This window comes from Colias philodice, chromosome 5 (genome assembly GCF_061535455.1).
Source record: "Colias philodice isolate Cphi_HAF_F1 chromosome 5, ilColPhil1 Martin Lab GWU primary, whole genome shotgun sequence".
In the NCBI taxonomy this organism is placed as follows: domain Eukaryota; kingdom Metazoa; phylum Arthropoda; class Insecta; order Lepidoptera; family Pieridae; genus Colias; species Colias philodice.
In genome coordinates this window covers 7,150,799-7,283,717 of record NC_143090.1, presented here as the reverse complement: position 1 = coordinate 7,283,717, position 132,919 = coordinate 7,150,799, and the positions used below count along the sequence as shown (strand labels likewise).

Sequence of the window (132,919 nt, the reverse complement as noted above, 5' to 3'; positions counted from 1 at the left end):
TATCTCGCTAAGACCAACGGGAGCGGAGCAATGCGGGTGAAACCGCGGGCTACAGCTGCTAGTAAATTATAAAAGATTAATTAGAATAATTATTATACTGGAAATTTAATTCATTTACTTTTTAATAATTTAATTCATTACCTACTTATTACATTTATTGTATTTTTCAGTTGCGTGTGTAATCTCATGTGCTTAATAATATGTGCAATTGTAACGTTTGTCGTAATTGGAATTAGTTCAGTTTTCGTTTCATTGTTATCTGGATCGAAAAGTAAGAACTGAAGTTTACAAGTTAGTGTAATTATTATTATTCTACAATCATTTTTTCGGTGGATAAGCTCGATATACACATACCTACTCATTCTCTCTTCTCTATAAGCAATATTATAGTTGGATGATGCATACAATATACCTCCCTACAATATTAAGCTACAATCAACTGAAAAATAGCTTTTTATGAAACAAATTGTTTCCTTGTTTAGCATAAAATGCACATAATGGCAAATAAAATAAAAATGCGATAAGCTTTGATACGCTAAGATTTGTGTTATTTATACAAATGTTAAATATATAACAGTAGTAACTAATATGAACTTCTTTAATTTCACTATTAATAATAATTGAGCAATTATTTCAAAAGCATCATCGGTACTCCTCTATTTCCAATTAACATTGGCATGTCGCCAAAATAATTTTATACTGAAAACTTCAGTGTGTCACCGACCTCCGAATCAAAATTAATATAAATTCACATATTTAATACCATATACCATTTTATTGAAAACTGTTTTAAATTACTTATCAAATTGTATTGATTGTAAAATTATTGTAAAGCTATTATTAAATTTACGTTATTCTCCATCGATAGGTTTATTTGGGGAAATTAGGTATACATTTCGAGGGAACCGAACTAAATTCATCAAATTACTATAACCCTTATTTGATTATTTGACGATAAAGCCCAGATTGAATCACGTACAATCATTGTTTTATAGGTAATGGAAGACTCGTGTAAATATGAAAGGGGCAAGTAATTACTGTAATAAATACTATATTGGACCCAGGAACTATATTCACTGGAAGCTACTTCTGGTTTAGTTTTAATTTTGATGAAATTGCTATCAATAAACTTTTTATTGTATAGTAGACCGTATGTATGTAATGTTTTTTTATATTAATTATATTCCCAATTCATGTATCATGAAATATTAAACATTAATAAAACTTTGTGAGATTCTTATATTGATTGAACCATGATGTCCCCACTTATAAAAAGGTTGTAATGAGGTAGGTACCCGCCTAACTTACTTGGCTAGGTATATTTTTCAGTCGATGGATATAATATTGTATGTCCCCATAGAAATCTATAGTCCTTTTCACCTATGATGATTCCTGTGACACATGGATTTTTGACACGTGTAGAGATGTCTTTACTGAAATCACATCAATTGTTTTCGATAATCGATAATATTTTATATGGAAATGAAATCGATTTGAATAAAGTACCAAAATTAGTTTTTTCGGCATTTCGCCAACAATTAACTAAGGAAACTTAGCAAACAACAGCAACAAAAAGTCAACAATAACAATTAGTAACAATAACAGAATACCACGTAAAGTATCATTAAAAAAATGCAACTTGTATGCACTCGTACAGACGATTGACTCGATTGACAAACGATCACAAGATGGGCGCCGATTATATGATTTTCCAACTCTATGATTTTTCAACGATCCATTTCATGTACACAAATTGCGTAGGTATTATATTTTTGTGTTATTTTATTTTATTTTTCATTATATTAAACTAAACAATACTGTTTTCGATTTATAAGTTTAAGATGTTTTATTTTTATATTTTTGGCAATAATTTCGCCATAAAATAAAAATATTATGCACTAAAATTATTTTGGCGTTTTAAACATAAAATACGTAATTCGGAACACGATGAAGTGTCACAGGAATCATCATAGGTGAAAAGGACTATAAATAACAAGCTGACAATAGACGTCGTAAGCCCGCGTGACCTTGTCGCCACTCAGGTGACTTCCAAGCCACCAGTGCGTTCGTCGCTGTTCAGTTTATCTCGCGACGTATGTGTGTATACATGGTGTATTTCAGCATTTCCCATTGCGGAAACTCTTCCACAAGTTGTAATTATACAAAAAATAAAATTTTATCGGTATGTATTATTTTTTTAGAAATAATGCCGGTTTTCCTTAAAATTATAGAATTACGAGTGTCACCATAGAAATCTAAATAACAATGAATGTCACAGTCGACCGTTCTTATTATCACGTTTAACACAAATTTCAACCTTATTTCTATGAGTTTAGGTTCAAAGTTATATCTATTTAAAATTAACGCCCTCTGTTGTAGAAAAACCGATTTTTTTTCGTATTGGAGCAAAAAGAAACAAAACGTCTCATGTACCAAGGTATTTTATTCTTAAATAAACGTGCGTTAGGATAATATTAAAAAGCTGAATTGAATATTTAAGTTAGTGAATATTAAGTTAGTTTTCACTAAAATCAAGCTTTCCAATAAAAGGCATAGTTTACTTGTGTGTACTGTTTAGCTATCGGTGTAAATATGTTGATTTTGGCGACAGTGGTTTTCATACTAATTATGACATTATAGTAGTTCTAGTATTTTGTTATTTAGATTTCTATGTATGTCCCTATATCAAATAAGGCTAATTCACTATCTTTATACAATTATCCAGCACGAGTCATTTTTATTTTGAATGATATAATTAAAGGTCTACAAACATTATTAACTCTAATGGAAATACAATTCGTTATGTTTTTCATTTATTTACTTGAGATTTTTACCCCGTAACCACAGACGGCTTAACATTATTGCTTGATACTTTATAGAAGGCGCCATGTTTTATAACAGTGATTTTAAAATATCAAAACAAAATAATAAAGTGAATACAAATGTTTTTACGGTGCTCATGAATAATTATCAAACAGCAAATAAATTTTATAAGTACTCCATCGCCCATGCATCAAAGCCTCTTGTGTACTTTTCAAAAATATTCGCAATGCAAACTATCAGATACAAGCAATACGATATTAAAAAAATATCAACTTATAACAAAAGTTACTGCTTGTTATTGATGTTCTTAATAATTTGTGTCATCGCTTATATTCCTCCTCTCAGCTGGTTGGAAACCAAGTCCGACCTCCCACTCAATATTTTAACGAGAACGTTTGGAGCGCTGCAAATATACGAATTTTTCTATTACATTTTTATTATTTCATTTGGGAATGAGGGATATTATTGGAGCTTGTATAAAACATTAAATAGTTTGGATAATCATCATGCGAAAAGGGAAAGAATGTTTTATTTTCGTAGATGTCTCGCAATTTTCTTAATGTTCACTCCACCTATATTGGTCTCCTTCACCTTTTATTTACGAAAGTTCACTATAAGAAACATTATGTCGCAAATAACTTTCTTTCTCATAATGCTCCAGGGAGTCAACTTTATGTACTTTATAGTGAATATTTTTATAGAACTAATAATTTTTAAAGCTGTTCTTAGAAAGAAAGTTCTGGAAAGCCATACATTTGACAACGTGTACCTAAAACAGAACTATTTTATAGAATTATTTACAGTACGTTTTCAAATACATCTATCTCATTATAAAGAATTTACGGCTTTCCATGATATTCACCGCGCATTCCTACATTTAATTTGATTGCAGAATAAATATAAAATCCAGGATAATTTAAATCGTATCTGTTGGTTCGAACTTATGCAAATGTATGACAAACTTGCTGATTGCATCAACATCTTTAACAAGATATATGCAGGACAGGTATCAAATACAAAAAGTAACAATGCCTAAGTGGAAATACTTACGCATAATATTATATTGTTAAAGTTACCTAAAGATTATGTTGAATTTTTCAGATTTTAATTATGTTTGAAGCTTGGCTGCTCACTACAATACTAGTAATATGCCGATCATTGTCACCAACGATGAAGGTAGGTAATGTTTTGTATGCTAACTTTGATAACATATTATTGTATTCTAATAAATTTATGTATATTATGACCATTTTAGAATGCAATTTCAATATTTTCGTCTAACTCTAACATAATATTAAAAATATTTTTTTTTTTATTTCAGTATTCGGATGTTATTTGGAGTGACATGTTTTATTACACATTTCTCAATATACGACCATTTTTCTTAACAACATTGAGTGACTATTTCATACAAGAACGAAGGAAAATACTTTCTATTCTCATACGCGTGCTTGTTCAAAGTGATGGTAAAATAACACTATTATAATATATTTTTTTATATAATCATAGCAAATAAACTAAAACCTAATAATTTTTTTATTCGGATAAAAACCGACGTTTATGGAAATTTAACTGGAAGGTAGAGAACATTAACAAAGTAAAAAGCTGTTTTATCTTTTCTTGCGAAGTTATCGTGTTGCGACTTGCGGATTCTCAATTGGCTGCTGTACACGGGTAAAGTGAACTAGCAAACTACTCTAACATTTCTCAGTACTCTACCAGTTTTAGTAGAAATTTTAGTACTCTACTCTACCAATGGTGTCTACATTAGTGTATTATGTAGGATAGTTACTGTACTCTACCGCTCTAGCCTCTACTCTACCGTTTGCTCTACCCGTGTACAGCAGCCAATAGAGAATCCACGATACGATAACTACGCAAACGAATCATGGACACTTAGTGTCGAGGCATAATGCATCTCATGCATCTGAAACCACCTTTATGAAAAGGATTGATAAACATAATTAACTTTTTTTTATTTTTATCTTTTCAGATGACAGATGTCACGACCAAGTGCAAACAATGATAGATTTGGTGCAATCCAGGAAACTGGAGCTCTCCGCTGTAGTAACGGCGGTCAATGTACCAATAATGATTGCATTTGCCGACCGAGTTATCTCATATAGCGTTTTTATGATTCAATACTTTTATATTTATAACATATAATTAATTGGAGTGTTATATTACAAAACTGGATGTGCTCGTGTATGTGCTTTAACCAATTTGTTATTGTAAATCCTTCATTAATAGTAGGTACTTATTAGATAATATTCTATAGATTCCTACATAAATCTCCAGATGGAGAAGATGGTACCTAATATAAAAAATTTACATATTTTTTGTAAGTTATCCGCAATATGTGACTAGTTTAATAAATAAGAAATATTATAATGTGTTTACCTTGTGTTTACCTACTGTTTTTTCGCATATTATATTCAAAGAGGATATAATCACTACGTTTTAATTATATTTTCCGCTTAAGGCCGTGCACGCGGTCCGTGCGCTGTTTGGCTCAAATATGTGATTTTTCAAACTACATAGATTGTCCATCAACCACTTATCTTACAAACATAATATGAATTACTAATAATTTTAGGAAATTTTATTGTCTATGATGTTAGTTAAGAGTTTTTTTTTTCAATTATTACAGTATTTGTGAATACCATCAAGATAACTGAGCCGATGATTACTTGATTTCACTTTTAGTGTCAATTTCGAGCTAAAAATATCTGAAATTGCTGACAGATCTAACAAACAATTTTTTTTAACTAACTGCAAAAATCCTTATTAAAGTTGTTAGTTAAAAGATTTTTTTATTTTGGACTCCTAACTTACGAAATTAAAATCCAAACAATGTGTGAATTTTTTTAGAAATTATAGTCTACAAAATGATTATTTTCACCAAGATATTTGACTTAATTGAATATAATTTATACATATTGCAATAAAAGAATGTCTTATTTATAAGATAAAATTTAAAAAATCAACTAAGGTACTCTTTTATTTTTCTACAATTATTTAAAAAGTATTATAAAACACTGCGTACGACCCGATTCAAATCAGTCGGCAGATTCTTTGGTCGGCAGCGAGCCTTTCCAGAGAGAGGACATGTTGCTGGGCGCTCTCCTGTGGACCTATGCTTTTCATAGTAAAAGGATAGCGCAAGCCGCGATCTATCGTAATAGATCGCGGAGATTTTGACTTGCGTTAAATTGAATAAGCGCTCTTAAGGCTGCAGTCTAGCAAAATTGCGTTTTCAACAAGTTATTTGACAATTTTTTCCCGGCTAATGAAATGATAAACTGAGTTTTTTTTCTTGTTTATCAATTAGTGTTATATACGCAATGCGCGTGAATTTTTTCACATTTATAAAGTTACTCTATGTTACCTTAATCAGGCCTTCAAGATAAGTCTCTTTCCCCCAAAGACATTTCGAGCTAAGTTTGTGCACTCACTACGTTGCAACCGATTACAATTTACACAATCTGATCAGCGCATTATTATCCTTATATAGTCGTTATTAAAAACTGCTGAATACAATTGCCGAAAAACTTATGATTTTCTTAATTAGAACGTTATAAATTCATTAAATTTCCCATTTTTTGCCTTACAAAATCTATTGATAAATACTGCTAAAAGTTATTTTTTCCATTAATTTATTCGAGTTGGTTGAAGACCAATGAGTATTAATCCTTTAAAAAAATTTTTTTTTTGAATTTTGATAATTCTTTAAATATTAAAAAAATATTTAAAATAATTAGGAAAAATCCTAGCGAATTTCTTTAGTCGCGCTCCTTGGGCCGGAGCGTTCTGACGTGTGCTCTACGCTCGATTTTCCTTCATGCCGAAGTGAAAGTTGCTCTACTTCATTAAATTTAATATTTTTGTTAATTGATTATTTTTATCTTAGTTTTGTGCAAATATTCGTATTTTTAAACATTTGATTTCGATATGGAAAATAAACGAAAAAAATACGCGTGTAACTACTAGAAAAAAAATTATCTTCGAACATAAAGTTAATGAAACCAAATAGATTGCAAAGGTGATTGGCAACAATTTCTTTATTTTACGGGGTGTCAGTAAAGGGATGTATATTTCTTTAAAACTAAAGTAAGCTCATAAATTTTCTTATAAGTAATATAATTTTTTTGAAGTTCCAAAAATGTTTATTTTTCGTTTGAGAAATACGAAATATAATATAAACTTGTATTGAGAACTTGAACTTCCCAAGTTCATCCGGGGAAATCCCCATACGGGGAAAATGATTTTTTTACTCCAAAATTGATCCGAGGTGTTTTAATTTTTTCTTCTAGTCATTTTCAACGTAGCGGCATGTTGTTTGATTATTAATTTTGTAACTTAAATACAGGATGTTGGTTTTATATTCTGATCTTACAGACGCGCTGACAAATTTAGTCCGCCATTTCTAGTTTAGTCTACCAACTCTAAGTACCAATATTAAAACGAATGGATTATCATCACATCATCAAAACTCAGATGTAATGGAAGATCACAATAACATAGAAAATTCAGTGGGTGTTGAGAACTAAACAAACAGAAGTAACAGAGACGCGAAGAATAAAAAAAGAGGACGAAAACGATAATTCGTTGATGCTTTCCCTTTTCGACGTATTGTTAGGGTACATACCAATCTGCAAAAAACAAAACTGATTCCCAATTGCTGATTAAAAATGAAAAACAAATAATCGACAACAGTGGTGAAAATTTGCTGATCACAATGAAACATCCTTCAGTGGTAGCAGATTTACTCATTTCAAATGTATCGGTGAACAGCGTAAAGGAGAGGAGGACAGGAAAACATTATGAATGTGGATGGTGGATTGTATACAGGGTGTAATCGATAAGTATGTGCAGGCGATTATGACGTTATTATTGCAGGTATCAAAAAACTTAAAACTGATATCGAAATTACTTTACCTAATGAGCAAAATGACAATAATAACTTTTTAAAAGTATAACGAGAAATATCTAAAAAATTTACTTTATACACTCCCATATCAAAAAGGGAAAATGGGACTAGTAGAAGTTAAATGTCTAATTCCGGCAAAAGACATGAATGCGGAAGATGCGGTTAAAAAAAAAATTAATATTTGAAATACAATGCAAAAAATAACACTTTTGTCATAGATAAGAATCATGACTATTTTTTCTAAATTCAGGGACAACTAAACGTTGCAGAAGCAGAAGTCTGCTTATTTGCTGTTTGGACTGGAGTGAATAATTCGTTAAAAATAGAATATATAAAAAAGTATGTAACGTTTAGGCAAAATAAAATGACGGACCATTATCAAGATTTTACATAAATTGCCTACTGTCAGAATTGATTGATTCGAGACTTCAGCATTCGATGCCCATCAAGGACCCATCCTATATCATTCAAGCGATTGAAAAAAAAGAGATAAATCCAGTGCAACCGATAAAGCATCAGAATGCTAGCAAAAGATTTATTAGGTTTATCAATATAAATCTATATATTACACATAATATAATAAATCTGTAGAAGACGCGAAGACTGACATCCGCGCGGACGGAGTCGCGGGCGGAAGCTAGTCATAAATAAATATCTTTTGTTTTCATTTGCGTATTTTTCTATTTTTTAATTTTTTAACACAAACATTAAATTTTTTTATTATATACAAAATTTGTTTATCCGTTTTATTAGTTAAACTGAACAACTTTCACTAAGAAACTTAGGTCGAAAAAGATGTATAGAGTTATGCATTTTGTATGGAAAGCTTATTTTTTTATATTTTGTCCAAATTTCTTTGTAAAAGTTGATCAGTTATACATATAAACATGAAGTTGAAGATATCAATAGAAAGTATTCGCAAATTTTGTGTACTGATAAAAAAAAATCACCCGGTGTAATTTTCACGAAAATTGTTTCAAATTGTCATTTTTGGTACTTATTACGAATATTAAATTATGCATACGAATGATTTAATTTTTAAAAATTAAGTGGAGCAACTTTCCCTTAGTACATTTGTATTATTTATATATAGGATGACAGGATGCATTTGTTTGCACTACTAGACCAAGCCCTTAAACACACACACACACGGTCCGCCTTCGATCATTCTGAATAATTGGAAATCACACACGTTTTCCGCAAAATGATTCATAACAATTTCACAATAGTGTAGTAAATGCGTGCATCAGAATCACTCTTTTTAAACGATGAAATTGTACCTATGCTGTTTTAATTAATAATGACTCAAAGTATTCATTCGCACTGAGTATGTTTGTCTTACAGGGTAACATTAGTCTGGTTCTTCAAAATTGATAGGTAGTATTTAAGCGAGTGACTGTAAATACATAACTAGGTAGGTAATTAAAGTTTTACGTGACAAAAATAATTATTTTATGAAATAACTATTTGAAGAAACCCTTAAGCCAATAAAATGTATCCCTAATTATATTAAAAGTAGGTATTATCCATCGAGATATATGTATAGAGGGGTTATTCCAAACAAAAACATTGCGCGCGGCCGATGTGGTGGGGTACGTGTGGAACGAGCGAGGCGTGGCTTCAAGTTCAAAGATTAAGCAATGCGTGCAGATGCGACACATTTTGCAATCTGTTTACTCGGTACTATCTGGTGGTACTGATACTAGGGAATTAATAAAACGATGATTTTATATTAAACTATGTATTTTAATTTCCTTTAAATAATATCAATTTAGTAAGCTTTTGTCGTTTTGTGTAGTAATCAATAGTTTTATCAGTTTTTGCTTCATGATGTAATCGAATTTTGGAGTATTGGTTTATAATAGCCCTAATTAAATGGATACGATGATTCAATGTTGATGGCGTTTACGTATAAGAAACTCACATTTTGAAAAATCTCACGTGAGATTCGAGGATGGGGGAGGGGTTGAATAAATTCTCACGACATCTCACCAGGGGGGGAGGGAGGTGCAGAAAATTTTAAAAAACACCTTACGTAATTTATGGATGCCCCCTTACTCGATCACAATTTTTGTAACTTTACTATAAACGGAACTACATTTAAAAATATACTTTATTTATTGAGTTATAAGGTTGCTTCCATTCTGTTTATTTACATTCTCAAAAACATCAATCGCCGCAGAGGTGGCTTGCGACAAAGGCGGCTTGTGTCAAAGGCCTCGGCGATATCATTTAAGAACATAATATTATGTACTTACTTTAGGCAAACTTGTAATAAGATCTATTTTACTTTCTTATTAGTCCATTTGACAAGGATATTGGGTAAGATACCTATTGGAATAATTTTATTATTATGTATGTAGTATGTACTAATTAAATCCGCGAATAAAAAAAATTTTTAATCGTGAATATAGAAATTGGGTCGCATTTTTTTAATCCGCGAATAGTGAAAACACGAATAAAGGAAGCGCGATTAAAGAACTTTTACTGTATTAGTTTCTGTGAATGTTGTGTTTATTTGTAATTGTTGTGCATAATAATTTATAAATCCTATTGGAACAACTGTTGATTAACCTTTTTTTAATAAATAAAAATAGGTAAATAAAGAAATATTACTTAATATAACCTACCGTTTTACTTTGCGTAGTCGGGTAAAAGTATAAATATTTAGGTACTACACCATGGTAATCTTTCCTAGTAGATATTGTATATACATAGTTAAAAAAATCCAGTTACATTTTTTTAACAGACTCATCGATAGTGTCACGTCTGTGCTGTTAGTCTATGAAAAATGGCGCGAAACGCAGAACGCGTGGTGATTTTTCGCAAAATGATAACAATATTAGTAAAATGCATGACTTACTCATAATAAGGAAACTTACTGGTGAAAAGTCACTCCTCGGGCTTTGTTTGTATTATGGGAACTGTTAAAACAATATCTAAGCAAACACGAAGGCATTTTGAACAGAGCAATAACACGTGTTGACGCGGCAAGCGGGGAGCACAGTCCGACACAGACTAAAGAGACTTGTGATTCTTACCTCTAGCTCGTGTTAAAGAGAGTGTAGTAGCGATCGCCTCTCTAGTACGTAGTACATTCTATCTCGATGGTATTATCTTGTATTTACCCTTGCTGTAATTCTAGTCGCTCATCTAGTAAATTAGAGGCTCACCTAGTAATTCAGTTGTTCACCTAGTAATTTAGTGTTACACTTAACTATAATTATTTCAATGATTAATTATTAATAATCGTCGCTTGTTTAATTTATTATTCGCTTATTCAAATTCACACTGCTCAAGCGTAGGCTTAGACCGTAGTAGGTATCTCATCATCAGTCGCTAAATATTTTTTTAGTCGCTCGTATGACGTATCTCATAATAGGTATCTAGTATTTTTATGGCCAGCTACAGGTGGTAGGTAGTTAGCGATAATAAAAATTATTAGTGTATTTAATCCTAAAATAATATTGGGTGCCACCAAAAACTTAAAAAACAACAAACTCATCCCGATTATAGAAACAACATTGTTTATTAGAATACTAATTAACACAATATCGATACATACTACGTAAAATATCTATTTTAATAATTATTAATATTTATTTTAAATAATTATTCGAAAAGCTCTTGAAAAGCTATAAATATTATAATATCAATATAAGCACTGGAAAATAAACCAGATACCTACACTATTTTTAATCTGTTACTCTGTTGTTAGCTATCTAAAAATGTATTTGTATCTGTCTGAGGTATCTGTATTGAACGCGCCACGACTGTGTTTATTATTGGTTGACGTGCGTCACTCGCGTCACTGACGTGCGTTGTATAAAAATCAGTTCTATTGTTCAACAGTCAAGTTTCAACATTCAACTTCAGATTATGAAAGCTGAAAGTGTGTATCGGTATCTCAATTCGCAAATAAACGGTTTAAAATATAAGTCTGCCACAAGTGTAATTTTGCAATCAACAAATCCACATAGATACATGCATAGATACTGAATACTAACCGAGTATAACATTATTTCTTTTATATTTTTATAGTCTCACCACCATTCTCTACGGCCACATAAGAGGAAATACGCGGTAATATCAGTAATTTTTGGTCGAACAGTTAAAAATACTAAAAGCCGCCATGTCTGGATGTAAGTAAAATACTTTTCCGCCTAAATTGTCATTTGTTAGTTTAGACGTCTTTATATTTGAAGATCTTATTTTGTATATCTTTATTAAGTGTATATTTATATGATGTTTCAGACCCGTATGGAAACCCTCAATACCCGCAACAGCCGAATCAGATCTATCCACCAATTGACCCTATGCAACAGCAATATGCCCCACATCCGGGCCAGCCGATGCCTGGTTATCCAGGACAGAATATGCAGTATCCATACCAGCCAGGGTTTGCCATGTACCCTGGGCAACAAGCTGGAATGCCTCCAACAGCGATGTCTTATCCAAACATAACGCCCACACCCACAGCTCCATTGTATGGCTTTCCAAATAATACGCCTCAGCAACCGATGCGTAAGTTATGAATGTTTTTGTCTTTATTTGTTTTGAAACTTATAAGTGTAAACAAGAAAAGAGCTTATTTGTCCATAAACTTCTAGTGTTGCAAGTTTTTATGGGCGGTGGTGACCACCATCAGGTGGCCCACCTCCCCCTTTGCTTGCTTTGACATAAAAAAAAAAACAATGTTTTGGCAGAAATAGAGGTTAGAAAATGCAAAGGCATATAAACTTCACCATAATTTAACCTTATTTTTTTAAATTGAAACTTGAAGTATCTATATCATGGTCAAGTACATGAAAAATTAGTCTTGTATTTTATGAATGTTGAATTGTAACAATTTGCAGAGTTTGTTCAATGGATTCCCGCTACCACATCAAGTGCCCACAGCTTTAGTGACAGAGCCGTGGTTGCAGGTTATGAGGGTTATGACCAGAGTCCCCTCTGGGTTATCCGAGCCAAACTTGAAGGCGACCTCATTCCTGGCAAACTCGCAATTAAACATAACGCAGCTTATGTACCATGGGACGGTAGAGAGAATGCTGTGCCGAATTTCGAGGTAATGTATCTATAGGTTTTTTGTTTTAAATATATTCTGTTTTTGACAGCTTAAATCTATATTTAATGAAATTAGATTTAACTGTTTATTTTCCTTATCTTTTATTCTTATGTTTCAAAGTATGAGTCATATACTTTACTCATATTATGAAAATACATAATATTATGAAGATAGACTTTTCTCTCTATAAATACATTTAACATTCAGATTTCTCTTTGAAAAATTGTTTACTCATTGTGTGGCAACTATAATATTTTTATGATCACATGACTCACTCATTTGTCACAAAGTTGTTTTGGTCTTATCAAGTAAAATGTTGTTTGTTAATTAATGAATTACTATTAAAAAATGTGTTTTTAATTCATATTTAATAGTAATATGAGTAATGACTAGGTTAAAATTCTTATAAAATTTTTGGTTTTGATTTGAAGTTTTAAACTTTTAAGTATACAGTAGAATCGTTTTATTATGACATATTATATTGACCAACTGCTTATTAAGACGTATTACACAGCAAAGTTTGGTTTTCATATAAAATTCTTAATAAAAGTCGGATAAAATGACTTCGTTTATAGTGACATATCGTTTATTGTGACCAATTTTTAATGAATTGTCCGGTTATACTGACCGAAATGAATTTTCAACACTAATTTCTGTTTGGGAAAATTGGTATATCTGACAACACTTTTTTTTTGTTTGTTTTGAGTTTCAAAGTGTAGGCAATCTCTATTTTGTTTCTCTGTATTAAATACTAACAAAAATAGGAGATTGTTTATTTTCTACAAAATGCTTTGTATGACGTCCGTTTATTATGACGTGTTTGATATTCCCCTTCAATCCATACTAATATTATAAATGCGAAAGTAACTCTGTCTGTCTGTCTGTTACTCAATCACGCCTTATCTACTGAACCAATTTGCATGAAATTTGGTATAGAGATATTTTGATACCCGAGAAAGGACATAGGCTACTTTTTACCCCGGGACATAGGATAGGTTTTATCCCGGAAATCCCACAGGAACGGGAACTATGCGGGTTTTTGTTTGACTGCGCGGACGATGCCGCGGGTGGAAAGCTAGTGTCATTATAAACGGATTCCACTGTATTTCTGTATAGGATTGTGTACATTAAGCAGAGCTGATAGTTCTGCTCTAATTTAATCAAAGGTTATAAACTCAATTGTCTTTATCTTGCAGATATTGTGTGCACCAGCAGAGAGACTGCGCTGGATAGAGAACAGGGACGGTGTGATTCCACCAAATGCTATTCCCGGTGGTCATACTGCATCTGGAGAGCCGTTGTATATAGGCAGAGCTAGGGAGCAAGGCTCGCTCACCCCAGGAAAGGTAAGGAATTTTATTTATAGATATATTTTTGTTAAGTGAAACTTCTTTAGGTGCGTTGAGAGTAAAACTTTAAGGTCGCGCAATGGCTATTGCCAATGGGGAATATTCATGGTTTTCTTTTTTGTCTTAAATTATTAGTTTACTATTCTATAACGTAGAAAAAAATATTAATGGGCTTCAAAATACTCTAGATATTTTTATACATGAAATTTAAAACTTTTAAAAAATTTAAGCAGTTCAAACGCTGCCATTTTGCGCGAGCTTTGCGTGACGTCACATGACACGTCCAGTGGGTGTTTACCTTAGTGTTTACTGTGGAGTGATGAATAAAATGTCTTGTCAGATGACGTCACATTTCGTTCGACCAGTGGTGGCGCGTTTTGGAAGTTTGAATTTCGCTCCCTTATTTTGCACTTTTTGAATATTATTTTAGGGGTTTAAATAATAAGTAAATAAAAAAAATCCTTTTCATTATAATATTACGATAATAAATATTCGAGAAAAAAATATTTTAGGCCATTCCAAATTTTATGCATATTCCCTATAAGTCCTATAACCATCTATGTCCGTTGTGTTCCGTCCTTAGATCATTAAGTAATGGATGGAGTACGCTGACAAAATGTTCTAACTAAACTTTCTGCTGATTTTGGTGCAGGGTAACTCACACTATTGAAACACAATCACACATTCACAAAAATAATTTGTGTCACGAAAGTCGTAAAAATTTACGACCTTTTAAGCGACGAGTTTTTAAATTCAACTCTATCCCTAAGTTCATAAAGATTAAATTTGTATTTCATTCCAAGTTGTCTCGTGGGGAGTGCGGTTCAATATCGCGTTCTAAATTCAACTTTATAACTTAGATTATAAAGATTAAATTTGTATTTCTTTATAAGATAGTCTCGTAAGGAATGCGGTTCATTATCGCGTTTTAAATTCAACTTTATCTCTTAGTCCATAAAGATTAAATTTGTATATTTTCTTTCCATGATAGTCTCGTGGGGCCGCATCAATGATCGAGTAAACATGACTCGATTATTTGTCTTGATCATATCGCTAAACGATACATCGACGATTATTAGAAATTGCATTTAATTAGAAATGTACGTTAAAAAAATAAAAAAATATACACAAATGAAAGGTTATTCCATCTTTTTTAATATTCGACATGTTTGAATTGCTTCTGCAAGACTTGACATTGCAAAACGGCATTTTTAGCGGAGCACTCGCAGACGTCCTTTCGATGTTTTACGAATACGCAGAGTGATTGTAATCGATTACGCAAGTAGTTTTTATGAAAGCATAAGATTTTTCGATTCGAATAATCTTATACCTCGGCAAAAGGGGAAACGCCTGCGAGTGTTATCCATTACTTAATGATCTAAGGTTCCGTCACATGACACTTTATGAGTAAGCAATGATTTTGGTATCGTCAAATCATGCGAAAGAAGTTTCACTTCTGACACGTGCTCGGCTCTTCACAAAAGCCCTCTTTTATAAACATTACATATCTATACTTGCCTTGCTAAGTATTAAATTGCCATTTAAAAAATTTGTTGCATGAGTCAGCTAGTTCATAATTAAATTTACTTTACCCTATGGTTGGTATATGAATTTATTATTTACTTTTCAGGTACATCCGAGCCACAAGACAATGTATTTATCGTTTGGAGGCAAGGAAATAGGACACAAGGTGTATGAAATATTGTGTTCAGCCTAAACAAAACATGGATTACTTATTTTTTTCTAGAATTTTTATTGTAATCTCTTAGTGCTAAAGTTATTGTTAACTGCGCCAAAGGCGAGTTCTTATGATGCTATGTAATTCTTATGAAATTAAGATAATATTCTTTTGGAATCTTATTAAGGGAATGGTGAAATGAGACTGTTTTTTTATTAAAATATTAAGCAGTTCTGTTGTTTAAAAGAATAATAAATGTAATTATATGCAAATTTTGTTGATTTTATTTCACTCTTATGACAATTATTGTATACCTATTTGCAATTAAACTTAAATTTTATGTAAATGCTTTCTAGACACTTCTTACAGTGTAACACTCGACCAAAGTAATTGAATTGAGAATTTAAATTGGAAGTTGCTTACCCATTAAAAATAATACACTGCTTAAAGTTTTAAAATCTTTATTAAAAATAAGTACAATCTTAGTTATTACATAACATCACAATAAATATCAATATGGAACATTTTGTATATTACAAAATATATAATTTGAGTAAATAGTTGTATCACAAAGTTAAATTTTGTCATGATGTCTCATAAAAAATACTGGAAATTAATATATAAAAGTAATAAACATGTATTTTATATAATACAAAAATATCTACATATTATATTATGTTAAACATTGTATATGGAACAATATATCACAAATAATTTATTATTCTTAGAATAAGAAATACTGATAGATTTATAGGTTTAACATGTTGCTTAAGTACTAGTAAGTATAATTATTTATTAATAATAAGTTATCACATAATTTAAGATTAAAATAAGAGTAATATGTCAACAGCCATTCATATTCACTATTATTTGCATGTCATCTTTCATCTGAGTGAGACAGATAGAGGAAAAGTAATGTTAGTTGATAATTATAATTATAATTAGTAAGAAAATATTTTTTCTCCTTTTATGATAACTCAATTTGTATTTTTGTTGTCAGATTTAGGTTACTATATTAATTGGACACACAAAAAATCTTGATATTAAGTTTGCTTTGTATTTAGAACCAATATCGGTAAAACTGTACTTTATAGGACGTGGAGTATATACCTACTTGTAAGACAAGATGCCTTTCACATCAGTTTCATCGGTAAATTTGTACTTTGGACGTAGAGTGTCATAGAAAAGGATTTAGGTGATCATTAATTGAGTCCTATAAGACTCCAGACCCAAACATTTTTTTATTACTCCACTGGGGTCGAACCACATAATCATTGTACCAATAGGCGGAAATCGGAATACTGGTAGTTTGTCGAAACAAAAGGAACGTTGTCACTTGGGGCATAAATTAGTTATTGTTACACTTATAATATAATTACTATATCACAGAAGTACTCAATTTCACTATACTACATCTACTTAGTTTATGTCTTGATTTAAGCTTAGTTTCTACAACTTACTAGTACATAGCATACTTTCAGTAAAACCTATTTCTATTTGTGATTGACTTGCAACATTATCTGTGTCTGCTATGTTGCCAGAGTCAATATTATTTTTTTCTTTCTCATCGCTTTCGAATGCTTTATTTTCCAGCCCATTCTTTTCTGATTTTTCTTCAATTTTCGTGTCTTTTTCAGTGTCATTTGCCTGTTCTGTTGCGACGTACTTTTTGTTTGCCAAATATAGCCATCTAAAAAATAAAAATAAATGTAGTTAACTACTTAACATACTTTTTTACAAAAAAGAGACATGCGCAGATGACCTTCTCTTTACTATAAATTATTTATCAGTCATTAATATCACACCAGACGCGAGTTCGATTCCCGCCTCGTGTTCGAATTTTTTTCCATTCATTAGAAATTTATAATACCTATCACATCTTTAAATTAATGAAGAAGCATTTTTTTCTTACACTGGTATATTAATATCCCCAGGAGTATTAAAAGTAATATTCTTGAATTGTTTTTTTTTTTAATATATTACGATATAGGTACTTAGGTACTTACAAAAATATAAGTACTGCAGGTACGGTAAGACCGCCTCCGAGAAGGAAGAATGCTCCGGGGAATGTTTTCAGAGTTGCCGTATATACTGTAGTGTACATCGGCGCGTACACTAAGGGCATCATTGCTTCAGCCAAGCCGAAGAAAGAGTTCACTTTACCTAAAAATAAAAGGAAATGTTTTGATATTATTAATACTGAGTTATTTTTATTACAATTAGTTGATGACTGTTGATAAAAGTAAAACTCACGATAAAATTATTTATATTGCACCTACTAGTTATCTACTTATTTTACTGTTTTACTAATACTTACTAATTTACCTTTTTACGTCAAAAGATTGCTAAGTTTCGAGTAATTTTATTTGGCACGCTCTGCAATCTCAAAGGGCTTTTAACTCATTAGGTACATTTGTCTTAATTATTGCGATAGCAACTATCTAACTTTTCTTTTAATCAAATCTATTTTTTTTCCATTAATGTAAAAACTTTTTTCTATAGTAAGTAGGTAAGATTATATTATACACAATTAAAACAATTCTTTTTGATAGATAAAAAAACTCTTTTACCCAGCTCATCCCTTTCCACCAACTTAGAAACCATTGACCTCATAGCTATGAACGAAGTTCCGTTAAATATTTCAATGAGGGGTGCTGAAAAGTAACAAAAGTTAACTATATTATAATTAATAACTATTAATAACAGTGTATTCAGTATTGAGTATAATAATTATACACTGTGTTTCTCTGCTCCTGTTGGTCTTAGCGTGATGATAAAATATAAGCCTTTGTCTTCCTCGATGAATGGGCTATATATAACACCGAAAGAATTTTTCAAATCGGACCAGTTCCTGAGATTAGTGCGTTCAAACAAACAAACAGCTCTTCAGCTTTATAATATTAGTTTATAAAGACTAATTGTCTTTTCTGAACTTTGTTATAAAACTCTCGAATTAGACAATATTATGTCGGTTACCTACCTACCTACTTACCTATTTCATCAGATGAACTGAGTTTCCACAACTTTTTGCAGTTCACATAATATATTATCTAAAAAACATAGTTATTTGGCAACTGGACCGTAATATTACCTGGCTATTATGTCGAATCTAACGCCATATTTTTTTCTTGATGATATAGGTATGTTTTCTGGTTTGTTATGCAAATATGTAAGTATGTACAGTATCTGTGAATATTTACTTACCAATGTAAATATGCCAAGTTTTCGTAGCAAAAGCATACATGAAACCTGACAATATCTTACTGGTGCAAGATATAACACCAATGATTGCATCATCAAATTTCAAAACATGGCTAAATACTCCCACCGAAAAGAGAGTTCCTGCGAAATAAATTGTTAGAACTAGGTATTATGATTCAGAACTAAGTTTAGAAATTAAGTTGTCAAACAGTTAATAAGTAAGTACCTAAGTAAGTAAGTTACTATTTAAGTCGGAAATTTTAATATTGAAAAGTCACTCGACATTCTCAAAGGCAGATCCAGAATAATAACAATATAATAATGAAACGGATGAAACACATAGGTAGCTTTACTAAAGAGCTAAATATGTATTATGTACACATAAAAAATTGTTTTATAATATTAGTTAAGGCCTTCCTTTTATAAAAGCAAAATAACAACCTATGTTCTCACAGGTTTATTTGGATAATAATAATTATTAATGTATAAATATGTAATGCATGCATACGTACGAATACAATATTAAATATTTAATTCAGAACTTTTTATTGCATTTAGTTAATTAAACAAAATCTGGTTAAGATACCTACCTAATGTGAAGCTCAGTTATTTCTTAATGAGCAAAATTATCATATTAATTAAATTTACCGACTAATGAAGTACACATCGCGTAAGTAGAGAACATGCTGAAATCCACCTCGTTCCAGTTGAACCGATATCTTGTAAACAGGTACATCACTGACATTTCACCTGAAATTATAGATCCAAAATATAATAAAAAGTACGTAGATTATTAGTCCTACTTATTTACTGAAATAACTAAAAAGTAATTCGTGGTAGGTACCTAAGGTCCTATTACCTATAATTATTACTTTTTAAATAAAATATGCGTAGGACATTAGTTAATCTGATCAAAAGATATTCGCAAACTTATCACTTCACTAGCCGCTCCGCGCGGTTTCACCCCCGTGGTTCCTCTCCTGTTGGTCGCAGCGTGATGGTATAATATAGCCTATAGCCTTCTTCGATAAATGAGCTATCTAACACCGAAAGAATTTTTCAAATCGGACCAGTAGTTCCCGAGATTAGCGCGTTCAAACAAACAAACAAACTCTTCAGCTTTATTATATTAGTATATAGATTACATTTGGCACAAAGCGCAATTAGATAAATAACAATTGATACTTAGACTACCAAAAGAGTATGTTTTACGTTATTGGAAATCTATGCAAAACAATGAGACAATAAAAATGGGACAAACAAAATACTACAGAGGGCAGTAAAAAGGTCATGGCAATTCTGGTTAAGGGTTCTTTGTCGTATTTGTGATATACCTACATACGTAATTAAGATTTATAAGGAGTGAAGAAATTATTATTAGGAGTAAGTACTTTAAATTACATGGAGCGAAGAAGTCATAGATTCGTTTTCATTTGGTTATTTAGATGATGATCAATAAATATTTTTTGCTTTTTACCCTGCTAGCAAGATGCCCTTATTATTATTTCTTAACACTTTAGCCTGGCATAAATTATAGAGTTACGAGGAGTTCCTAAATAAATGGTATCTCTGATGTCCTCGCGAGGTATCGAATAAACAATAATAGGTAGGATGCTACAGTCAAAACTCATTACTGGTCAAAACCAGTTTTGACTGTAAAAATCTGGCAAACATTTTTCTGGTGGTAAAATATACAATGGAGGATTTAAGGCTAGTTTGTGTTACAATTTACACTGAAAGTATTAGTATACTTACCATAAATAGGACCGATAACTACACATAGTACAACGACCAACATAATAACACGAAGCCTTCTGTTATTGGGCCCAGGCTTGAATGCGACCATCATGGTATCCTTCACGTATTTCGTGTCGAAGAAATCTTTTAGCCATGCCCAACAGTTCTTTGCTGGTTTCTGAAAAGGAGATAAAACAAAGATGAATATGTTATTGAATTTGTAAAAGCTAAAGTGTTACAATCTTCCCTTCCAGTAAGGTAAAAAAAAATAAGTAATTCTTGTTTTTAATCAATAGTGGGTAGGTACCACAAAATAGCTGAATTTGCAATAATACCTTCACAAAATTATATTTTTAGATTGGCGATTGTTCATGGCCAAAACCTTTTTATCAGGACTGCATCAGCGCATGTTTTCTATTTAGCCTCATACAATAGAATCAGGGACATACCGTTCTCACTTCTCATAGATTAAAAATAAGCACAAAATTTGCAATGACATTGTTTTGAATAAGAATATCAGTGCTAAGATCTCATATTGTGCAAATCTGAATATCTTAATCAAACCTAATCAGTAATTTCTATAATTTGATATTTTAGATCTATGGCATTCAAATTCTTTATAAATATAGATGCCCTCTCGAGATAGTTTTTCCTATTCTTTAAAAAATTATATTTCTTAAAAGATTTCGGTTTTAAAACCGTTTATAAAAGTCGTAAAATAAAAGAACTTATTAATTATATTATTTGAGAAACATCTACAAATGCATATAAAATGCATTTATATGCAATATGCATATGATGTATATCATAGGTAGAACAATAAGATCTTGAAAGTAATAAAGTTTTTGTATGAGAAAAATCATGTATTCGAAGTTATAGAGTTTTTGTATTATAATTAATTCTTATTTATTATTTCTAATATTTAATAAAATTAACGCAGCACTTTGAATAGCAATTATATCCAAGACGTGCGCAAAAGTATAAGAGTATCTAGAAAGGTCAATGATACTTCAGGTAATAAACAAACATTTTGGCCTTTGGTGTCTCTTGACTACGTAATTACTTAAAAAAAATCAAGATGAAGATAATTTTCCACAAAATGGTTCACATGACGGTTGAATAGAATACCGTACAATACAGAATAGGTGGGTACAACAGTACTTACCTACTTATTTTCAAAATTTAGACTTAATTTGTATCTACCAAAATTCTTCGCAGTGTGTAATATATTGTAATCTATACTAATATTATAAAGCTGAAGAGTTTGTTTGTTTGAACGCGCTAATCTCGGGAACTACTGGTCCGATTTTAAAAATTCTTTCGGTGTTAGATAGCCCATTTATCGAGGAAGGTTATAGGCTATATTTCATCACGCTACGACCAACAGGGGTGGAGCCACGGGGGTGAAACCGCGCGGAGCAGCTAGTTTGATTATAAATTTCCTTGCTCGAACGATATGATCCATAAAATTAGTTTTAATACTCACCTGGTGTCATAATATTATACGCATTAGCTAGTGGAAACTTTAAAATATATCTAGATACCTAAGTATTAAATAAGTTGAAATTACTCCAAGCTTTTCACAAATAAAAGGAAGATTGAATGGGAAAACAGGTATTCGCTATGAATTAATGCAATAAAAAATGAAAATTGGAAAATTACAAAGAAAACATTTTTTATTTTATTGTTTTGTAAGTAAACCAGAAAACCAATTTCAAAAGTCATCGGATCGAGGTGGAACTAATATTTTATATTATAATGTAAATTCAATACTTAAATATTTATCAACTTATTAAAGCTAGGCCAGGCCTACCCTACTTCGTTCGTATTTACTATATGGCAGAGGATTCCACGAAAAAACAACATTATTCAAAACTAGTAGCGGTCCGCCCCGGCTTCGCCCGTGGTACATATTTACGTTTTCTCTACATAAAAACCATCCTCGTACTTCAAGGAATATAATATCTACTAAAAGAATTATCGAAATCGGTCCACCCGTTCACGCGTGATGCAGTGACCAAGGAAAACGGGTTTCATTTTTATTCTCTAATTCATTGGAACAAATATGTTAAAAGATAATCTTTATATTTTTAGAAATTTTCCTTGAGAAAAATAAATACCTATTAGTTACTTTGTTTTTTTTTTTGCTTTTATAAGCATAGCGTGCTTGTCGAGCAGTTGCTATGGAGCAGAGATATTAACTTAATCATGCTTCAGTGTACTCAATAACAGGACAGTAGAAATTCAAAAGGAATACAAAAATAATTTAATGTTTATTTTTCGTTCATCGGACGTTCATCTTTACTCTCTATTATAAACTTTCCAAGTGAACGTTAACTTTTATTAATACAGATTTTGATTTTATGGTTCTTCAAAAATAATCCTCAAATTTATCTGTGCTGTGCAAAAGAAAAAAAATAAGGCACCGATAAAGGACCCAGTGTCGGTGACATTTTAACTCGTTCTGTAATTTTCACGAAAAGATAATTCTAATATTTCATTATCTTTGTCGGTCATCAACGTTGCAATGAATCACGCAATCGCAGTAAAAATAACAATTTGAACATTTTTTAATACAAGTATAAAAATCGCAAGGTAATTTCACTTCTCCCTAAGGGCACAACTTGTACTTGCTAATTGCTCCATTAAAATTAATCATTAGAGCATTAAGTGTTATCAAGACCCTTCTTATCAACGGAGTGTAACAATAATCTAGGTCAAGTTGACGGACTTTTTCTATTGTAACGCTCGAATAAATGTTAGGCATTGAACTTGTAACCTGTTATATAATTAAAGATGATACAGTTGCGAACGACTGCCATTCATGGTCGTTCATCGTGGTTATAATGGACGGATTACGTTTTTTCTATTTGTAGTAACTATAGTTGTGAAATGAATTAATGTTTTGGAAGAAAATAATTCGCATGTAAATGGAACAATTCGTCGAAAATAATTCGCATGAAAATGGAAGAATTCGAATATTCGTCTATAAATAGAGCCTTATTCGTAATTCGACTCCTTTTAATTATGCTCATATTGATATTGGCGCAAACCATGGATATTGAAGTACTTACTTAAATACCTTTAAAGTTTAAATTAATATTCAATTTTCCGCACAAGTGCCATTAAATATATTTTTATTATATTAAATTCTACAAATCGATATAAAAAGTGTTTCACGCCAGAAATCGCTTTATAAAATAACCATAGAAATCTTGATTCCAACTGCGAATATTTGAGCACTTGCGTGAAAAAACAACTCTCTTATATTATGACAGATTGGTTTGTTACGATTAATTTAGGTTTAATTTTAGTAAGACGAATATTTCAGCTAAACAATGCAAAATCAATCAGTAATCCGTCAAAAAAAATACTTTTGTGGGTTTTGGATAACAAGAATGAATTTGAATGTAGGTACCTAGAAATATTACGATAGTTATTCCCGTTGCTAAGTATTTTTTGTTTTAACCGTTACTGGAAAATAACGATTTGACAACAAGTTTCAGTACCAACACGACTCAATTATATTCCCTGTTACTTCATATATCCTACTACTCAAAACTTATGTAATAACACGTAATAATAAACCCTAACTTAGGGATACATTACATGCATACGTTGATGTAGTCTGTCTAGTCACATGATCAGCTTAAATAGATCTAACTGAATCCAGTATAATCATTCAATTATACGTAGTCTAGAACTTTACTTAGGTACATTTGTGGGGTGCGTGATAATGGATATTAATTACACTAGGTACAGTACCTTTGGGTGATGCACAAATAACCACACACTCACAGTTTTAACGTTTATTACTCCACGTAGAAGGAGAGAGACAATTATCAGATACAAGCAACACTTTGGGCATGAAAATACAAGAACAAAAAAGACACTGACTAGATGCGCATTCGGTAACTAAGATCGAACTGTTAATTTTACAATTGTGAAGAAACATGAAGAAATATTCCGATCTACCCGCTGGGACCGTGATAATTTCGTCGCGGCACGCATACTACGCGAATACCGCGACTCCGTCATAAAATAATAAATATTATAATTATTTTGTATGAGTGTAATGCATGTCTGTATTTTTTGTGTTTTGTGTAATGAATGTTTAGTGTTATAATTAAATACGAATATAAATATGAAATAAAATATTTAAATACATGTTGTGTGTAATATATACGTATGATAAAATACATACACTAAAATATCGTGTGTTAGCCACATCACTCCCCTCCAGAGACCGGGTTAAGGGCGATAAAAGTCTGGAAAGTGAACTCTCCTCCCAGAGCGAGTGGTATATGCCACGGGAGCACTGGGAAGAGGTAGGGGAGGATCGGGAGGTGGAAGAGCGGGAGAAGGAAGGATTTCGGGAGAAGACGACAGTAAATAGGCTGGCTTCAGGCGGTCGATGCTAACTGTCGTTGACTTTCCTTTTAATTTAATTTTGAAAAATTTGTGATCTCTTGAAATGACCTCATGTGGCCCTGAATATGCGGGTTGTAAAGAGCCGCGCAGTGCGTCTTCCCTAAGGAATACGTGACCACATGAGGCTAAATCTTTGTAGATGAATATGTTTTTCTTACCATGATGTTGAGTTGGTACTGGGCGAATATTCCTGACGAAATTTGTCAACCGAGCTGATAAGTCGGTGATATCGGTAGTATAAGACGAAGTGTCGTGACCAAAAAATTCACCTGGTAGGCGAAGTGGTTCACCGAAAACCAGCTCAGCTGAGGAGGAGTGCAGATCCTCTTTCACAGCACTTCTTATGCCGAGAAGCACGAGAGGTAGTGTTTCTACCCAATTTGCGTCAGCGTGACAGGTAATTGCAGCTTTCAATTGTCTGTGGAAGCGCTCCACCAAGCCGTTGCACTGCGGGTGATATGCGGTTGTCTTACGGTGATCGAAACCGATAGACTTAGCGAGCTGCTGGAATAGGGCCGATTGAAATTGTGCACCGCGGTCGGTAACGACGTCGGTTGGACAACCATAACGGGCTACCCAGCAGGACACGAAAGCTTTCGCGACAGTTTCTGCGGTGATGTCGGTAAGTGGTACAGCTTCCGGCCATCGCGTGAAGCGATCGACGGCTGTTAAGCAATACCGATAATCACCGCAAGGTGGTAAAGGGCCGATTAGGTCTATATGGACATGTTTGAATCGCGCTGAAGGTAAAGCGAGCGTACCAATAGGTGACGCGACATGCCTGTTTACCTTCGAGCGCTGACAGGTCAAACATGCCTTAGACCATTCGCGGCAGTCCTTCCGCATTAAAGGCCAGACAAACCTCTGTGCAACGAGCTTGGCTGATGAATTTGCGCCTGGGTGACTCAATGAGTGCAGACAATTGAAAACCTGCTGACGCAATTGTGTAGGGACAAAAGGTCTGGGAGTCGGCGTACTGACGTCGCAGTACAGTGCAGTACGACTTCCAGGTAAATTCATCTTTTTAAGGCGAAGAGATGATTCACCTGTGAGATGCGCAGTGAGCTCAGGATCTGTAGCTTGTAACCTTGCCATCTCCTCTAGATCGACCGGCCTCTGCAGTTCACATACGCGTGATAGAGTATCAGCAACGACGTTGTTTGCACCTGATATGTGCTGTATGTCGGTGGTGAACTGCGAGATGTAGTCGAGGTGTCTATACTGACGCGGCGTGCAGTTACTTTTCCTCTCGTGGAAAGCGTAACATAACGGCTTGTGGTCAGTATAGATCGTAAAATGATTAGCCTCCAGCATGTGTCGATGAATTGACGCGAGGCCTAGATTTCTGTTATCCTTATCTTGATGACTTCCTGATATTCAGCAGATCAGCACAAGATCACGTCGGGGTCACCAATTTGTGGGGTGCGTGATAATGGATATTAATTACACTAGGTACAGTACCTTTGGGTGATGCACAAATAACCACACACTCACAGTTTTAACGTTTATTACTCCACGTAGAAGGAGAGAGACAATTATCAGATACAAGCAACACTTTGGGCATGAAAATACAAGAACAAAAAAGACACTGACTAGATGCGCATTCGGTAACTAAGATCGAACTGTTAATTTTACAATTGTGAAGAAACATGAAGAAATATTCCGATCTACCCGCTGGGACCGTGATAATTTCGTCGCGGCACGCATACTACGCGAATACCGCGACTCCGTCATAAAATAATAAATATTATAATTATTTTGTATGAGTGTAATGCATGTCTGTATTTTTTGTGTTTTGTGTAATGAATGTTTAGTGTTATAATTAAATACGAATATAAATATGAAATAAAATATTTAAATACATGTTGTGTGTAATATATACGTATGATAAAATACATACACTAAAATATCGTGTGTTAGCCACACATTATCTTTTGTATTAGGTAATGAACAGTTATGTACAATCGTAGAGTTCTTTGGATATACCCAACACCTATCTACCTGAAAACAACAATATACATATTTTCATAAACTGAAATCCTTTAGTTTTTTTTATACACAATTTAAATAAACATGTGTTTTTTTTTCATTTCTGTAAGCATATCTTTCAGCCCCAACGAACAGGCATAACTTGGCACATGAAGATGTATAAAAACTTGTTTAAATTATCATTATCGCAACAATTCACCGTGAAGTCATTTTAATTGTAGTTTCGTAGAAACATTCATAAACTCGTTGATAAAAACTTACCACATCCAAATCGGTCCGCTTGACTTCTTTTATCCTGTAGAAACCATAGATGAAACTCAAAATATATAACGTAGCACTCAAAGAAAAAACACCATATAAGCCTATTTTTCGCACTAAAATTCCACTGAGTGCAGCTCCAACGGGCACCCCTAAGGAGTAAAATAAGTTCACTATGCCTATCCGTAACGTTCTTTGCTCATCAGTCGTCACATCAGCGATATAACTAAACACTCCCATAAACATAGTAAACCACCCGCCTGTCAATGCCGGGAATATAGCTTCCGTCACCGCTGCCACTTCGACCGGCAATTCGTAGAAAAAATAAGTATTCACAATGAGACCTATGCTTGTTAGAAATTCTCCAATAATAGGTAGTAACATACAAAATTTTCTCTGGCCGACTCTGTCACTATACGCTCCCAAAAATATTAATATTCCACATGGCAGAAACGATTGTAGAACAGTTTTCCAGCCTGCTACAGAGGCTACAAGTGTTTGTACAGCTTCTTCTTCCAACGTGTAATTCGCTGTTGCTCTTTTAGTGAGAGCATCGCATACGTGGTGTTCGAAACCTAAATTAACTCGACACGCTTTTTCTAGATACAAATTCTGTGTTGCGAGTGCTGACAGAACGGAAGGCATAACATAACAAGCCAATATCGGTTCCACAGTTATCAAAGACATCATCCGTCTGGCTTTTTGGAAAAAATTAAGACCACTCCAATCATCTTCTGGGGAATCGGCTTTATCGACCGGCATTTTTTCCATTTTGTTTTTTATAAAATTATTTTTCATTTCATTTGTAGCGATTAAGTCGTTTCCTCCCTTAAGTGTTGCATCTGAAGCTTTTTCGTCTCTATCTTTTGTCTTCGCATCGAAAGCCATAGCGCCAATTCAAGTACCTGAAACAGAAATAACAAATAGGCTTCAAATAGGTTACTGATTGCCAAAATTATGGACGTTTATTATGCTAATGTACGCCATTAATTTGTTAATGCTGGTCCTTAATACCGGACGTGGTAATCATTTCATGATTACTACGTACTTATTGTAATCGTTGGCGACTTGTGGACAGAATTAGCTTTACTTAGACAATGGTTTTATCTCGTGGTGGCATCGTTGTTTGTTTCAAAAGTCACGGAATACAGTAATTTATTGTACAGTTCTTTATTTTATCTGCCTGACACCTACTCTTTGTTGGCATTTAATGTAAAACAGATAGAACACGGATATCTCAAGTACCTAATTGATTTTTAAGTTTAACAACAAACTTATTTAATGGTTGATTTAATTTCTTACTGTGGCTATTTCCGGTAAATTAACCGAATTCTGCGCACTGTAAATGCAACGTCTATATCCTCATTGAACAGCTTGATAGTGAAAAAGACATTTAGATATGCTATCACCAAATTTCTACTTTAAAAAGAGCTAATTATGTAAAATCGTTTCTTGTGTACCAACATTTTTTTTTGATGAAACTGATAAAAAATAACTGTTATTATTTATCACCTAACCTTTTTGTCACATTAATACCTACATAATTATTTTACATGTAGTTAACCTGTGTGGTTAACATACATTAATTTATATAAACAAAAAGGTTTTATATGTATTAAAATATACATGCTACGGACACGCAAATCTGTTGTATGCCAGACCTTGTGGACATCTCCACAATACAGGCCAACAAAAACTGTTAAGCGGTGTCATCGCTTTGGCCTTACCCATCCGGTTGGCGGTTCCGTATTCCTAATCAAGGCTATCACATACAATATTATCTAATGCTCAATTTTTGAATGTGACTTGCAAAATTGCAAACACTGGAACCGCTTGCGTAACGAGAGTCATCATGGATTGTATACCACAACTGAAAAATATTCGTAAATATAAATATGTGGTTGATGTTGGTTTTGATGTTTATTGTCTGTTTTAATTATTTTAAGTAAGGATTGCATTTTGCTTTGCTTTTAAAAGATACCAGGACAACAAGGACCAATTATTGAAACAAGGCTGTGAGTGTCTAGTTACTAGTGAATATGTTTTATTTTGTATTCCGTGTACAATACAATGTATGCATCTAAGATAAGACACGAATTGTGAATCGTTAGGTACTGAACTAAAAATCAGAATCCTTTCACTAACCAATGTAGTCGCTAGCGTTAACCTTGTCACAGATATTTAATTGCTTCTCAAATTTATTAGGATATAAACATTTACAAACAACACGATAGATTTATAATTTAGGCTAATGGTCAGTCACAAAAGTATTATGTAATATTCGCAAATTATCCACGAGTTTTTAAAAGCACCTATTGTGCAATGATCACAATGCCGCGGCCGCACTGTTCATTCATGAACAGTACCTAACTACATCTATTACAGACTTGTTAACATGTTTATATTATCAATATCAATACTGAGATTATTTAACAACCCGGTGGCTATTCATGTTACTATCTGAAGATGATGCACCAAATTATATATGAATTTAGATTTTAATCCTTAGATACTCATAAAGTCATAAATAACTCATATGGTTATATAGTTATCTCATTTATTCAAGCTGACGCGCGCCGAGTGCCGACAGCTGTTAGGGCATTTCAGATACAGACTATATTTCGCTTACAATATATATGTACTTACATTCTAATTAACGATAATAAATAGGTACATACATATAGGTAACTAAAGGTCCGCCCCGGCTTCGCCCGTGGTACATATTTCGCAATAAAAGGTAGCCTATGTCCTTTCTCGGGTATCAAAATATCTCCATACCAAATTTCATGCAAATTGGTCCAGTAGTTTAGGCGTGATTGAGTAACAGACAGACAGACAGAGTTACTTTCGCATTTATAATATTATAATATGGATATACACAGATCACAGAATGGTAATATATTATGTTAATGCGCAAAAAATATCCTGCTGAACAAATTACTTCTTGTCTTGAATCTTGATTGGTTTTGCGATATTCAATTGAACGTGTTTTAGTTTTTATTTAATGACTTCGTTAATTTTTTTTTTATCTCTTACTGGTCTCTATTGAGTATTGACTGTTTAATCTGGATATTTGATCTTGGTTGGAATTCCCCGGGTTTGAATACAATATATCCTGAAGATATTAAAATTGGGAATTTAGCATGGCCGAAATATTCATCGCTTAGAATTTGAACTAAATTTATATTTTGCATATACAGGGTATCCCACTTTTGGTATACTAAACGCGAAGGGACTTGTAGTTTTGCATACACTGATCACGTAAAAAATACTTAAACAACAAAGTAACGTCAAAAATTTTTTGCTAAATTTTTCCTGAAAATCCATGTTTTCTTCTCTAGCTTCGCGCAGCCGGCATATACCGCTTCGCTAATGTGAGCATTTTGTCTATGAAAACATAATCTTAAACGATAGCTCACGTGCGGGTGGCAAAGTTGGGCGGGTTGCTTGTTATGGGTGTACACGTAGCGTCAGGAATTTTATAAGTATTTTTTACGAACTCAGCGTATGCAAAACTATAACCTCCTTGAGCTTAGTATACCAACAGTGGGACAGCCTGTATAGCAGACGAGAAAATTGTCATAAATTTATTTATAATACATATGAAACATTGCACATAAAGCTTATTCAACCAAACAAGAAATGAAACTAATTATGTATAATCCTTTGAAAGAACAATTTCATAAACAAAGAGGATGTTTTTTGTTACAAAACAATAAGTGTTTTGTATTTAGATATTGAGATACAATAACCCTCTCATCACATTATCTGAATGTTTGAATGCCATTGTTTTATACGATAGATAATTAATTTTATATTTGTTACATAAGTCATAATACCAGTAGGTATCTCATAACTGTGAACTTTATTTCTATAATTAATGTCCAGAACTGAATGATATAAATAACCGAGAAATAAACGCATCTTAACTATAAGTAGTTCAAATATTTATTTTTTCTTATTATTAATACGTACTGAGAATATTACATTATAACATGATCATGTTCGTTTTCGAAAGCGAAACCAAAAGGCAACATTTAAAATTTTATTCTGATCTGCTCTTTAGACCATAATCTTTTTGATTACATCTAAGATTATTAAGTTATTATTATCAAGGCTCTGTTAAATTATATGCTAGCAAATAATTTACAATTAGGCGCATTCTAGTTTAATCTTAATAGATAGTTCTACTACAGTTATCATTTGAGAGGAACTTTTTGGAATGCATTCATACAACGTGTGACCTTTTACATTTGACCTCATTTAATATTCGCAGCCTCAATAACCTTCATTTTTTATAGAAAGAAACTTTATATTTAAACAGTGCACTTATATTTATGTTTAATCATGGTTAAATTCAAGATCCCTTGAAGGCTCGTTCAGAGGTCTATGAAACCGTAGAAGGTTGGTTCTGTCATTTACAAGTTACAACCAACGATAAGTGTGCATTGAAAATGTAAACAACGTAGTTGTAGGCACGATAAAAAGATATTCTCACGAAAATTTAATTTCGCTCACTAGGACCCTTATTGAAAACATGAAACATAGTTAGATTAAGCATTCTATATTTTGAACCAGAAACATACCTATTATACATCGTGAAATAAATAAAAATGAAAAATAAAATAATTTGGAAAATCCAAAAGTGCACGCCTCATAATTTTTTTTTAAATAAATATTTATTAATTATTATTTTTGTTTATTTAATAACAATTAAACCACATCGAATCAGACCCTGAAAAATGAAAGGGTTCTATTCCTGAGCATACTCAAGCGTAAGAGAAAAAAAAAGACTCGATTAGTAAAGTATTTCGGTCGCTATCGTGTTAACAAGAAAAAGGATCCGCACATACAGACACACGGACGTCCAAGACAGAACTTTTTTAAACTGTTTTTTAACTAGTTTAAATAACAAAAATGACATCAAAAATATCATGAACGTTAAAAATAGTGTTTTTTCTTAATATGTGTGTGTATGTATTATCTTACAAGTGCAATATATGATACATAAAGACATTTGCGCGAAGTGACAGTAGTACCCACCTCAACGCTTCGCTTATGAGGCGTGCAATATTGTTTCCTTTCATACCTTCCTATTGAATTCCTACGAATAGATTTTATGGTCGTATCGCAAATTGAATAAATAATTTGAATTTAAACTGAGTGCATACTGCTCAGTTGTTGGACTTAATAATATAGAGCGTTAACAATATTTTTCATATGATTGACATTGAAAATATTGTTATCATCAATATGAACTAAATAAATATTATAATGAGGAGGAGCTAATGGGGTTTTTTTGAAGCGGAGATATCCAGCCGGGACACGAATGTTGACTTTTGTTAGCAATAGGGGCAGTCAATTTTATTGTTAAAAGTTTTGATACGAAAAGTAGATATGATAAACATACCTCAGATATGTTAGAAAAAAAAGTCAAGTTTTTGTAGAATATATTTATTTAAAAATTGAAAATTGAAATGTCACCTACGCAACCAACCATTCTGATTATAATGGCTCCATGAATGCTTTGAAATTAATAAAATAATATACACACGTATACTTATTTGTATAAAATGACTTTTTTATACGCAAAAAACACAATAAACTGCTAAATATAAAATTGTCAGTAATTTGCTGCCTCGTTAAATGTTTTTGCATCGTTGCCTCTCGGCTGATGATTCCGAGCGATGTTATAATCATGTCATAGAGTTTGATATTTTTCAAAAAGTACGTAAAGTAAGACAGAAAGATGGAATAATTTTCGACAGTAAAATAACATGGAAATTTCTATTTATTATATCAACTTTAGCTACAAACTTGTTTAAATTGATATACTATTCCTATTTGAAGAACTTATACATAGTATGTATATTTATTGCATAAAAAGAGCCTAGAACGAGCTTGAATTCAAATTGTTATAAATACAGGAAATGTGTTTATTACCTAAAGTCTAAACAATAGTGGACATACAGTGTAAATTTCGAATAAACCGATATCTATTATGAAAAAATAAATATATTCATAAGATTTTCAAGAAAATAAATTCAAAGTAAATGCAACATTGTCTGTGAGAAGGAATAATATAAAATTATTATAAAATAATGCTTTTAAACAGTAGCTGAGTTCAAAAAATAATAATTTTACAATGTTATTTAGTTTCCTATACCTTAGGTACCTATATCTTATACGTATATATAAAACTCAAAGGTGTCTGATATAGAGATCTATCAACGCACAGCCCAAACCACTGGACGTATCGGACGAAGTAACTATTCTCTAATCTGTGGTATCGGGCTGGAATTTGGCATGCAGGTAGATGTTAGGACGTAGGCATCCGCTAAGAAAAGATCCCGAAATTCTTGCGGGAACGGGGAAAAACGGGGATGCACGTACGTGTCATGTCAGTCGTGGGCGGGAGCTAGATTTTCATCTAAAAGTAGAAACCTTAATTTGTTTACGATAACACAGGAAGTATTGTAAGTACAATTGTTATTTCCTGTAATTTGTACACATAATGTAGGAAAAATTTTGAACGCAAGGCGGAAACAAAAAAGTTGACAAGATCATGGTTTTTCCTACTAAATATGTGAGTGCATTTACGTTAAATAATATAATAACGTAAATAAATAATTTTAACGGCTTTCCGGTGCTTTTCTTAATACCAAAGCCAATTAAAGACTATGGGAATGAAAACAAATATTCATAGAAAAGTCATCGAACTGTTTTGATATCCGTATACATACGCCTAATAATTGAACTGTATCAGACGGATAATAGAAGAAATATTTTTATTTCTTCATTTGTAGGTTTTTTGATACTTAGAAGGTATCGTACCTTAAGCGATAGATAAAACTTTGGTTGTAAGTTGTAACAACTCTATCAAGAGCAAATTACTGTACGGTGTACCTAATTCTAATTAAATAGATATTATTTCTATTGTTAGCAAGAAGAAGTCCGAAGTCATGCAGTTTAGAAAATCATCAATACTGAAAATACAAATTATACTGACAGACAAAAGAAAATATTTCCATAATTAAGCCTGATAACTGTAAATTAAATAATTTACCTAACCCTCTGCATTCTTAAGAAATTGTGGGTGTTGTGTGTTTTGGTAGCTAGCTAGGTACCTACTAGTTATTATTCTGTGGTTGTGGTGAGAATTCACACTCACATAGCAAAAAAGTATTCGTGTTGTATTTGGAATTATTATGATGTTTAGCGCAAGTAACTATCAAAACATACATTTGGTGTCCACTGGGTTTTTACTTTTTATGTTCACGAAATCACTGGAAATACCATGCAAAAACTGTTTTAAGGTGGTGGTAATGGTGCGTAATGATAAATTCAACAGCATTTCTAATATTTGATTAGTTCTTATATTCAAAGACATTTATTTTAATAATCATGATTTTCTAACCTTAGAAATTGTAGCTAATATCGCGCTATCGCTGGTCGCTACCAACATAATATACGCGCTATACAATTATTTGAGTGTAAATTTTGTTTATTCGTGTTATATTCATAACTACATACATACCTATTTTTTCAAAAATTGCATCGTTCAACATAAAATCGTCATTATCTATTGAAGTATCTAGGTATCGAATTAAGAAATTAAGTTAAACAGTACCCATATGACATTATCAGCTCTAATAGTCCTGTGTCCTTGCAACTTTGAACAACTGCTATTGTTACCCGACTTTGCACACGTAATCAAATTATTACTCTGTACTTTTTGTATAATCACATGTTTTGTGCTCTTTAACAAAAGCAAACTAAAGCGGTGTTGTTCATGTAGATTAGATGTACCTAAGTACCTACTAGTCCAGCCTGGAAGTTTGAAAAGTACAATCATTACATTTTCAATTTACATGTAATCATAAAGCAAATTGCACATATAGATGACAGTCGACATGAAGTAGGTATATTATTTGAGGTCGTCAACCTATGCATAATTAATACGTGCCTATAAAGCCTAGTCTTGTAGCCTTGTTCATTCAGATGAAAAACGAATGTAATATTATTGTAATCAAAACCATAATTTTTTAATAAAGTTTCAATGGACAATAGTTATAGAACAGATATACACAATCGTGCGTTAAATACATATAAAAGCTTGAGTCTAAAAAAGTTCGCATAATTATTACATAATTTCCGAACGAATGAGAAACTTTCTTTTTTCACAATTTTTTCCCGGAAAATGATGTTAACTTGTTTTAAATTGTACATTCAAAATTCGAGAATTAAAACATAAGACGGTTATTACTTGTAGGAACGATCACATACTAAAATGCCAAAAAGTAGAGTCACTGATTTGGTTTAGGAATTCGCATTGGTAGAGGCTATTTAAAGAAAGCTTAGAGCAGTTTAATGTTCCAAGATTGAAAGTATACTCATAATAATGATCAATATAATGTTACATAGTATATAGTATATAGGGAATTGGGTAATAATGGAAAATAACAAACGAATTGGTTAAAATAGATTTTTCTCATACAGTGCATTTACATCAAACGAACATAGAACTAGAGCTAGAGCAAGAGCATTCTTTCATGATGCGTAAACGAACACTCGTATTCAGTGTTGTTCAGTATTAGAACATTGCATAGAATCTTTCAGCACTCACTAAGAAAGAATGCTCTACGCCTGTTTACACTAAGGTAAATGAATTTAGCATAGTGTAGTTATATTAGAATGAGCATTCGCTCGTTTGATGTAAATGCACCGTCACACTAACAATTTTGTATAGTTATTTACAAAATGTAATATTTGATGTCACAAGAATTCATCACGTAATTAAAAAAAAATGAGAAGTCACATATTATATCAAATCTGACTTTATAATTAAAAAAAATATTTAATTATAAAGTCACATAATATAATTATAATTGAATAATATAATTATAATTAAACTGTTTGGTGCCAATTGGATGCAAAAAAATCAAAAAGTTGAATAGAAAGGAATATCTTGTATTGGCAGATTAAGTTGCATAAAAACTGGTTAAACTATAACGGATTTTTTATATTCATACAAAAAATGACCTCCATGATAGCAATAGACATTAATTATTATATGCACATATACAATAATGTTTTAAAAATTAACTAGCTGTGCCCCGCTGTCTAATCCACATCGCTCCGTTACAGCTGCAGCGGTCCGGTCTCTATAATCTTCTATATTTTTGGCTTCGATATCGATTGTAAAATATTACGCCCCAAGTACCTATTCTTTAAAAAAATATTAAATGGACAGTTTTGACTTTTCTATGTGACTTATTATGTACCTATATCTAGCTAAACTTTTGCAATCTATGAATACGTAAATAACCATAATTTGTAAAGAAAAATAGCATCTGTAAGGAAGCACAATCTGCGACCTCTTTAATAGATATCTTATTACCGTTTACATCTAAGACTGAGCTATAAAGCTACGAATAAAAATATTCGCAGCTTTTGTTTTATTTTTTTCATTTCAGTTAACAAGGTAGTTATGCTGGAATTAATAGTCTATATCTAAAACGTCTCTTTGAAGAATAAAGCGAACTAAAAATGAAATGAAAAAGTAGATATTAAAAACTTTATACATTATAATATTATGATAAACTCATAATGTAAAAAATAAATTACAAAAAATGTGTATGTACATGTGTGTATTCGGAAAAAGGTTTTTACATAGGTAATTTTAGTAATCGACATGATGTTTACTGTTCTACTTAATAATATTATGGTGCCTAAATGTTGCTTTTAGCATTGTTTGTTTTATTGTAAAATAGGATTTGTAAACTCTTGGAAAACATTTGTAAATGTAATTCAATATGTAATTATTATGCATTGTTTTTTTGGAGTCAGAAAAGAGCATTAGTATAATATTAATCTTATTGAAATTTAATTGACTAAGTACTTACCCTGTTGCTAAATATTTAATCACAGTCAAATCTCATCACTTTGTAATAATACTCATTCAGTCTTCCTTATTTATCTAAACAAGTAATTTTATTTTTTATTATTTTATCTATCGGCGGACAGCGTTGCAAAAATGGAATTCGAATTTTGAAATACAATCGCGCGCGAAAATGTCGCGAAATCCGCCGCGAGTCGAGCCGCCTGCGTGCGTTTGATCCAAACTGTAACTACTTGGAGATTGCAGTTTGTTTGTACTAGCTAGCCATTCTTAACCATTACAAGTCAGTTCTGGGCGGATGTCCACTGTGATGTTCGACAGTACGTAGGTATCATACGGTAGCAGCTACATGTCTGATTGCTTCCTAAAACGGCCAGTCGAAAGTTGTTTGGATCTTTGCTTTTCGTAAATTAGAAAGTTGTTTGTTTGTTGTTTATCAATGGGACTTCTAATTTTAATTTTTAAATTTAATTTTGTTATTTTAAAATATTTTTTTTGCATAATACCTATACTTACCAATAACGTCATTAATGAAGATTAATGAACCGTCAAAGGTATGACACTCGCCGCTAGGGCTTTATTTTTATCTGTTTCAGTTTTAACACAATATAATATACATAAAATAAAACTAATATGAGAATAATAATTAAAAACAATAATCCTGCAAGTCGTGGTCACAAGAGTTACTTCGTATTTTTACCCTCTACTAAAATAATTTTCATGAAACATTCGGGTTAATCAAGTTTGTGCATAATTATTACAGGTCAATATCTCAAATAATAAGTAAAAAAAAACTTTAAGTATAGTTACCTATCCGTTTTTACAAAAAGTGCGAAAACGAAGAAGTATGAAATTTGGACCTACGAGTGTACTTTAAAGAGTAATAAAGAGACAACTCTTGTACATAATTAATATAATCTGAATCTCGGAAATAGCTGAAACGATTTTCATGAAATTTTTATGCAGGAATTCGGGGATGATAAAACGATATAGTATTAAAAAAACGACAAGTAAATCTTGGTCTCCAGATTTTCCCTTTCATATAAAAAAATGGTACCCTATAAATTTGATAAGGTAGGTAGCGTAGTATTTACTCTCTCTTTTACTTATTAAAACTGTATCGGCTGTTAAATCTGCCAGTAATTTATTATCTTTCTTGCACATCGTAAAATCTAATATGAAGGTTGTGAATATTTTGATAAGGATCGGAATAAAACAACCAAAATTTTCTGATATTATAATCAAAACATCTCCCCGTAGATCTCTAGTTAACGGTACAAAAAAGCATGATATGGTACCTACATAATATTATAAAAGCTAACTATTAATATAAATTGCAATAATAAAAAATTGATTCATAACTTAAACTGTTTTTCAATAAAATTTTTAACAACATTTTTATACTTTGTCCTCACTGATTCCCTCAACTTCATTGGATTTTGAGTGTGATATTTCATTTGTAACTATATCTAAAGAGCCATTCTTTCTTAGACCACAAAAAGCAAACATTTTGTTGAGAATGTCACGTTTTCTTATACAATAGAGCAAGAACATCAAAAAAGTTAAAATGATTACAATAATTCCCACGACTATTGGTGCGCTTTTGTCCATGTCGTCACTTAAATTTTCAAGTCTAGCTGTTTCAGAATCTAGTAAAGTTTTAAGTGTGGAAAAATATTCGAGAATTCCAGCTGTGGACAGTTCAGTTTCTCCCGTCATTGTTTGAAGCACTGTTCTCCAATCTTCACTGGCTCCTAACGACATGCCATCACTGTAAAGAAAAATTTGGGCAATTTTTAACAAGGAAAAAAGGGATGTAATAGTTACGAGTTGGGGGATTAAATCTAAATAAAAATTAATTATTTTGAAATATTTAAACATAATTAAATTAAAAATAAACATCAGCAGACTAAGTATGTATTTACTCTTGCAGGGCGAAGATTTAAGCCTTAAGGCCATAGCTCAAGTATAGAAAATTTCATACGTAGGGAATTTTTCTCTAACATAACTATACCTATAGGTAAAACAGATAAAATTATTTAAGTCTGCCTATGAGATAAACAATAGGAAAATCATGGCACAAGAATATGTTGCATACTAAATACTAATATAATAAGTCTTTCAATGCAAAGTATTAATAATATCTCAAGTTTTGAGAGGTTCTTCCTGTTTATAAATTTTTCATAATATTTTATGTCACAACTTTGTTAAAACGGGATATATCATATAATATATTACAGGTAAGAGGTAAAACGTAAATTAATGTATGATTCATTTAATTTACATAAAGACCTACCAAATACAAACAAATAATATTAAAAAAGTATCAGTCTTGCCATTTCAAAAGTAAGAGGTTATAAATGCTTCATGTTATCACCCATTACAATGGATTATTTCTTTACTTAGTTGAAAAATAAAAACTAAGCTCAGACAGAGATATGAGCAATAAATCAAAATTGCAAATATTCTTCATTACTTCCAAATGTAACTGTGGTGACCTCCGTAAGGTCTCGACATTTATATGCAAGTAAATGCTTAAATTAAGGTTGTTACGATGACCTTAGTACAGCCTATTTATAGAATTACTATTACAATCGATCATTTTATTTGAGGATGATCTAGTCGAGAGACATCAAGCCGGCATAAATTAGGCGACTCAGTTTTGAGAATTAAAAATAATAATAATTAATTATAACACCCAATAAATTACAGTAGACTGTAGAGCATGAAATATAATGAATATACAAAATTATTATCGTTATTTTTCACTTTGTCAGGATCTTAATATTGTCTTGACCAAGTTAACGATCACCTACTGATTTTCTCATAACCTAAACATTAGATTATAGTGTGTAACTAGGTACATATTAGGTACTATTTTGATTAAGAACATTGAAAATTTCGAAATTACAAACATTTACTTTTCGAATGTTGCTTTTCATTTTCAATCGTAAAACTTCTAGTTTAGAAATAAATATAGATACAAAGCCTTTTTTACCGAGTAAGTATATTATGTTTGTAAACAAAACTGGAACACAATTCTCTCTAATTTCACCCAAATCCACAATCTGCTTTGCATAAGGTCTACGAATTACCTTCAGCTATGTCATCCTAACACGGATGTTCTAGAGTACACTACTAAAATGTGACTAAAATCACAATGACTTACCTGAGCAGTTTTCCTGCTTCCTTTTCACCGTATATGGAACATTTGTGCAGTGGTCCAGTATGGTTCACCCTTTTGCATAAGGACCGTAGGATTTGGAACTCTAATATATGTGAGACTAAATACCTGTATGATAAAAAGTGAAGGATTAATTTTTTTAAATCCTCATTTTAATGCAATTTTTAGATACGTATTCAAATAAAGGTGAAAGTTTTTATGTATGTAAGTTATATTCCAAAATATCTGAACTGATTTAAATTTTTGCTTCTGTAGCAAAGTATATGAAAATAATTATATATTTATTAGGCCTACCGATCGCAGGCTACGGTAAGACGAATCACGAAAGACGAGTTCGAATCCAAAGCTATAATTGATTATTATTCAATTTTTTTTTCGAACAATTAACTATTATTAAGTTAATCCATCGTATAATCTCGGACAATGGCAGATTGTGGCAGATGGATATCACATTTACCGCAAATAGACCTCCAAAGTTTGAATAATTATGAAACTAGACAATTCAATAAAAATTTAGGTATCATTAATTAAATTAATGTAGACTGTAGAAACATACGTAATGTATTGAACGTGTGACACCACGTGGTACTTGGAGGCTGGATCCAGGTCGCTCTCGTTCCTGGGTACTGGTGGGGAAATCATCGTCTCCTCTATCCTAAAATATTGTACAATTATGAAAATACGTACCGATTAATTATTTTAACTTGTTAGGCAAATTTTCCAATAACAAAGATCTTAATTAAGGCCTAGGAAAAAAATCTTTAATTTAAACTCTACATAATAAACAATTGAAAATAAATCAATACCTATTTATTATAAACTTCAGAAGCAAAAACGCATAAACTGTGCCTAAACATTAATTTAATATTTTTTTACAATGTAGATAGTGGTTTAATAATACAAGAACCCTTTTCGCATGGCCCATAACATGGTTGCAGAAAATATAGTTATCTCTTAATTTAAAACTAACAGAGTCATCTCGACAAACATAATTGAGTTCTGATTACATACGCGTATTACACAGTGAAAATAATTGCAGTTCTAAGATATCTGCATAAAATCAAACTAGTATAACAATTTTGATTACAATATTTCAGTAATAATATTTGTGGTTTATTGCCATTTCGTAATGATGTGAACTTACATAGCAGAAAGATATATCAAAATGTACCTACACGATTGTGAGGCCTTCAATTGTTACGAACTTTAATTATAATTATTCTGATTAAATAAATGCTTGCTTTTATATATATTATAATATTAGTCACAAAAACTTTAATAACTTCTTCATAGTCGAACCACCGAACAATAAGCCTCGAGTTAGGTATTACAGGCATTGTACCTATAGTTTTTTACACAAAACTTTTAATAAGAATTGTTAAAATTTATTTGAATTCAATAAGAAAAAGTTGCAGAACTTCTTACATAGGCAAAATGTAGAACAATTGCCTACGCTACGAATTGGGTGACTCTATCGTTTTTGGAAACGTCTGTTAAAAGCAAAAATATTTCCTTCAATCTACTTATAAACGTGTTTTAATATTGCCAAAAAATTCCATGCCTTATGGAAAGAACCGACTCAAACACCGAGTGAACGTCGCGCTAACCTAACCTACCCTAACACAGGCCCGACTATCGATCAATTTAATTACATTCTAATAGTCAACGTGACAATCCTAAACAAATGCACGAATATTGTGGTGACTTTGAAAGTCACATTACCTGAGGTCCCACCAATGTTGATTCAAATTTTCCATACTGCTATTGGCAAAGACGTCCCAGCGCCACTTATCAAGGACAAAGGCATATCCCATTAGTGGAAGCTTCTCCAACGCGAGCCATAATAGATGGTTCATAGTTGCCTCAGGACATTCGTCCATCTCAACGAACTCCAAGGTCCGAAGTTGGCTCGGAGAGGTCAACTGCACCGCAACAATGTCGGAAATGGCATCGTGAAACGCTGTTACATAATTGAAATGCTGTGACTAAATTTTGCTGCCCTCGGTTTTATAATTACAGAGCTGCAAACCGCAAAACCTAACCGTACTTAGAAATATGAAAGGTAATTGTTTAGAGGAATTATAAAACAAAAGGGCAGTTATGCGTTAGAACGTAAAAGCCGTTAATTCTTTGAAGCATCTGAATGATATTTAAACCTGAGCTAAAATAATCCGATTGCAGAGATTACTTAAAAAAAAACAAGGAAATAGTACTTAATGTAAATCACAAATAACATATAAGCAGGTACAAAAAGTTTCATAACCTTCAAAGAATGAAACATAATACTGACGTACCTATTTAACGATCCAAAGATCTATTTAAAACATAGTATCAAAATTAAAATCAAATCTATGGGCTGTGGGCATTAGCCCAATAATAAATTGAGTTGATACCTAATAGTGTAGAATTATATAGGGATAGGGTGACATGCCCTTACTTAATTCGCACGGAGTAGCTTTGTCGTGTAGTTTCAAAAACATTATTTTCGGGTAAATTAAATAACCTTTTTTTTTGGCCCTCTACCCCAATCGTATAATTCTTATTCTGAACTTTTACTACAATTAAACAATTATTCCATGCTTATTTGACAGTATATTGATGAACATTAATTCCAATAACTGTGGTGTAGATGAAGGCAAAACTAAATTGACGGCATTCTATTAAGACCTTCAATGAGACAATAAAATTCACACTTCACTTGTTTTTTTGTGCAAAGTTGTTATCAATTATAATTCAAAATATAATACTTTTCATTTAGGTAGATACAGAATACAGATTTGCAATTCATATTTTGTATACCTACTTAATTTCAACACTATGTCACAGTGACTAGCAATTTTTTTACGTCAATGTTGTTGTATTTTGTTTGTCGTTGTTACATTAATTGTAGGTGCTTAACCAACCTTATAAATTAAGTATATATGTATATTGTCTCTATCTATTACCATTAGCACATAATTAAAAATAGGTACATAATTATTATAAAATGATTATTAATCAATTATCAAAAAAGTAATAAATGTGTGTCATAATATGACACACATTTAGGCGAAATATTTATAGATAGATTACAATATATTATATTATAATCTATCTATAAATATTTCGCATCCAAAAAGTGACGATATCTAGGCACCTATTTTGGATAGGGACGTAGTCTATTTCTTAGAGATTCAATTTAATCTAGTGTTATAATCAAGTGAAAATGTGATCAGAAAACCTACTATAGTAACAAAATAGTTATACCTGGATTAGGTCCATCTCTAAATAATGGTTGTAGGTTTCTATAGTGTCGAAAATATTGCACGTGACCTAATAACCTTGCCGCTCGAGACAAACCTACTGTCACGTCTGTTACTTTCTCTCCACACCATTTTATCCTGTAATAAAAAGGATATATTTTAATATACAGAAGCAACTCTTCGATCTACTATATACAGTAAAGTGAAGTAAACGAATAAAAACCTATTTCTACATACTGGAATATCATTATGAGCTTTTTCATATCTAACTGCTATACAAATCTTGTTTTAAATGTTAAAATATTATGATAAAATATAAGTCTACTTACTTATAATTTACTCCATCACACATATCATGGCTTGATGGGAGGCAATTGGCCGTAGTTGGTATTTCTTTAATATCTTGATAAGAATCACTAGCGCTTTCGAATCCTAAAGATTGGTGAAATTTATCCACTGTGTCAAATAACTTTTTGGCAAAAACACTGTGATTCCCTGCTATTTGTGCTCGTCCTACATCAGGGTAAAATGCAACCAAAGGATATATCGCCTGCCATTCTTGAGCCCATAAATTTCCTGTTACCAAAAATGACAATCTACATATTTGCTTAAGTTTAATCAGGCGTTATTTTTATGCAATTAACCCAAGAAGCTTATATCTAATACACTGGAGATTGCACTCCAGTGTAATACACCAGCCACCTAACTTGGCAAGTTGGTGTGAAAGGGATAAAAAAACATACAGGCGTCATTAAACGTCATATTTTCTTGTTACAAGTTAATGTTCATACTGAAATCTCCACTGTATTTGATATAAGCTACTTGAATTATCCTAATAATACCTTACAATAGGCTAAAAGTTTTACTCACCTAAAATATGTGCTGGAATTAGGCTATTATCATTGTGTAAATCATCACTATAAACAACTTTTAATTTGACCCTAACGTAACGGTGGAGTAAATCATAAAGTGGTTTAACTTCCTTCCATAATTTCACGACAGTATTAACAAAGTCGTCATCTTCGAAATTGTATCTCCACATTTCACCAGCGTCTTGGAAATTTTCGGATTTAGCAACAGTATTCATTCGATCAACGTAATCCGTGAATATTGGTCTCACTTTCTTTCCCGTAGCATCTCTATATGCTTTCCAGTAATATTTTAATTCTTTAGAGTCATTGCTGGACTTAAATATAGTTATGACATCTGAAATTATTGAATGAGCTTTTAAAAATTTATTTGAAATAACAAACGCATCTATAGCGAAAAGGCGTTATTAATTATGAAAAATTACATTTAAACTTTTTATTTTAATAACAGTACCATTCATTGTTTGTGAAGCTTCTTCAGTGTTACAAACTGTAACATTATACGCACAAACTGTAACTCGGCTCCATATGCGTTGCATAGTATCAATTTCTTCACGTTGCTATAAGTAATTTAATTATATTAAGCACTTTTCTTCAAATGAATTCTGATTAAAACAAACAATAATTAAATTGATAGTACTTACTTTACTTTGAGGCATTTGCACGTTTGTTCCCCTTTCTTTTATAATTCTCAGTTTTCTCTTAAGCCTTAGATCGTTAGTATTCTGCGCTTCGTCTAAATACTTCCGTTTTATTATTGTCCAATATTGTTTCTTAATTTCGTCCTCCTCGGCAGCTATACTTACCTGAAAATGAAGACGTCACGATTTTACATTAATCTATTAAAGGCACAGCTGTGCAGCTGGCTCAAGAAGGCAGAAGGCTCAATTCTAAGAAAGTATTCATGAATAACATTATTTTAATTAGGGTATTGGATCATGACATAGATTCTTGCCTATGTATAATATGTACAATAGTGTACATAGAGCAATCTAAAATAAACTTTTACACATGTAAAGGTTTGTTTTAGATTCCTGATTTTACTTGTAAAACGATTTACCATTTTATTTTTCTTAAATTCATTATTTGTATCCGTAACATACGACCACAATGCTTCTTGAGACGTTTTGCACACATCAAGACTTAATTTATCCATTTCTTCCATAAAAGTTTCTAACGTAGCATTTTCCTTATCTATTTCTTCTGTTTGAATTTTAAAATTTTCTATCACATCGTCATTTCTTATAATTATTGTATCTGGGTCTAAAACCGTTCTCATAGCGTCATCTAAAAATTTTTTGTCTCTCGTTTCGTCTCCATCTATTTCAATTTCGTGACCGCTTTCATCAGATTGTTCGATTGTTTTATTTATTCTAGATATAGTTTTTTCATCCGCAGACATTTCTGAATTAGGATTCGCAGGAAATTGTAGAGCTGCCGTTAATGTTATAATTGTTGACAGACAAAACCATTTCTGAAAAATGCAATTTTACCAATATAATGTGATTTTTTTTTACTAAATTTATTTTAAATATTAGAATTCTATAAAACAGGAAACCTGCGAATGAATGTAGAATATGAAAAGTCGTCATATCATCCATTCTAAGTAGGATAGTAATTTATGGACTCATAGTTGCATGATAACAAAGCTAAGAGACAAATAGACCTAGCGTGCTTATTAAATAATCACTGTGTCCTCTGTTCTGCAGATGTACTTACCTACCTATATGATTTATATCAGTTATCGTACAATTGAATTACATAGGAGATTTAACAATATCATACCAAATAAATGTTTCATTGAGTTTATGGCCTTTTTATATAGAATCAGCCAGTGTATTATGATTTGGTATTTTAGCAGCAAGACAAAAGAAAAAATGGAGAGGGTCATCAATTTATGTAAATAATCTTCAGAATACTATAAAACAAAGCTCTTTATACTTAAAAAAATTCTAGACATTTTCTTTGTAGGATTACGAGAGGATCATTATTTTGAATTGTAAACCAGAAATATTCTGTAGTTTCAATTAGATTTAATTAATTGATATTTAATAGGTAATAGGGTAAATAATACTAACACAGAACGGCATCATCGCAATTATCAAGCACCATATGACAGTATCACTAAAGGTAACACAACACTAAAAACATTTTTCGATAACACATTCCTATAAAATTGTACCGTTTCGATGTGTTCGCGATACTATGCGATCTCGATCACCCGTTGTTTGTGAATATTGCGTACTGTTTGATCGTTTTGTAATGAATTTTTCAGATTGAAACAATTGAAAGGCGGTTTTGTTTTGAAAACGTGCGACGGTATGAAGCGCAGTGCGGCCCGACTCGAGCGTCGACGCATTGTTGTGCCATATTCGAATGCCTGCTCAATCAAATCACCAGGATGTTCACGTGAGACCGGAAGGCATAATGCTAACACCTTATTAATGCTCTTTATAAACTATAGAGCATTTAGAAGTAAGTACGCACTATATCGCTTCTTGGTACCTAGTTACCAAACAACTTTGACTGTAAATTCTTAACGAGTTGATAAGGAAAATAATAAACGTTGTGTGTAATGATTTATTCGTGAATAAACTGAAATTTACAATATATTATTGTGTTTAATTGAAACTGAAATGCTTTACAATATGTTGTGCTTAATTTATGTTTTTTTCAAAAAGCCTGCTATTTGCTGTGCTCCAGCTTTGTCGATTTCTTCATAACCATATGGTTCCAAAGCTTTCTTTGTGCGTTCGAACCATTTCACTATATTTTGGTGTGCACTATAATCAAATTTGAGAGCCTGAAAAAATAATACCTAATAAGTTAATTTCCATTGGTAGACTGTACCATGTAAAAGCAGAATAATTATTATCTATTAAAAGCCTCTTAAGTCACGGTTCTGTACCTCTAAGTTACTGATGGTCACGATTATAGAAATATCTGCAATGGTTAAATTGTCACCGGCAACAAACACTCGGCCTTCAAGGGTTATATCTAGTATTTTAAGAGCATTGTTTAATTTAACTGCTTCTTCTTCGTTATAGGGTGCTCCATTGAAAAGCATCGGAACCTGAAAATAAATAACTTTCAGAACAGATCATACGAAAATACTTACATCCTCGTAAAGGATTTAAAAAAATAAACAAGTGCATGATTGATTCCTGAAATAGCACAATATTGGATATCCACATTAATATCGTAATTTGCAGCAAAAAAAATATTAAAAATAAATAATGAAGACCTTCTCTGAAGTGAAGTCAATCGTCCATCATTCATACATTTCCTCTCATTAATTATTATCTAACTATATACATATACAATTCCAATACAAATATTTGATTCAATGAATTATATTTTTTATAAATACTTTTACTTACATATAAACCTATATATTTTGGTATCAAGGTACCAAGGTCAAAGTGTAGTCGCTGATCAACGATTGCCCTTTGTCTGGGATTTTTTGGGTATAAGGAATCATCTCGACCATATGCATTTACCATATAGGCCATAATTGCTCGACTGAAATATATATGGATTATATTATAACCTATATTATTAGTATTAATACATTATTCATCAATATAGTTCGATGATTAGCATAACAATAGATTCTTTACAACAATAGACACATTATTTGTATTTGCACAGGAGTGCCATACCAATTGGACATGGAAGTAACACCTATATCTATCACTGTTATAATCAATATGTACAGAATATTTTTTAGTCATTTCATTGGGGTCGTTCAAATACTTACAGCCTGTTATAAATTATACGTACTTCTCCAAAGTTATTTACATTCAGATACGAAAATCGTAATAAAAATCCTTTCTTTAAAGAGTTAAAATGATGCATAATAAAAAGCATAGAAATATATGTATTATAAAACCTAAGTAAAATAATAAATGTAAATATCGCTTAGTTGTGGAAGCTTTTTTTGAATTTTTTTGCATACAAAGTATTTAAACCTATCTCACAATTTTATTTATGATAACTTAGTTGAATTCAATGGGCACAGTACCTTTCCCACATAATGAATCCGTTATCATCCATCGTTGGTATAGTTTGCTGAGGATTTATCTGGAACACATTTTAAAAAAATATATTAGAACGTTCCTGTTCAATAAATAAGATGTTGAAACCTCTACGCCGAGATTGCTCGTAACAAATATCAAGCGTTAACAATTTGAGATTCATGTCCCGAAAATAGTTTACTGAAAATATATCATCATACCTTCGTAAATTCAGGTGTCTTATGCTCCCCTTCCAAAATATTAGTGAGAATCAAATCGAGTTCCAGGCCCAACGCCCTCGCGGTCATCATCACCGCTCTGCATGGTGGCGACGGTGGTAAATAATATAGCTTTATTGGCTGAGCGGGCATTTTGCCACCTTTCGATCTTGCTACGGCGTTACTGTAATTAAATAGACTTAGTTTATAATTGAACGATACTAATTGAACACATTTTTGAATCATTTCAATGACCGAAAAGTACCGATAATACCTACGACATCACTTTTACCCATACCTATACCTAAATTACCAACATAATTAAAAATTACAAAGGCAACATAACCCCAATAATTTATGGTTTTATTCAAGAAAAAACAAATCAAATAATTATACTGGAAGTTGGAAATTTTGCGCCGACAACCCAGCAGATTTTAAACAAGTTTTGTCGCAGCCACGAATAGAATAGAATGTTGTTATTTTGGTTTTAAGATTTTTATTTTCTAATATTGGAACATGTTTTAGAACTCTTCGTGTTTCGAACTCTTCGTTGAACTATTTTTTGTGTTACATGCCAATGTAACAAATTTTTACCTATATTATGTATATGAAATATATATATACGTACCTGATATTATATTCTAAACACTAGTAAATACCATCAGTGTGCAGCAGATAGGTGCGAGAACAAAAATTGTGAACAACACGAACTTTTGCAGGTGTAAAAACTAGGAAAATAAAATTAACCGCCACACAGAAATGAAAAATTATTTAAAATTTCGTGAAAAAAATACGGGTTAAGTGCAGTGTGCAACTGAGCAATAAATATTACTCATAATCTTAAAAAAAAATACTTCAAAAGAATGAAATACCTAGTTAGGCTCGTAGGGTTCTTTTAATTTATTTAGAAATTTCTGTAATTTTTGGTAATGTCGTTTTAGAACGATGATGGTGTAGAATAGTCTTATCAACGTCTAGTGTAATCAACACGCTTAGATTAGACGCTTAGTGAGACTAAGGATTAGTGATGAAAAATTTATTAGCCAAGACTCTTTAAGGATTTGTCACAACCATCACATTTTATCTTTATTGAGTCACCATGATGCCAAACGCCCAATAATAGTTAAAAACTTACCCGATAACATTTGCTACATAGAAAACCGTCATAATTACTGATAAGGATTTCATTGTTACAGAAATCCCTTGCCTTGAAAGTTGAAGATACAATGCCCTCTTAACAAAGTTATTTAAAACGCTCTGTTTTGTTTATTTTTCTGAAATATGTTGTTAGTATTCGTTACCCGAAGATATGAATCAGAGAACTTATATTTAGCTGGTTTGAATTTTCAACGATCAAACTAAAATAAAATGGATCTTGATGCCTAAGTTAAAAAAATTCAGAAGCCTAACCGCCTAAGATTAAGTTTAAAAAAACGGATGTAGCTTGAATTGAGCCAAATTGCAATGTAACTGAAGAAAAATTTAAAACAAAAATTTTAACGATTTTAACGTATTATTAATCAAAAGAAGCATAGCCTTAAATTCAATCCTCCCAAAGAATCTCAATAACAAAGATCCTGCAGCTACTTAAACTCACTCTATATTCTGAATCTTTTCGGTTACAGACTTGTCCATACATTGGCCCAGCTTTAAATAAAAACGCGCTTTGGTAAAAATTAAATCACTGTTGAATATTTATGGCTAAAGTTAAACGTATATTCAACAGACAATAACACACCTGACGGCAAATCAAAGCTTCTATCGTTTGCGACTGCTGATAAACTAATGAGTAGCCTGGTTTTATGTTAGTTAATAGTGTTATGGTTGTGGGCACCATGGTGACGATGACTGAGCATGAAATATTGGCCAGTCACAATGATGCTTCTAAAATAATCATGAAACATCTTTCGCGTAGAACTCGGTAGAATAGTCCGTTCGTGACAACGGATGCTTTCGTGACCCTTGTTCTTAGAAGGCACTTTGAATGAATAACATCTATTTTTAACGATCGATGAATAATTAACAATAATTGTATGCGACAAGTTTATAAATGAAAGAATATGACATTTAAATTTAGAACATTAGGGAGTGTATATAATATTTAAAAAACAAATAGGTATTCGTATTTTATATTGTTCATTAATTATGTATATGTACCTAAATGCATAAAAATTCCATGGTATATTCCATTAATCATACAAGCAAAGTAATGACATCATTAGTGATAATACACGAATGTTCTAATCCTAGTTTTATCTAATATAGTATCACAACAATAACACACATTATTTTCCACTTAATTGAAATCAGGATGCATCGTTACAACATAAATTTTCTTAAATTATATATTTCGTGTAGATTGTTTTAATGCCCTCTATTTGTTCGATCAGAAGTATAATTTTATTCAAGGTTCTGATTTTTCCACTAGATACGTGTAAACTTATATAAATGTTGAAGCACGTACAAAACAATAAGTACAGCATTTTTCATTGCCGGCGGAATAAAAAACTATTAATAAGAAAAACACAATATATTAAACCATTATTTTCTTGTAAATTATACCTACTCGTATAAAAGAAAGAAATTATAAAAAGAGTATGACACAAGTTATTTGGCAATGACTGGTTTTAAGGCACATTTTTTACACCTATTTATCGTCCAACACTTCCACGGTGGAGGCACTGCTGGCATTATCGTTGCTCTTCTCTTCATTTTGTTCCGATCCCATTTCCATCTCATTATTTCTAATGGCTGCACTATTTACGTCCGGAGATTCAGTTTTAATCGAGTTAATTCTTTCACGACATTCCTCGGCCTTCGTTGTGTCGCTTTGTGTGATTTTCATTTTTTTGCTCTTTGAATTCCCCATATTCACTCGATGCAGCTAATCTCATGGGTGACTTAATTAACACTGTGTTGTGTTCAACTGATAAAATCTTGATAACGGGCGAATCTGAGCAATTAACTATGCTCTCTGGTGACGCGCGTCTGATAACAACGATACTAAGTGAGTGCGAAAATGCATCTGTCGACGATATTTACTAAAAACGAAGCGCAACGTTGCTTACAAGATAAGGCAATGACACATTGCCCGTTTTAATTCAATGACCCTGTAAGTCACGATAATCGGACGAGCAGACGAAAAGGTATTTACTCCGCACTCTTAATCCTGGCGTACACAAACGTTGAGGCGAAATGTCACAATTAAAAACTCCGTTTTAATCTACAGCTCGTTGCCATATTGCACCAATTATTATGAGTAATTATTTATTTTTGAATATGGTAAGTTCTTAATTAAACGGTCCGGTGCATCAGAAAATATCTCATACCTACGTCGCTTTGTTATGGAATCGATTTGTGAAATTGTAATAGGTCCCTATTTATTTAATAGCACCAGCTAGTAAAATATAAGCAATTTGACTGATTTGTGGCAATTGTTCGCACACATTCGGTTAAATGTTTGTTTATTAGTCATCGTGCACTTACTGTGCTGTGAGATGTTATGAGTCACTTCAGCGAATATAGCTCCTAAAGTGATATCACGTAGCAATAAATATGCGTATGAGCTCTTTATACTTTCATACACTTAAATACTTATCATTAAGTAGTCATGTATTTCAATTAAAACCACGTAGAAATAACAACTTACTTCTATCTATAATTCTGTAGGATGTTGTATTGGAATATAAGCTATGCTTTAATGCTTAAATAATCCTGACTAGACTATGAAATTGTAGGAAGAAGAAAAACGAATGAAAAACTAACAAAAACATACCTAACCTTACTAAACTATACAGAAACGCTATTGTGGTCGATATTATGAAGGTCAACATAACAATTTTCCAACACGTAGGTACCTAATTACCCAATTTTAAATGGCTTATTACTGACTGGTATGACGTATAAACGATTCAATTTGCCATAATTTGTCAACATAGATCTATAACTATAGACCGGGAGATACTGACACAAAATTTCGAGTCATTTGTAACAGGATGGCGGTTCTACAGGGGTCTTAGTACGCAATGACAAAAAGAAAAACGATGGCGTGAACGCTGGTACCGGCGGCTTAGTCGCGTGGGCGTTAGTCGAACTCGTCGGAAAATAGCGAAAGTCAAACGATTTGTAACAGTATGGCACTTATTTTTCCTGTAAGTTTGAGGATCAACAAATATAAATACAAAATTTCAAAGATCTAAGTGTTGGAAATCCTCACTTATATAAATTAATAATAAATTAAGTTTTCAAGTATAACAGCACTTTTTCCCCCTACTAGAAGTATGGCAAATATAATAATGGTCACATTTTATCAAATACTCTCCAAAAATCCAAATGCAATACTGGTACAAAAAGTTTGGCGAAATAAAATTTTTTTGCAGATTTTCGGCGGTATGGCGACCATTTGGAATCGTCCGAAAAGTATGGCATGGCGATTTTCGTAAATGGCTGCACGACGATAGTTACCTGTGCAAAAGTTAGCCTGGTACAAATGGTTGAATGATTGTTTTATTTAAATCAACACATTCGCGTCGGTATGGCGGGCTGTAAGTCACACCGGAAAAGTATGGCATGACACTACCGCCTACTACTTTTTTATGGGCTATCGGTAAATTCTAAAATTTTTGTGTTACAAATCGTTTGACTTTCGCTATTTTACCGACGAGTTCGACAAACGCCCACGCGACTAAGACACCGGTACCAGCGTTCACACCATCATTTTTCTTTTTGTCATTGCGTACTAAGACCCCTGTAGAACCGCCATCCTTGTTACAAATGACTCGAAATTTTGTGTCAGTATCTCCCGGTCTACTAACAGAACGTGGTGTTTTAGTGCTTTTCGGCCTAAATTGAAAAACTTTTTTTAATGTTTTATGAAATACCAAATCTATACCTACTCATATCATATCATTAGGTAAGCCTCCAAATCATATTACAAAGTTTTCAAATTGGTAAGTATTATCACACTTCATGAGGCTAAGTGGTTAATACTACGCTAAGATGTTCAAGAAAAATACCAATAGTTCAATATATTATGTTTATTAAAAAAATAGGAAATATTTTCTACAGCGATCTTCGTCGCCTGGCTCCAACATTATCAGTCACTTGCTGGATCTTCTGATATTTGTTAATCGCCGTTTTAACAAAATCAGCAGCTGTGCTGATCTTCTCTAATCTTTCAGGAGTGATTAGGGACCTCATTTCTTCATGAATAGGACCCACTCCGTTAAACGTAATGGCGCAAAGGTTGGTGTAGCTGCAGACTCCTACCGTAAGTAGGGATCCGAGCATAAGGACGAAGATGCTGCTCAACACCCAGCTGATAGTACGGCCTACATAGCTGACCATGGTCTGAAAACAAATTGTTCAAAAAATTTATTGATAGTAGCCTTTCAATTATTGTCACACATAAGTAAGTGCTTTTTTAAATTCAAGTTGTTATAAAATAAAATGTGATATAATGAATAAAATAAAATAAAATCATACCCTTGAATCAGGCACTTGACTCCACAATAGACCTACGGATGACGTATCTGGCTCGTATAAATAATCTCCAAGATTATTGCTATACAAGTCGTACCTAAAATAAAAATAAAAAATATATTAAAAACATACATTGGTTACACAGGTTTCATTATTATAAACTGAAAAAAAATAGTTTTTGATATTAGTATCCTAAATTAAAAATCTATTTATTTATACATAGACATTACATAGGTATACATACCCATGGGCCGCGTAGCCATTCCCGTAGTTGTAACCAGGAGCATATGGAATGTCTGGATAGGCCACTTCAGCTGGATTTGTAAATCCCGTGGGTGCAATATTTTCCTGAACAAAAGATGTTATTCTCTTAAAAATGGTAATATACGTCATAATATATTAATGGTATGACTAAACACAGTCTCAAAAGTTATAGTTTTTCGATTTAATTTAAAATATTTCCAAATAACAGAAATGAAGGAAGTTTTACACTAGGTAGTGTTTAACATTAACCTAATATTCCATTTTCAGACTTTCATAAAAATTAAATAAAAAACGAAACGATACCCTAATAACTATTTAAAATGAATAGTAACTTACATTATTCTGTGGTTCCGTCATCACTCCAGGAGCCGGTTCGTCAGCTAACATGTCATGTTTAGCGATTGGTCCCATTCCCCTCCCAAGATCTACCTTTTCCCTCGTTTCTATCTTATCAGCCTTATACACAGGGTGATGTTCTTCAGATCGGGCTTTCTTATAAATTGGATGGGTTTCTACAGCTTCAGGATTAACAGGTAGACCCTGATTTTCCAAACGGTGAATGTCGGCTGATAGCACGGAGGCTACTAATGCGGATATTATTATTATTTTGGACATCTGAAAATTCATCAAGATATTAGATAATTTTGAATTACATACGTATTTTTGTTAAACAAAAAGACACGATGGAACAATCTATGAACACAAATGTTATTTTAACATAAACTAAATTTGCTGAGCAAGCAAGTTCTCCCAAAAGTAAATTAATATTAAACTTACGTCTTTTTCTGTTCTTCCCGAAGCTGATCCTGAAGAAGCACTGATGTAGATCCCAATGTGTTTTGAGTATTTATACTAATGCATTGTAAAGTAATTTATTTCTTCTAACTTTCTAAGAACTATTGTCCCTTCACGTTATCTTCAGGACATTTAAAGGATAAAGAAACTATGGTGACTCCCGATAAGGACGTTGTCAAAACTTTGGAATTCGCAGTGAAACATAATTTTATGCATTTTTTTATTGTTTAAACTTTAAAGATTTAATATTTTTTGAGAGGACACAACATTATTATTTTAAATATAATTCTTGTTTCTGCCACGTAGTTTTACTCTTTATTTTTAAAACGTAGTTAAACTTAAGTTATGAAAAACAAACGCCCTTCCTATGCGCTTAGTTCAACCTTTGAAAAACCGTGATATTCATTAATAAGCTTTTATATTGCAAATAATAACTTAGGTATAAATTAAGTACTAGAAGCAACAAAAAAATAACCGAGTTAAAAATGTAACCCATACGTAATAATTACCATCGATCGTATGCTAATGAAAATAAAGGCACACAATTTTATCGTTTTTCATACATAACGACTAAATAATACCCACACATAACACAGAGCGACCTTGACATACTTCGCTTGCAATGAAAACTTTATGAAGTATCGATTACATATTTTCCAGTTAGAAAACAGTTAAAGTGAAATATCTAATTTCGAACATTTCCTATTTAAATTGTGGTCGCTATATTATACACAAAAACGTATTATTTTCCAGTATCTTTACTGAACCGAATTTATTCAGATTTTGAAAATTGTTTCATCAACAGAACGCTGCCTTTATTCCTGAATTTTATTTTATTTTTTACTTTCTCAACGCAACTGGTACTAATAATATTACTTAGGTACATAATATAATGATTAAATCATAATAAACAAATAATATTATAAACGTGAAAGCCTATCTATCTGTTTGTTATATTTTCAACTAGCTTTCCGCCCGCGGCTTCGCCCGCTTTGTCTAAATCCTAATAAATTATATTATACCAAAAACCTTCCTCTTGAATCACTTTATGTTAAAAAAACCGCATCAAAATCCGTTGCCTAGTTTGATAGATTTAAGCATACAAAGGGGCATAGGGACAGAGAAAGCGACTTTGTTTTATACTATGTAGTGATGATAAACCATAGTAGGTTTGAATTAGATTTTTGGGGAATTATTCCCGAAGGGCTGAAAAAGGAGATGAAAGTTTTTGACTATAAGTACATAATATGTATTACCTATATCATAATGTTGCTAACCTAGTGAAGCTCGCATTTATTTTCATCATCATCAGGTAAAGATGCTACTATTGTTTCAAAAGAATAATGCGACAAAAATGTGTCGTTGATAAAGAATTGCTTCCCCGAAGTTATATTTTGTTGGACTATGAGTCACAATATAATACTTTTAGCATTGTTTTAGCATTTCAACTTTACAAAAATTAATTGTTAATTATTATTTATTTTGATGTTTGAAGTTCGGACGTGCCAATCTCGCGGCCGCGGCATACTAGACCGATTTCAAAAATCCTTTCACCTTTGGGTGTGCACAGTATTATGTGATGCCTGCTGTACCTAGGTTATATTATACACGTACCACGGGCGAAGCTGAGGCGGTAAGTAAGTACCTTATCAATAAAGGTACCTTACAGCTACTTATCAAGTAGGTATCTATAAAACTGGCACAAGGCAGTCAACGGTCTCTCCAGAGAGAAAACACGGAAAAGGGGCAATAGAGCAGAACAACGTCTGCTGGGGCAACTACATTAAAAAATATTTGATAACAAAATATAAATAAAATAACAGTTACTAGTAGGAACTTACCTCAAAGAATTCTAGATAACTACCTACTATTTCTCCAAAATTCAGTTTAAAATTAAATATAACTAATATTTTCTCACCGTTTTACGTATTCCCAAAAGGATCTTATTTCTTCCTCCAAACTTATATTCATAACATTTAATATCATTTTACACTTCAAACTTTAATATTTTTTAATCATAACATTTTTTCAATATTTTGTTTCGTATCATGTATTAAACATTATAAAACATTATGATGATTCTCTTTTTAAAATCTATATTTTTTAAACATTACAGGCAAAAAACAATTGACAGTAACTACTTACTGGTATTTTATTTTACGATAACTGGCTATCTGGCTATCGGTCGTTACCGACAGCTCAGGGCTAAATTATTACCATCAATCGATTTTCATTCGTTAATATATTATAATGTGCGACATGTTATAGAGCGTGTTTATTGTTTTTTGAGTGAAATATTTTAACTACGCCATAAATTTTTAACTAGCAATAACAGATATTATCAACGATATAATATAATATGATCGATTGCCAAAATCTTTAAATTATCGTCCAAAATTACATACGTATACCAGATCCCTCAACTAAAATTATATTTTTAACTACTTATAAAGTATAAAAAACGGGAGCAAAATTTTTTACAAAATAACTACTTATAAAATTCATCAACATTATAGTTAATCTTGGAAATAGAGTTGTTACAAAGGAATGGAGCTGTTATTAAAGATAAAACATTTGGTATGCTGTTTGAAATTTTATTTTATGAATTTTTTACTTCGTATAAATTATTAAATTATTATCTTACAGAATCAATATCATATTAATAATTTTGTGCTCGCATATTAAAATTTTCACGTAAAGAGATTTTCAAATTACCCGCTTCTTGGTGTGTAAGAATGTGTTGCCAGCTTGATTCACAGAATTAAATGCTTGTGTTTTTTTTTTCATTCTGATAAAATTATTAATACATAATATATTATAAATGTGTTTATGGAGATGAATAGTTTTAGTACTTCAGCCGTAATGTTGAATAGGAATGGTGGTATTTTTTAAAGTGAAACTTTTATTACATCGTCTCAAACTTTTTGGACTGTGTAGCGCATGTCGCGTGACGGTCGAACCGTCCGTACAAATACGATAATTTTGTGCCTAAGTGTCACTTTTACCGTGGTTTCATATAACCACACAACATTTTTTTTTTTCAATAATTTAACAGCTAAGAATTTTTATTTTTGACATAATTAAATTTGTTGTGAAGTTCAGATACTGGGTAAGTGCCAAGTGGCAACTCTGTAAAAAGGCCAATGCCAAATTTTGAAAACAATATACTTACACTATTTTTGAATAATTGTGATTTGTGAATTATTGTGGAAAAAATGTGCAAATTCCAAAAATTTTGATTAACGACATCTTATATGATAACGTTATGAATACTAGAAGGTATGTTATGATAACGTTAACGTTGAAAACCACAGCATATTATATTTTTATGAAATAAATATTTGCGATCTTATTTGTACTTACCTAATCGATAGTTGCAATCTGTAAAATATATTTTGTTTTTAATTTTGATAGCCTTTTGTTATTTTCCTTTTTATGAAGACAGAGATAAGTGTTTTATTTATGAAGTTTAATCATAGTTCAAGCATAGTTAACTATAAATATGCTTAAAAAATGATAAAAATACCCACAGACGTTCAATCCGTTATAAATGCTGCTTATCATATAAACAGTTTTAGAGGAGCTGTTGAAGAACTGGTTAAAACTATATTACGTACTTAATCAGAAAAATATTTATACCTAATACTAACAGCTCATTATCATCTTTATTACAGGTATATAATTCTCTGGATGCAGATTCAACCTCAATTGCAATAAGAGTAGACATACAGGAAAGTTTAATTCAAGTAATTGACAATGGGTGTGGAATTAAAGAGAATGACTTCAATTTACTTGGACAAAAATATTCATCTAGTAAATTTGTTGATATATTTGGTTTGAAAACTATTCCATGCACATATGGATATTGTGGTTTATCACTTGCAACAATTATTGATGTTTGTCACGAAATAAAAATAATTTCAAGACACCAAGACTCACAAGAAACGTGGATGAAAATATTTTGCCGGAGAGAATGCAAAGAGTTATCTAAAACAACCTCAAGACCATCTAAAGGCACTACTGTAAGTCAAATGTGCTTTTAATATATATTATATAGGTATTATACACTACATGACATATTGATTGTTCTTAATGATCTTTCTTCTTGAATTCAGTTAATATTTTAGTATTTTTTGAAAAAAAACATGTTTTTTGTTTAAGGTTGAAATCAGAGGATTTCTGTATAATTTAAAGATACAAAGGAAAGCTATTGAAACTCATAATGAAATGCTTGCTATTAAAACATTATTAGAGCAACTATCATTGGTTCATGTGAATGTGTCATTTAGTCTGAGAGATGATGGAAAAAACGAAATTGTGTTCCAAATACATAAAAATAGAGATCTTTGTTCAACTATATCAAGTTTATTTAACATTTTGCCAAGTGAGTTACAAGAACTACAAATAGAAAAGAAAGACTATAAAGTAAAAGCCTTAATAGGAAAGGGAAATATGGATTTTAAGAAGTACCAATGGATTTTTTTAAATAGGAAGTTTATTTTCAGCAGTAAAATCCATCAAATAATGAATAAACATTTGAAAAAATCTTTGTGTATTCAACAGTTCAAACCCATCAAGAAGGTGAGAATTTTAAATAATAAATTACACTCTTAAATTCTGTACATATTATTCATAGTTCTCTTATTTATTTCAGCTTCATTCTAATAATGATGAAACATATAATCACGATTTGCCATTGTATTTCCTTTTTATATCATGTCCATATTTTGACTATGATGTTAATTATAATTTAAGAAAAACAAGTGTGGAATTTAAGAACTGGGACCAAATAACTAATATATTGCAAAAATTGGCACAATGCTATTGTGGGGAAATAAAACTTAAAGAAGTAACTAATCAGTTTTTAAATAACAATACAAGGGATCAAAATTTAATTAAAAATAATGAAAATAATACAAGAGAAGAAGTAAAAAAAATAGTCAATAAAATATTAATGAATCCAAAGAAACAAAAAGTATTTGATATACACAATGGAGTTAAAGGTTGCTCTATAATTTTTCTTTTTATTAGAATTAATTAGCATACATATGAATTCTATGATATTATGTAAAGATTTTGTTTTCAGGTTTAAACATTAAGAGACAAAGAAAGCAGAATAGAAGAAAACTTTTGATTAGTAAGAAAGAAATCAAAACAATAGGTAACAAAGCTATACCATTGTCTCTAAATGGAGAAAAAATTAAAAAGAATTTCACAAACCTGAATGAAAAGGAAAATAGGATAACAATACATCACTCCAACAGACATGATATAAAATATATAAAGCCTAATCTAAATAACTTTCCCAAAAAATTTAATGAGGAACCAGAAATCGCAGAAACTATATTAAATAATGATAATGCATCATCCTCTGATTCAAAAGAAGATTTCACTAAACCAAAGAAACCACGTAAAAGGAAAAAGGTGTCTATAAATTATAACTACTATAAAAATAAGAGGCATGCTTTAACTAAAATGGCATTGGAAGAAAATGATAAAAACAACAATCAGGATTATCTAGGCTCTGCAAATAATAATGAAAATAATATAGCAGAGAATGCAAAATGTATTCTGAAAAATAATGCAATGAAAAAGATTTTACATCCTCCTGAAAGATTGAAAGAAAAACATAAATTGCTTCCAAGGTCTAGTAGAAAGGTGCAATTAAATAAGAAACCAGGGATTAAAGAGAAATCTAATTTTAACATAAATGATTGTAAATTAAATGCAACAAAAAATAAACCAATTGACTACAAAATAGGTTTATATAATAATGAAGTAAAAATAAATACTGAAAAATTAAAAGAAAATGCAGTTATTTCATCATATGATCTTGTGCAAACAATTTTGAAAGATGAAACGAAAAATATTGGAAAATTTGATCTACAATATGATGTTAATGCAAACATGCAACCACATACATTCACTTTACCTCCAGGTTAGTCTCTAAAACAATTTCATGACATATATATCTACTGTATAAATTTTTATTTTATTTTTATATTAATTTTTAGAACAACTTCCTGAGAGTACTTTTAGCAATATAGTTTCTACCAAATTAACATATGAAAGCCATAGACATTATAATTTAAATTCCAATATTTATGAAAACAAATACAATAGTAATTTCCACTATATTAGCAAGGCTTCAAAAGATCTATTTTCTTTAAAAAGTCGAACACCATTTAATTTGAAAAATATTACTTTTAAAAAGAAAAATTGCAACAAATTTAATAAAGCATCATTTTTTAACACTTTAAAAATGGACCTTAATGACTCTGTTTATACTATACAAGTGTCAAATAGTGTAAATAATTTCAATTGTGAAGTGAATCACGAGTATAATAACGAAACCAACTTGTATTCTGATCATAATCATTGGTCTATTGAAAGACCTATCACGGAAGAAATTAAACCAATGTATGATAAAACATATACCATTGAAAACTATTATTCGGAAGGTAGCCATGATTTAAATAAAAATATAAGCTTAAAATATGATATAACATATTCCATTCAATTATCGAAAAACATAATTTATACACCTAATGAAAATTGTGATACAATTAACAATGATTTTATGGAAAGATCTGAAATCTTTAATAGCAATGACATGGATGCTTTAATTTGTAATAAAGAGACCACTAAAACAGTTAATAATGAAACTGATGAAGAAATAATATCAATCCTGAATTCAAAGAGAGATGAACAAAACGTTGATCCTTTAAACTTTTGTGAAACGATTATCGATTCTATCGCTGAAAATCATGAGCCTAAATTAGATAATCAAATCATAACTAATGATAGCCTATTTGATGAAGCTTTAAATTTACAAGATAATAAAAAGCAAGAAAATGAAATTGTTAATGTAACTTCCCACTTTTTTAATTCACTGCACACTGAAGAAATAAATGAATTATTCCGAGATACTTTTGATTTGGATATTTCCAAAAAACAGAATACTAATATAATAACTGAAATCAGAGAGTCTTCAAAAATTTTAGAAAATTTTACTATTCAGGGTCGACATACATTTATGCCTAAAGGTAATCAAAATGGTTTTAGTAATCTAGTATAATATTAACTACCTACTTCATAAATAAGGACTCCATTAAAATTACTATCTTTTTATCCGTTTTGTTGATAGGTATGTCGCCAATTATCAAAAATATTAACAAAAAAATGTTAAACATGTGCAGTACAGTAGAGGATGAATATTATGAAGATGTAAGTTTTATAAATTTGATAATAAGATATTTCACGTTTGTTGCGTAAACTTATGAAGTAATGTTTCAGCTTCTCTATAAAAAATTCGCAGAATCAGTAGTAGAAACTGCGAAAGTGTTTGAACCAAAAATTCAAAATGTCAATGAAATTAAAACTACGACGGATATAAATAAAGTTAACAATAAAATCATAAAAGACAATGCAGATTTAGTATTCGATGCAAAATCTTTAAAACAAGCTAAAGTAATTATTTTTTTCTACAAACAAATAATATTTTGTAATGTAATGCTAAGTATTTTTTCATCGATAAAAATGTGTTCATTGTTAAGGTATTAGGTCAAGTTGACTGCAAATTTATTGCTACAATCACGCACGGAAAGGTAGCTTCAAATGACACATATTCTGATTTCCTCGTGCTTTTTGACCAGCATGCTGTTCATGAGAGAATTCGTCTTGAGAAAAATTTATCAGGTGACCTAAATTACATAATTTTACGTTGCTCAATTGAACATATAAATAATTGTAAAAAAAATTGTTCCAATTTGACCCAGTATTTATACATTGTATTCTTTAGATTATTTTGATGGCACTACTTGGAAGAGCGTCGCAATAGATGGCATTAGTTTGAAATTGCCTAAAGATGATGCTATTTTTCTCCATAACTATAAAGATAAATTGTCTGCATTCGGTCTACAATGGACTCTAACTGATAATATTATAACTTTGTATGGAATTCCAAAAGCCATTTTCGGTCAAATTGACAGACAGGTAATTTTACTCAAGTCTGTATTAGTGTATTCTATTGTATTTCGGAAGTTCTTATTTTAAATAAATGTACTTTTTCAGGAAGATGTGGTATTGAGAGCTACTAAAAATTTACTTGCTGAACTAATTGATGCGCTTAAATATCTAAAAGGAAATATACCTCTATACCCACAAACTATAATGAACCTTGTTTTTAGTGAGGTGAGCATACGTCAGATATACATATATTTTTAAATCTCTTAGAAAGTACCTAATCGTTTTGCTACGTTGTTCAAAAAAAGCCTTTGTCAATTGCCACAACATTTATTATCAACACAACATTCCATCTTCAAAAACTACACATTACGCACACACGATTAGACGCAAAGTAAGATGAAATTATTAAATTATCATGAGATAAAAAGAGACAACTGTATTAAATTATGACTAATTTGCCACATCGACGTGGACGTGCTACTCTGGAGGTGCAAATAATCCATCTATACTTTTTACTTATAATTTTCCCTGTTTTTACTTTCAGGCTTGTCGATATGCGATTATGTTCGGAGATAAGTTATCGAAACAAAATTGCGTTGAATTATTGGAATCTTTAGCAGAATGCAAAACTCCATTCCAATGTGCTCATGGTAGACCTGTGATGGCTGTTTTAATGGAAATGAACGGAAATGCGCCAAAATATAATGTATGGCTTTCTATCAATAATAGAATTATTGTAGCTATAGGTTAATAGCATAGAAATCTAAATAACAAGGCAATAGAAGTGGTAAGCGCGCGTGACATTGTCGCCGCTCAGGTGGTTACCATGCCACAAGTCTGTTCGTCGCTTGGTGGTTGCTTGTTCAGTTGTTCCTGACACGTGCGTGAGTAAACATGGTGTGTTACAGCATTTCCCAGTGCGGAAATTCTTCCATAAATTGTAATTATACTAATAAAGGAATAAAATTTCACCGGTAAGTATTTTTGTTTATAAATATTGCCGTTTATCCTTAAAATTATAGAATACTAGTGGTCCGCCCCGGCTTCGCCCGTGGTACATATTTCGCAATAAAAGGTAGCTTATGTCCTTTCTCGGGTATTAAAATATCTCCATACCAAATTTCATGCAAATTGGTTCAGTATTTTAGGCGTGATTGAGTAACAGACAGACAGACAGAGTTACTTTCGCATTTATAATATTAGTATAGATTTACAAGTATTACGAGTGTCACCATAGTAATCGAAATAACAATGAATGACACAGTCGACCATTCTTATTAACACGTTTAACACAAATTTCAACCTTATTTCTATGAGTTTATGTTCAAAGTTATATCTATTGAAAATTGACAACCTCTGTTGTAGAAAAGCCGAATTTATGCGTATTGGAGCAAAAATAAACAAAACGTCTCATATACTTAGGGATGTTATTCTAAAATAAACCGTAAATTCGTGCGTTAGGATACATATTAAAAAGCTTAATTTAATATTTAAGTTAGTTTTCACTAAAATCAAGCTGTCCAATAAAAGGCATAGTTTACTTGTGTGTACTGTTTAGCTATCGGTTAAAATGTGTTGATTTTGGCGACAGCGGTTATCATACGAATTATGACATTATAGCACTTCTATGTGTCTTGTTATTTAGATTTCTATGGTTAATAGGTATCATATTTATTGTTTGTATATTTTTTCCGTTTTCAGATATGTTTAGAGAAGGTTAAACAATATAAAAGCAACAAGAAAAAAGAAGACAAGTAAATTTATAATAAAAGAGGGAAATTTATGACAAAAAATAACGAAGTTATGATGGATAATTTTATTTAGATCTTAAATATTAGTTGAGGAATAAACATTTAATTTAATTTGAACTTTTTTTTATAAACTGTACTTAATATTTAAATGCTACATTTTTATATACTTTTACATATCATTGTAAACTATATTTCTTCCCAAATTAATGTACCAACACCAACCTTTGCATTTTGTTCGTACCTAAACTGTTATAAATTATTGTAATTTATATTTTATAGGTATGCCTCGTGCGGCTAAATTACAATTACACGTAATATGTATTTATAAGTCAAAAATACATACTTCTAATAATACTTCATATTTATAGTTCGTTGCGACAACATCTCTTTATAGATTTTTCCAAAGTACCCTCAATCCACTCAATATAGAAATTAATACGAGTATGGACATCTGGAAATCCACTTCCACATGGTATACCCCAAGATACCAAACCGACTAATTTATTGTTTTTTATTAATGGGCCGCCCGAATCTCCCTGAAATAAAAAAAATAAGTTTTTCCGCACACCTAACTACGAGCATCTGTATATGTATATTTTGTCTATTATTTTTATTTTCACAATTAAAAATTAGTTATACGCAAGAAGCTTATAGTGTATAAGATATAAGCTTCTTGGTTATACGTAGTATGTATATTATTATTAGTCTGTGGTTATACGTACATGACAGGTACCTTCTCCAATTCTTGTAAAGGTACAAAACATAGTATCGAAGACTTTTCTAGCATACCGCATAGCAAATCTGCACGTTTTTTGATTAAAAACGGGTAGTTGCAATTTTTGCATTTTCCGACTGGATGACCCTTTTGGCTGAAATAAAAAATGTATGTGAAACTTGCCATTCAATTTAATATTCAATGTAACAATAAAATATTGTCCCGTAGTTACCTACATACTACATAGTCTTTTGCTTGTGCTTTTGCTATTATTTCTCTCATGCATTCATATAATATAGAACAAATAATCGTGCTCAGATAAGATTGTCTAAAGCAAAACTACCCGCAAAATTATATAAAATACAAAAAAAACTAACCTCCTCAGCACCAAACCCAGTTACAATAACAATATCGTTTTCTTGTAATTCATCACGGTCCATTCGTATCATATCAACACGTTGCAGATCAAATAATCCGGATACTTTTAAAACTGCGATGTCATGTAATCGAAGCGAGGTGTTGTAGTGTTCGTGTATATAAATCGCCCGTACATCGTACTTAAGCCCACCAATATCCAAATTCTCAGTACCAACTACAACTTTTATAAAACGTGGATGTGCCCTTAAAATAATATTATATTAGCAGTAATTATTAAACTAAACAATAATGTATTTTACTCAATCCCATAACATAGGTAATATGCCGGCGAAAGTTGTTGTGCCAATGTACATTTTAGGACCTACAAAAAAATTAAAGACATAACCTACCGAACACACGTAAATTAATGTTTTATCAAATCGGTGAAGCCGATACAGAGTCGGATAGATTATATTTTGTATTAGCTGCACCCCGCAGCGGCCGCGTGCGTGAATGAGTTTTCCTTTTAATCCTAATTTTCCCGTGGGAATATCGGTATAAAAAAGCCTAAGTTACTCCTTATAACAACAGCTATCTGCCTGTGAAAGTTCCTTCAAAATCAGTCCAGCCTTTCCTGTGATTAGTCGGAGCAAACAGACACAAAAATTGTAAAAATTACTATTTTGGTATATGTAGGTACATCCATATGCATTTAGTCATGGACGTATAAAAAAAGACGGACGCTGTATTACGAACAAACAACGTGAAGCCACCATAGTAAGCTAGCGATCGTGTAAAGACAATAAACACGCACACACTCTCACCATAGTAAGCTAGTCGGCCGCCATTACGTCGTGAACTACCGACTGATTAACTGATTAACTGTTTCACAAAAAATATTTAAAATGCCGTCTTGCGTGGTTAAATGGTGTCGCAACAGTACAATTTTAAATAACAAAACACAAGGGATTACATTCCACAGGGAAGCAAGTTATTTCTTTTATGTTTTAATGACAAAATTATTACGGCAAAATTTATAGAAAAAAATACAGCCGCCATTGTCATCAGGACAGCTGTTGCCATGGCAACATGGCACACACACATGGATGTTTCGCCGCCATTATAGGTCTACCAGAATCTGATGGCATATTTATATTTAAGAAATAAAAGATTTTTATGTGGCAACTTATTTGACAACTATCAAATTGGATGTCAAATTATTTGTCTTTTTTGCAGTTGATGAATAATTTTTAGGATTTTGTCTAAAAAATCTTCGAAAATGTCGAAAAAGCCGCTGCAATCACAAGCAAGAGGTGTTGTTTATAATGTGTATAGAAAAACATTCGATGAAGAAGGGTCAAACACATCACAATTTTCAATTTTGAAGATTTTATTGGTAAATTGGACTTACCCGTTTTGATACTATAAATTAAAAAATATTATATGTAGGTAACTATAATATTGTTTGTTGATTAGAATATAATTTTATGAAAACTTATTACAGGAGTTTCGTCAAGTCCAAGCTGTCCAAGTCAATTTTATAATGTGTGTCTGTTAATACATACTTACGAAAATAAACATAATTTTATTTTATATTTATTTTATTTTATAAAAAATTATACTTAAGCAGTTTTGATCTACATTATCATTATATCGATATTTTCACATGGCATACTGGTAATGAATATATACAAATATAGGTATTTGTAAATAATAATATTGCCTGTATAAAAGTAATTTGTATAATTGTATAATAAACATGTAAGTATGTACCTACATAATATTAAGTGGATATCTCATTATTAAGTATAGTATTGTCCACTTATGTAATGTGAGTAATGATATTGAGGATAAAATAAAAAATAAGCAGTATCAAGATCGTTCAGTCCATTTTCCCTAGGGTTGCACACTCAAAATTTTGATTTCCCTAATTGCCATCAGATTCTGGTTTACCTATACTAGGCTTCACTCAATGTTTAGGCGATATACCGTCCGTCTTTTTTTATACGTCCATGCATTTAGTAGAAATCGATTATGTCAATATTAAAAACAGACACTCCAATGTTATAATTGGGGATAGGTTTGAGTAATCTTTTGTTTTCAAGATCGCGAAATGATTAAATACTTTCTAAAGTGTAACGGTTACCTACTGAATGATTAGTGTTATTACTGCTAACGCAAAGGGGTTGCTCAGACTTACAGCTCACTTAAAATTAATATCATGTACCTTTGGTAAACTTACCCTACTAAACAATGAGCTGCAGTAACAACGTGCCTGTGTGAAATAACTGCTCCACCACAAACATGATGGCCGTCTAAGTTTTGTAAAGAAGCATGAAATTTTCCAAATCCTGGTTCAACATTGTCGCCACCCACTATTCTTGAATCGCCCAAAACGAAGATATCTAAGTAAATATATTGTTATAAAATTATAGGTAACTTTTTTTTATTAGATATTTTATTTCCAATCTATCAAAGCTTATCAATGCAACCTTTTATTTGAAATAAATAAATCAAAATTATCCAAATGTTAATCATTATAATATGTATTTATAAGAGGGCAATAAACACACAAATACTGCATTTATCTTAGTTTTACTATTGAAGTAGCACATAATTAATGATTAGATCTTTATTTATTTTATCGTGGTTCTATTCGGTAGATCGATATCAAGAGATTACTGGAAGATACTAGATTAAACATAATTTAAATACCTAAACATTTTGTTTTTTGGAAGTAAAATTAAAATTAAAATCCATATTATTGTCCACTAATCATTTAAGAGCACAATGGATCGGCCCTCTAAAAATATACGGAAATTTTATTTCCTGGATCTCTTCTCTGATCTACCTACAGTATCTGAAGAGTCTTTATTAAGCTACAAGAAATGAAATTTATCTTGTAAAGTAGGTAGAAATAATACTCTGTTATTATAAAGCAACTGAAAATTAAACTATAGGATAATCATATAACTAAAATCCTTAGCTAAAATCAAATAAATGAAAAAACTATGAAATAAATAATACTAATTGCTAAGTTTCCGGCTGGCAACACTTGACAGGAGCAAGCAGTGGGAGCAAGCTTGATTCAAAGTGTCAAGGTCAAATCACTTGCTCTGTGGTGTCAACTGTCAAATCTGTATTCTGTCACCAGTTGCGTATTTTTTTAGGAACAAGTGTTTGAAAATCAAATTAAAGAGAAGAAGAAGAAGAAAATAAAATTTCAGTTTCTTAGGTCAATACCCAATTATGTGCTGATGTTTATCCATAAAAAAATATTCGTAATAAATTAAAGTAAAAAAATAACATTTCGTTGGAGATCCTAAATGTGTAACTTTGTTTTTTAAACTTTGTTTACGATTGTGTTTGAAGAAATTGTGGTCTGATGTCTTGTATATGTCCGTATTTAAGCAAAAAGGAACCACCCAGCAAAAACGCACTTCTGAGATATCAAAGGTTTTACAAAAACATTTGCAGCTCTGTCAGATGAAGTAAAATTAAAATTTATTTTATTTAAATTCATTGATAAATTACTTATTTAAGTATGTGTATATAAATTTGCTCTGAATATTCTTAAACTTTCTAGATAATTAAGAAAATGTGCATGTGGTTCCTTTTAACATTTATCAATTGATAGGTTTTCTCTTATACAAAAAGGAACCACATCCCAGGGATTTAATGATATAAATAAAACTATGTATTTATAATATCGTAATTAAAGCTTTAATTAATAAAATATATAAAATAATACTTATATAGGACGTTTATTCGACGTTATCATCAAATTGGATTTCGAAATCCACCGTGTCTAGTCCATCTATGCGGTCTTCTATTGCATCATCACTAATGAGACCGTTATAAAAACTGTGCATCTTGTGGAATGAGATGTAATATGGACTGAATATCGCTAGAAGGTGAAGAAAGCTTCTCCAGAGGCAGCGACGTATAAGGTTCTTCGTTATCTTCTGTAATAAAAATAAAAAAGCTTTAAATCAAAACAATAAAGCCGCGTGGCTTTTATACGTAGGTAGGTATATGGCGACAGCAAAATATTATTAGTTCTTATAAAGCCGTGTCCCTACTAGACGACTAAGTATGTTGTATGTACTTGCGCCATGTACAAAAAACTGGCTAAGTGCGAGTCGGACTCGCGCAACGAAGAGTTCCGTACCATTATCTATAAAAACGGCAAAAAAATCACGGCTTATTGTATGGGAGCTTCTTAAATATTTATTAAGCTATTGCATAGCTTCTATCGCGGGCCTTGAGCGCGGGGACCGAATCGAGAAATTCCGTAACGAAAAAACCTCACCCCGACGGGCTCGGAGGTGTGGCTTGAAGGCATGCTATGCAATAGCTTTACCGCGGCAGTCCCCGAGTGCCACACGTATTTTTTTTATTCTGTTTTTTAGTATTTGTTGTTACAGCGGCATCAGAAATACATCTAAACGTATTTTACCAAAATAGTAGGTAGGTACCTAGATCATCGACAGTTATTTTTAAAACAGGGTTTAGACTTTAGTAGTTTCATCTCACAATGACAGATGAATCGTAACAAAATGACTCTTAATTCGACTCGCCTTCGTGAAGTGTGAACAACGACATTGTCGTTAAAATACGTAAATCCACAGAGGATTCCTCTTGTACTTACTTAATGAACTATCTTCTTAAAATCACACCACAAACGGGAATGAATCAAAAGTGGATAAAGCGTACCTGCATCTCAGATTCAATAAGTACTTAAATGCATTAAATAAAACTACTTACCCGTTGTATCTTCATTATTATCTTCGGTGTTCGTCTCCAATGCTTTTCTTACCCATTGCTTGCTTCTTTATTTATTACTAAACATTTTCACATTTAATTTTAAAGGTAATTAACAAAAACAATAGAACTTACTTCGCGGAGGAAAAAAACACCGTCACGTATTCGAACTACTTCGCTGAATGTCACCTATATTGACAGATGTTCGACGTTTTACTTAAAAAATTGAAGTTTTGCACTTAAGTAATGAAATACGTTGTTTAAAGATGAGAAGCATTGTAACAAGTCAAGGCATTTGGTTCCATATAGCGATGATGGGTTTCAGAATGTTTTACAATATTTATTTATGCATAATAGAACCGAATGCTTGTGGTTTTATTTTGCAATAAAAAATTACAATTAAATTATGTATTTATTTTACGCATAACCATACCACAGAAACCTGGTTCCATTTTGTGTATTAAAAATAATTGTTATTAATAGAAATATGTGTAATGTATAATGGTACCAAGTCGGTGTGGATCTGTTTTGTATAAAATGACATGATAGTAATATCGTTTATTTGTTTGAACAAAGCAGTCCCGTGGTGCTGTGGTTCGGTTTTGCTTAATATGGTATTATTCGTTGTTGCTGGTGGTTCCTTTCTGCTTTTAGTATACCTTGTTTCCAACGTAAAAATCATGTGGTTCTTGTTTGTATAAGAATTTAGACCACTTTTGAATGAGTATTCTTCAATAAAAGTAAAAAACGAAATTTGTCGAGTGGTTCCATTTTGCATAAATACGGACATATGTCATTATACAATAGAAAAATAAATAAAAATGAACGTATTAAAAGCAGAGATAGAACGTAAGAGAAAACTCTTGGAAGAGAAAAATATTTTGGTAAGGATCGAGTGCTCAACTCATTATAAAATAAATAATGTATGCTGTTGATATCTAATGTTTGTAATTGCTTATTTTTATTTTAGAACAATTCAAAAAAGTACTTCAAACGTGGTGATCTTCTAGCAAAAGAACAGGAAGAGTATATGAAGAAGTATGGCCCACAGAAAAACGATGAAGATGATAAAAATGTAGTAGAATCTGTAAAAGGTATAACAAAATAAGAGGAGTGTTATTAATCGTTTACTAAATTGTTATTTGGAATATATTGAACACTTAAATTGATTTAAATTTCAGTAAAAACACAGGAGGCTGAAACACAACAAAGTGAAAATGCTGCATTGCCAAGGGCGGAGGTTATAAAGAGGTTAAGGGAACGTGGACATCCTATAACTTTGTTTGGTGAATTGGAAGTACAATCCTTCAAAAGATTGCGAAGGATTGAGATTCAGGAACCAGAAGCAAATAAGGTAAGAATTAATTTTAATTTAATAAATAAACAATATTTCAACTGATTTCCCAGGAGTAAGAAGGATCCTTTAACAATAATAATAACACTTTTAAATTTTATTTAAATGTTGTGTGAATTATTATTTTTAATTTTATGTTTCAGGGTTTCAGAAATGATTTCCAAGAGGCTATGGACAAAGTGGATGAGGCATATTTAAATGAGATTCTTGCACTGGGCACACAGGTAAGTTGTTGTTAAAACATTCCCAAAGTAAAGCACAATTCATTTTCTACTTTTTATTCCTATTATCTACATATGAATCTAAAAACTAATTCTCTATTTTAACAAACTAAAATAATATTTTGTTTCAACTGATTTTAGTCTGATGGTGAAAAGGCACACAAGGAAGATGATCTAGATGATTCTATTACCTATGAAACAATACAGGAGATGGCCAAAACAATGGGACAAGGTGACAGGAACCATGATATGAATGTCATAATGATTTTGCTACAAGTAAGAAAATAATTCTTTTTACTATTAATTACCCTCTTAAACCACAGTTTAGTTCTACCTACAAATAGAATACAACCATTAATTATTTATATTATTTTGAACTTGTTATGTTATGCTTAGATGTAGTTTTCACTTTTGATGATTTCAGAATCAATAAATGAATTGTTACAAATTTTAATGATTTATATTAATAGTTCCTGCACTCATTTTGCAGTTCTTATTAAATATATGGGGACAACAGCTCAACTCTGCTACTGCTGCTGAAAAAACATCAACCAAACACAAAATGGCCAGAGCAACATACACACAGACACAAGTATATTTGAAGCCATTAATGCGCAAGCTGAAAAAGAAAAATTTACCAGAAGACATTTGCGACAGTTTAATGGAAATCACCAAACATCTATTAGAAAGGAACTATATAATGGTATTTTATTTTTTGCATATTTTAAATAAAATATCTGATAAAATTACTACACAATGCTATATGCAAACTCAAGTACAAACTGAAAATGATTTTAAGTAGATTAATATTTTAATTATTGTAAATTAGCAGTCCGCCCAGGCTTTGCCCGTGGTACATGTTTACGTTTTCTCGTCATATGAACCATCTTCATACTTCAAGGAATATTATAAAAAAAAAATGTGTGCGTGTACTAGTGTACACACGTAAGAAGTGAAACTTCTTTATGACCTTATTTTTAAAAAAATAATTTACTATATTATGCAACTTTACAGAAATACGTCGAATCACGCGTGGTAGGGATAAGAAAAAGATGGCGCGTAACGGAAAAATGTCACGCGTAACGAAAAAATGTTACACTCAATTTTTTTCCAACCCCGATAAAGAAGTTTCACTTCAATAATAATTAACGAAATTGGTTCAGCTGTTCTAGAGATTTGCGCTTAGCAACAAATTTGGCGATTCATTTTTATTATATAGACTAGCGGTCCGCCCCGGCTTCGCCCGTGGTACATGTTTACGTTTTCTCTACATAAGAACCATCCTCGTACTTCAAGGAATATAATAAAAAAAGAATTATCCAAATCGGTTCAGCCGTTATGCGCTTACCAACACATTTTGCGATTCATTTTTATATATAAGAAGAAGATATTAGATATATTTAACAACAACTATGTAACAAGTTTAATACTAATTGAGATCTATTAATATACTGTTGTTTACAGGCGAGTGATGCATATCTCCAAATGGCTATTGGCAATGCCCCTTGGCCCATCGGTGTAACTATGGTCGGTATTCACGCTCGTACAGGTCGAGAAAAGATTTTCTCTAAAAACGTAGCTCATGTAATGAATGACGAAACGCAAAGGAAATATATACAAGCACTGAAAAGGCTCATGACGAAGTGTCAGGAATACTTCCCGACGGACCCATCTCGTTGTGTTGAATATACTAAGATAAAATAAATATTTTTTCTTTTTGTATATATGTTGTTTCATTAATATTTATTTTCTTAATATTAATATTCATTGACCTTTATAATTCCTACAAGAACATAATATAAACAGGCACTAAGTGGGTTATCCTTTAATAACATTAACGCGGCGTAAAACAAGTTAAAATAAATAATCTTACCTTTTCTATTTAATTATTTATGATAAGTTTTTAGTTTTTACCAATATACAACCACAGATAACATAGATACAACTTGTATTTCAAGAACGGCTGAACGGATTTTAATGATTTTTGATAATAACTTCATTATAAACTAGCGGTCCGCCCCGGCTTCGCCCGTGGTACATATTTCGCAATAAAGGGTAGCCTCTGTGCAAAATTTCATCAAAATCGGTCCAGTAGTTTATGCGTGAAAACCATACATACATACATACAAACTTTTCCTCTTTATAATATTAATATAGAAGTATGTATAGATAAAAAAATATTTCTATGGTATATAAATACCCGAGCACATGCATGCGTGGGTGAGCAGCCTGTAGTAAAGTATGTCATCATTCATCGACTATTGTAGAAGCATTAATTTAGCGTGTGATTTAGCGTATATTGTACTGATGCAATAGCTAAAAACTAATTCAACACCCAATATTATTTTTTGTTATGTAAATGCTAAGGGGCCAACCAAACAGTATATTTTTATTTTATTTATTATTAATAAACAATTAACGAACAAACAATTATTTATAGCAAAGAAGGTGTGGAATTCTCTTCCATCGTCAATATTCCCAGACCATTATAATCTACAGCTCTTCAAGTCTAGAGTGAATAGGCTTCTTCTAGGCAGACGTGCTCCTTCATAGATCACATCACCGCTTTACATGTGGCTTTACATCAGGCGGGATAGTGGTCAAACGCCTGCCTATCATGTATAAAAAAAAATTAAGAACAAACCACGAACTAACGTTATGGCATAATACAAATTTACAACTAATAAAATAAATTGCGGGGGGCAAGATTGGTGAGCTAAAACCCATTCACAGGTCCCATTTGATTAATTAGCAACCTACGATACATAATTAAAAAATGATTGCGTAATCGTTTGGGATCCCTGTAGTAAGTGTAATTAATAGTTATAATAAATGTATATATATACACATACAATTGCTGTACCCCTGTAAGCTTAGAGCAATAAACCAATCCTGTAAGCGATGTAACTAAATGATTTTTAAATTAATAAGAAAAATTTTAACTAACTATGTATTGGGATTTGGGCAGTAATCTGTAATCATAATATAATAATTTAACAGATTTTTACAGTGATCTATTTGTAAAGGTTTCTAAAATACATGTTTTTGTTAAAAAATTTCAACAAATATATATTGAAGCTAAAAGCCTTGTATCAGAATTCTCCAAACGTCAAATTACAGACATAAAAAAAGAAATTCCAACATGTTTGAATTTTGATGTTTTCAAACTTTCAATACATTGTTTCAAACTCAGTTTCAAACTTGTTTCAACGTTTTGAAATAAATAAAATACACTGTGAAACATAAGGTGAAGGATTTGAAATGTTTTTTTGCAATAAAGTAAAAGTTTTAAACATAAATCGCTTACGCCACAATATTTTCTTTATCAATCACATATTTTATAGCGAGCTTATAATAACTAAGAAATAAACGAAAATATGATTTTAGAATATTTATTTTCCGCGCATATTCAAGATTGTGTTGATATTTTATCAGAAAATGATAATTTAGCGTATTACAGTATTAATATAGAGTAAGTATTGTATGTTTAATCGACGCATTTCCTTAAGTTTGAATGAAAATTGTAAATATAGATAAATTTTCATTTTCAGTTTTTTGAAGCTCTTTGAATCATTTCCCGATATTGGTGATAAAGTATTATGTAGTCCTATTGATACTTTACCTGCTTGTAATAGAGATATCATTAAAGCGCAACAAAATTTGATTGAAAAAGAAGAATATAAAAATGTAATTGTCAAGCTGGAGCATTGCAGTCTAAAACGCAATGTCCATGCAAGGTTTTTTGGATTACCAGTGTGTCCTGAACTGCATCGGATAATATTTCCAAAGAATGTTGATTTGGGATGTTTTCTCAAGGTCAATGGTAAGCTATATACAATTTTTATTGGTTTTGATATAATTTCATTCAGGCCGGTTCATTAACAACTGCTATTTATTTTTTAAATTAATTCAGGAACAGTTGTACGTGTGACACAAACAAAAATGCTAGAGTATCAAAGGAAATATGTGTGTATGAAATGTAAATATGAGAATTCGGTAGAAGCAGATTTTGAAAATAGATATATCCTAAGGGCTCCCACAAAATGTGGTAACACAGAGAATAGGTGTAAATGTTCAACTTTCACACAAGTAAATATGGTATCCAGAGAATATTGTAAAGATTATCAGGAAATTAAAATACAGGTGAGATGGTTATTGCTCATTTGCATGCTTATTATCAGTAATTAAAATTTTCTTATATTCATTAAAAAATTTCTCCCTGGATCTATGGTTCCCTATATTATTTTGTCTTTAATTGGAAAATAATAAATAGTTACATCACCATTATCTATATACAGTAGAACTCCAATTATCCGAATTAATGGGGACCGGGACCCATTCGGATAATCAAATATTCGGATAATCGGATTTAAAAAAAATATTGCCATTGGAGAAAATAAAAGCTACGTTTTGATATTACAGCACTATTTTTTTATTGAATTAAATGAAAGAAACATGAAATTTTCACATGTTTTAAATATTTCTGCAATCATTTTTCTTATTTCCTCTAGTGACAACGCATCTTTATCATCATCATCCTCTCCATATTCTTGTTAGGGGAAGAATAATAGCGCACTTAGACTTTTTTGGACAATTTTTTGTGATTCGGATAATCGGCGATTCGGATAGTCGGAGTTCGGATAATTGGAGTTCTACTGTATATAAAACTCAAAGGTGACTGATATAGTGATCTATCAATGCACAGCCCAAACCACTGGACTTATCGGGCTGAAATTTGGCATGCAGGTAGATGTTAGGACGTAGGCATCCGCTAAGAAAGGATTTCCCGAAATTCTTGCGGGAACGGGGAAAAACGGGGATGCACGTACAAAGTCGTGGGCGGAAGCTAGTTATGAATAAAATAATAACTCTCATTGAAGAGTAGTATTCATAGTTTTTATTGTTTCTGATATAAATTTAACTTTCACTAATTCTATACATTATTTCATTTAATTTCAGGAGCAAGTGAACAAGCTCAGTATAGGTACAATCCCTGGCTCCATGTGGGTTGTGCTAGAGGATGATTTAGTGGATTCATGTAAGCCTGGTGACGACGTTATTATTTGGTAAGAAGTTTAAGATTAGCTGATGATCTGTAGTCAAATAATATTGTTAATTTTTGAAGTGAAAACTTCTTTAGCGGCGTTGAGCACTTTTTGTGTAATGGGTATAAAATCTTAAACTCGCGTCAGGACACGTGACCTGATCGAAAAAGCGTAAGACGGATACCATTCCAAAATATCAAACATGCTCAACGTTAATAATCAAGTTTTCACTTCTGCCGGCACTCCCGGAGTGCAACCCGTCTTTTTTTTAAAATCTCCTCTAAACCTGCAATCTGCCTTATTAGGCATTAAGCTGGTGGTTAAAAGTGTTAATGTTGGCATGCATGGCAAACGCCCAGTGGCGTCTCCATATAATAAACTACATAAATTTAAATAGAAATTGAAAGTGGTAAATATCATACCTCATGTTCAGAAATACCTTCACAAATTTCACTTCAGCGCCACCAACATTTTCTTTAATAAAGGGATGATTTACTTATTGCTATTGTTTGCTGTAAAATATCTGATTCATAAAGTTATTAGTTACCTGAATCTACTATCCTAATTTTCCATAGTACATACAATTTATGTAAATAAGGCTTATTTAATTATTTTAAGTGGTACGGTGAGACGCCGATGGCGTCCATCAACGCAGACCAAACGCTCCGAAGTTGAATTAGTGTTACATGCAAATTACATTGAAGTGAGCAATGCACAAAGATCAGAAGTTATTGCCTCAGCTCCAGATGTTAAGGACTGCTTTGACGAGTTCTGGGATAAATACAAACATTGCCCTTTAAAGGGCAGGGATCAAATACTCGCATCTGTTTGTCCACAGGTAAAAACAGATAAATTGTTTATGTTTAAAAATTTCTCATTTATAAAGCATTTGAATGCTATAAAATTAAATATCAGATAACTTGTTTTTATATGTAAGCATCAGAATCGCAACGGGCCGTCTCTAATGGACGCACTGTTTGCTCCTGCGTCCACCTGTACGGGGCGCGGCGGACCGCCTAGGCGGATTTTATCTAACAGACGCTCGCCGCTCACATCCGCCTGCCTGCGTCCACTAGACGGGTCGGGGCGGGCCGGGCCGCAGCGCACCGCCGGCAGAAATCCGCCTGCGAAGCGATATCCGCCAATGCGTTGCGGCCCGCCCCGACCCGATCCGTCGCTAATGGACGATGTTTCATACAAAACATAGGCCGGCGTATTTTTGCGTTGCGATGCGGCCCGGCCCGATCCGCCTAGTGGACGCCTAGCATTACTGGGCAAATAAAAATTTCCACTAATTCTTTTATTTATTATTAGTGTCCGACCGAAACTGGTTTCCAGGCCGAAACCGAAACCGAAACCGAATGTTCGGCCGTGGCTTCAGTTTCGGCCGAAACCGAAACCGAAACCGAAACTCACGTGGTCAAGTATGAAATTTCTAAAAATACTGAACTTTGGTGCATTTTACCTATTATTTTGCCTTAATTAGGCATGCCCTAATTAAGGCAAAATAATAGGGAAAACATAGTATATTAAATTTGTTGTAATCATTTATCTTTCTTATATATAAAAATGAATCGCAAAATGTGTTGGTAAGCGCATAACTCGAGAACGGCTGAACCGATTTCGATAATTCTTTTTTTATTATATTCCTTGAAGTACGAGGATGGTTCTTATGTAGAGAAAACGTAAACATGTACCACGGGCGAAGCCGGGGCGGACCGCTAGTTTAATATAAAATAAAAAAATAATATTTTTCAAATCAAATCTAATAATAACAATTTTAATTTTTATTACTTTTTCAAATTAAGTTCTCAGTAAAATCAGTCATCTAAATCAAATCAATAATTGTTACTGTTACTTTAAATACTTAAGTTTTGGTATTTTGAGATCTTTCTCTTTATTAAAGAGTCTTTAATACTTTGGATTGGTATTTGTACTTAGAAGACTTTAGAAGAATAATCAGTCTCTTTTAGGTACCTCTTATATAAAAATAATAATTATTAATTACTATTACACCCAGTTCCAATCTCAACATAGATAATCAAAAATTGTTTCCACCAGCGTGGGTCAACCAACGTTTTGACAGCGTCCGTCAAAGCGTTGCCGAGGAAAACGAAGTTAGGCGAGCGTGAACGTGTGTGAACTAAGTTCACTGAACTTGCGAAATAAGTTTCGGTTTCGGCAAAAGTTTCGGCCGATTTTGGCCGAAACCGAAACTGCGGCCGAAACTTGATTTTTGGCCGAAACTCGGCCGAAACCGAAACCGAAACCGAAAGTTCGGTCGGACACTATTTATTATATTTCTAACAGGTATATGGCCTTCACCTTGTGAAGCTAGCATTACTCTTAACAGTGATAACAGGATCAAACCATACTTTAGAAAATGACGATGATAAAAAGAACACATTTAATGATGACAAACACATCACCAGAGTTCGTGGACAATGCCATTTGTTACTTGTTGGTGATCCAGGTATGTAATTATTATTATTGATTTATTTATTGTATTTAATTTTTAATTATAGAGAGCTAAAAGCAAAAGCCATGTTTATTTTTGGGAGATAGTAGCCTTTATTTTTCACTTTTTAATACACTGTCAATGTTAGGGACGCATTTAAAATAATTATTGTTCAATAGTAGGTATAATTTTTTACGTGTTATCAGTAGCATTTTACATGTAGAACTTACCTACCTGTATTGTAAATAAGGTATACTTAAATATTATTTTAAATTAATCTTTCATAGGTACGGGAAAATCTCAGCTGCTTCGAGCGGGAACAGAATTGACACCCCGTTCAGTGTTCACCTCAGGAGCGGGGAGCACTCGTGCCGGTCTCACTTGCGCTGCACTTAGAGTGAGTGTTGCTTTAGATTTAAATATACTTTAACATAATAATCTATACATATTGTTTAAATAACATTATTGTTTGAACTTGTAACGAACGTAACGTCATATTCATCCCGCCAACTTCTGTGACGTCACTGTTCGTTGCGTCATCGCAAGTACTAGGTCAGCAGAAATGCAGAGAGGTATTTTGGGTGACGTCACAATTTGCAATCTTGAATGACGGCATATTTTTCCCGCCAACTTCTGTGACGTCACTGTTCGTTACGTCATCGCAAGTACTAGGTCAGCAGAAATGCAGAGAGGTATCTTGGGTGACGTCAAAATGGGCAATCTTGAATGACGGCATATTTTTCCCGCCAACTTCTGTGACGTCACTGTTCGTTACGTCATCGCAAGTACTAGGTCAGCAGAAATGCAGAGAGGTATTTTGGGTGACGTCACATTTGGCAATCTTGAATGACGGCATATTTTTCCCGCCAACTTCTGTGACGTCACTGTTCGTTACGTCATCGCAAGTACTAGGTCAGCAGAAATGCAGAGAGGTATCTTGGGTGACGTCACAATTGGCAATCTTGAAAGACGTCATATTTTTTCCCGCCAACTTCTGTGACGTCACTGTTCGTTACGTCATCGCAAGTACTAGGTCAGCAGAAATGCAGAGAGGTATCTTGGGTGACGACACAATTGGCAATCTTGAATGACGTCATATTTTTCCCGCCAACTTCTGTGACGTCACTGTTCGTTACGTCATCGCAAGTACTAGGTCAGCAAAAATGCAGGGAGATATCTAGGGTGACGTCATAATTTGCACTCTTGAATGACGTCATATTTTTCCCGCCAACTTCTGTGACGTCACTGTTCGTTACGTCATCGCAAGTATGTACTAGGTCAGCAGAAATGCAGAGAGGTATCTTGGGTGACGTCAAAATGGGCAATCTTGAATGACGGCATATTTTTCCCGCCAACTTCTGTGACGTCACTGTTCGTTACGTCATCGCAAGTACTAGGTCAGCAGAAATGCAGAGAGGTATCTTGGGTGACGTCAAAATGGGCAATCTTGAATGACGGCATATTTTTCCCGCCAACTTCTGTGACGTCACTGTTCGTTACGTCATCGCAAGTACTAGGTCAGCAGAAATGCAGGGAGGTATCTAGGGTGACGTCATAATTTGCACTCTTGAATGACGTCATATTTTTCCCGCCAACTTCTGTGACGTCACTGTTCGTTACGTCATCGCAAGTACTAGGTTAGCAGAAATGCAGAGAGGTATCTTGGGTGACGTCAAAATGGGCAATCTTGAATGACGGCATATTTTTCCCGCCAACTTCTGTGACGTCTCTGTTCGTTACGTCATCGCAAGTACTAGGTCAGCAGAAATGCAGAGAGGTATTTTCGGTGACGTCATAATTCATAACAATTTGCAGTCTTGAATGACTTCATATTTATCCCGCCAACTTCTTTGACGTCACTAAAAACTTCGTCTCCTTGAATATTCTGATTATGATTTGTATGGAAGGATTCGTTTCGTCATCGCAAGTACCTTCTACGTGCTGACTGCAGTGATATTCTTCTGTTATAAAATATTACTTACGTTATAAGTTACATTGGTGACTGGTGAGTGACGTAACAACCAAAACTTCTTGAATAAGTATTCCTTACATTAAAAAGTTAGTATAAAATAAAAGAATAATTAAAATAATACGTTTTCTCTTGAAATTCAGGAAGATGGTGAATGGCAGCTTGAAGCGGGTGCTCTAGTGTTGTCCGACGGCGGCGTGTGTTGTATCGATGAAATATCTCACTTGCGAGACCACGATAGAACTGCGATACACGAAGCTATGGAACAACAGACTATTTCTATTGCTAAGGTATTTAATATGTCCTCTTAAATTCTTAATATTGTTAGGTTAGGTTACCTACATAACTATTGATACATTTATTGACATAACGTCTTATTGATTTATTTTTCATTTGGATAATATTATTTTATAAGTTTGCTGTTTATGCAATTTTGTCCGGGTTGCAAGGGGTAATAAACTGACCTATGTTTCTCACTAAAGGTGTATATTTCTGACAGAAAAAATATTTATAAATTGGTTCAGTAGTTTATCGCAACGGGAATTTAATTTTTATATGTACATAAAAACAATCTCTTTAAAATATTAGGATTGAATACATTTTTTTTTATTATTTGCTTAAAAACTGACAACTATTTTATCTTAAAAGTAAAATTATTGTTGTTTCATGTATTATTAGATTTATTATTAGATTGTAAGATTTTTCTTATCCCACAGGCTGGTATAGTTTGCAAACTAAACACAAGATGCGCCGTCATAGCAGCTTGTAACCCAAAAGGAAATTATCAAACCGATCAACCTCTGAGTGTTAATGTTTCTCTCGGAACACCACTGCTAAGTAGGTAATGTTTATCATTTTAATACAGATGAAATAAGGCCATAGTCCACTATAGAGTTGCAATGAATAATTATTATTTTAGGTACTTAAATACTTTTTTGTTATTGGCTGTTAGTAAAAACATTTTTTGTGAACTGACCCCTTTTCTTTATTTGGATGAGAAAGCAATAGAAAAAGTTTAATATTTTATGTAATTTCCTTTTTTAGGTTTGATTTAATATTCATTTTATTGGACTCTAAAAACAAAAATTGGGATAAGTTGGTGTCATCTTACATTTTATTCGGTGGCGCCAATTCTTCGGATTCTAAAAAGCGATGGAGTATAGAGAAACTGCAGGTAAAGAATTAAAAAATGGAGTATTATTAGTAAAGTAAATCTGAAATTCTATCTATTTATACCGACTGTTTATAAAAGGTTTTGGTTTGTTAGGTTTGTAAATATGTAGTAGAAGTAAATTATTTCTTATAATAAAATAGCTTCGATTATTATTATAGGTAGGTAATAGGTAGGTACTAGTAATAGGTAGGTACTTATCTATTTTTATTTTTAACTAGCGGTCCGCCCCGGCTTCGCCCGTGGTACATGTTTACGTTTTCTCTACATAAGAACCATCCTCGTACTTCAAGGAATATAATAAAAAAAGTGTTATCGAAATCGGTTCAGCCGTTCTCGAGTTATGCGCTTACCAACACATTTTGCGATTCATTTTTATATATAAGATTAATCTGATCCATTTATTACAGATGTACATAGGATTGATTGGGCCACGGCAAATGGAGATGACAAAGGCGGCTAATACCATATTACAGCATTATTATATGATGCAAAGGAAATCTGAGTATAGAGATCCATCTCGAACTACTGTTAGGATGTTGGATAGTCTGGTCAGGTAATGGATTAAATAATTTTTTAAGCATATAGATTCGACTTATTGTTAACAGATATGAGACTACCATATAACAATATTTTTTTTAAATGTGTGGTATAAAAGATGTATTTTAAATTCTCATTATTGAAATGGTTCTTTTTCAGATTATCACAAGCTCATTGTCGTCTAATGTACAGAAATACAATTTTACCCGTTGATGCAATAATGGCAGTATCTCTGGTAGATATATCTATGCAGGATTGTACTTTGTCAGACACTGAAGATGCATTACATTCAACATTTCATAAATATCCAGATTATGAGTATCTATGTATGGCCAGAAAGCTATTAACTCGTTTATGTTTGGAAGAAATATGGCGAGAAGAATTATTATACTATGCAAAACTACTTGAAGTAGATCATAAAACGTTAGAAAATGAAATAGTTAATGGGAGTAATGCACTATTTGCAAAGTTTGATGATGTAGAAGATATTAATGTACCTCTATCTGCCACGGTAATCACTAGTTCATATTTTAACAATAAAAATGATGAAGTTGGTAAATCATGTGTAAACGATAAAGAAAACACAATCAATAATAAATTAGCGAAAACGTTAATGAAACATTCTACTCTCAATAAAAATGAAAGGAAACCACCTGTTGTACAAAAAAAGGCGACTACAAAACGAAAAAGAAAAGAAGTTTCAGTTGACACAAGTGCTCAAATCACAAATATAAAGAGAATTAAAAGAAAAAATACCAAAAAGAAAAAGAGTTTCAATACTAAAGATGAATCGGCAAGTGATAGTGAAGATGTTGATGTAAATAATATGCTTAAAGCTATTCCTAGTGTAAATGACGTTTTTAATGACCTAGGGATAGATTTTAATGATAGTAATGATAATTTGGCAGCTCTCGATTTAGACGATAATGTAACAACTAATAAACCATTAAATCATGTTTCACAAAAAATAAATGAAAATTCAGAAGAAATAAAAATTAAAGAAGAGAAGGAACAACTGGAAGAGTTTGAGGAACAAAATAATATAAGAATTGACAATATAAGAAATAACATTGTGGATAAATCAAATAAATTAGAAATAACACCTAATAAGTCAAGCAGTATAAATAAACTTAAACAATTTACATTTGCTGGCAAATGTGATATTAATAAATTTTACGGACATAATATGAAGCAAGAATTATCAGATAATGTTATGAAGAAAATTTCAAGTGAATCATGCAATAAAAAACCGGTGTCCAGTTCACAATTATCAATGTTTGAAAGTGACTGTGATATTGATTTAGACATATAAATCATATATTTTTAACTATTGTTAATTGTTATGAAGAAAAATAAGATGTGATTAATAAGAATGTGAAGATAGAACTATCATGTTTATAATATATTTTGCGTCTATTGTAGGTATGATATTTTTTACCAATGTGTCAGAGAGACTGCTCTTTTTTGCATCATTGTAGATTTTTTTAAGATTAAAATTCAATAATCAATGTTATGTTAATTGTATGTGGTGAATACATTCATATAATAATTAATAATATTATGTAATATATATTTTGTGTAAATAAAATTCCAGAATATGCCTATTATTTTTTTAATAATTAATCAACATTTGTACAAAATAAAATATATTGAATAATATTTTCATTGTTTATCAAGGTTTTTAATTGTTGAACAAAAATCCTCACTTCTCAAAAACTTAATTCCTTAAGCCTACTCACCTTTCTATCATTTACATAGAGTATTTTGTAAAAAAGCCCTTGTGAACAAATCGGTTAAGTTGATAAATACAAACAATAGTAAACATTCATTTCTTAATTATCACTATCAGCTGTTGAAGGTTTGTAAGGATCTTTTTCATAATTTTCTATTAGTATAGTCTTAAATCTTCTGACAGTTATAACTATGGAATCTTCCTTAGCAGCCATACTCAGTACTTCTACCCTAGAAACCAATATATGGTCAGGGTTTTTTGGACTCACACCTTTAATAACATCTATTTCATAGTCTTCTCTTACCTAAAATAAAAATATATTTAAATAATATATCTTACTAGCGGTCCGCCCCGGCTTCGCCCGTGGTACATATGAAAAATAGATGTTGGCCGATTCTCAGACTTACCCGATATGCACAGAAAATTTCATGAGAATCGGTCCACCCGTTTCGGAGGAGTATGCAGACTAACATTGTGACACGAGAATTTTATATATAAGAATATATCTTGTAATGCTAAAACATGTTACTTATGTAAAAATCCTATCAAGATATACTTACTGGTGTACTTTTCTTTAATATCTTCTTCCCATTAACTCTAATTTTGCTTTCATAAAATAGCTCTTCAATTTTGCTGTAGAAAAAAAATCATGTTATATCAGAAAAAAATAAAGCAATCATCATTAAAATGAGTCCTTCAGAAATAAATTAAAAACAGATATTTTCTTTAAATAAACTTACTTTCTTGCAACACCTAATGCTAATTTCAGAACTGCATCAGTTCTAAGTGATGTAGTGGTAAGTTTCATCACTTTTGAGTCTTTAGATAAAGACTGATCAGCTTCGTCAAATTCTTGTTCATCATCAGAATCATAATCTTGTTTCTGTAAATGTATTCAATATGTATCTTTGATCACAAAATTATAAATTCTTGTTTTTGCAGGTGAATGGTATATAATGAAATTATGAATATGTTTCAGTTATTAAAAAAATAAATTATATAATTATATAACTAAACCCATACTTTATTTAGTTTAAGTCCAAATAATATGTATGGAATGAAATTGAACACTTAGATATTTTAAAATAATTAACATAATAAAATATAGAGAAATGTTTGGACAGCTACTTTCGGTAGAAGTTATATAAATTTAAGGTTTACGGTTAAGGTTATGTTTTTTTTAATGTTAAATAATTATTTAATTACCTTCTTTGATTTGTGACGAAGTGCGCTATACGTGCAAGTAGTCGGTTTTAATTGAAAATTATGAGTAGCATGTAGAGAGCAGAAGGATAATATTTGCACAGGATTTTTATTTATACTGGGTAGAGTGATTACACGAAATAACCTTGGAACGGCTCGTCGCCACAAGCAGTTCATGTTGTAATGAACACGTATTTATGTTTTCGATATTTAAAGTATAAACTGAATGAATTTTAAATAAATATTTCGGAAAATAATAAAACTGATTTCTGAAACGAATAATGACATTGACGTTAGTTTGACTTCGATTTCAATGTCAATCCCATATGATTTTGACGTCTGTCGTTATGTTTAATAATTCTTACAGCCACAGATGCTGAATTCATACAAAAATAAAAACTATTTACCTTTGTTATTTAAGTAAACTATATATTTTAGTTGCGTATTAATTTATTCAGAATATAGACAAGTTATAATAGTTTACTTAATGACAATAAATAAATAATATTTCTTATCGCAGCGCCATCTATATCATCTGTACCTGAAACATTGCAGTAAGTATTCATGAGAACTTGAAACATCCTGAACTTATTTTTTTTTACTTTGAATATAAATATTTTAATAAACTCATTATAATAACGTAAATCTTTCACTCAATTTTCATCTCACTAAATATTAACAAATATTCTCTTACCGCGATAGGCATAATATTATACTGTAGCCTGTAGGTGAAGAGGTAATGTACATCCGATTTAAAAATAAAGACAAGTGTTGAAAGAAAATTATTAAAGATTTTAATAGAAACAGTGCACATAGTTTTAGTGTTTACAAACTTTTTCGGATACTTCTAAACTTACCTAATAATATTATGTGAAAAAGTAGAGAGAACTTGCCTACGATTCGATATCTATACTAATATTATAAAGTTGAAGAGTTTGTTTGTTTGAACGCGCTAATCTCAGGAACTACTGGTCCGATTTGAAAAATTCTATTTGAAAAATTCTATTTGAAAAATTCTTTCGGTGTTAGATATAATACTGTGATAATACATAATATCATCACGCTAAGACCAACAGCAGCGGAGCCACGCGGGTGAAACCGCGGAGCGCAGCTAGTTTTATATAAATTAGGTTAGTTATCTTTATGAATAGCAATATGGACACAATACAATAATCTTTCTTTCTTACTAATAAATAAGTTTTTTGAACACAATCACAAATACGCTGTAAAACAACCCTCACGAGTCATAATAAAGCATAGAGTAAAAATAAACCATCTTGAGTGTGGACAATAATTATTAAGGGGTCGCTGATGGAAGAAATAGGGTTACCTTCGTAATTATTATTCAAAATATAATATCAATCATATTATATCTTAACAATAACTCAATTCGTATTTAATAATATAATATTATTCGACTCAATATCAAAAATCGCAAGTAGAAGCTGTAAGGTAGGTAGGTATTACACATTCTATGATGGAAAATAGTGGTCCTGACAAAGAAAGGAAAGAAGCTGAAATAAGCGATGATAAAAAAAATACTTAAGATCACGGTCAGTAAATTTGCCCCTTTTTATTTATTTATTACTCTTTAATAAAACTATACATTTAGTACAATTATATTTAACTTATTGCTAATTTAAACAAAACAAAACAAGAAAAGTATAGTTTATTAGGCGGCCTTATCACTTGGAAAGTTGGAAGTGACCCCTACCCCTACCTACCGAGTCATAATATTTAAGTATAATACCACAGTATTACAATATTATTTCCTATTGTAATACTGTGATAATACCACAGATTAGAGAATAGTTACTTGATAATACTATTAACACATCATACATTTTATATCAAGACTTGATATAAAATGTATGATGTGTTAATAGTATTATCACAGTACTAGCTGAGCCCCGCGGTTTTACCTGCTTCGCTACTGTTGCTCTTAGCGTGATAATATACCTTTTATTTTTAATATACTTTTAATATACCTTTTATAGCTTATAGCCTTTCTCGATGAATGGGCTATCTAACACTGAAAAAATTTTTCAAATTGGACCAGTAGTTCCCGAGATTAGCGCGTTCAAACAAACAAACTCTTCAGCTTTATAATATTAGTATAGATTGATACTTAGTATCAACAACCCTAAGAATAGTGCATACTTTATCTTCTCACATTATACACGGTATGTCGCTTAGTAACATGTGGACACATGTCTCGAATTCGAAACGATCTTTTTATTTTCGTATCCGATTATGTCCACGGTGACTTCAAAGGGTTTTTTAATTTGACACACTTTATGGCTCTGTCTCTACGTTTGATAACCGTGGGTGGAAGGCGTCTTGAGATCGCTTTCATTAAATAACAAAGGGATATTAACGCACTCGCTACTGATATTTTTATCTTGCCTTAGAAACGTTAACCCCATAGAAATCTAAATAACAAGACACATGTTATTTAGATTTCTATGGTTAACCCCGTATTTTCGAAATAAATACCTTAACTAATTTGTACGTCAAAATAATGGTAAGCTTTCGTAACATGTTAGTACTTTATTTTAATGTTTTATTTTTAAATGTATTTATGTTTTGTGCGTTTTCATAAAAAAAAAATCTTCTATAGAAGAACCAATTAATAATGGAAACAAATAAATAATTTTTTATTTTCAGATATTCATCCATATTTGTGTTAGTATACATTAACCTTAAAAAACTATGTTAGTAATAAGTATTATAAAATTACATTCCATACAATTAAATTCATACAATTTAATAATTATTAAATTACCTGTCCACATAATATTGCGTACCTACGATGTAAATTTGCCCACCGCTTAAGGAATGGACCTTCTACTTTCTCAATTAATGTCTTCAGAATACCATTGGAACTCTCACACATTCTCTCCATCATAGATGCTGCCCTTTTCCTCATTATCGCGTAAAAACCGTCGGTCCGGCAATTTGCAAACATCTGTGACGCGCTACAGAAGCGTGGAAGCCCCAACAGTCTGTACTCTGAAGCCATTATTATATTGTACACGTAGGACATTGATAGCCAGCTGCAAGTATAAAATGTCTGACAGCACCTACGCCTTAAATAAAGTAATTTTAACCTGTGGAGAACAACGAGAAAATTTCCGTGCTAGCATATTGCAGCGGACTGCCAATGCCCTACGCTCCCTCTTAATATCTTGTACATAATACAGGGTGTACCAAAAAGTAGTGATGAACGGAAGCTGAGAGGTACAGGACCTAGAGGGCTATCCGAATCACCCCCATGTATGTAATGCGATTTTTCGTATTTTCGGAGTTATGACGATTTTTTCAATTTTTCACCGATCGCCGAGTACGATGATATTTTCACTCATGCTGACGTCAATGATTGCGGAAGATGCTTGATTTTTTTTGTGTGCTAAGCTGAAAGATAGGCCAATTCAGTATGGTAACATTTACTATCGTTAGATCTTTGAATGGAATAAAAAAAATAATTAAATGGCAAGAAAGATAAAATTACCCAGTATGTTCACCACTTCAAGGGCCCGTAAAAAAATAAAATCACATAAAAAAATTTTTCCGTTTGACTTTTAAAAACTTGCTCTATCTATCAGATAGCTACCCTGAAAATTTCATTTTATTATTCAGAAGGCTTCAATCGAATAATTTAAATCTAAATGTGGTAAGTGCAAAAATTGAATTAACATGATGATCATTAAAACCAATAAATAGGTGTTTAATTACCAGAAATTTTTAAAATAACCCCGCTGTTGCTCAATGCAAGTGCGACATCACCGTAAAAAGTTGTCTTTTAAATGTCTGAATGCCCTTTTATCATTTTTAATGGTTTCTTCTGTTACTATGAATTTCCGGGTTATTTCGTCTAAATTGTGGCATTCTCTCAAGTAGCCGAAGTCTTTTTAATATTCCCATTGAAACAAATCAATGGGGTTTAGGTCGAGGGACCGTGGAGGCCAGGCTTTAAGGCAGGCTTCACCGGCGCATGCGCAGGCTGCAACGACCAATCCATCTTTCAGGGTATCTTGGCCCTTTAGCCTGGCCTGCACGGTCCCCGGACATAAACGCTATTGATTATTTTCCGTGGGGATACTACAAAGACGAGAGACTGCCACAATTTGGACGAAATAACCCGGAAATTCATAGTAGCAGAAGAAACCATTAAAAATGATAAAAGGGCATTCAGACATTTAAAAGACTACTTTTTACGGTGATGTCGCACTTGCATTGAGCAACAGCGGGGTTATTTTAAAAATTTCTGGTAATTAAACACCTATTTATTGGTTTTAATGATCATCATGTTAATTCAATTTTTGCACTTACCACATTTAGATTTAAATTATTCGATTGAAGCCTTCTGAATAATAAAATGAAATTTTCAGGGTAGCTATCTGATAGATAGAGCAAGTTTTTAAAAGTCAAACGGAAAACTTTTTTTATGTGATTTTATTTTTTTACGGGCCCTTGAAGTGGTGAACATACTGGGTAATTTTATCTTTCTTGCCATTTCATTCTTTTTTTTATTCCATTCAAAGATCTAACGATAGTAAATGTTACCATACTGAATTGGCCTATTTTTCAGCTTAGCACACAAAAAAAATCAAGCATCTTCCGCAATCATTGACGTCAGCATGAGTGAAAATATCATCGTACTCGGCGATAGGTGAAAAATTGAAAAAATCGTCATAACTCCGAAAATACGAAAAATCGCATTACATACATGGGGGTGATTCGGATAGCCCTCTAGGTCCTCTACCTCTCAGCTTCCGTTCATCACTACTTTTTGGTACACCCTGTATATCGTTCATATCTTCTGTCACAATATGCTCTAGATATTTAAACTCTACTACTTGTTTAAGAGGACTGCCATTAATATACACAGGTGACATACCGTCACGCAAATAGGTAGGTACATGTTGGTTTAAAAAAATAAACAGGAATCTGGAAAGAAATTCTTGAATTTTTTTTATGACAATGAGGAAGTTACTACATACACACACCTACAATATTTTTCCCATCTTTTCCTACGAGCTTTTTTTTAATTGAGCTAAATAAAGCTAAATATATATATACTAGCTTTCCGCCTGCGGCTTCGCCCGCGTTTTCAAATAAAAACCCGCATAGTTCCCGTTCCCGTGGGATTTCCGGGATAAAACCTAGCCTATGTCACTCAGAAATGATGTAGCTTTCCAACAGTGAAAGAATTTTTCAAATCTGCCAAGTAGTTTCGGAGCCTATTCAATTCATACAAACAAACAAACAAACAAAAAATCAAACCTTTCCTCTTTATAATATTTGTATAGATATATTAAATATTTGAAACGTGATTTATCAATCTTTTATTAAAATCAATACCTATTTCTAATACTCTACAGACGGCAAATATTTTATTTTTCCAACAGCTATCAAAACTACAAAATACCTAATTTGCTTTATAAAAAACCTTATAAAGTATTTAGTATCTAAATTGATAATGTATTGTACGATCAAACACAACAGAACACTAAATTGCTGAATCGTGTTCCAAATTATACAGTGGGTAGTAAATAGTAATTGTATACGTATACCGTGATTAGTGTCTACGGATTAACTGAGTGATCCTATAACGGTCGGTTCAAATAGATACCTAATACTATTTGGCGAATAATCGTTCCAAACTTTCGATCGTTCGCTCTTTTACATTAAAAGACAAATTTTATTGGATACACAAGTTATTTATTATCTAAATATTGAATGAAAAGAATGAGAGAACATTTTTTCATATCGTGACATGTATCTATTAATAAACTGAGTGTCTATTCTTCTCGCCTATTAATATCTCCATTAAAGTTATTGTGTTCGGTAACAATACGTTTTGACCATGGTTTATGGTTTGTGCCCGTCGACAGCGGAAATTATGAATACATCAATGCAACAGTTTCCTTGTTATAATGTTCACATAATGTAAACAAGGCTGGTTCTATTATAAATCAGCGTATATTGATTGGGAAATAAAAAGGCGAGATTTATTGTAATGACACTTGTTTCGTGTGTTCTTAGAAATGCCAGAATAGATTATAATATCTGAGCCTCGGGAGCTTTTTGTGTGTCATTGTTTACAATCCGTTATGTTTTGATTAATGAACGTTGTGTTACTATGATGTGCGTATATTATAATTTTAATTGAATAATATGACAAATGCAAATTGTATACGTATAACTACTTGCGAATTTGCGAGAGCTTTTAAAAATATACCTGAGTACATTGAAATTTTTTCTTTGATCCTCCTTCCTTATGCTTTTTTCGTTTTTGCAATTAGCAAATGCCACGAAATTTCTTAATATTGTTGCTCATAATCTTAAAATAGCCGGTGGCTGCACCATATATTATTAAGGTATGAGTAGGAAATTAGATTTCTCATTTGCCGCTCGAGATGGCATATCGTTTGTCATACGTTGACACCTCATCTTGTCACGGTGGCCAGACTCTTTGTAAAGCCAGTGGACTGGAAAGCGGATGACAAGGAGGCATGCCTTGAAAAATGGCTGTCCAATTACTTTTATGGTATGCTAGGGTATGCTATTATGAAATATCAAATACGGAAAGTATCTGGTAGCTCAAAGATTATAATATGTCATTTAATAATACGTAGAAAGTAAGTTAAACAGTGAAATATATTATAATCGTTATTAATAATTATTTCAAAATGATATTTAACTACATACTTTCATTTCTAAATTCAAAGCCTGACATCAAATGGAACGGCGCATAATATTATATCTGCCCATAATCCTACATATAAGGCTTTAATGTTAAATAGGACTTGAATGATTGGTTTAGTACCAACTATGTACATTATTAACATACCACTGATGTATTTCATTTCAATTTGATAGAGCAATTAATATGTTATAATAAAATTCAACAATAAAACGTCGTGTACAAAATATGTTTTAAAAGGAGAGACGATAGAAGAGAGTTTTTAATATTGTTCAAACTAAATTAAATTAATACTTTTTTCACGTACATCATTGTATTCTATATCTCGGTTAACGTTTTGTTTGAGCGGTAAACGTTTCATATAAAACCGTAATAAGACGATATTTGTATGACGCTATCAAAATTTACCGGTCTCTTATTTAAGTACAGCTTGCTCTTAACTATTTTTTATAGTCAGTTCGGGTTTACGAGTGGACCACATGGACTATTGGGCTTTATAAACTGCCTTACTAATGTAAGTTTTATGAGTAATTTCATGGTTATTCATTTTCTCGGCAGGGGTCGAACTCGGGGTGTTGTGGCAATTCGTCGCACCCAAATTTATATTAGCCATAATATATTAGTTCAATTTTACATCTGGTGACCATTTTTTCTCGCATAACACTTATGTTGGGACACAAAAAATTAAAACATAACACGTGACGTAAAAGTCGAATGGAATAATATCAAGTATCGCACACTTGAAGCGGAATTGCAATCGCTATTAAATGAGGAGCAATTTTTAAAAAGCTCTTGAAATTTCATGACATGGCTGCATGTTAAGTTGATAATATTTCGCTTTTAAAATGGGAATATATTTGTTTTAAATTACGGGAAAAGACAGTTTCTGGAATTATATTTTTGGTTTGTTTGATTTTTTACCGTTCTTTATAATAAAATTAACGGAAGTTTGATTTTAATATGGCATGTAAATGTAGAGAAATGTAGAGAAAAAATTAAACCTGTTCAGAAAAAATATACGGTCTAACATAACTAAGTTACCACAGCATTGAATATAAGATAACTAAAGCCGTATTTAGTGTAACGGATGAATACAATTAGTCATTATAATTAATGCCTCATAATACACATGACATTAAATATAAAGCATATGAGCTGATATTTGTGCAATATTCGCGACGTGTGAAGGCTAGTTTGCGTTGATAACATCCGTGTATTCAATGTACGCCATTATAAGCTCATTTTGTCGGCTAACAGGGTGATGGAAGCTTAATTAAAATTCTGCACCATCAATCATAGGATTATTGATTTTGTGTCTCTCGCATTTGGCGCACTGCATGTCCGTTATCAATTAGTTATGAGCTGGTGACATCCATTCTAAATAAACGTTATGCAAAATAAATAGGAAATGCTAGTCATGACAGTGCAGTATTGCATTTTTAATTACCCAGCCTTATAAGCTGTATCACCCGGCTAGATGCAGTTTATTTAAGTACATACATAATATGCATGATAATATGCATAAAACTGAAAAGCTACGAGCAGAATTATGGTATTCCTACTTATATTGTATAAATAAAACAAATGAGATGATTACCCGTTTCTTCTTGTCTTATCTAAGATTGAATTACATTCATTGATATAAGAGATTTATTTAATAGGATTTTTATCCGCTGATATAGTGAAAAAAGAGCAGAAATAGCAATCCTATATTATACTTCAAGAAGGATAAATGTTTTGCTAATAAAACTCAATAAGTAAAACGATTCGAAGCAATAAACCTTCATGATATGAAGGTGGATGATGCTATCAGCCATAATACTTTGAGACAAAGTGGGCGCGTTATCGTCATGAGTGATGTCTGCAAATTGATATGCGGATACAAACAATAAATATTAATTCAACCAGCGAAATTGCAGTCGATTCTATTTGTTTTTCTATATTGCATATGGAATATTTTACAAATATTTGTTTTATTATATTATGAGTGCATTTGATTTTTACATTATTTGGTCAGCAGAGGAATGAATGGACCCTTTTGTTGTCAGGTCAATAGATTCATTGACATGAAATAACAAGCTGTTTTGAAATTATTGATGGAATAATCGATGAGAACTATAATAGTATGCACTATGGTTGTTTATTCTGTTATATTTAATGTGCCTATTCATTTCAGTAGCATAATGAATAGGTATTAATGAGTGTTCTTTAGCTACGGTAACGTTACAGTAAATCATTTACTGTACTTTTTACAATTTCGTCTTTGAGTTTGAACTTTTTGCATACCTACTTTGTTTGAAAGCTCAATTTTTCTAACTACCTATTCACATGACTTCGTTCTAAATGTATCGTTTACGTCGTCATATTTTAAACTGAACCACGATCCGATCTTGACTTTCATGAGATGCTTGTATAATTTTCTATACAATCTCAAATCTGGAGGGCAGCCAGAGCATAACTGCATTGCAGACGGCTTTTACGGCGTTTAATCTCGGAAATATGCTTTAAATATTCCTTTTCATTCAGGTAATTATGAAATCAGAAAGTACCGGCTAATGGATTTCGTCGTACATGTATGCATTAAGTGCAATTTGCTTTTTAGTGCAGTATAATTCGATAATAATTATCAATTATGTACCAACCTCGATTATTGTTGAAATGTTATCTTAAAATTATTATTGTAATCGAATAATTAACGTTGTCTTATCATCTTAATGACTTATTTATGTGATTGCCACTTAAACTTTTTCTCTTTAATATTGTTTTTCCGTTGCTATCTCCAGTATTTCAAGATAAATTGCTAACCGATTAAATGATAGGTTATTACGCGTTGTAGCTGCAATAACACTCGGTAAGATGGAGGGCGGAGGTCAGAATATCATGAGGATGTCGTAGGCGGTTTTACTGCACTATAAAAGAATCCTTCGACGAGACAGAATGCGAATCAAAAGCCGGAAAAATAAAGCTATATTTTTGTCGTTGCTTTAGATTTAGATAATAATCATACTGCTTATAAGTTTGTATGCTCAATTAATAATTAATTAATATCAAAAATTACCTAACGTTTTTGATTTTCAGATTTGATAGTTGCTTGTGTTGGAATGCAATTTTTGTTTGACACAATCACAGAAAAAATATGACGAATGTAAATACTTACTTATACATATATTAAGTGCACTGTACAAGCGCGTTTAATAGAAATGGATAGGTTTTAATAGAAAACTCATCGTAGTTGGCAATAGCATTTAACAATATTATGATATGAGTACATACTTATAATAATAAATGTTATCCACACAAAGTGTAGATCGTTAACTCTGCAGCTATTTGACGGAGGCCTGAATGCGCTGTCTGACTCCACATCTTTATGGACCATTCTGGTAAACTGTTTAACGCTTTGTTTATTAACTGTTGTCTGTGTACATCTCTTAACATTAGTTTAACTGTTCGATGTCTCGGATGGTTTGTTGCTTTTTTTGTGATGGGAGACGATCAAATGCGTCATGACTGTAAGGGTCAAAATTGGGTATAAGCAACGCTATAAATAGTTATTGATTTAGCGTATGTTTTAAATATCTTCTTTTAATGATGAAAGGAAAATATTATAAAATAATGTTTTTTGTATAGCTTCATATAGGATAAAGTAAGGATTCTGATAGTTTTTAATGTTTCTCATAAATATAACAAAGGCAGTCATTCATATTGAAAACAAATTACATTACCCCTATTCGAAAGCGACAAATTGACGAATTAGTTCTACAGAGTGATCCGTTTCCATTAAAACTTACCAGTTCTGGGTAAAGGTTTATTAGAGGCAATGATTCAATTTTTCGGAAATTCCATAATTTATTTTGTCACATTTAGCTGTCTCTAGGGTAGAATCTGCGGGCAGACTAGAGATGTGTATCATAGATTATAATTTATTCCCCCGGGACCCTCGCACCTTTATTATTAGAAGATATATTGCTGTTTGTAATAGGTAATCTGATATCTTGTATCTGATAAATGTTGGCATTCAGAATCGCGAAATGAAGTTCTGTGGGTATGCTTTTTAATTTGAATAATTCATGAAGGATATGATAAAATGTTATCCTAAAAAGATTTTTGATTATTGTCATATCATAAAATTCATAAGAAATATAACGGTGAATTTGAACGGTCTGTGAAAAAGGATCTTATAATTATGGTGGCTACATTAATTGTATTAATTTTACAGCCGGCATACGAGCATTATGGAGAATACATTCAACGTTAATTCTGGGATAATCATTAATGTCACGGTTATTCAGATGTGTGCATTAGTATCTATATTAGTTAATTAACATCTCCTATATGCAGGCGATTACTTCGTGACGTATATAATGGGTTTATACAGGAGGATGCAAAATTTTTGAAGTTTTTTCAAAATAAAAACTCACAACATTAATTATCAAAACTTATAGTATTTTCCTATTTACATTTTGAACTTCTATTGTTGAACTATATTTAATTCTAAGTTTTAACTTATATACTTAAGATTATTTCCTTGTATTTAAATAACAGTCCAGATCAAAAGAATCGTATTATTTGATTTTACTAGCTCTTAAATTATCACTTTCAAAATTATATTTCTTTGTTTTAAAAGAACCAATATAACTTTCAGCGCAACAAATATATTGGCTATAATTCAAAGCCACCCTGTGTTATCTGTACACAACGAACAATGGTGACGTGGGATGATAATAGTGATAATTACCACACCCGCATTGAGGTAAAGCTGACAATTTTGTAAAATACTACTAATCATGATACTTTCGTTCGTGGTGTATACCGCCCATATTAAACTTTAGCGTATAAAATCATCATAAATTATTGTAATTATACGCAGATGTTATTATTTGGGAAAATGAAGCGTCTCAATTTGATGGCATAATTATATTCCTGCTAGGGGTAGGTAATTATAATTTTGATATAAGGAAAAAATAATAATGTGTCCGTGTAATATAAGAATGTGATATCCAATCATAATATTTTAATAGGAGAAATATATCAACTTCTAAAATGGTTTTGCAAACGGTAGCAAAAGCTCTATCTCTATTCTTCTAATTAAATATAAAATCTATGTACCTTGAAATGTTAAAATCCTTTAATTTTATTTGCTATATTTTAATATTAAACTTACTTGCGGTATTCTTTTTTTTTATTCAGCTTTATTTTTCTTTCAGGCTACCTGGTAGGGATATAGTATGTGAGAGATACTAGAGATAGAGCAAATTAAGATAAATAAATCTAATTTAATTTTAATTAATTCTTCATGATACACCCGTCTCAATATATTACATAAACGAGAAAAATTATAATTGAATGAGGTGCACTAACGAAAATAAATGCAACTAAAATAAAATTTAAATTTCGTTAATTACTGTACTCAACTCTAGGGAGTAATATTCTTTTAAAACCTTTCTTACCTGAAGTATGTTAATACGCTCTATAGCTGTTTTGTGTCGATAAGAAATCTAATATTTTCTCCCCTCATTTCGTAGTTTTGTGGAGTCCATTAAAAGAGTCCCTTAGTATTCGCTAAATAATACACCACACGGTAACCGAGGGGCAAAACAAGAGAGTACCGGAACTAAGCATAGTATGCCGCGGGGAATAAGAACGCGTTGATGTATGTAGCTGTTTATAATATGGATTATTAATATTAATTAGGTATATTATTGTGACAAGTAATGAGTTTGTTGGTTGTTTCTGTATCACACGAAATTCAGTTTTATAAAATTGCATTACATAAATTGTAATTTGTAATTCGACCGTTATGCCTATTATTTTTATGATTCCCAGGAAACGAAATTGATACGCAAAACGTAATTTTATAACCCCAGGATTTTACAAAAACCTCCTGATGCAATTTTAGAGATTGATGTAACACTCCGTTATTATCAAACAATTTTAAATTTAATTTTTTTATTGTCTCTATATTTTTTTTATTATAGTTTGCCAGTAACATACCCCATAGCGATGAAGCAGTGCACGTTACGCAGCAGATGTGTGAGTGACTCATGACGACTCAATTACACATTCGATAGTTTCTGTGCCCTTGTCGATTTGGAAACTATCGTGCCTGGCCTTTACGAGGACGTTGAACTGTTAATCTCTCTTATTAAATAACAGGAGTCGTGCCTTACAACTAAAAACGAAGATGTGCTAATTTTGGGTTGTTTTCGTTACGCTTTATATGCTTTAACAGACCTTTTTTATCTTATTTTAGAGATTTAACATCAATAATATCCGGCCACAGAAAACATACCTGAGGATAATACCAGAGATGATATCTAAGAAATAAGTTAGAAAATTTAATGCATTTTGTCACGAACAAATTACGATAACAATTAAATAGTCGCATAAATAAACAATTCAATGCTATTGCATATTTCATGGCACGATCATTAGATCATTCAGAGCTATCGCAAATGGCATTATATACTGCTTTCCTCGCAATACAACGGTATATCAGTTAAACCATTCAAAACATATCCAATAAATTACAGCTGACATGTGAGAATGGTCTCCACCACAAATGAGACAGCCGGAGAACTAAGAACATATTCTAATTCCATCTATCCTGTAGCTGTCCCGACCTTCCTCCTTGAGCTAAACTTATTACCTTCCATATTATACCACTTCATCCTGACGTGTAACACTTATCTAAAAGTTCCTTGTTTTGTCCCACTGCGTCGCTAAAAGGAAATACATGTACAAATAAATAAAGCACACTTAAACGCCTGTCATTGTCAATCCTTGTTGATCTGATGCTCTTTTTGTAGTCGGTATGTGTTGCAGCGTTCTCGAAATTGACCCTTAGGGTACGCGCAGACAGAGAGCGTTCTGCGTTCCGCGTTCTACGTTCTGCGTTCCGCGTTCTTTGTAATGTGAAGGATCTATAGCGCCGGCGCACACAGAACGCAGTTAGACCGCGGCGGTCATTCGGAACGCTTGCGTTCTCGCGTTCTCTGTACAGAATTACAAAGAACTCGCGTTCTCGCTATGGCTGGTCCGTCTTCTCCAATTGGTATCTTATTTTTCTATTTCAGATTTTACATAGTCATGTAACTCATTGAAGCTATTTATTGACATTCGAAAATAAATATAAAATCTCTCTTCATCTTGAAGCAGCTCAGGCATAAGAATACTAAATTCTCCCATATCATCTCGTTTCGTGTTGATAGGGTGTACCCAACATTTTCTACTTTTTTTTGACTCCTCTAGACTCCACAAAAGCAAGGCTTCATCTTCGGAAGATGAACTTTCGAGAGACATGTTTCACGTGCGGAGAGTCACGAAATAGAACGCAAAAGTCTTGAACGGCTCCTGTGTGCGCTAGAACGCAGAACGCAGAACTGACGAACGCAGAACGCAGAACGCGGAACGCAGAACGCTGTATGTCTGCGCGTAGCCTTATCTTTGTTATTTTTTGTCACACATGTTTCGGATTAGCGGTTCACAGAACGTTCCGATTTGTTCTACCTACCGCAGAACTATGTTATAACTTTCAGCTAATCCCGTGTAATTCATTGACGCTTTTACGCGCCAGGTTCACGGAATCTGGCTATATTTAAACTGTACCCTGCAGAGATTTAACTTGTTCAAGATGTAAGTGGTCGTAAAAAGTTTTTTTTTCTTGGAGTTCAATTGTAGTGGATATAAATATAGATGATTGTATTAATTACTATTAATACATATTATAATCTGAGTACTGTTTAAATATGCTCAAGCTGTGATACAAAAACCGAATGGTAGAGTTTGTAGAAGTATACTTACATAAAGTAATTTGTAAGATGCATGCTATAAGAAATACGATAGCTAAGGTATTGTATTCCCATTCCTACATAGGAGCATGATATTGTATGTACTAAACACACTCCTGTATCGTCTCATTGTTGTAGGCGTCAATATTGTTACTCGTACAGGTTACTGAGAATTCCGAACGTATAAAAACAAACGAGCAAACCCATTATGCATACGAACAATATGTTGTTTTGGTTGTTCAATGGTTGACATTAGACATTTCGTTTACGTGATCACCGTGGCATTTGCTTGGCGACGACAGTCCGATGTTTGTTTTTGTTTTATTAGCCAGTGGATACACAAGGGCCTAGTTAACTCTAGTTGTACGGACTTGACGGGTGTGTTCGATGTGTACATGCTATTTACAACATTCCACTATTGTTACACAAAGAGTATGGAATGCATTTCTAAAATGTTACATTTGTACGTACATTAATGAATCAGAATATACATGTGTAGAACTGGTCCGCGGCTCCATAGCCGATCCATATCTTGTGAAATATATTTTACAAATTGCCTAAATTTATAACATATTTTTGACAATCATTATTCTATATGTATTCTGTATACAAAATTAATCTGCCTGCAGTTGTTTATCTACAAAATAACGAATGGTTATATTTATTTTGTTCATACTTTTACGTAGCTAGTTATGCAGCCAAAACCCGCTGACTCTATATTTTAACAGTTTACATAAATAGTAATACGTGCAGGAATGTGTTTACTTTGTTTCAGTGTTATGATTTGTAAGGGAATGATTATGGAGAATCGCCCACTCGACCGTCGCGACGACATCCTTAATCATTTCCAAGAAGACGAGATCTTCATACCATGATATTGTTTTAGTCTAAGTTTCGTCAGTTATACTTTAACCATCTCACTGTAAAGACACTAATTAAAGTCTTATAAATTAAATAAATCTTTTTTTAAAAAGACATCACGCGGTCGCTCGAACTTGACTGGCGCAGCCGGTAGGATTTTCACGTGGAAATCCTTATTGAATCCTTATATTACTGTTTTCGCTGGAAATTCAAAAATCAGTTTCCGCGAATAATTAAGTGAAAGGAAAGTCGATAGGATTCCGCAATCCTCTACTATCTTCGTGAAAAACTCGAAAATCAGTTACGCGAAAGTATAAGTAGAAAGGAACTGTCTTTACGCAGAAGTGAAAATCTCGTACCTAATAAAAATACGTCAAGTGATCGTGTAAAGTGTCGTGCAGTGAAGTGTACAGTGTAACTCAGGGAGAATGCAGATGAGCAGCTTGTGAGTAAACCTTTTCACTTCCCTGTCTTGTCTCATTTTTCCATTTCCAATCAACATCATTGGAACATATATGTTAATCTGGTTTTGTTAAGCACAAAAATAGGCTCGCATAATTAGGTTGCATATAATAACTACATCGTGTAGTACTTATTAGGTTAAGAGTAATATATTGTTAGTTTTGAAATTATAAATTATAAAAATTAAAAATGGAATCTTTCAAATTAATTCCACAAGAAATCCTTAATATAATACCAAAATATGATGGTAGTGAAAGTTTATTAAATTTATTTATATCAAAGAGTGAGTACGTTATAAGAAATTTTAAAGTGGAAGGGAATCGCAATCAGAACGAGTACCTTTTTCATGCTATTACAAGTAGGCTAGTTAGTAAAGCGGCCAGTCTACTAAGCGAACACCAGGATATTGTATCGTGGGAGGAATTAAAAACTCTCCTTTCCCAACATTTCGGGGATACACGATCCGAGGAATGCATAGCGTTAGAGCTAGAGTCATTAAAAATAAGAAATGGCGAATCGTATAATCAATTTTGTCAGAGAATTCAAAGTATTAGAAGTAGTTTGGCAGCCAAAGTCAATAGGCTGACAGACACAGGTATAAAATCCGCGAAAAACATAATCTACGATAACGCCGCATTAAACGTATTTTTGTATAATTTACCGGAAGATTTAATTAGGATAGTCCGTTTAAAAGGATGTACTAATTTAGAAAATGCCTTAAGCACCGTCACCGAAGAGGTGAACTTCATTAGTCAATATAAAGGCAACGCGCACAATCAAATGCGTCCAATACAACCTAACTTTATACCTAACTTTAAACCGATTTCAAATAATAAATTTAACCAGCCAGTAGGTAATAATAATTTTAAATTCGGTATTCCTAACCAACCGCAGGGATACAGACCAAATTTTAATCAAAATACGCGATATAAACCCCCTACATTTAATCAATTACCACCGAACCGAAGTTTTGGCCAATTCACAAATCAATTGCGTCCACAAACGAATAATTTTAATAATTTTAAATACGGTATTCCTAATACAGGAAATTTTAAATTTGGTATACCTAATCAATTCAAACAGAATCCATTACAAGATTCTGATGTTTCTATGCGCACCGCGCCGCCCATAAGACAAAACATGTTAAAAGACGAAAATTATGAAGATGAAGCAAATTTCTATGTAAATCCGCCACCCGAAATGTGCATGGATAACGAAAACAAATATTATGAGGTTGAACTATTAAATCCTAGCGAGGAAAATCTTCCCGAAAATGCTTCAGACAATCAGATAAATTTAAACTATTGCAATAGCATTCTTAAATTACCGCATATCGTAATACCGGAATTAAATTCACGTTTCTTAATAGACACCGGTAGTGACAGGTCTTTTATTAGCCCCGAAAAGGCAAAACAATTTTATTCTAAGCAAAGATTTTATGAACCATTTACGGTAGTAAGTACACACGCACAAAGTGTACATTACGAAGTAATAAAAACAAATTTACCTGAAACATTTAAAAGTTCAGATTCACATAAATTTTATATATATAGTGTAGACAAGAGATACGATGGTCTCGTAGGCTCAGATTTATTAACAAAATTAGAAGCGACAATTGACATGAAAAACCAAGTTTTAATTACTAAAACATCTAAAATTCCAATCATTCATGTAGAAGATTTTGAAAAGAATAAACAATTATTAATTAAAACACCGATTTTACAATCTCCTGATTGTTCAAAGCCAATTAGGATTAACGCATTAGGCGAAAAGGATAATATATCAATGATCGTAAACGTCGATAAAAGTAATCATAGTCCTCGACGTAATTTAAATGTACCATTAGATTCAAATAAGAATTTAGAAAATATAAATCAAACCCCAATGGAAATTTCTCCAAATTCAGAAAAAACCGATAGTATTTTATCTATAGGAAGTAGCACCATAACTGCATCTGAAAAATCAAAAAATGATATTAGTAGTACTATACATTCTGCTGAAGATATAGACACAGAAGGTATACTTATTTTACAAGAAGCCGTGGACACGAAGCCCAATCAGGTTCTCGTATTTCCCTGGAATAGAAATGAATTATCAGTTAAAATCACAAATAGAATTAGACAAAAAATAATGCAAGTACACTTACCTTTAGATAATGTAAATCTTGTTAAACAATTTCTTAAAGAGTATACTAAACCAAAAATAAAATACTTTTTCTTTTTCGAAAACGAAACGCATAGAAAACAATTTACCGCAGCTACAATTAATCTCTTTAAAAAGGGAACAGTTAAATTTTATGAATGTACAAAACGCGTTATCTATGTTAGTAACGAACAGGAACAACGCGAAATAGTTTTAAAATATCATGAAGGTAAAAATAGTCATAGAGGTATTAAAGAAACATTAATTCATTTAAAACGAACGTATTATTGGAATAACATGGATCAAACAGTAGCGAGTGTGATAAATTCGTGTGAAATTTGTAAAAGAATGAAATACGACAGAAATCCATTAAAACCGGAATTACAGTTATCACAGACTCAAGAATACCCTTTTCAGGAATTATTCATCGACACATTTACTATAGAAGGAAAATATTACCTTACTATAGTTGACGCGTTTAGTAAATTAGGTCAAGCATTCGAAATTGATACTAGATCAACCCCCGAAGTGGTAAGAGCACTGATAAAATACTTTTCATTATACGGTGTACCATCAAAAATAAGCGCAGACCCAGGCGCCGAATTTAACAATACTTTATTAAAAGAGTTATTAGCATTTTATAAGATTAAAATACACATAGGGACACCGCATAACCCAAATTCGATGGGAATAGTAGAACGTTTTCATTCTACTATCATAGAAATATATAGAATAGCGAAATATGAACGGAAGATTACCGACGCCGCATCAGTAATGACATATGCAATAATGTCATATAACCATACCATACATAGTGCAACGGGATTAACGCCATTCGAGGTAGTTTTCGGTCATACAGAGTCAAATGACGCATTTCACGTAGATTTTAATAAACAGTATACTCAACAGTTAGTTAAAGATCATGTTAGAAAAACTAGATATCTTTATAAATATTTAACAAATAAAATAATTGATCAAAAACAGCAAACCATCGATAAACGAGGTGGTGAAAAAGAAATAGACATTGATTTAGGCGATACGGTATTTATAAAAGGCGTAAATACACATCGTAGCAAGGATAAACCCCGCTATCAAAAAGCTCAGGTAGCAGGACCAGTTCATAGGAACGTGGTACCTATCGTTACTCAAAAACGAAAGACTACAGTTCCGATTAAAGACATAAAACGCCCTTCGCAGGTGTGTACTGCTGGTAGCTCAGGCGATCCTCAGCCAGGCCCTTCACGTGCAGCAGATTAGAGACAATCCAGGCCTTCTACCTTTAAAAGAAGGAAATGCCGTAATTACGTACGACACATGGATAGTTATTAAGATATTAGATTTAGAACCTATATACGAGGATTTAGAATTAAATTTAAATAATTATATAGAATTAAAGAAATACGTAAATAGTTGTTTTAATATTAAGAATTTTGATTTAGATTTTAAAGAGGCACAAATTCAAACAGATTTTATAATGAATATTACTATTAATAAATATAAGCAATTAGTGCCATCAGTTAGAATAAAACGTGGTTTACTTAACCCAATTGGTTCTTTTATTAAAGCAATTACTGGTAATATGGATAATGACGATGCCATAAAATATGAACAGTTAATTAGTAAATTAAATAACAAGCAAAACGCTATGGATTATAAGGTGACTGTCATTACGGAAATGATGGGAAAATTTAGCAATATTATAAATGTTACAGGAAGCAATTTCATTCAAATTAAAGAAAAACTTAATGAAATTAATATAAATTTAAATAAAACGGAAACATTATTATTAAGTCATAAGTTAATTCATTTTTATAATATTTTTACACATAATTTTCAAATAATTTATACTAAGTTGAATGAGATTGAAACCGCATTATCTTTTGCAAAAATTAAACTTTTGCATCAATCAATTATTGATACTGATGAACTTGTGTATATCCTTAAAGAAATAGAAATTACGAATAAATTAGTGTATCCTGTAAACTTAGAGAATATTGTTAAAATAGAGCAAAGTATCGAGCTTAAAGCTTATGTAAAGCAAAACCAGGTTAAATTCATAATGCATATACCTTTAATTAATAATGAAACTTATAATTACTATAAATTGATTCCGTTACCTGTTCATAATGATTTTGATAACATTACTTCCATCATCCTTCCTAAGTATCCCTATATCTTAGTGAAAGGATTGAAAATAAGCATGCTCGCGCAGCCCTGTGCAGAACTAGAAGAGACACGATTCCTATGTCCAGAAACGGAAAGCACATCCCTACTGCAGGACAAATGCATTATAGATCTAATTAATTTCTCAACAAATATAAGTACATGCCTCTCATTACCAGTTAGCATTGGAGATATAAAGATTGAATTTTTACAACTTGATCGATGGCTCGTCTACACCAGAACTGAAATAATTATATCAAAATTTTGTAATAATGAGGTAAGCCATGAAAAACTCCGTGGTACTTACCTGATCACTATAGATAATAACTGCTATGTCAAAATACAAGACCACACTTTGAGAAAGAAACAATCTCAAGGGAAGGACATTGTTTCCACCAATATACCGATTATTAATTTACCACATATAAGGAAAGCAGCATCAACCGGTGAAAGAAAACCGTTAAACTTAAAGGAAATCGACATCACTGATATCCAACTTTTAAATTTGCTGTTGAAGAAAAGTGAAGTTATGAGTGAAAGGACAATCAGTGAAAATAGTGAAAATAGTGCTATAGATTTTAAGGGTATAAGTATAGGAAACATAGTTCTAACAATTTTAATTATAATTTTATGTCTTGTATTCATAGTTTATAGGAAATCATTTAAGAAGGTAAAACGAAACAGTAATGTTCGAAATCATCCCCATCCCCTTGAGGATAATCTCGAACTTACGGAGGGAGGAGTTATGCAGCCAAAACCCGCTGACTCTATATTTTAACAGTTTACATAAATAGTAATACGTGCAGGAATGTGTTTACTTTGTTTCAGTGTTATGATTTGTAAGGGAATGATTATGGAGAATCGCCCACTCGACCGTCGCGACGACATCCTTAATCATTTCCAAGAAGACGAGATCTTCATACCATGATATTGTTTTAGTCTAAGTTTCGTCAGTTATACTTTAACCATCTCACTGTAAAGACACTAATTAAAGTCTTATAAATTAAATAAATCTTTTTTTAAAAAGACATCACGCGGTCGCTCGAACTTGACTAGCTAGTATCGGTTAGTTCAAACTTGCGAGACCATTTATTATGGAAATAACATAAAAATTAAAAAACGGCTTGTTTATGTTTTAAATGAACTGCGGTTTTTAAATATCCCACTAAACGCCACAATGTGATCTGTGCTACTTAGTGTAAAAATAAACAAATCAAACCAAAATTTTATCCACATGTTTATTCAGTATAACGTAAACAATAATATTCTTGGGCTCATCCAAACATTATTGTAGTGACATTTGTTTGCACAATGATCGCGTATATTTCTTACAAATCTGTGACGAGGCCCAGCTGCAGGAACAGCTGTTATGCGAAGAGCTCTCCAGTCACTCTTTACTGAAGCATTATTGAAGAGTTGCCTGCCACTCATGCGAACTTTAAGTTTCTTAGGCCTTTATATTTACTGCCGAGTGGAAATATTAACGGTACATTATTCTATACGAATGCGAGATTGTTAAATGTTTACTCAGTTAATTACAATTAAATAAACATTTCAATAAAATTAAACTAAATGAAATATGTTTCGTTTTATTCGAATTTGAATGCATTCTTACAATTGGCTGACATTCAATTCGAATAAAAGTCAACGGTTTTATTTCGTCTGGCGCATTCGAAATTCAAAATAGGTATTATAGTGACGTAATTGACAGCAATAGCAGTGCGGGCTCGATCGCTTCATGAAGTTTAACGAGGCGTTCACCCTTGCTGTCATGTCGATTGACTGGCGGCCAGCATACATTTATGACGTCTGCTTGATACAGACATTTGCGTAGATATATCTCCGTCGGGGAATTGGGCAGTGTTGACTGCTGTAATAATACCACAGATAATTTAAATACTATTACCACAAGTTATAGCATGTTATAGGTACTGTAACTCACACAGATCAATTTACTGAACATTATTTTACTGTCTACCTTTCGTTTAATTTTCCTTCAGTCCTTAACTTAAAGGTCAAGTTCAATTCATCGTTATTATCAGGTAAGTACAACAATCTCGTGTGAAGAAGCATCTCTACAGAAAATGCATTACGCATACAAATACATTGTTAGTTTAAAGACAGTCTCGTGACGGTCAAACACAAATCGAATCAATACAAACAGGGGTCAGGTTACGGTCTACGCTAACGTATCGATATCGCTCCTCAATGTACACTTAGCTACTCGGTAGCCCTCATTGTAATGAGCCGTAGTTGAGTGGGAAAAAACCTTTGAACCGTCATTTGATTGGCCAGAATGCAAAAAAATCTAATTACAATATACAATACCAACTATTGTTCGATAAAGAAGCGAAATTCCTAAATTTTTGTTTTCTTGACAATATTATTCTTTAGCTTCTAGTCTTTCAACAGCATTAGTTTAAAGAAAAACAGCATTAGGCAGCAGTAATATTACTTTAGTTTTCTTAGATCTTTTATCGCATTACCTTCTACTAGTTTAACATTGGAATTACCTACGTGATATTCTACAGAGTTTTTATATTTCTATGAATCAATATTTTGATGGAGAGGGTCAGGTGCTCGCATTTCTAGTCGGGTCCGGCAATTTCCCCGGTGTATTGAATAACTAATAAATTACAGGAAAAAATATTGCATGTGCGGATATGTTATGAATTATTCCACGCTGGATAGAAAAATGTTTTGCTATATTTTTAATTAAATTTAACGCTATTAACATTCCTCAAAAGTGGTATTATTTTTCTCTGCATTTCACAAAAAAACTCATTAAGATAAAATTATTATTTCAAAGACTACAATCGATTAAAAATGATAAATTTGGAAAGTATAACAACGTTCGGTTAGTACAAATAGGTACACTTAATTCATTATTCTTTTGTATCAGAGCTATTTTCTGTTTCACAATTACTATTAGACTCGGCGCAGTTTCAATTGTCCCTAAAGTTTCCTTCGACGATTACCACTCTTGTATGGCCCATGTATTTTAACGAGCAATTACCAACCCTACTTCCTTTTGGTCACTTCAGTGATCTAGTGTCCTTGTAATGTGAAATCGAAAAGCTTTAGCAAATTGCAACTAATGATTTATGATTGTCGTCTGTTTTTTTTCTGATAGAATATTTTATATGTATATTTATTTTACACGAATGAAAAGAAAATTAAGTACACAAATCTTCGCAGCTCGCATACCCGGGTCTTTAATTATTATTAAAAAAATGTTTTTACTGGATAAATTAGTATTTCAAAATAAAATAAAATAAGAAAGTCTGGCATATATAATAATTTATGATACAATAATCGTTTTTAAATAAATGAGACACCCACACCAACTTTGTCATTTTCCAAATATTGGTAATTTTGAATGCAGCGATTCTCAGTTGTTATTCCATACATAGCAAACTTTATTGTTTATCTCCGTTGTTCAAATAATAATTTAACTATTTTATGGCTTCCTATCAATGTGAACTATCCGTATTTTACGGTGTAACTGCATTTTTATCTCAAAGTGCATATAAGCACCTATTAAGCTTCGTCGCTGTGGTCTTTCGCTGTGAATTGACGACATAATATTGTTTAAGTATGTATTTTATTTATTTTAAAGTATGTTTGCTTAATTTTTGGATTGGTTTAGACGAAATAGTTTCTTATGCATACTTTGTTTAAGACTTATCGTTTCGTGTTATTCGCAAACCAAAAGATGTAAAATATGAAGCTGCGTATAATATATTTTATTATTATTATTTAAAAATTTATAACGTGGTTACATCTTTTGGTGTGAATAACAAAATTTATTACATGTACGTCCTATCAAGATCAGTGTTGTTTTAACTAATGAAAAGTTAATTAATTAATTGTATTTAAAACACTATGTAACGCACATAGAGCTTTTAATTAATCTCATTTACTGAAATGGGATTAAATGCAATTTGACTTTTAACAAAAAATGAGAGTACTTGCTGCTAAATTGGAGGGGTGTTGCCATGGTAACCATTGAAATTATGCAAAGTTTAAGGTGTCCTATTATTTTAGTATAATAAGAACTCTGAATACATTATGCTAATAATGTCCATCAGTGCCGACTTTATTATATAATTAATAACTTTTATTTCTCTTTTTTGTTATACGAATACGTCCTACATACTGAGCGAGAATATAAGCGTATATTTTATGAAATTAACCTCTAAAGGTCGTAATTATTTCCATGGCATATTATACAGGTCGGGGTTAAAGTTCGGGAAAATCCAGGCTCATTGTTAAAGTTTGTTCCGCTCAAAACCACGCATCGTAGAACGAGGGTCGGCCGGGTTAAATTATGAGCAGAGGTAATTTTACATTTTATTTTTTTCTCAAATGTTCCAACCGCAGGACCTTTAGCCTTTGCTTAATTTGTTAAAACGAAAGCCACTAATTGGACGCATTTTTTGCTCGATGAAATTATGTAATTAAAAGAGTTAATTTACATAATTGGTGCAATCAATACTTTGCTGTAAAGGGAAACTTTGGTTTGGCAAAAACGATTTCTGAGTAATGCATATTATACATATATTATATTTTCCTACGAGTACATTAAAGTAATCGTTCGAAATAAATACATATATATCGTGAAAAGGAGCGGTAAAACAAAAAACATTACTAGGATTGTGACGCGGGAAAATTGGACCCTCATTTGGCAAAGATTTATTTGTGAAGTTATTATTTTTTACAATGGCTCTCATAAATTTTTGGTTCACATACGGTCTACTTTCAATAAAAAAGGGGTTTAAAAGGGATTAAATAAGTTGTTTCTAGAAGCTAGAAATTGTATAAAATAAAATTAAAAACATACAACATTACACATATTTTATCCAAACCAACGAAAATACGGTTCCCTTTTACTAAATAAAATAAATTCTTATAAAGTACCAGGAGAGCAAAACCACGAGAAGATTAACGATGCTATTGGAAATGCAGTCAGTGCAATAATGTGTTCGATCCGTGAGCGTTTAACTCGAGTACCATCCAATGAACGCCGAGATTCCCCTGAAAGCCAGTCATTTCATTAGCATAATCCAATTGTGATTTCTAATTCTATTTTAGATATTTTTAAAGGTTTTCTCTCTAACGGCTAATACAGGTATTCAGTTAGCTTATGGTTCGAAAGTGGTTTTAGTTCCCCTTTTTAAATTCAATTGAATTGTATTTCAGCTATTTATACTATTCCTTTACAGTATCTACTATTCGACCTACTTTCCTTTACGATTCAATCAGGCGATCTTTTGAAATGGAAATCACAAATTTTCGAAATTACCCCAGTGCACTTCGTATAAATATTTAAATGTTTTCAGAAACGTTTCGGTGTTACATTCTACAAATGCCACTGACTGAATTTATAAGTCACGATTTTCATCTAAGTATATCGATGTCTTTGTTTCCGATGCGGTAGTATGCTAATGCTGGGTCCTACTTTCACATTTGAGAAACAGTTCATTATAATTGCAAAACTCCTTAATCGTCCTATTTAATAGCTCTATTATTCTTACGTGATATTTGGATTTGCACACACCGATTGCATTGAAACTATTTGAAATGTGAGAGACGCTTTGCATTTGGAATCTTAAGTAATATTTGCGTAGTTTGTAGGAATGTTTTAAATTTTCAACTAAATCTTCCTTTATTTTTGTGTGTTACTAGGTGTAGTTATTTCTAAAAACTTTACCTGATCTGGTTAAAAGTTACAAAGTTTATTTATTTTTCATCATAATGTTATATTGTCCTAAATTGTGGAGTTTTGGTAATTGAGTCTATTATAATATTTCTCCGTTAATTAATTGTTTTACTTTGAGTTTTACCCACGATAAGGCGGGCTCAGCTGGCTCGTAAAATAGATAAAATATTTTTTAATCTCTTCTTTTTCTTGTTTGAGGGAAAAACCGAAAATTATTAGGTTAAATAGTAGATAAATTTTCAGTAACATTCTAGCACCCATATCTTCATAACTGTATTTTATCAGGCGACCGTGGAAAACTTGTACCTACAAGTCCGAAGTGACTTCGTAAAATAAAACGGGAAAGTTTAAATAGGAAAAAGTGAGTGCAGCGGGGAGATAGTGAAAAAAGAAGCGGGCAATTTAAACTTTTACAAGACTTTGAAGTGGGCGACCGCGTTTTAGAAGTTGCGACAGGAAATTACATGACAAAGCAAAATTCGGGGACCTTCAGGAACTCTAAATGAAACGCGGTAATAAAAATGAATGTTCGACGGCTGGGGATTAAAAACTGATCTGAATCGTGAGGTTTAACGTAAACAAAACGTCGATATGCATAGCGTGTGAGGCGTGAGCACAAACAATGCTGCATTTTAATTTTCTACTTGCATCTCTAACAATGGGACCGTAATAGGTCCATAGATGAGACGAACCCCATCGCTTTGTTCGTTCGCTGGCGACTAAACAATACCTGCGCCACGAACTTGCATTATCACTGAACTAATGGGTTTTGTCTGTACCTCCTCCCGGCTAAAATGAAAAGTTCTACGCTTGATGAATGTTTTCCCACGATATATACGGCTCATGTTAATTGCACATTGTATCGGTAATATTTTTTTTTAAACACGTAATGTGCCCGCGGTCCCGGCGAGGCCGCGATCATTAGTCAGGTTTAAAGAGCATTACAACTCTATATATCAATGTTTAAGCCGTAGTTGGTTTACGATTGCTGTATACAGGCTATTAAATGAAAGGGAACTTGTACTGATTGAATCAAATATATTTTGGTTGTTTCGAATAAAGTTATAATGATTTAACCAAAATTATGCGATATGAAATTAACTAAATGTTGTTTATTTAGTACAAATTTTCCTGTAATCATAATAAATACCGCTTTTACGTAAGAAAATAATTGTTAAACTTTAGAAGTTAATGATTGGTTCCCGATTTTAGCTCCGTAGAGACTTAAAGCAAAAAACTTATCTAGCACAGCGAAATGATGTCCTACTTAGTTGGAAAGAAAATCGATTAGTGTAATAGATACCCTACAAGGGGAAATAAGACTTAAGACAGATATTAAAATATTAAGACTAGCTTTAAAGTTATCGAATCTGTCGCACAAATTAAACTTTCTCTACATATAGTCCATTGAATGAGTCCCTCCAAGGGGGGTCTAGAGTGCGTGAGTTAGTAACGTAAGATGTTTCTTCGGAAACATGTCAAGAGTCCCTAGGTAATAAACATACTAAAACCCCGGGACACTAGGAGGAGCCCCGGAGTGGGGGGAGGGGGGAAATGAGTCCATTTTTTCATTTTTCGCTTAAATCTCAAAAACGGTACATGTTAGAGAAAAACTTTCAAGGAAAAGTTGAAAGGCCATAAAGTTATCTACAAGTTGTACCTAAATCATTTTTTCCTATATCCTACCGTTTCTGAGTTATAGGCAGTAAAAAATGATTTTGGCTCAAACAATTTCCCCATACTACACATCAATCGATCAAAAAATATTTATTTCTTCCAAAAAACTCAAATGTGCAACTTGTGACCGGTACTGATAGATTGCTCTCAATTAGGTCTATAATTGGGTAAATAAACACATTCCTCCATGGAAGCCTTTAGGAGGAATCGATTGTCAAAATATTATATTAGGGCAGTTTGAGTTACTGAACTTGATCTTTTTATTTTTTTCTTCCAAAAAACTCAAAAGTGCAACTTGTGACCGGTACAGATAGATTGCTCATAATTAGGTCTATCATTGATAAAAATACTAGATTCCACCACGGAGGCGTTTACGGGGAATTGAATTTTATTAGGGTAGTTACGATACTTGAACTTTTTATTTTTTTTTCTTTCAAAAAACTCAAAAGTGCAACTTGTGACCGGTACCGATAGATTGCTCATAATTAGGTCTATCATTGATAAAAAAACCAGATTCCACCATGGAGGCGTTTAGGAGGTATTGAATTTTATTAGGGTAGTTACGATACTTGAACTTTTTAACTAACTGTCCTAATAAAATTCAATTCCCCGTAAACACCTCCATGGTGGAATCTGGTATTTTTATCAATGATAGACCTAATTATGGGCAATCTATCGGTACCGGTCACAAGTTGCACTTTTGAGTTTTTTGGAAGAAAAAAAATAAAAAGTTCAAGTATCATAACTACCCTAATAAAATTCAATTCCCCGTAAACGCCTCCGTGGTGAAATCTAGTATTTTTATCAATGATAGACCTAATTATGAGCAATCTATCTGTATTGGTCACAAGTTGCACTTTTGAGTTTTTTGGAAGAAAAAAAATAAAAAGTTCAAGTTCAGTAACTCAAACTACCCTAATATAATATTTGACAATCGATTCCTCCTAAAGGCTTCCATGGAGCAATGTGTTTATTTTACCAATCATAGACCTAATTAAGAGCAATCTATCAGTACCGGTCACAAGTTGCACTTTTGAGTTTTTTGGAAGAAAAAAATAAAAAGATCAAGTTCAGTAACTCAAACTACCCTAATATAATATTTTGACAATCGATTCCTCCTAAAGGCTTCCATGGAGGAATGTGTTTATTTTACCAATTATAGACCTAATTAAGAGCAATCTAATAGTACCGGTCACAAGTTGCACTTTTGAGTTTTTTGGAAGAAAAAAAATAAAAAGTTCAAGTATCGTAACTACCCTAATAAAATTCAATTACCCGTAAACGCCTCCGCGGTGGAATCTGGTATTTTTATCAATGATAGACCTAATTATGAGCAATCTATCTGTACCGGTCACAAGTTGCACTTTTGAGTTTTTTTGGAAGAAAAAAATAAAAAGATCAAGTTCAGTAACTCAAACTGCCCTAATATAACATTTTGACAATCGATTCCTCCTAAAGGCTTCCATGGAGGAATGTGTTTATTTTACCAATTATAGACCTAATTAAGAGCAATCTAACAGTACCAGTCACAAGTTGCACATTTGAGTTTTTTGGAAGAAATAAATATTTTTTGATCGATTGATGTGTAGTATGGGGAAATTGTTTGAGCCAATATCATTTTTTACTGCGTATAACTCAGAAACGGTAGGATATAGGAAAAAATGATTTAGGTACAACTTGTAGATAATTTAATGGCCTTTCAACTTTTCCTTGAAAGTTTTTCTCTAACATGTACCGTTTTTGAGATTTAAGTGAAAAATGAAAAAATGGACCCATTTCCCCCCTCCCCCCACTCCGGGGCTCCTCCTAGTGTCCCGGGGTTTTAGTATGTTTATTACCTAGGGACTCTTGACATGTTTCCGAAGAAACATCTTACGTTACTAACTCACGCACTCTAGAACTTTTTATTCAATGGACTAATAATCGTGTATATCGAGACGAAATAAATCAGCAGATATGTTTCTCAGTAACACAATATAACACAAGCTATCAGGCACGTAAATCCTCGAGTCGATAGCTTAACTAAGTGGGACTTGTTTATCGGTTGCTTTTAAGCTAAGTGACGTGTTATCGCTCTGATTAGCTCCAACTTTCACACATTTTGATTGCGCAATTACTTGCATGTGTCCTGCGCGTTATCTTGGCGCGTGGAATGTAAGAGAATTTGAGTTTACGTAGAAAAAGGTCATTGCTTTACATTGAGGTAGTACTCGATGTTCTTTTAGTTTTTTATGCGGTATGGTTCACTCTGTAGGATAATATTATGTGGTGTTAAAAATGAAAACGACGAAATAATAATTGAATTATTGCACCGTACATCATACATTAATTAGTTAATTGTAGCTGAATAGCCTAATGAATGAAATAAAATAACACAAAATACGTAGATTTTTAAACATACGTACATTTTAAATAGCGATACTTTTGCGTTGCAATTCATGCCAAAACCATAGAACATAAAGCGAAGCCTTGTATGAATACCAGTTCCCATTTACATTCTATAGCATTTTACACACAAATGGATTGCAATTTGTAAATGATTATTTTTATACAAAACCGGAATTATAATTTTGCAACATATTTTTATGTTTTTAAAGCAAGCATTAATATTGCATCTACTGTTTAGTTTCCATTATTTAGCGCATAAAGATATTATTTTTTTTAGATATCAATATTTGAAATATGTTTAATACCTGCAAGCTGAGGCTAAAGATGATCTCGGCGTTTAAAAACAGCCCCCTAATAATATTTTTATACGTGTTACGAAACCCCTGGGAGTTGCTTAGCTCAAGTTAACGACACCATGTGTGTTGTTCATTCGTACCACGCTCTCAAAATGCTGTTCGTCATTCCTGGGAGCCTATTCTGTAAGTTTTCGTTACGCATTTTAAATTAAGTTGATAAAATGAAACGGTAAACTAATTCACAATATTATAAGATTTTCAGATAAAGCTTTGCGGAGCTTTATCTACTATACTACAACTCAAATATTATGAAAATATCTACTTTTTCATAACATTTCAGTTGTGAATAAATAAACGGATTTGTGTGACAACTTATAATATTCAGAAAAATAAGTAATAGAAATGGAGAGTCTTAATTTGATTTGATCGGTATTCAGGGACCAACCATAAAGGAAAAAAATATGGCATGCATATATACATATACACTACACTTTTAAGCGGGTATCTTTATTATTTCAGCATTATAATTTGTATCGAATGACTTTTAAAATAGGCCCCTTCGCGGAGTAATATCGTAAAACTGTCTGTGCGTCATCGAAGGCGTGTCGAGGAAGTTTTATGGTGCGACTGAAGATCAGGGCGTCTGGTACTTAACATTCATTACCAAAACCCGCTGACAAACGTTATTTTTAGCTTCCCTGTATAAGATTGTCCAAATCAATACTTCTATGCTATGAAGATTAGCAAGCTGTTGCAACAGTTCAGCATTATTGCTTTATCGAGTTGTTTAAACGGGATCCAATTATAGGTGTTATTATGTTTTTTTTTGTTCAGAAGAGCACATGTTCATGACTTAGATACATTTAATTTAACTTCACTTCAGGTAAGTTTGTTTAACTGTACAATTATACATAATATTATGTAATATGTATTTAGGTAAGTAGTATAAACTAGACATAAACTTTAATTTCAAAATAAAAATAGGTAAATGTAATTTCTTGCAATTGTTAATTATAAACAGTACAGTCCAAGTATTATGGTAATAGTTAACTAACTAATGAAATAAGTTTAATTCTCTAGTACTATTGGGTCTACAAATCTTGTTGAAAGTTGTACAACTGTATTAAAGTTTGTTTTTAGACCACAGTCAACGCAACAATCTATTTCGACAAATTTATTACGTTCATTAAATTAAAAACTGATAACATTTATCGTGCCTATTAACACAGAAACCTTTTGTTGTTTATGGCAATAAAAGTATATTTACTGATATATTAATGAATTCTTAGATGTTATCACCGCATATTGAATAAACAGTGGTTCATTGAAAAATTAACTAACGAACAATAAATCACTTAGTTTCTGCTTCCTAAATTACTTTACTTATCGGGAATAAACTAAAAAACTGAGGGCAACGGCCACCGATAACTATAATAAATCATTCCGTAATTATTTTTTACTCTCACATAAAAACGTATAGGGAACTCAATTATGTAACATGAATTACCATGTTTTGTTTTATCGAATAACAAGTAATTACTTACTTTAATTTCAAAACTAAGTTCTCGCTCGATGGATATAAATTTTTTAAATATTCATCCTCATCATATTATAAATACCTATGTAGATATAAGTATTGAGAAAATTGGTAAACGTATTGCTTAGTTCATGATAATATACCTACAACTAATGAAGCAATACAATTTATTTAAAACATAAAATACCTATGATAAGTATTGCGTACACTATAAATATAGCATAGTATCAATAAATCACGAACGTATACTATTACGTGAACTTTCTAGAAACACTTTTAAAACAGATAACACTCAAGATGAAAGATAGCAATGTAATTAAACAGTTGAGAGCTATAATTATCTATTTCAGGCGCCCCGCGTAGGCCGTTTCAAGATATCACCTAATTACAATTGCAAATGTTAAGAAAAGATTTATAAGTAAGCCACTAAGTGCCCTAGATGAATTGGATACATAAAATGTGTCTTGAATCTGGTAATTAAGGTAAAATTTACAGTCGACAGCGATAACTCGTAATAGTATCGCGTTGGAATTATTTGTCTCTTGCGAACTATATTTAATAGGATAGTTGGATAAGATAATAAATTGTTATTTGTAACTTTTGTGGTAAAACTTTAAAATATGCAGTGTAAATATACAGTTAAAATATTTTGATGGAGTACGTTTATATCAAATAGGATAATATTATATGAACATAATATCGGACGAAGCAAGGGAAATTAACGCTGTTAATACTTTAACTTTGAAGTTTGAACCCAGTTTAAAAGACGCAGCAATATTGCACAATATATGTTACTCATAACATATTTAACTGACTCTTACCGTTAAACTGTTAGACAAATGATAGATCAATCGTAACTAAACTAGCCTTAAAGCGCGTCACACACGGTGAAGATACTATAATATTTTATCTTAAGATACTGTTATATTTTATATTACAGTATCTTAACGCTTCCGGTATCAGCGTTCGGACCATCATTTTTCTTTTTGTCATTGCGTACCACCCACCCCTGTAGAACCGCCATCCTGTTACAAATGACGCGAAATTTTGTGGGTCATTTGTAACAGGATGGCGGTTCTACAGGAGTCTTAGTACGCAATGACAAAAAGAAAAATGATGATCCGAACGCTGATACCGGATGCGTTAAGATACTGTAATATAAAATATAACAGTATCTTAAGATAAAATCTTCACCGTGTGTGACGCGCTTAATACATGGCAGTAAGCGATATAATATGTCAGTGATAAGCATTTCCAATAATTATTTATGTGTTGGTTCAAGTGGGTGTATCGTTGAGATATTTTGTCTTTGAAATATGGGCTTGCGAACCTCTTAGTTATCTAGAGAAATATCCAGATGCTATGTCTTTAAAGTCAAACAATGCTACCAAAGAATAAAAAAATACAATGAATAAAATATTAAGTTTAAAATCTCAATTTTGTTTTTTTTTTCCTGTTTTGTAGCTCGTGCCAAACTTTGATTAATATCTATGTGTCAAAGAGATAAGAAAAAAACAATTTAACTTAAATGATGTGAAACAAACAAGAGTCAAGACTGATTACAATAAATTGACATCATTTCAATCAAAATAATATGAAACAATGGATGTGAATTGTAAAAAATATTATAGACCTAGAAAGCACGCGTGAAACGCAAATTACAATTAATAATTCACTATTGAAATAATTCAGAGAGGAATATCAAGCTTTGTTCTACATCAACAAAGTAAATACAAATTAACCAAAAGCCTATACCGCTTGCATGTTTCTCAAGTATCTCAAAAAATATTATACAGTGCATTTAAAAATGCACGTGAGTCTTGATAATATAATGCAGTAAGGATATTACTTCTAAACTTGGTTTGTTTTAGATCTCTATCGCCATTTCGCGTGGCTAACCCTCGGTTACAAGTAATTGGATTTAGATTGGATCAAATTAGAAAATTTTCTTCGTAGTTTTTGTTACGAAGGAAATGACTTTTTAATGGAACGTATCTAAAATCAATTTTCGGTGGAATTAACGAAGTTTTCGTACAGGCAACGAAATTACTGTTATTTTGGTTTGATTTCATCAAATGAGCGTTAATTTTTTTATCATTACCGTTAATGCTCGTGTATAAATATTCTAATTTTGTTCCTTTACCTGGATATTATCCAGGGAATTAAGGAAATTGTGACAAAATATTACAAAGGCTTATCTTAAAAAGGGCTCTAACAAAGCTTTTAAGGTTAATGTGCTAATTAAACGAAACTAATTAAATTAAACTCCTTCCATGATATTCGTGATTTTGTAACATTTCAATGGAATGAGGTGTTTCCTGAATACATATTTTAGTTCAAGTAAAAAACGTAATAGCGTAAATTCCGCCACGCATACACAGTTATTTTAATACTAGCTTCCGCCCGCGACTCCGTCCGCGCGGATGTCGGTCTTCGCGTGGATGGTTTATTTCTCCATTTTGAGTAACTCTGACAATGACATCTTATAAATATCTATTGGACCCAAATACGATAATACAAATCTATAATAATACGCAACGTGTGTTCGCGGTTCTACAGAACAACGTCTATGGATAAAACTGAAAAATTAAGATTATTTTTTTTCTACGAATTTTTCCAGGATAAAAAGTATCCTATTTTACGCCCTGGATAATAAGGTATAATTGTACCAAGTTTCATCGAAATCGAACCGTTAGTTTTCACGTGATGTCTTCACATACAGACAGACAGACAGACAAAAATTTTTTTAATCACATATTTGGGTTTGGTATCGATCCAGTAACACCCCCTGCTATTTATTTTTTCAATATTTTCAATGTACAGAATTGACCCTTCTACAGATTTATTATATGTATAGATTATTTTTAGGGAAGCTTATCTCAATAGTTTAAACATTTCTATACGCTCTATTTCTGAGTATGTTTTATGAAACAATAAATAAAATAGCGTTGGAACATCTTGTTTAGTTGAAAAATCTTAGAAGATTTAGCTAAACCTATTCCGTTTCCTCACTTATATTTTTCACTGTCAGACGGAGCAACATCTCGGAGAATTTTTCAGCAGAATGAACTTGAACCAAGATCAGATAAGGAGGATTTCATATATTGTTTTGTTTTATCATGTTTAAGTGAGCTAAATAAATAGTTTATAAGCAACCTTTGCATACCAATAAACACTATACGTATTGAAAACTAATATGTAGATATCTACGACGACTAAGTAGTAGGTAAATACATAACGAAATGATGAAAAATTTGTAATTTGTATAACTTTGAATGCAACTGTTTAAAATTATTTTTTGAAGATTGATAAAAAAATCATATTGCCTTAATACATTTATATTGATCATTTTACTACATTCTCTTTACTTCTTTCCATAAATACACAAAATTAAAGCTCTATTAAATTTCCTCTTTCAAAACCGATGAAGATGGAACGTTATTGTAGCCGTTCATAATTATTTTGATAAGAGAAGTTATTTCTGGGCAAGATATTTCTCATCGGATCGATCCCCACATGGGGTAAACATTATGTAAGATAAATATTTGTTCCGGTCGGACGTTGTTTCATTTCTGCCCCTAACACTTAACGAGAATCATCGGACTATCAAATTTACGATGCATTTATCATGTGCCTCTATGTTATTTCAATTCAAAAAGGCGATTCTATCTTTCACTACATTTTTTTATGTATTTCATATACGTATCTCTATACCAACTTTTTATGTAGTTCGTGTATTTCAATTACAATTTTTTATGTATTTCATATACGTATCTGTATCTGTATACCACTACATAGGTTTGGTTTTATTAGACGAGTATTTTTATATTGAGGCATATACAGGGTGTACCAAAAAGTAGTGATGAACGGAAGCTGAGAGGTAGAGGACCTAGAGGGCTATCCGAATCACCCCCATGTATGTTATGCGATTTTTCGTATTTTCGGAGTTATGACGATTTTTTCAATTTTTCACCTATCGCCGAGTACGATGATATTTTCACTCATGCTGACGTCAATGATTGCGGAAGATGCTTGATTTTTTTTGTGTGCTAAGCTGAAAGATAGGCCAATTCAGTATGGTAACATTTACTATCGTTAGATCTTTGAATGGAATAAAAAAAATAATTAAATGGCAAGAAAGATAAAATTACCCAGTATGTTCACCACTTCAAGGGCCCGTAAAAAAATAAAATCACATAAAAAAAATTTTCCGTTTGACTTTTAAAAACTTGCTCTATCTATCAGATAGCTACCCTGAAAATTTCATTTTATTATTCAGAAGGCTTCAATCGAATAATTTAAATCTAAATGTGGTAAGTGCAAAAATTGAATTAACATGATGATCATTAAAACCAATAAATAGGTGTTTAATTACCAGAAATTTTTAAAATAACCCCGCTGTTGCTCAATGCAAGTGCGACATCACCGTAAAAAGTTGTCTTTTAAATGTCTGAATGCCCTTTTATCATTTTTAATGGTTTCTTCTGTTACTATGAATTTCCGGGTTATTTCGTCTAAATTGTGGCATTCTCTCAAGTAGCCGAAGTCTTTTTAATATTCCCATTGAAACAAATCAATGGGGTTTAGGTCGAGGGACCGTGGAGGCCAGGCTTTAAGGCAGGCTTCACCGGCGCATGCGCAGGCTGCAACGACCAATCCATCTTTCAGGGTATCTTGGCCCTTTAGCCTGGCCTGCACGGTCCCCGGACATAAACCCTATTGATTATTTTCCGTGGGGATACTACAAAGACGAGAGACTGCCACAATTTGGACGAAATAACCCGGAAATTCATAGTAGCAGAAGAAACCATTAAAAATGATAAAAGGGCATTCAGACATTTAAAAGACTACTTTTTACGGTGATGTCGCACTTGCATTGAGCAACAGCGGGGTTATTTTAAAAATTTCTGGTAATTAAACACCTATTTATTGGTTTTAATGATCATCATGTTAATTCAATTTTTGCACTTACCACATTTAGATTCAAATTTTTCGATTGAAGCCTTCTGAATAATAAAATGAAATTTTCAGGGTAGCTATCTGATAGATAGAGCAAGTTTTTAAAAGTCAAACGGAAAACTTTTTTTATGTGATTTTATTTTTTTACGGGCCCTTGAAGTGGTGAACATACTGGGTAATTTTATCTTTCTTGCCATTTCATTCTTTTTTTTATTCCATTCAAAGATCTAACGATAGTAAATGTTACCATACTGAATTGGCCTATCTTTCAGCTTAGCACACAAAAAAAATCAAGCATCTTCCGCAATCATTGACGTCAGCATGAGTGAAAATATCATCGTACTCGGCGATAGGTGAAAAATTGAAAAAATCGTCATAACTCCGAAAATACGAAAAATCGCATTACATACATGGGGGTGATTCGGATAGCCCTCTAGGTCCTCTACCTCTCAGCTTCCGTTCATCACTACTTTTTGGTACACCCTGTATAAGAAATATTTTTATCAGTCTTGAATTATATATTAAACTAAATAACGTAATATATTAATAAATGATAATACACTTAAAATATGCAGCATTAAAGTAAATCTAAAGCAACGACTACCTACAAATTATATCATAAACAACAGCTAAGTATTTATTACTGATAGTGCATACTGGCCTTTACTCGGTGTGCAATACATACATAGCGTATATGTTTTATTTATTCGTCTGCGTCTGGAAGTGGTTGCATTAGTGCCGAATTCTCACTTCACAGAAACTGGACAGCTTAACTGCGGCTAAAATATAGTTTCATGCTTTGGATATTAGCTGTGAAGCTTTTACGGTTCCTAGATCTGTAAATTGCGAGGTAAATAATAAATTATGTGAATACGTTATGATGCATATTTATGTAGAGTCGGGAATTATATTTGAGTGTATTTAGCATGTTTATACCTATATATTTGAACATATTATAAAATTGATATACCATGATCAGTCGTTTCTAAGTTTTGAAATAAGTACATATACAGTAATGTATAAAATGTCTGGTGATTAATTTCTAAGGAGGAAATTTAAAACTGCCCATTGATAAGTTTGGACTGTAGGTATAGTATAATAATTTCTCTTAGTATTCAATATTAATATGTACTAATTAGTCGAATTGAAAACATTGCAACGGATTTCAACTACATACAAGAAAAATATACTAACTTTATTTTAGTTTACCCTTATTCTTTAGCAAAGGAAGCTCCAATGCTCGCTAAAGAACTCCATTTAAAGTTAAACTTCTACTTTGAAAATCTGTGCAGATATTGAAATAGAACTCTTTGAAAAACTTCAAATATTTTCCCAACTTCGAAAGTTTTAAAGGGAGTGTTTCAATCCAATTACAAGTTAATTGAAGTATTCACAAAATATTGATATATTTTATGAGAGTGTTAATTTTTATAGAGGTGTGTTGTATGTGGGTATATTTAGAGTTTAGACTATTATATTGTTAATGTATTGTAACTTTAAATGGTGTTAATTTGAAGTTTTGTGACTTTTGTAAAAAACTCTTAATGAATTTAATAACGTTTTTAACATAGGGTAGCGAAAAATTTTTCTTGATATACTTACTAAATATTGTTTAATTAAATAATCATACCAAATAGATATAGATAGATAGAACGCAAAATTAAGTATTTTTTGTAGGTACATATTACAATAGTATCTGCTCTACAAACTCCAGACGCAGTAGTTATACTAGATACCTACTTATACGTTTATATTTAAAAAATAAAATTGAAATTATCTTCTTAAATAGGTAATTAATATTTACAGTCTACTACATCCATTTGTGGTAATGAAATTTATCAGTGAAATCAAATAACTAAAAGTGCAGTTAATTAAAACAAACTATCAATTAGCGTTAATATTGTGGAAATGTTTATGAGTATTAAATTAGTTAGTAGTTGGTAATTCGATGGCTTTTTGATCCTTTGCTATAATGTGAGCAGCGACTGGCGCCCCGCTGGACTTTACAAAGATATATAATTAATAATGCAGTATTTTTTTTAACCATAAAATATATCGTATAAAAGTATTTTGATGAAAATTTTTTCATAGAAGGATTTGACACAATTGGCTTCAGTAGGTATTACCATTTATTATGTAGCAGTTTATATTTATATTATCCATAGGCAGTCATTACAAAAATTTCTGGTAGGTAAGTTACTTTGACAAATAAATTATAAAATCGTCTGTATTAGCAATTGACGTGAAATACATCTTAATAAAAAAAGTCTGTTTCAAAATTCCAATTCAGACATTTTCGAATAAAAAAGCTAATGTACTTCACAGCCCAAGCGTAAAAAATATATCAGATCCAGTAATTTATATCAATCTATACATCTCCGGCGGCCAGGCCGCAAGCTTAAACTAATTAGGCCCCCCTGTTCTGTCAATGTTGTCTGCACGCGGCCTGGTTTAATGTGTGTCTCCATTAGCTCACCCTCGGTTTGAACACCCTGTGTACACTGTACACTGACAATTCGCTAAAATTGATTTGTATGTTTGCACTAGGGACTTCGTTGTGGCTAAGATGATTAGCAGCAGAATAAATTTGGTACGGTTGCACTTTTATTTCTTTTTCTTGATAAAGCGATGTTTTTCGTCAAGTCAGTTAAATATACATACACAGAGCGTACATTAAAATTTGCATGATAATAGACTAAAATTATGTAGGTATGTATTGTATACATATAATATAGAGGGTAGTAAAAAGCCATGCCATGCGTAATTTGCAACAGTTTTATTTAACTTACAAATTACCATAATTTTACTTATCTAATTGTTAAAAGTTTTTATTATATCAATAAATACATTAAAAAAGTAATTGCGTCTTATTTATTTCAATGCCCGATTACTCTTGGTCCTTCCTATCATTCTTCCTTCATAACATAACAATGTCACAGCCAAAAACAACCTTCCAAACCAAATCCAAACATACATAAGTTATATATAATCATTTATTCTGACTAAAGATGAGTATGAGGTAGTTGAGTCCCTCCCCCCGCTCGCTCCGCAGATGCAATGTGACGTGGGTGTCGCCGACCCCGCCGGAGACCAGCGTCACCTCCGCGTCTGTCCGCGATAGGTCACGAGCTATGATACCCTGGAATATAGATTAAAATTATTCAACAATTACGTAAAATTAAAGTTTAGTATCTACCTATACAATGGCTTTGAACAAAGAACCAATGAATAACAATTATTTGTAAGAACGAAATTTACTATACCTACAATGTTGTTAAACAAAGAATTAGTTTTTTTAAATAACCTACGTGATGAAGTTGTAGATATTGTGTATATTGTGATATTTTTATGTATTAATATGTGCATTGTTTTCGATAAGAATTAGGATGGTACTACAGCTATTTATTGATAACCTAAGATTAAAGAGAACAAGGCTATATATATACGCAGTTTAAACATAAGCATTACTTTTGTTATATTCAATATATTAATCTATTCTCATTACCTTAATAATCCTTTGCTTAGGATCTGTATAGTTATAATCCTTATCCCTTCTTATAAACGGTATTCCCTTATACACAACTTTCTCTGTCGATATCAACAAGTTATTTATTCTCGTGCCAACCACTAAGTCCTTAGCATCGTACAAACATACACAGAACACTAATAACAACAATATAATTATTGCTTGTCTCATTGTGTCACATCTTACGTGGCTATCTTTCGATTGCTTGACTAGAACTGAGTCATACAGATGTCAGATTGAGGAAAATCGTATGTGTTTGGCGTTAAATTACCTTGGATATGTTATTCATTGACAGATGTTTTGTTTATAAATGTATGGAAATTATCTTAGCTACATAAGTTTAATACAAATATATCAGCTGATACTCGTACTTATGAGTGCAGTAGTATCCTATTTTTTCTACTTACCTAGTTTAATAGTTTATTTACCTGGAAAAGAAAAGTATGTTTAACAAAATACGTATATGTTAAAACTCACAACGTGCCAAATATACCTATAGAGTCTACTCTATAATTCAATCAAATAGGGATTAAATCATCGCAGATCCACAGGAATGTCACCTGAAAAGACAAATAAGCTTTCGATGCAAAGGATATGGCAGGACTGGAATTGCAAATAAAGGAAGCAGACATATTATGTATATATTTACTTTTAAAAATAAAGTCTTATGTTCATAAATAGGCTTAGTAAATTGGCATCAAATTAACATTAGCGCTTTTGATTTCCGATACCTCTAAGATAAATTGTTCTCACGCAGAGTTCTCATTAGAAGTAAGCGAAGATAATATATTATGCTTGTTAAATATAATTTCTATGAAATTCATTAACACGCTCAATGTAAATCATTCATACGCTATAAAACACAACTTTTAGATATTATTATCTTCTGAAGATCTTCTAAATTATAGGTAATTTATTACGCAGATTGCGTTGAGAAATTTAAAATTTTTGTATGATTATTTCTATAAGCACCTATACAACTTCTTTGAACTTGCATTCTAGAGAAAAAATAAAATCATATTAATATTAATAGCGAATATTCGCTATCATATTTTTTTAAGCAAATGAATGTTTGAAAAATGTGTATCCTACGTTTTTTTTAATCACTTTGTAGGGTATAAAAGAGTCATTTATTTCCTTTTAGCGTACAAGTAATGGTACTCATGCTTTTGGTTTTTGCGAGTAAATTATTCATACTATCTATACGGTTAAGTTACTTTATAACAAATCTAGATAAACAGAAGTACATTCAATAGAGTTAAAGTCTATAATTAGTATGTAAATTATCGTCTAAGTTTAACCTTACAACACGTCTTGTTAAAACATAAATAAACTAAAAATGTACAGGAATGCAAAATTACTTAGTAGTTTATAGCGTGGAACAATGCATAAGCGCTGCATTGTATCCATACTTATGTTAACTCTATGAGGATCATTACGCAAAGGTCCTAAGCAAATCCTAAATGCTCAACTGCTATAGTCTTGAAATTTTTCGTTGCGTCTATTCCAATGCTTGCTATTCACTGTAATCAAATTGCTTCTCTACATTAAGCACGTAATGTACTGCAAACTGTCGGAAGGGATTAACATCGCTCTCGGTTTCGAGTTTCATAATAACATTCGCAAATGCATCACTCTGGATGTTATTCCAGACGCCACGTCATGCGCTTTGATGTATCCCGACTTTTTGCAGAACACTTCTTTAATGTGACGACAAATAACTCAAACAGGAATGCATGTCTTTTTGATTTTATCAAATCTCGAGTACAACGCGTTTTAGCGTTTAAATGTGTTCTTCGTCATTAGTGAGATCACTCGACGCAGGATGTTTGAGAGGGATGGTTTATATTTCATTTCAACGTTCGATTTATTTTAATGAAGAGTCTGCTAAAAATGTTTTGACATTTTTCATCTGTTATTCAAGATTTCAAGATTGATAAAAGTGATTACTTACGTTAAATAATCCCTCAGAGTCCATCTAAATAAAGAGAAATTAAAAATAACAATAGTATATGCACCGATGTAGAAATGTAAATGCTTAAATGACAACAAACATATTATAAAGAGCTGTTTGACTATGTAGCAATATATAGCTCTTAGCATAGCACAGATATCTCAGCCCGTAATAAGATTAAGGTATCGCGTTCACCAAGAGCCTATATTGACTGTCTAGACTTAGCTGCAATCCCAATATCGCAAGCGAAGTGAATTGAGATGCAAAATCGAGTAAAACATACGTCACTAGCTCCGATTCCAAGACCGCATTTACCCTGATTGAGCGGTGAGCACAATCTAATATAAAATTCCCAATGATGGAATTGGATGCTGAGTGGACTATTATTTTATAGGTTGAGTTTTGCTTTACAGATTTATTTTAACCTTATCAATGTTGTATTATATTGTGTAAATTGAGTATCCAGAATATATGAAGTTGTAAGATAATTGTCATATTATACTGTAATTGAAAACTACAGGGCACATTGGACCATGTATGAAAAAATTTGCTAATATACTGTCGATCATCGTGGTTGCTCTAACATTTCATTTTCTTTAACGTTCTACAGTAACATGCTAATCTACAAGAACCCTACTAGATTTATTTACCACAATTAACATGACCCCTGTATTTCTTCAACTTCCACCATATCATATCCAGCTACAAATTGAGTAGATTGACCGTAAGCAGCCATTCCCCTGTACTCTTTAGACGAATTGATATTTCCTTTTTCCGTCGAATACAGAGTTAATTGCGTTTCCGGCGGACCCTCATTGTTTGGTAGCAATACGTGACGCATTAGCATTAAATTATTAAATTACAATCGTAGATGCACATACTAAATAGGAAATTTTATTGATCGCCGAACTTGTAACACATTTTATAGCTCCTGCATCCTAAGGTTGACTGGATGAGGCGTTAAGTATGCGAGGACTAATTGTTAAATTATAAGTAACATTTTTTAACATTAGTAACATTTGAAGTGACGTTTTTTTGTTGAATAAGTACTTAGTTCCTACCTCATATTATAACATCTAAAATTTTATACTGGTCTATTAATGTTAATGTAAAGTGAAAAGTGTAAGTGTAAATTTAGTCTCATACTAAGCTCTGTTCTTTATTCCTCAGTAGATATTCGCCCGCGGATTCGTTCACGTAGGTACACTTTATGTTGACCAAGCGTGACAGTCATAGATAATCTTTGCCAGTTTGCTTCCCCTATTTTACTCTGATAAAGTTTTTTTTTTCAAAAACGTAGCACAATATCTTCATAATATGTTTTTAATTTGAGTTTTATCTATCTCGGTTGCAAATCTCATCAAAATATGTCAGTGGCTTTAAGAGTGGAAACGTAGATAACAGACAGAATTACTTTCGTATATTTATAACGTAGAGCTAAGATCTTTTTAAACTTGAATAAAAAATAGATCCAGTGAGGGAAAAATTCATATTCTGTCTCAAGAGAGTCATCGTAATATAGATTTTGTACTGAAATATAAAGCTCGTAGATCGAGACTGTCGCATCCGTATTATATTTCATCACAACTCTTTCATACCCATACTGTAAAAACATTTTTTGTGAATGATAGATGACCGATGTATAACGTTCTGTAACATGGATATTACATTTAATAAAACGTGGCAACAGTATATGTTTGAAAAATGTGTAATAGCAGCCAAATACCCAACGATATTCATTATTCTGCCGTCACATACATAACCGCTGGACCGAATTTTCAAAATTTATATCTTGCTTGCCCACCAGCTTTAATAAATTCTGAGTTTATAGAAAGCGCTTGTTTGAAATTAATTTCTAAATTGTTTAGGATATTATAATATCCATATTTTAATCGATTTGGTTTAACCAAAAAATATTTGTTTGGTTTATCTGTTTGGAATAAAATATTTGTTTATTTGAAACAAATAAAATAAGCTCCTGTTCCGGCCAGCTTTTGAAAATGTATTGAGCAAAAAGCTACATTATTTCTGATTGGTAGGTATAGTCAAAATATTATGGTATTGTTTTTATTGAATGGCCAATGTAAGTAGGTAGAGCCGCATAATTACTTATATTTGAACCATTTACTTTTTGCGATTATTAAAAATATAGTTAACTTAATATTCATAAGCTTTTGATATTGTCATTATGAAAACCATTAATTAAGCTGACTAGACTAATTTCATAGCTTTTAGCGTAACGTTCTTTCTAGTGCAGGTGGCGCTGACATCGTATTTAGTGTTTTAATTTTATTCAAGTAAGGTCTTTAATCAAGTTTGCTCGATGTTACGATGAAAAGTAAAGGCAGGTCAAATTACAAATTTCAATTTATAAAAAGCCTGAATGGATAAAGGTGAATACGAAAATAACGTAAGATTGTTTTGGAATGAATTGAATGTTTAAGTTCGCAATTGTATTTGTTATAGCAGGAGATGTTATGGATGTAGCAAATATATTAGGTATATAGTTTTTAATTCGTCGTAAACTGAATGTTATTTAAAACAATGCAATATAATAAAATCGATTAACGTAGATCTGTAACGTGACGTTGAGGTACAATTTGGCTCATCCACTTTATATTTCCACTAATACATATACAGTTTATTTATAAAATGTTTTCATGAATCTAAATTAATTAAACAAATGCCTATTTATGGCTTGTATTCGTACACTTAATTTCAATAACGACGCCCAGAATTATGGTAATTTTAACATCAAACAATAAAGATTATTATTTATAGTTGCGTGTGTATTGTGAAAAAACAAATTTTATTTTCATTAAACCAACATGTTCGCGATACGTGACCGTTGTAAATTATGCCGTTAATTATAACGTAAACGTGTTTTATTTTAATGGGAGCGATGAAACCGGCCATGAAAATCAATAAGTGGCCATTCGGGGAAATAGCCGCTGTGATAAGCGCGTAACTAACTTTTACTAAGTCTAGACTCATTTTGGCTGTGCATTTGAAAAAATACACCTGAAATAATAATTTTACACTAGGGACTGTTAAAATAACAAAGATTTGAAACTATAGGTACTATCCGTTTTTCATAGGCGAAGCCACAAGACATTATTATATTATCTGTTGTAATACTGCTGAAATAATTTTGGAATTCTGTCCGGTTACACAGTTTAGATTCGTAAAAGCAAAATTAAAAAAAACTTTGTTCAGCATAATATTGGTATAGTTTAACTGCAAACGTTTACATGGAACTGCCATTATTCGATATCAACTTCCAACAATATTGCACGCCTCTTATGCGAAGCGTTGAGGTGGGTACTACTGTCACTTCGCGCAAAACATCTGATTTTTCAAACTTAAAATGTCTTTATGTATCATACATTGCACTTGTAAGATAATACATACACACACATATTAAGAAAAAACACTATTTTTAACGTTCATGATATTTTTGATGTCATTTTTGTTATTTAAACTAGTTAAAAAACAGTTTAAAAAAGTTCTGTCTTGGACGTCCGTGTGTCTGTATGTGCGGATCCTTTTTCTTGTTAACACGATAGCGACCGAAATACTTTACTAATCGAGTCTTTTTTTTTCTCTTACGCTTGAGTATGCTCAGGAATAGAACCCTTTCATTTTTCAGGGTCTGATTCGATGTGGTTTAATTGTTATTAAATAAACAAAAATAATAATTAATAAATATTTATTACAAAAAAATTATGAGGCGTGCACTTTTGGATTTTCCAAATTATTTTCAATTGTTCAATTCAATTTTCCAAATTATTTTCAATTGTTCAAGTTAAACAAACATGGGCTACTATTTGATGTGGGTGCAAATGGTCAATGTGTGTCGTTGGTATCCTTTTACCAACCTCAGGTTATATTACTATTATTGACAGAATAAATAGGAAACTATGGAATATCTTTAAATGGAAACAGTTTTACATTAATTTTGTTGGCATCGTCGTAAAAAATATCAATTTAATTTGGTTGACATGGTCATTAATGATCAAGAAAAATTCAGTTCTTACTGTCCAGTGACCATATT

General features: G+C 32.1%; 12 protein-coding genes and 1 long non-coding RNA gene across 23 annotated transcripts in view; 5 read left to right on the top strand and 8 right to left on the bottom strand.

The window, feature by feature from the left end:
* Positions 1 to 4,993, top strand: part of LOC149488516 (uncharacterized) — a 5,345-nt gene extending 352 nt beyond the window's left edge. Inside the window, exons 2-5 of one of the 2 annotated variants that reach the window (XM_089695242.1) lie at positions 171 to 291; positions 3,925 to 3,999; positions 4,145 to 4,289; positions 4,817 to 4,993. In XM_089695242.1, the coding sequence (XP_089551368.1) occupies positions 3,934 to 3,999; positions 4,145 to 4,289; positions 4,817 to 4,989 (384 nt within the window). In that variant the 5' untranslated portion in view covers positions 171 to 291; positions 3,925 to 3,933 and the 3' untranslated portion in view covers positions 4,990 to 4,993. Of the gene's footprint in view, positions 1 to 170; positions 292 to 3,593; positions 3,830 to 3,924; positions 4,000 to 4,144; positions 4,290 to 4,816 lie in introns of those variants that run through there. The other variant, XM_089695241.1, reaches the window with a different exon arrangement.
* A 6,613-nt stretch (positions 4,994 to 11,606) lies between these two features.
* On the top strand, positions 11,607 to 16,120 carry LOC149488515 (pfs47 receptor-like). The gene is made up of 5 exons (XM_089695623.1): positions 11,607 to 11,895; positions 12,008 to 12,277; positions 12,610 to 12,821; positions 14,018 to 14,167; positions 15,801 to 16,120. The coding sequence occupies exons 1-5, from the start codon at positions 11,886 to 11,888 to the stop codon at positions 15,885 to 15,887; spliced, it is 729 nt and encodes a 242-aa protein (XP_089551749.1). The 5' UTR covers positions 11,607 to 11,885; the 3' UTR covers positions 15,888 to 16,120.
* Positions 16,121 to 16,594: 474 nt separating this feature from the next.
* On the bottom strand, positions 16,595 to 37,582 carry LOC149488514 (lysosomal proton-coupled steroid conjugate and bile acid symporter SLC46A3-like). The gene is made up of 8 exons (XM_089695660.1): positions 37,370 to 37,582; positions 27,468 to 28,369; positions 20,805 to 20,964; positions 19,698 to 19,799; positions 19,053 to 19,190; positions 18,419 to 18,502; positions 17,855 to 18,011; positions 16,595 to 17,538 (listed from the first exon to the last, which is right to left on the bottom strand). The coding sequence occupies exons 2-8, from the start codon at positions 28,350 to 28,352 to the stop codon at positions 17,298 to 17,300; spliced, it is 1,767 nt and encodes a 588-aa protein (XP_089551786.1). The 5' UTR covers positions 28,353 to 28,369; positions 37,370 to 37,582; the 3' UTR covers positions 16,595 to 17,297.
* A 1,052-nt stretch (positions 37,583 to 38,634) lies between these two features.
* Positions 38,635 to 47,012, bottom strand: LOC149488513 (angiotensin-converting enzyme-like). Its single transcript, XM_089695652.1, has 11 exons — positions 46,739 to 47,012; positions 45,721 to 46,134; positions 45,305 to 45,466; positions 45,115 to 45,220; positions 44,662 to 44,997; positions 44,121 to 44,367; positions 43,796 to 43,929; positions 42,272 to 42,509; positions 41,106 to 41,204; positions 40,535 to 40,657; positions 38,635 to 39,136 (listed from the first exon to the last, which is right to left on the bottom strand). The coding sequence occupies exons 1-11, from the start codon at positions 46,751 to 46,753 to the stop codon at positions 38,764 to 38,766; spliced, it is 2,247 nt and encodes a 748-aa protein (XP_089551778.1). The 5' UTR covers positions 46,754 to 47,012; the 3' UTR covers positions 38,635 to 38,763.
* Positions 47,013 to 47,226: 214 nt separating this feature from the next.
* LOC149488512 (glutathione S-transferase 1-like) lies at positions 47,227 to 57,778 on the bottom strand. 6 transcript variants are annotated; one of them, XM_089695687.1, is made up of 7 exons: positions 50,492 to 50,899; positions 50,030 to 50,168; positions 48,898 to 49,078; positions 48,685 to 48,743; positions 48,041 to 48,182; positions 47,569 to 47,733; positions 47,227 to 47,463 (listed from the first exon to the last, which is right to left on the bottom strand). In XM_089695687.1, exons 2-7 carry the CDS (start codon positions 50,080 to 50,082, stop codon positions 47,323 to 47,325), a joined length of 741 nt encoding a protein of 246 aa, XP_089551813.1. In that variant the 5' UTR covers positions 50,083 to 50,168; positions 50,492 to 50,899; the 3' UTR covers positions 47,227 to 47,322. The 6 variants fall into 6 exon arrangements, with proteins under 6 accessions (XP_089551813.1, XP_089551817.1, XP_089551812.1 ...); XM_089695691.1 differs by lacking the exons at positions 50,030 to 50,168; positions 50,492 to 50,899 and adding an exon at positions 57,580 to 57,778; XM_089695686.1 differs by having other exon boundaries at positions 50,030 to 50,899.
* Positions 53,929 to 61,447, bottom strand: LOC149488511 (uncharacterized). 2 transcript variants are annotated; one of them, XM_089695684.1, is made up of 7 exons: positions 61,356 to 61,447; positions 58,798 to 58,815; positions 55,417 to 55,555; positions 54,976 to 55,254; positions 54,620 to 54,723; positions 54,379 to 54,472; positions 53,929 to 54,243 (listed from the first exon to the last, which is right to left on the bottom strand). In XM_089695684.1, the coding sequence occupies exons 4-7, from the start codon at positions 55,252 to 55,254 to the stop codon at positions 53,956 to 53,958; spliced, it is 765 nt and encodes a 254-aa protein (XP_089551810.1). In that variant the 5' UTR covers positions 55,417 to 55,555; positions 58,798 to 58,815; positions 61,356 to 61,447; the 3' UTR covers positions 53,929 to 53,955. The 2 variants fall into 2 exon arrangements, with proteins under 2 accessions (XP_089551810.1, XP_089551811.1); XM_089695685.1 differs by lacking the exons at positions 58,798 to 58,815; positions 61,356 to 61,447 and adding an exon at positions 57,353 to 57,552 and having other exon boundaries at positions 55,417 to 55,456.
* Positions 58,824 to 65,244, top strand: LOC149488510 (uncharacterized). 3 transcript variants are annotated; one of them, XM_089695644.1, is made up of 13 exons: positions 58,824 to 59,031; positions 59,109 to 59,456; positions 59,596 to 60,015; positions 60,089 to 60,437; positions 60,521 to 61,372; positions 61,449 to 62,480; positions 62,582 to 62,661; positions 62,731 to 62,904; positions 62,991 to 63,132; positions 63,236 to 63,429; positions 63,508 to 63,627; positions 63,947 to 64,148; positions 65,065 to 65,188. In XM_089695644.1, the coding sequence occupies exons 1-13, from the start codon at positions 58,948 to 58,950 to the stop codon at positions 65,121 to 65,123; spliced, it is 4,056 nt and encodes a 1,351-aa protein (XP_089551770.1). In that variant the 5' UTR covers positions 58,824 to 58,947; the 3' UTR covers positions 65,124 to 65,188. The 3 variants fall into 3 exon arrangements, with proteins under 3 accessions (XP_089551770.1, XP_089551773.1, XP_089551772.1); XM_089695646.1 differs by having other exon boundaries at positions 58,825 to 59,031; positions 63,947 to 64,108; positions 65,104 to 65,244; XM_089695647.1 differs by lacking the exon at positions 62,731 to 62,904.
* Positions 65,220 to 75,808, bottom strand: LOC149488507 (chymotrypsin-1-like). The gene is made up of 6 exons (XM_089695313.1): positions 75,797 to 75,808; positions 75,417 to 75,456; positions 68,468 to 68,630; positions 66,246 to 66,489; positions 65,876 to 66,022; positions 65,220 to 65,689 (listed from the first exon to the last, which is right to left on the bottom strand). The coding sequence occupies exons 1-6, from the start codon at positions 75,806 to 75,808 to the stop codon at positions 65,516 to 65,518; spliced, it is 780 nt and encodes a 259-aa protein (XP_089551439.1). The 3' UTR covers positions 65,220 to 65,515.
* Prp18 (pre-mRNA processing factor 18) lies at positions 69,359 to 74,280 on the top strand. 2 transcript variants are annotated; one of them, XM_089695677.1, is made up of 8 exons: positions 69,359 to 69,626; positions 71,785 to 71,873; positions 71,960 to 72,083; positions 72,171 to 72,343; positions 72,487 to 72,567; positions 72,706 to 72,840; positions 73,055 to 73,267; positions 74,029 to 74,280. In XM_089695677.1, exons 2-8 carry the CDS (start codon positions 71,811 to 71,813, stop codon positions 74,266 to 74,268), a joined length of 1,029 nt encoding a protein of 342 aa, XP_089551803.1. In that variant the 5' UTR covers positions 69,359 to 69,626; positions 71,785 to 71,810; the 3' UTR covers positions 74,269 to 74,280. The 2 variants fall into 2 exon arrangements, with proteins under 2 accessions (XP_089551803.1, XP_089551802.1); XM_089695676.1 differs by lacking the exon at positions 69,359 to 69,626 and having other exon boundaries at positions 71,778 to 71,873.
* LOC149488509 (uncharacterized) lies at positions 69,643 to 71,206 on the bottom strand. The gene is made up of 2 exons (XR_016315660.1): positions 70,993 to 71,206; positions 69,643 to 70,190 (listed from the first exon to the last, which is right to left on the bottom strand). It is a non-coding gene; the product is annotated as an uncharacterized LOC149488509 (long non-coding RNA).
* On the top strand, positions 75,735 to 85,288 carry LOC149488506 (uncharacterized). Its single transcript, XM_089695648.1, has 12 exons — positions 75,735 to 76,036; positions 76,116 to 76,387; positions 76,478 to 76,707; positions 77,524 to 77,630; positions 78,228 to 78,447; positions 79,920 to 80,082; positions 80,355 to 80,464; positions 82,180 to 82,326; positions 82,753 to 82,877; positions 83,081 to 83,210; positions 83,618 to 83,763; positions 83,907 to 85,288. The coding sequence occupies exons 1-12, from the start codon at positions 75,942 to 75,944 to the stop codon at positions 85,057 to 85,059; spliced, it is 2,898 nt and encodes a 965-aa protein (XP_089551774.1). The 5' UTR covers positions 75,735 to 75,941; the 3' UTR covers positions 85,060 to 85,288.
* A 139-nt stretch (positions 85,289 to 85,427) lies between these two features.
* Positions 85,428 to 86,958, bottom strand: LOC149488505 (mitochondrial transcription rescue factor 1). The gene is made up of 4 exons (XM_089695692.1): positions 86,686 to 86,958; positions 86,220 to 86,362; positions 86,040 to 86,112; positions 85,428 to 85,783 (listed from the first exon to the last, which is right to left on the bottom strand). Exons 1-4 carry the CDS (start codon positions 86,857 to 86,859, stop codon positions 85,580 to 85,582), a joined length of 594 nt encoding a protein of 197 aa, XP_089551818.1. The 5' UTR covers positions 86,860 to 86,958; the 3' UTR covers positions 85,428 to 85,579.
* Positions 86,959 to 126,146: 39,188 nt separating this feature from the next.
* Positions 126,147 to 127,127, bottom strand: LOC149488504 (uncharacterized). The gene is made up of 2 exons (XM_089695240.1): positions 126,891 to 127,127; positions 126,147 to 126,524 (listed from the first exon to the last, which is right to left on the bottom strand). The coding sequence occupies exons 1-2, from the start codon at positions 127,080 to 127,082 to the stop codon at positions 126,375 to 126,377; spliced, it is 342 nt and encodes a 113-aa protein (XP_089551366.1). The 5' UTR covers positions 127,083 to 127,127; the 3' UTR covers positions 126,147 to 126,374.
* Between the last annotated feature and the right edge of the window lie 5,792 nt (positions 127,128 to 132,919).

Coding starts and splice junctions, on each gene's coding strand:
- LOC149488515 (XM_089695623.1), top strand. Junction 12,278..12,609: donor TACGCCTCAGCAACCGATGC/GTAAGTTATGAA, acceptor AACAATTTGCAG/AGTTTGTTCAATGGATTCCC. Junction 12,822..14,017: donor ATGCTGTGCCGAATTTCGAG/GTAATGTATCTA, acceptor TTTATCTTGCAG/ATATTGTGTGCACCAGCAGA.
- LOC149488514 (XM_089695660.1), bottom strand. CDS start 28,352: ATGGCTTTCGATGCGAAGACAAAAGATAGAGACGAAAAAGCTTCAGAT. Junction 19,191..19,697: donor GATGTGTACTTCATTAGTCG/GTAAATTTAATT, acceptor TTTATTTCGCAG/GAACTCTCTTTTCGGTGGGA. Junction 17,539..17,854: donor CCTGCAGTACTTATATTTTT/GTAAGTACCTAA, acceptor TTTATTTTTTAG/ATGGCTATATTTGGCAAACA.
- LOC149488513 (XM_089695652.1), bottom strand. Junction 44,998..45,114: donor AGCTTCACAAACAATGAATG/GTACTGTTATTA, acceptor CAATAATTTCAG/ATGTCATAACTATATTTAAG. Junction 39,137..40,534: donor GAAGCAGGAAAACTGCTCAG/GTAAGTCATTGT, acceptor TTTTCTTTACAG/TGATGGCATGTCGTTAGGAG.
- LOC149488512 (XM_089695686.1), bottom strand. CDS start 50,082: ATGAAATCCTTATCAGTAATTATGACGGTTTTCTATGTAGCAAATGTT. Junction 49,079..50,029: donor TATGTAGCAAATGTTATCGG/GTAAGTTTTTAA, acceptor ATTTAATTACAG/TAACGCCGTAGCAAGATCGA. Junction 47,734..48,040: donor CAAAATATATAGGTTTATAT/GTAAGTAAAAGT, acceptor ATTTATTTTCAG/GTTCCGATGCTTTTCAATGG.
- LOC149488511 (XM_089695685.1), bottom strand. CDS start 57,420: ATGATATTAAATGTTATGAATATAAGTTTGGAGGAAGAAATAAGATCC. Junction 55,255..55,416: donor CGGGAAGAACAGAAAAAGAC/GTAAGTTTAATA, acceptor ATGAATTTTCAG/ATGTCCAAAATAATAATAAT. Junction 54,244..54,378: donor GTCAAGTGCCTGATTCAAGG/GTATGATTTTAT, acceptor ATTTGTTTTCAG/ACCATGGTCAGCTATGTAGG.
- LOC149488510 (XM_089695644.1), top strand. CDS start 58,948: ATGATAAAAATACCCACAGACGTTCAATCCGTTATAAATGCTGCTTAT. Junction 59,032..59,108: donor GAGGAGCTGTTGAAGAACTG/GTTAAAACTATA, acceptor TCTTTATTACAG/GTATATAATTCTCTGGATGC. Junction 63,430..63,507: donor TCGGTCAAATTGACAGACAG/GTAATTTTACTC, acceptor GTACTTTTTCAG/GAAGATGTGGTATTGAGAGC.
- Prp18 (XM_089695677.1), top strand. CDS start 71,811: ATGAACGTATTAAAAGCAGAGATAGAACGTAAGAGAAAACTCTTGGAA. Junction 71,874..71,959: donor TGGAAGAGAAAAATATTTTG/GTAAGGATCGAG, acceptor TTTTTATTTTAG/AACAATTCAAAAAAGTACTT. Junction 73,268..74,028: donor TAGAAAGGAACTATATAATG/GTATTTTATTTT, acceptor TGTTGTTTACAG/GCGAGTGATGCATATCTCCA.
- LOC149488507 (XM_089695313.1), bottom strand. Junction 66,023..66,245: donor CTGGGTTTGGTGCTGAGGAG/GTTAGTTTTTTT, acceptor TTTTTATTTCAG/CCAAAAGGGTCATCCAGTCG. Junction 65,690..65,875: donor TTGGAGAAGGTACCTGTCAT/GTACGTATAACC, acceptor TTTTTATTTCAG/GGAGATTCGGGCGGCCCATT.
- LOC149488506 (XM_089695648.1), top strand. CDS start 75,942: ATGATTTTAGAATATTTATTTTCCGCGCATATTCAAGATTGTGTTGAT. Junction 77,631..78,227: donor GGTGACGACGTTATTATTTG/GTAAGAAGTTTA, acceptor AATTATTTTAAG/TGGTACGGTGAGACGCCGAT. Junction 82,327..82,752: donor AGACTATTTCTATTGCTAAG/GTATTTAATATG, acceptor CTTATCCCACAG/GCTGGTATAGTTTGCAAACT.
- LOC149488505 (XM_089695692.1), bottom strand. CDS start 86,859: ATGAACTGCTTGTGGCGACGAGCCGTTCCAAGGTTATTTCGTGTAATC. Junction 86,113..86,219: donor GCATTAGGTGTTGCAAGAAA/GTAAGTTTATTT, acceptor TTTTTTCTACAG/CAAAATTGAAGAGCTATTTT. Junction 85,784..86,039: donor TATTAAAGAAAAGTACACCA/GTAAGTATATCT, acceptor TTTTTATTTTAG/GTAAGAGAAGACTATGAAAT.
- LOC149488504 (XM_089695240.1), bottom strand. CDS start 127,082: ATGAGACAAGCAATAATTATATTGTTGTTATTAGTGTTCTGTGTATGT. Junction 126,525..126,890: donor CTAAGCAAAGGATTATTAAG/GTAATGAGAATA, acceptor TCTATATTCCAG/GGTATCATAGCTCGTGACCT.